Consider the following 116,647-nt stretch of genomic DNA (forward strand, 5'->3'; position numbering starts at 1 on the left):
ATATCAGACCTCTTCCCAAAGGAAGTGTAGGTTGTGCATCTTTCCAAAAAGCTGCCTGATTGGGTGCAGGTCACCTGACTAGAACCTGCCTGGATTTGAAAGTGGGTGCTGGGCCAATGGCCAGAAGTTGGGGTGGCAGGGGAGGGAGCTCCTTAGCACTCTGAGCTGTTGAGGGTCATCATCCTAGATAAAGTCTGCAAAAGGACTAGCAAAGAGGACAGAGGATCCCTAGAAAAACCGCAGTCCACAAGGGCATCACTCACTAAGAAGCTAAGGTAGTCCCTTTCAATGTCCCAAAAGGCCCTGTTTGCATATTAACACATCGTGTAACATAACTAAGCATGATCCATGGTCCGTTTCATCTCCAACTTCTCTCTGGTTGGTCTGCGGCTGGGGAAGTAAGTACTTTGGGACTTGACCAAAAGGAAATTAAGTTTTAGAGGTATCAGTTGAATCTTAGCAGAGATTACATTCTTTTAGTCACTTCTTTTCTTAACAGAGTGACAGCTGGGCATTCTGGAGTAGAAAACAGCTTCCAGCAAGCTATGGCTGCTTGGTTCAGGGTCTTACTGGTGCCACAAAAAACGCCAATAGACAAAGCACTCAGGGTAACAGATGTGCTCCCACAGTGTGCATCAGAGGGCTTTCACATTGGTTACCTCAGAAGCAGCCAATTTCCAAACATTCCAGCTTATAAATGAAAAACTAGTGTGAACAAGAATTTCTGGAAAGACTCTCTGTCTACCAAGGCTGATGGACTGATTAAACCTGTAGTGAGGTGAAGAGTTGGAATGTTGCAGGTGCAGAGGCTAATTAACTTATCCTGGGCTATCTTTAACCCCATGGATAGCCATCCTGTGACTGATAGATGAAAGCTTTTTTAATCTATTAATTTATCAGACCACTAGTTTCCACAAACCCACACGCTAAGAATGTCATTGTATAACATCTAAAGCCTATAGAAAACTGCCCCCGTGTTTTGAACCTCCTGTCTGATGTACCCATCAATATATTTCAAATTTCCTTTATTTATGGCTTCCTTGTTCCATAAAATTATATAACTTCACGAAATTGTTTCCATGTAAGAATATGGAATTTGGGGTAACTTAAATCTGTGTCTCTGGGCCAAGGTCACTCAAAATGGCTCCAGTATAAACTCTTGTTCCTTTTAAGAAGACAATTCTGGTTTTTGTGTCAACATTGGACAGTGTTATCTCAACTTCAACAGCAGCCCTTCTACTTGCTTGTTTCATGTGTATGAGTGTTTTGCTTGCATGTATGTATGTGCATTGTGCATGTGCCTAGTGCCTTCAGAGACCAGAAGAGGGTGTTTGATTCTCTGGAGCTGGAGTTACAGTTGGTTATAAGCCACCATGTGGGTGTTGAGAATTGAACCCAGATCCTCTGGAAGAACCACCAGTGCTCTTAACTACTGAATCAACTCTCCAGCTCCTTAGGAGCAGCCTTTATTTCTTCTGTTTTTCTTTTTTTAATAAAGGATTTATTTTGGGGGGCTGGGGAGATGGCTCAGTGGTTAAGAACACAGACTGCTCTTCCAGAGGACCCAGGTTCAATTTCCAGCACCCACATCACAACTGTCTGAAGATCTAGTTCCAGGGGATCTGACACCAATGCAAATAAAATAAAGTTAAATAAACCATAAAAAATCCTTTTTTAAAAAAAGATTTATTTTGCCAGACGCGGTGGATCATGCCTTTAATACCAACCCTTGGGAGGCAGAAGCTGGTGGAACTCTGTGAGTCCAGGGTCACCTGGTCTACAGGAATATGTAGAGAGAACCTGTCTTAAAAGCAAAAATATTTATTTTATCTGTATGAGGGTTTACACTATATGTCTGTGCCTGCTGCCTGAGGAGGTCAGAAGACACTGCTTTTCCTGGAACTGGAGTTATTGGATGTTTGTGAGCTGCCATGTAAGTGCCAGGAATAGAACCAGGGACCTCTGCAAGAATAACAAATGACCCAGGCCATCTCTCCAGCCCCATCAGTCCTATCACTAATGAGGTGACAGCAGCCCAAGTTCTATTGAATTGACTTTTAGGGATCACTCAGCCATAGAGGGGCTAAGTTATCTTCTCCTTGGAAAATGAGATTTCAGAATTGTTAGAAGAGATAATTTAAAAATAGCAACATGGGGACTGGAGAGATGGCTCAGTGGTTAAGAAAACGTGCTACTCTTACAAAAGACTGGGTTTCATTTCCCAGTTCTCTCAAAGCAGCTCATAACCATCTATAACTCTAGTTTCAGGGAAATCTTCTGGCATCTATGGCCACCAGGCACACACATGATGCCCAGACATACATGCAGATAAAACAGTCATACACGTAAAATTAAATTTTTAAAAACTATCAATTTACTAACCAGTAAAGAATAAAAATCCTATTTCTAGCTTTTGTGATGTTTGCGCTTTTGGTCTCTTTTTTAAATGCCATTTTTTTGTGATTTTTGTCTCTGACTTAGGGTTTTATAGATTTGATGAGATACTATGGCAACTTCTTTTTTCTGGGGGGGGGGTGAGACAGGTGTGTGTGTGTGTGTGTGTGTGTGTGTGTGTGTGTGTGTGTTTTCTCTCTATCCCTGGCTATTCTGGAACTCATTCTGTAGATCTGGCTGACCATGAACTCAGAGATTCTCCATGGCAACTCTTACAAAAGAAAACATTCTATTGGGTCTGGCTTACAGTTCAGAGGTTTAGTCCATTCTTGTCATGGTGGAAAGCAAGGCAGCACACAGGCAGACATGGTGCTGGAGAGGTAGCTAAGAGTTCTACATCTGAGTCTGCAGGCAGCAGGGAGAGCAAGTGAGTTACTGGGCCTCTCTTGAGCTTCTGAAATCTCAAAGCCCACCCCCTAATGACACACTTCCTCCAACACAGTCACACTTACTCCAACAGGGCCACGCCTCTAAATAGTGCCACTCCCTATGCATCTATGGGGCCATTTTCATTCAAATCACAGTATCTAATTCTGAGTAAATATATACAACATTTTGTAGTAACAATTTTTTTTCACTTTAGGCTGCTCAAGTGGATGAAGTGGATGAGGTCTATGGTACTGGCCTAGCCAACTTTTTTGTGGGAACTGTCGTTTAACAGTTATTAGGTCACTGAATGCCTGGTGCTCCCACCATTCTGTTTGTGTGTGGTTAACCACATTCTCCTACAAACAGGAGCATGAAGTGACCTGCAGGATGACCCATGGGTTCTCAGCAGAAAGGGAAGTGTGATCACTCAGACATGGATGGAGCCAGAAACATCATGAGCCACCCATACTGGTGACAGTGAAGGGCTTCTTGCCCTCAAGACTATGAAAAACTGCCCTGCTATAAGAGAGGTGTGGCCTGAAGGACCATGTCCACAGATCCTGAATCTGCAAATGTGTTTGTGTTATCCAAATCAATATTATTGTGCTTTTATGTCATTGGGGACATACTAGTCTGAGCTCCTGACATGCAGATTCCCACTGCTTGTCACTGTTCATCTGCATCACCACACTTTCCTGCTTCTGTAGGTCACAGAGTTCAGTGCTGACTCCTGCTCCCTAGGTTGTGGTATTCTTACAGAGAAAGATATATTAGAGTAGCTTCTCTCAAGTGATAGCACTTCCAGTCCACAGAAGTCAGGAATCGCTATATGTTACTTATTAAACAAGGTATCTGTAAGCAGAGGCATGTAGGATGAAAGGTCATGTGTCAATCAAGTGCCCCAGCTAGCAGAACCTTTCTATCCCCTTTCAGGGTCTGCAGTAGTCCAAAACTAATGCAGATAACAAGTACCTGAGTTCCTGAGATCCCTGCCAGTGAGAACAAAAGGCCCAGTAGAAGACAGTAAGATGTGTGAAGGCTTCATAGCATAGCCAGAAATGGCAAGCAAATAAGATGGGCAAAGGTCCTCTGACATCAGAGATACCCCTGAAATATGACCAGAGGCCATGGAATATAAATTTGAGAGTCCATTGTCAGCAGAGTTTGCAGCCTAGGGAGTCTTCCACACAACTGGTAGAACCAGTTTAGTATCTTTTGAGACAGTGTCTCCCCTTGTGTAGCTCCACTCCTTAGACCAGGCTGACCTTGAACTCACAGAGATCCCGCCCCCACCCCCAGCCCACACCTCTGCCCCTTGAGTGTTGGGATTAAAGGTGTGCGCCGCCATGCCTGGCAGGTTAGTATTATTTTCTAAAGTGACTGAAATGTGCCCTGCTACCTCTTGTGTAACTCCAGCCGTATGAGTATCTGGGCATGGGCCATGCAGGTACAAGAATGGAATGTTCATGAGATGTTATTCATAAAAGTAAAAATCTGAGCAGGGTGGTGGTGGTGCACGCCTTTAATCCTAGCACTCAGAAGGCAGAGGCATGTGAATCTCTGAGTTCGAGCTCAGCCTGGTCTACAGAGTGAGTTCCAGAACAGCCAGAGCTATACAGAGAAACCCTGTTTCAAAACAAAAAACAAAAAAACCACCAAAACAAACAAACAAAAAGTAAAAATCTGGTTATGAACCTGAGCCACCAGAACTTATTGCACAATTCAATTTGCACTAGTATTAAAAAAAAGATTCATGGAACTCACCAGCAAAACAAGAGGACTGTCAACAACACCATGCTGGCCTCGAACTAACGAGTGCTGGGATTAAAGGCATGCACCACCACCACCCCTTTCTTTTCCTTGATTGCTCAGTCACTCACTCATCTGCACTAGTTGTCCCCTGCCTGTATACTTTTCCTGAACTCTACTTACCTGGTCCTAGCTTCTCCATTGGCCAGTGACTGCTCCTGGCCTGTTAATCAACTGTGGTCTGTCTGCCCCAGACACAGCTTCGGGAAAGCACGCTGCATCCCCAGTATCCTGGGCCTGCCCAGAGTGGGGAGTGAGTCCTGAAGCAATGGAGGATCAAGGCTCTCTCAGTTTCCCCGAGGTCTTCCCTCCGCCATTTGGCCATTCTTGGATTATATTTTCTCTTGGGCAAGCAAAGCTCTTCAAGCCAGGCTTCCTTGTTTTGGCTTATCTTCAGGCTTTTCTTCCCCAGTGGCTCTATGCAGGCGTTGTTAACCTGTCCTGATAGTACTCTTAGCGCATTTTCCTTCTCCTAATGCACTTATCCTGCAGGTCCCCACTGTGGTCACTGGGAATCGGGCTAGAGGCCAGGAGTTCCTTGGAACGCCAGTAGGGTCTCCCCAACTCCAAACCAGGACAGGCCTACAGAAACAAGGCCCTTGAGGACCGCTAACGATGGGGGCAGAGCGATTGACAGTCCAAACTCACAGGCATTATGCAGACAGCACAAAACTGTGGTTACTGTGGATGCCCTTCCCTTGCAGGCAGGTCCTCAAAGACCTGGAAACTCACTGACGTAAAATCTTGCCATGGGGTAAGGGAGCTTATGGAAGCCCCACTTAAGTTTCCAGCTAGCTACGAATGTTCCCATAGATTCTCTCCTGTTTGTACAAGCAAAGGCCTTATAGCCAGGATCCTGAGATCCTGTGTGGGAAATCTGGCCCATTCCTTGTTTTGCTCTTCTGGCGCTTGTGGGCCACCTCGTCCCACCTCCTAGTGCAAAGGTCCCGCCTTCAACAGGGTGGCACCGCCTCTCTGGAGGCCCTAGCCAGTCTCTCCGTGCGGGCCCCTCCCATGCGAGCCTGCGCGTTAGGTAGCGCAGTCGGAAGCTGGAAGCGGGCACAGCCGAGGGCCCTCTACACCGCCGATCTGGCTTTAGCGCGCAGCTGGAGCTGTGGTGGTCAGGTTGTAGATGGAGGCGGCAGCCGAGTCTGGGGCCCGGACTTGGCCGGGCAGCGGTTCCCCACGTCTCGGCAGCCCTGCCGGCAGCCCTGTACTGGGCATCTCAGGCCGCGCACGCCCGGGGTCAGCGCCAGAGCGGACCGGCAGAGCTATTGGCCCTGCAGCGCCCGGCCACAGCTTCCGCAAGGTGACACTCACCAAGCCCACCTTTTGCCATCTCTGCTCGGACTTCATCTGGGGGCTAGCCGGCTTCCTGTGCGATGGTGAGAGTCCATTCTGCGTGCTGAGGCCGCTCCCAGCCTCCTCCCGGAGACACTGCCCTGACCTTTGAGCCCTGTCCCTCTTAGCAGTGACCTTAGAGACAGTCTCTTGTTTGAATAGGTCGTCCCTTTGGAGGTGACACCTGCTTTTAGGGGTCGGAAAGAGGGGTGTCCCCGGTCTGACCCCTCTTGGTCTGGGATCTCAGGATTTCCTAGTGGAAGGTGGAGACAGAGTCGCCATAGTGCAATGCTGTGGCTGGAATCCAACGTGTGCAAGTGGCAAGGTGTGTGTTGAGTCAGTTGCTGGGCCTGAGCATAGAGATATGAAGGCAGGACTGAGACCTTAAGCAACGGGGGTCCCTCTGGTGTTCCGTGTCTGGCTTCCTGAGCAACTGGTACACTAGGAGTGGACAAGCAGGGCTGGCCTGAACCATAGGTTCTGGTCATTCTTGTCCCAAGTGCAGGCTGATGCACAGAGGGACTAAGTGCTGCTTTGCTTGGGCTCAACTGCTTGGAGAGCCAGGCCCAGCCTTTTTTTACAGATGTGGCATGTCCAAACACAGTTCCCACCCAGCTGCCAAGCCGGCTGGGCAGGGCAGAGGATGGCACCTCTGTAATTCTGTGGCTGGCCCTCTTCGTGTTCTTCCTCCTGTGAGAAGGCAGGCCCTGAGACCCACAGCCCAAGACTGTGAGGGGCATCTGAGCCTTTGACAGTGTCCTGACCAGGGACTGAAAGTGGAACCAGTTAAGGAGCATCTGTCCTGCTCAGGGAGACAGGCTTGCGCTCTGGGCAGGATCACTGAGGCCATAGCTCCTCACACATGTGTCTTCTGCTAGTGGGGGATGTCGAGTTGTCATGGCACCTCAGGGCTACCAGTATATAGGAGTGGTCACTTGGTTTTTTTCTGTCAGATCAGACATATTATACTGCCCTACTTTGCCCGTTTGTAACATAAGAGTCCCTCTAAGATGAAGGCTGTGATTCGTACACTGACTTAGCTGCAGGCTTGAAGCTATACTCCAGGACCTACAAGGGTAGCATAGGTAGGGTTTCAGGTAGAAGGGTTGTTCTCTGACTCACTTTATGGCTGAAAGCCACAGAAAGCGAAGCTTCCAGTCTAAGTCTAACGTGGTTAGTGGAAGTAGACCTGCAGGTCAGAGGCTAGACCTAGGGTCTCTGTAGAATGGACAGATAATGAAAGGACTTCAAGTCTAAGGATGGACTCCAGGTACCCCTTATAGACATGACCCCTGAGACTAGCTCTATGGGGTCAGGGAACCCAAGCAAAATCCCGGTGTATAACGGCCCTAGAGTTTGGTCCTCAGGCAAGGGTGCAGAGCCCCTTCTAGGCAGCATTGTGGGGAAATGTCCTCACAGCAGTGTGGGCAGAGCCCTTCCATCTGAGGAGCATGTAAGGTGTTCTGCACACAGCAGGCACTGCTTCGGCCTACAAAGGAGGCAACTGGCAAGACCTTTCAAGGAGGAGTAAATGGAGTACCTGGGGAAGACTCCCGCTGGGTCACTACTTCCTCGTCTGCTTTTCTCACAAGCCCTAGTCTCCTTCCAGTGTTTGTCCCCTCCTAGGATGGAGATATCTGGGGTCTCAGCAGAAGGGAAGCATAATCTGGGGCCCTCTGGATAGGTTCTGGCTCCTTAGGCTGTCTTAGTGGTCACACCCTTTTGTTCCTATAACCTCCTCCATAGTATCCCATCTGTGGAGACCAGGCCAGACCCTTCACTCTCTTGTCCTGCCCTGGCTTTGATAATGTTAAACAGGCTTATATCCCCTCTTGTATATCTCCAAGATTGTTTCACTGCTGAAGCTCTATCTGTGCTGAGGCCTGGAAACAACCTCCCCCCCCCCCCCCCGCGTGTTTTTTAAGTCCTGAACCCTTCCCACAGCTGTTCATCTCTCTGCTCTTTTATTGGCCTCAGAGACATGGGAGTTCTGACTTAGTGTGAGGGGCATGAGCCACTCCCAAGACAGCAGGGCACACTCCTCTCCCACCGTGGTCCCACTGTAGCATCTGGCCCTTGTGCTCTTGAGGATGGTATTACTGCCTGCTTCCATAATGACAGAGCTCACAGGAATAACGGCACTGTCACTAAGTGGCACAGGGCTAGGGTACCACACTGACTGGTTCGGCTCAAGAACTTCCTTCCCCCATTGGCTCTGGCCAAGTGGCCTCTTTTTGATGGGCTCTTAGACCTGTTATGTCCTGGTATACTGACAAAGGCTGTGTCTTAGGACCTCTCACCTCCTGAGCATACGTGGGGCTGCTTAGCAAGGTGGGCTGACTCACACAGCTCTCCTCCCTGCAGTGTGCAACTTCATGTCCCACGAGAAGTGCCTGAAGCAGGTGAAGACCCCGTGCGCAAGCATTGCTCCAAGTCTAGTACGGGTGAGTGTGGGGGCAGCGCACATGGCTTTCATGGGGTTAAGTGCTGACCTGTAGCTGTCCTTTGAATTGTAAGTTTAGCCACATCATAGTTAGGAAGCAAAGGGCAGAGTCCTGCTCACAGTCAGAAGGAAGGAGCCATTGATGAGCTGAGCACCCTGAGTGGATCTCGAGGGAACTATACTGAGAAAAGTCAGTGTCAAAGGGCACATACTTGTCTATGGCACACTCTGAATGAGGAAGCCAGAGGAACACAGATCAGAGGTTCAAGGTAAGGAAGTGGATGCAGCTGCAAAAGGACCAAATGAAGGGTCCAGGAGGCGGGGTACTTTGCTTAGACTGCATGCACTCTTGGTGCTCTGGCTGTGACAATGACCAGTTTTGCAAGATGTTAACATTGGAAAATGGGTAAAGACAATAGGGCATCTCTGGATTTTTTTTTTCACAAATGCACATAAACCCTTAGAGGGTGTAACATAAAAGGCTTATGTAAAAAGCCTCAGAGCCTTGGAGTATGTTCTGGCTATTGACCTTCCTCTACAGAGCCCTGGAGAGGGCAGTAAGGCTCCCAACAGGGCACAGAGATTTCCTTTCTGTGAGTAATGGTAGTAGTGACAGCAGCATAGCTAGACATCGTTCAAGCAGGCAAGTGTGATGTCCTCACTTCCCATCAGCTGTATGCACAAGGCCACTTCACTGGCAGCTCTGCTGCTCTGAGCTTGCCCTTGTCTGCACTAGCAGGTGGGTCTTGCCTCCCAGCCGTGGAAGAGAGGACACAAGTAAATAAGGGGTGTCCTGAGGCAACAGCAGTAAGCAGAAGTTGAAGCTGACAACTGTCCATAACACTGTCAGCTTTCCCTTAACATTGCTACTTGGTGGATACTTAATTACTAGGTGTGAGCACAAAAATCCAAAGATGCTGGCTGCTTTTGTCTCAGGGTGCTGTGCTTGCCAGAGTGGTGCCCTCATGAATATGTTGAGGCCATAGCTATTTAAAATGATCTCAATGTTTTCTTATTTTTACTCGAGAATTAAGATAAATACTAGTATGATTATAAATATTTTCAGAGGATATAGCTATTTAAAAAGAAAATAAAAATCATCTTCCACCTGACATACATACTACCCTTCTAGTGTGTAGTTTTTCTGTTCTGCTAAGTCTTTAAGTCTTGGGCTAAGGGCCAGTCAAGTTAAGACCTGACCCTTCCAATCTGCATTCATGGGAAGGCGATTTACTATCACATGTTTACACTCACTGTAATTGCCTCCAAAAGGGCAGATCTGGGGGTTGTTGGAAGCTCCTGAATCTAACAAGACAGGTATCTGGCAGTTGGCAGTCTTGCTGGCCTGTGGAGTGAGGAACGGATGTCAGGTGGACTTCCATTACAAGTGCTTACAGTACTACAGATGTAAAGTTACTGAGCCCTTTCTCTGCTCACCTGTCCAACAGTCAGCCAGGCTAGTCCCAGTCCAGATCTCATGGTAGTACAGCTGAATTGAGGTAGGTACTCTCAAGCAGGACCTGAGCTATAGCTCTGTGAAGGTGAAGAAGGAAGAGAGATGATCCCCTCTGTTCAAGCAGTTACCAGCAGGTGATGCTGGGCCAGTTCTCAAGGCTACCAGGGATAAGGCAGCAGGACCAGGCAGGCCCAAATCTGAGGATTGCTCTGCCCCTATAGGTCCCTGTAGCCCACTGCTTTGGCTCCCTTGGGCTCTACAAGCGCAAGTTCTGTGTGGTCTGCCGCAAGAGCCTGGAGGTACCTGCGCTCCGCTGTGAAGGTACTATTGGGCCTGTGGTCCCCTTGGAACTGAGCTCACTGTTCAAGGGGCTTGGTCTCTGCTGTCCTGGGTAGCTCAGCCCTCCTCTATACGTGGTTTGTTAACTGCCTGGGTAGTAGGTTCAGGCTAATTTTGGGGCTCCAACAGTAGAAGCTTACCAGGCAAGAAGCAATCAGTCTAAAAGAAGCTGATTCGGGGTGACAAGGGTTGGGGTTGGAGCCGGCCCAAGCTGTGAGGTCAGTGAGGAGGGCAAGGGTATGGCAAGAGGCCCCTAACCTTGCCCGCCCCCCAGTGTGTGAGCTGCACGTTCACCCCGACTGTGTGCCCTTCGCCTGCAGCGACTGTCGTCAGTGTCACCAGGATGGACAGCAGGATTATGTGAGTGTACAAGTACTGGGGTAGGTTTGGTAGGGGTTAGGCTGGCTGAGCTTCTGACTGCTCCCCCCCATCCCCAGGACACATATCACCACCACTGGCGGGAGGGGAACCTGCCTTCTGGTGCACGGTGTGAGGTCTGTAGGAAGACTTGTGGTTCCTCAGATGTGCTGGCTGGTGTACGCTGCGAGTGGTGTGGTGTGCAGGTGGGCATGGGAATGGGATGAATGGGGTGGGTAGGGGTGGGCTCCGTGACAGGGCTTATGATGAGGGAGGGGGGAAAGCTCCTTTCTTTAAGTTGTCTACATCCTACTGTGCTCTGGGTTATGGAGTAGCACCTCTGGTTTTGTGCACCATCTAGATGGGTGTGTAGCCGGGTGGATGTGGAATTGGCCAGCTTTTCTGCCCAGGATGCCAGACTTAACCTTTGCCTCACCAGGCCCACTCAGTGTGTTCCACAGCTCTCACACCTGAGTGTACATTTGGGCGTCTACGCTCCATGGTACTGCCTCCCTCGTGTGTGCGCCTGTTGTCCCGCAACTTCAGCAAGATGCACTGCTTCCGTATCCCTGAGGCCATGACCCTGGAGCTTGGTGAGACAGAGAAGTGGGACTGGGATGTACCCTGGCTGGCCAGGTACTGAATGCCAGGGTTTTGTCTGTCCTGCAGGTGATGGGGATGATGGCCTAGATGGAAGTGCTGCCACAGGTGTAGGCAGAGAGGTGCCGACAGCTACAGAATCCAGTAAGTATCCCACGTAGCTGTCACTCTGTCCCGCCTAGTTCCAGGCCCCCAAGATTCTCAGCTGCTCCCCTCTGGCCTAGCCAAACAGACCCTGAAGATCTTTGATGGCAACGACTCCGTGAGGAGAAATCAGTTTCGCCTGGTTACAGTTTCCCGCCTGGCTCAGAATGAGGAGGTGATGGTAAGAGTGAGCCTATGCACAGAAGTATGGTACACACTATGGGGCCCCCCTGCTTACCTGGCCCTTCATGTCTGGCCCCTCCATACCTGTGTTCACCTGGACCCACATACTTGCCTCTACCCTCTACAGGAGGCAGCGCTCCGGGCCTACTATATCAACGAGGACCCTAGGGACTTCCAGCTGCAGGCACTGCCCCTAACCACACTCTCCGGCAATGCCCAGGCCCTGGGGAAGGCTGGGACCACTGAGGAAGAGACTAGCAAAAGCCCTGGGCCCCGGGATTCCATGCCTGAGGCCTGGGTCATCAGGTCTCTGCCTCGTGCCCAGGAGATCCTGAAGATCTACCCTGCCTGGCTCAAGTAAGACTCAAAGCACAGGTTCTGACGAGGGAGGCTTAGGGTGAGTATCCAAAGCCCAAACTTTGAGCCTGTCCCCCACAGGGTGGGTGTGGCCTACGTGTCGATCCGTGTGAACTCACAGAGTACAGCACGGTCTGTGGTTCAGGAGGTTCTCCCACTGCTTGGACGGCAGGTATGTACACTGGACATTCCCACCCAACTTTGGGGTCACCTGCCCAATAGGCCAGGCTACTATTCCTCTGCATGTCCTGTGGTTATGAGAGTTCTGTTCTAGGCCTGATATTTGGCCCATGCTGTACAGGTTGAGGATCAGGAGAAATTCCAGCTGATTGAGGTGCTCATGAGCAGCAGACAAGGTAAGTGAGCTGCATTTTTCAGATCCTTTTATGTAACAGGCTTGGGCCTGCTGCTCTGGGAGGCACCAGGACGTTAGGGCTAGACCACCTAGATTCACTTGCATCCCCACCCGCCCCGGAGACTTAGAAGGGAGGAACCCAGTGCTAACATACGGTGTCCCTCTATACTACAGTCCAAAGGACAGTGCTGATGGATGAGGAACCTCTGCTAGACCGACTCTGGGACATCCGACAGGTCAGTGGGTATAGACAATACTTCCAGGGGACTGGCAGCCCTTCGCCATGGCCTCCAGAAGAATGCCACTGAGGTTGTCCACCCACCTGCCACTTGTAGAGGGGCATTTCTTCTCAGACACAATGCCCTCCCCAGTCATCAGCTGATATCTCTGGCTGGCAGTACACTCTATAACATGCCACTGATTTCGAGCTGGGAGGCCTTGAGTCTCAAGAATATCCAAGTTAGTTCCCTCAAGAGCTAAGAGGGGAGATGGAGAAACGTTGTGGGCACTGCTGCCCAGCCTTCCCCATTCCTGTTCTTCCTACAGACATCTGTGCGCCAGGTGAGCCAGACGCGGTTCTACGTGGCTGAGAGCAGGGCCATGACCCCACATGTCTCCCTGTTCGTGGGTGGCCTGCCACCTGGCTTGTCCCCCCAGGATTACAGCAACCTGCTGCATGAGGCCATGGCCACCAAAGGTGTGACCTTGGGCTATTCAGGGCTCTGCCTGGGAGGGGGTCCTGACTGGGCAGTGGGGCTATGGTGCTAAACCTAAGTTCTTTTGCCTCCTCTTGCACCATCTGAAGCCCTTGCTCAGTTCCCACCCCAGGCCAGTCTTATGCTTCTGGTTTCCCCCTCTTGTTTACTAGTTAGTCTATGCTTCTTATTGGGGGTGGGTCCCTGTACATTCAGGAGTCAAGGACTTTGTTTGGGAATAGGGTATGGGTAATTCCCAGGGGGCTGACCCCAAAGGATGGGTCAAGGCTGCTTGGGTGGGCTGTGCTCTGTATATAGATGTCCTTAGAAGGGAGGCTGGCCCTAGGTTGGGAGGTCAGGTCCAGGTCTCAATATGCCACTCTGACTGCAAACTGTCTATGCAGCTGCTGTGGTGTCTGTGAGTCACGTCTACTCCTTACAAGGTGAGTGATGTCTGGTGGATGTTTTTGGAGCGGGGTAGAAAAGCCTGGCTTTTCCAGATCCACATGCCTAAAACCATCCCTTGGGTTTTTTGTTTTCTGGTTTACATCTGTTGCTTTTGTTACAATGTGGCTGAGATTAGCTGTTTCCCCAAATCTGTCACCTTTATGGGCAGCATATTTTACTGGGAAAGGAAGGTTTCAGATGCACTGCCATCCTTCTTGGTAGGTGACCTCAGGGCACTCAGAGACCATGCAGAGTTCATGGCACTAGATTTGGGCGTGAGTATGGTTGGTCAGGGAGATGAACCCCTTTACCCACTGCTGGACCCTAAATTCAGTCTGTCCTCTGTGGGAGTACTTTGCTGGAAGAGTGGCCCCTTGCTGTGGATGCGACATATAGTCAGCTGGCATGAGCCGGCTATGGTCAGAGCTTAGGCTGAGACTGGTAGCTGAGGCTCTGCCTAGGTGCCTGGTTGGCATGATACACAGGAGAGATTTTGTGGGTGTGACATCTCGGGGGTGGATTTCATAAGACAGACCCTGCCCTGAATACCATTTGAATAGGATGCACAATACACTCTTCCCTGGGCACCTGGGGGCAGGATACACAGGACTCCTCACTGAGTACCTTGTGGATGGGATGCATGGGACACCCTCCCTGAGCATTGGCCCACCTGTGGCAGGTGCAGTAATTCTGGATGTCACCTGCTTCGCGGAGGCTGAGCGGCTATACATGCTGGCCAGAGACACAGCAGTGCATGGGCGGCCCCTGACCGCACTAGTGCTTCCAGACGTGCTGGTAAGTGCTTAGGACTCTGATACCAGCCTAATGACCCAAGACCATGTCCTCATTGCCAGGTGGCTGGTATGTGCCACTTTGGCCTACCTTATAACAGCCCAAAAAGGACAAGGTTGGCCAATTAACATTGGAGGGTCAGAGGTCAGAGAGTCAGTGCTTGTCTATGGTTTCTGAACAAGTGAGACATAATGCTTAGGACCAAAGCTGGTAGACTAGAGAAATGGCTCAGAGGTTAAGAGCACTGGCTGCTCTTCCAGAGGTCCTGAGTTCAATTCCCAGAAACCATATGGTGGCTCACAACCACCTATGAGATCTGGTGCTCTCTTCTGGTGTGCAAGCATACATGCAGGCACAACACTACACAATCAGGACACAGTTCCACCCCCACTTAAGGCCAGGTTGTGTTGTGACCATGTGCCTACATCCTGCCAAGCCCTGTCCTTTAGAGTTTGATGCTGGCCCCAACCCAGGTGGCCCTGTGCCTAGGGTTTTTTTCTGGCCAATAGGTGGAGCTTCCCGTCTTCAGATACCTGTCAGTGGCTGGGAAGAGGTAAACTCAGAGGGCAACAGAGAGCAGAGGAATTGCATATGAGGAGTGCCAGAGGACTTATGCCTGTGCCCCACGGAGTACCTGCAGGTGTCCATGGCCTGCTTGTATCCTGAATTCTGATCCTTACTTCAGACTCAAGTCTAAGAGGAACAGAATTCAAGTGGTATGAGCTCAGGTTGTGCCTGCCAGTCTCTCCTGCCCCTGCCTACTGGTTCTGCCCTGGAAGTAGCTGTTACCAATGCTCAAGGATATAGAGTCCCCTGTATGTTTACCCAGGCACTGCCCTAACTAGCTCTGGCAGTTAAGCATGAGGCCATATTAGTTTGTTTCCTGTCAGCTGCCTTCCCTGCAGCAAGTGAGTAAGAGTCAAGTGCAGGCACTGCCTGTCCAGTCGGTACCCCATCTTAGTGTGTCCTTGTCCATCCTGTGTCTGTACCTGGCTTGTATGTCTCCTGTTATCCAGCACCAGCGTAGGGACCTGAACCAGCCTACTGTGTCTAGGGACTATCTCTTGGTATTATGTATGGGGAAAATGATTTTGTCCCCATGACCAGCAAGAGATGTGTGGTTAACCCTGTAAATTGAGTCCTTTGGCTGCCACGTGGCAAGTGGAGTCTGGAAGCTGTTGACTTCCAAAGGGTATGTTGGTAGCTTTGCAAGAGCCTGGCCTCACTCCAGCTGGCTGGTCGTAACAAGTAGGATCTATGGATTTCCAACATGGGCCTGTGGCTTCATGGCTAGCAGGGTAGGAATGGTCCCTTGACATATGTCATAGTATGTCCCTGGCATTTATGCTCAGAGCTCCAAGCAGCCACGGTGGTGTTCTCAAGGGAAAAAGATATTCTGAGTTGGAAACAAGTATGCGGTCTGCTTAGTCTCAGGAAGGTCTGGCTATGGCTTAGTACGCTTGGAATCTGAGGCTGGACATTGTTTAGCAATTCTTATGTGGGACCTTGACCTCAACATAATTCAGTCCCCCACTTCTCAGCACACGAAGCTGCCTCCTGACTGCTGTCCCCTCCTCGTGTTTGTGAACCCAAAGAGCGGGGGCCTCAAAGGCCGAGAGCTGCTCTACAGTTTCCGGAAGCTACTGAATCCACACCAGGTCTTTGAGCTGACCAACGGGGGCCCTCTTCCTGGGTGAGTCTGGAGTTTTCTGGCTTGTGGAAAGAGCAACCCCTACCTGTCTCTAGCTAGTAGGAACTCCAAATGGCACTGCTGGACTCATTAAATCCTCTGTGTGGCCAGACATGGACATCTGAAAAGGAAAGGGCTGCCCAGGACAAGAAAGAATGGCCAGGTCCTGGCCTGTGCAGCCAGGAGGTAGTGGCAGAACACTGTCTCCCACACAGGTTCCACCTTTTCTCTCAGGTGCCCTGTTTTCGGGTACTGGTGTGTGGTGGAGATGGCACCGTGGGCTGGGTGCTCGCTGCCCTGGAGGAGACAAGGCGCCATCTGGCCTGCCCAGAGCCATCTGTGGCCATCCTGCCCCTGGGTACAGGTGGGCTTAGCCATCAACTTGAAAGATGGGATTTCAGGGCTGCCCCTACTATGGGTTTTGCTAGAAATTTATGGTGGTATGTGGATTATGCTGCCTTTCCTGTTTCCTAGGGAATGACCTTGGCCGGGTCCTCCGTTGGGGGGCAGGCTATAGTGGTGAGGATCCGTTCTCTGTGCTGGTGTCTGTGGATGAGGCTGATGCTGTGCTCATGGATCGCTGGACAATCCTGCTGGATGCTCATGAGACTGATAGTACAGAGAACAGTGCGGTAGACACGGAGCCACCCAAGGTACCAGTGTAGCACCTGCTAGGATCTTATATTTGACTCCCCCTTTGCTGATGTTCATCTTTCCTCCGGAGGCAGAGCAGCAGCTTGCTGACTCAAGCCTGTGGGGTTGTGGGGTTTTGCCTTCTCTGGGGGATGTTGTGGCATCTAAGCAGAGAGGTTATTAGGAAAGGGCATTGGTGACAACAGGGATGACTTTCACAATTTGGGACACTTGGGAGTGGCTGGCCAGCATTCTGGTTATTATGCCCTGTCTCCAGATTGTTCAGATGAATAACTACTGTGGCATTGGTATCGATGCGGAGCTCAGCCTAGATTTCCACCAGGCACGTGAGGAGGAGCCTGGCAAATTCACAAGCAGGTACTAGTAGGGCAGGACTGGGGGATCAGGTCACTCACAGCAGCCAGCAGCTTTTACCTGGTAATGCAGGATGTTTGCCTCTGTGGCAGGTTCCACAACAAGGGTGTATATGTGCGGGTCGGGCTGCAGAAGATCAGCCACTCTCGAAGCCTACACAAGGAGATCCGGCTGCAGGTGGAACAGCAGGAGGTGGAGCTACCCAGCATTGAGGGTCTCATCTTTATCAACATCCCCAGGTGCTGGGGCTGGGCTCTCAGAGACTCTGCAGTTTGGGCCAGACGCTAGGTCTGTGTCTGGTCTGTGCTTAACTTTGTATTTTCATCTTTTGGGGACAGCTGGGGCTCAGGGGCTGACCTCTGGGGCTCTGACAACGACTCAAGGTTTGAGAAGCCACGCATAGACGACGGGCTGTTGGAGGTGGTGGGTGTTACGGGTGTCGTGCACATGGTGAGCACTCACTGGCAGGCTGGTGGGCAGACCCTGTGGTACCCCTTGGGTCCCACTAGCTAGCTCAGCTTTTGTCTTGCCCAGGGCCAAGTCCAGGGTGGGCTGCGCTCTGGAATCCGCATTGCCCAGGGCTCCTACTTCCGTGTTACACTCCTAAAGGCTACTCCAGTACAAGTGGATGGTGAGCCCTGGGTTCAGGCCCCAGGGCACATGATCATCTCCGCTACTGCCCCTAAGGTAGGTTGGCAAGGCTGAGAGCAGAGGTAAGATGGGTCAGGGTTAGGGCCACGTAGGCAGGTGGGTCTAAGCATTGGTCTTCTCGGACTCCAGGTGTCATGAGGCCCTGGAGAAAGCAGCCAGCTCTTTGAAGTCATTGCCCCTCTTTTGTGGAATGGAGCCAAGTATTCACTGGCCCAGAGGTCCCAGAGCTATCACTTGTAATGTCACTCTGGCCTTCTGACCCTCCATCCCTGCCTTGGAACAGGTCCACATGCTGAGGAAGGCCAAGCAGAAGCCCAGGAAGGCTGGCAACATCAGGGAAACCCGAGTGGACACCTTGCCTGCTCCTGAGAGCAATCCTTAATAGAGGAGCCAAGATGAAGGGTCTCAACTACCCAGCCCTCGTCTTTGGTTCTGTTCCAATCACACATTGGCTGGCCAACAGATGGACTTAGCTATACCACTGACCATAACATCTTCATGGGTCTTAGGATGTTACCATACCTCATCCCTATTCAATGTCATGTGTAAACCTAGCAGTGGGTAAGTATTGGCCACTGCTCTTTCTGCCACAGTACTGGTCTATATGACATGGGCATGGGGCTCTGGCTAGCCTGTCTTCTGCACACGACTGGTCCTTATAGGATCAGTGAAGCTGGACCTGTTAGTCACACCCCTTCCTTTAAAACCTCTCTTAGAGCCCGTTGAGCCCAACACTTTTGGATGCAGGCCATCCAGGTAGGCCCTCTGATCTTATTTTGTGTTCTTTCAAAGCAGCTAGCCCTGTTAGGCCCTGGCCTGGCAGATACAGAATGCTGCTTGTTCCTCCTGCCCCCATCGGGTGGGTGTGGCATCCTCAAGTCCTCTGGGCTCATCACCAGACAGCAGTTTGGGCTGAAGATATTAGTTGCAAGGTCTCATCCAGCTGGTGGCTCTGAGCTGAAAAGCTATACCTAGGGAGGGGAGGCTAGTAAAGTTCAGGTGTCACCCATGTGTCACAGCTGGAGTGTGAGCCAGGGCCTGAGTGTCCCTCCTCAGCCCTCAAGTGGGCACCTAGTGCCAAGAAGGGACCAGAACAGGGCCAGGTGGAACCTGGTTGAGGAATGTGTAAATAACATCTGTTGTTGTGGAGTGGCTAAAGCTCCCTTAGACTCAACTTATAGCACTTTATATACATGCTGTTTGCCAGCCTGCAGCCCTTCCTTGTAGATGTAGAGCTGCTACTCTGGCTCCTACAAACCAAGGTAGCTGTGATGGCCAGACCTTGCTGGGGGCATCAGGTTCACAGAATAAGACAAAGCTGTCTCTTCCATGCACCCAAGAATTCAATTGTCACACCTCAGACCCCAAAGGAGTACACCCCAGAATGAGCTGTCTAGCTAAGCCTGGTGGTGCATGTCTGTAATTCATTTTTTTGGAACTAAAGCAAGAGAATAGCATGCTCAAGAACTGACTGGGCTGTAGAATTAAAACCCCTCCCCAAAAGTAAAAAGATGGGGGAAATGGGGGCCAAAGATGTCAGTGGGCCAGCCCCAGATGGGGAAGGACCTATGTGGGAAGCAGTCTCTGATGCTAACCCCCACAAACAAGTAAATAGGTCTAGATCCCAGGAGATTTACCTGGCTGGCAGCTTCATAGGCCCACTATGCCATACCCTCACCTGCTTTTGCCAAAAGTGCATACAAGTGCATCAGATAGCCATTTGTGTTCTCAGTATAGATGTTCCTCATGTTTACATCATTTTCCACGTTCAAAAGAAATTGTGATGTAGTTTTTCACTTTTATTTCAATCTATAGGAATTGTTTGTAAATTAAGGTCAGTGTAGCATGTCCTCTGTATTAGGTGAGACTGTCACTTTGTGGAGTGTGTCCTGTCTCTGTGTGTAATTTATCACTACCTGAATGTGATCTAACTTATATCTGGGCCAAATACATTGTGGGCTTTGCTGTCCCGTAGCTGCCTCTTGTTTTAGTTTTTTGTCTAAAAACTGGTATGGGAATGGGTAGAGAAACTGTCAGTCCCACCAGGGAAGCTCTGCAGTTGTGAGGACATAAGCCAGGCAGCAACTTCTCAGCCTGACTTAGCACAGACTCAACTGCCTGAAGGTTCTGAGCATAAGAATGGCTTGTGTGGCCACATGCAGGACACAGCAAGTAAAAGGGATGGTCCTCTGATCTTGGCTGGGTGCTACTGCCTCAAACAAGACCTCAGTGACAGCCCCAAGCAGCTTATTCAGGTTATTCAGAAGGTAACTTCCCATGGCAGTGTTGGGGAAGGGAGGAAAGAGGAAAGTAAATGGGTAAAAGCAATAAAATTAGTTCCCATGAAACCCCTTACTGCAAAATGTGAACAATGTTCATAATCTTGAAATAGATCTTGATATTTCGCAATGTACACAATACTCAAGCCAATAAAACCACAGCCCCAAGGTCACAAACTTCTACCGAGCCATCTTCATAGAACCCCTTACAGTATGCCTGGAATGGGCAGATGTAGCTTCGTTGGCATTAGCAGGGGGCAGGCAAGAGCTGAGACTGTGCCTCAGGTTCACCCTGGCCTGATTGAGGGTGCTCTGGCCGGAGGTCCCACAGGACTTGAAGGCCTGCCAAGGCAAGGCGCACAAGGAGACGGAGCAGTAGGAAGGCAAAGGGCACTGCAATCTGCATGAGGTGGAAGATGGCTGTGCTGAACCGGCTCAGCAGGCAGGTGGCAGCAAAGGCCAACAGGCTGGCACAGGGGTACAGTGCAAGCTTGGCAAACATGAAAGCATGCTCCTGCCCACCAAATCGCACAGCTGGCTGCAGTGTTTCTGTCTGATGCAGCAGGGCTGCAGTCCAGATGGCAAACTGGAAGATACTGGCAAAGAAGATGATGGCGCAGCTGACACGCACACGCTCAAGTTCATCATGGGGTTGTCGGGCAAAAGCTGAGGTCTGCTGGTAGGCCAGAGGGAGGCCACCCACAAAGGCCAGTGACAGTATGTTGAGTAACCCCATGGTCTGTGTAGCCTTCCGGACATGCAGGAAGAGTGAATGATGGGCAAACCAGAGCAGACCCACTGTGGCGAAGGAGCCAAAGTATGCCAGGAATTGTGGCCCATATGCACCCAGGGCAGTCACAAGGCTGCCACTGAATTTCTCTTGGACATCCTTGGGATCCGGAACGTTGTCCTCACTGGGAAGTATGAACAGATGGCATTTGTAATAGCCTCCCAAAGAAGGCAGGACCCCCAGGATAGACAAAGCAACATAAGTGAATTTGAGATTAATGACGTGTGATCTTTAGTACACAAATGTTCCCTATGTGCTACTTACATATATTTAGCATACTAATCAGTTACCACTCTTCTTCACTCGAAATGCAAATTTAACCAGCCCTGTATATTATTCTCTGCCAACCGGTGGCCCTATCTGACAGCCAGGAATTGACAGATAGTTCTGGTTCAATGGCCAAGGACAGCCTTCTGAGGGTAGGACGCCTATAAAAGACAGCCTCCACAGCTATCCTGAATCTTGCAGCTTGTGTTAAAGCATAGAGTCTAGCGATGGAAACCCATCACCAGGACATGTATGACAGGACGCCCAAGTACCCACTGCTTTCTCCAAATTAGCCAGAAGGAGGGACATAAGTGAGGGCAAAAGAGAAGAGCCTGAGGGCTGTCATATGAGGTAAGACTCCAGGCAGGAGGTGGCAGCCTTCTATTGGCTACAATTTCCTGCCCTAGCATGGCCTCTTAGCTGTGAGTCCTTCAGCCCTGGCAATGGAAACAAAAGGAGATTGTTCTGAAATACTCTTTAAATCTAAGGCCTGAGGTATCAAGTACTAATGAATATTTACTTCTAGCTAATAAGAATTCACAAATTATAATAGGAAAACCTACTCAAGAGTATCAGGAGAATCATAGTGTCAGATGCAGAATCTAAAACCAGAGTTGTAACATGTTTAATAAAATAAGAATGCAATGGAATATGACTGAGGAACCATAGACTAGATGAGGTCAAGGGGCTTTAAAAAAGGGGTTGGGGTAGGTGGGGTGGGAGAGACACTTGGGAATAAAAGTGAGCACCCAAACTAGAGCTCCAACAGTACTGTATCAGAGCCAGGTCAGAGAGAAGCCATAGAGGTATGGAAGAGGAGAAGGTCTGAGGGAGCTGCTTGAATACTCCTGGGATAGAGAGCACAAGGCACCCTTGAAAATGTCATTCTCCAGGTGGGGAAAAAAAAAAAAAGAAAATGTCACTCTCCCTAGCACCTGTGCTTTCAGGTCGAGGGGGAAGAGGGCGCCTACATAAATCTGCAGGTAATACCTTTCTGGAGTTCCTAAGGACAAGACACTGAAAGACATACTACCACCTGGAAGATGGGACAAAGGAGCAGAGTTGGGGTCCTCACCAGATGTCCAGGATGAGGAGTGTGGCCACGATGGCATAGACACCATCACTGAAAGCTTCCACCCGCTCTTTGCTGAGAGGTGCGTGCAGATCAATACTGAAGGGTTCCACATTGTGAGCTGGAGACTCCCTGTGGCCTGTGGACATGCCAAAGGAAGGAAATAGCCTAGGTGGGGGACTGTCAGACCAGTATGGCTATCACTGCCCTCTTCTCCAAGGGGACAGGAATATACAGGCCAGGAGGTGAAATGATGCAGAGATATTTAAGGGGCAAGAAGCAGCCAGGGCCCAGCAAACCCACCACCAGAGCAAGGCTCAGCCCAGAAGGGCCACTACATACTGATGCCTTATTCCCAATCAGTGGTTCTTGGAAGTAGCCAGTGGAACTTTCCAACATGCTTACTGTGCATGGTTACCTACCCATGAGCTTGTCTTTGCACCAGGTGGTAGCCTTGCTGATATGAGGGAGGAAGATGACAGTCACCATCAGCACATACGACTACAGAAAGAAATAAAACAGGTCAGGGTGTTTCCCTGGAAATGGGAACTGCTCACACCTGAAGTCTGGTTGCATTCTTCTGCCACAGATGGAGGGACAGCAGGAGCAACAAAGGAAAATGCAGAAAACTGTCCTTTATGGAAACGAACTGTGTATAAAGGCTTAATCTCAAAAGGAAGAACTATCATAAATAAGAAATGCATACCAGTCGTGTACTTTCTGAGAATTTAGTATCCAGAATACATAAAGAATGGAAACAGCTCAACAACAGAAGGTATGCATTCCAAGTAAGAAATTAAAGGGAATGGGCTTGAAAAGATACTTTACCTGTGACCTCTCCAGTCAAGGGCTGCTTGGATAGATGTTTCCTATATATAGTTCTGTTGTAGTTTAAAAGTCTCTGGGCTCCCTGGCTCCTACCCACTCAGCTGGAACCTTATCCCCTCACAAGAAGATGACCTGCCAAGGTCTTGAAATGCTTACCAAAATTCATTAATTTTTACTTATTTAATTTTAACTACATTTAATTATTATTTTTTGTTTGTATGCATGTGTGAGGATGCTCATGCCTATTACCAAACATTTAAAATAACTAGTGTTTGTTATTTTCCACAATTCTTAGGATACTTTGGTTTAAAATTCAATATACTTTCATAGTACTTAAGTGGACCCTGTTCAAGTCAGCTTCTACAGCATTGCCTGTTTTTTCTCCTGTTGGCTGTCCACGATGTTTTTCAGCTGTGCTAAGACTTCCTCTGAGATTTTCAGTGCTCACCAAGGGGAAGAAGAAGAGAGAAAAGATAGCTGCAACAAAACACAGAGCTGGGCCACGGAGGACTAGGCGCAGGATGTGCCGTTGGGACTGGGCCCTGTATGCAGAGTGCTGGATCTGTGGACTCAGCAGGTGTGGGAAGTGGAAAGCATACCCCACAATCAGTGCCTGTAGTCAAAACAAAACAAACAAAACAGGTTAGAGGGCACCATCAGCAGGTAGAGGAAGTACCAGTTAACCCTTGAGCCAACACATTTTTAGGGGTTAGGCGCAGGAGGGTCACTCCTTGATAGCCTCCTACCCTGGGAAGTTCTAAGAGGCTGGGGTCAAGAAGAAGGTAGAAACTTTCATCCTATTCTGAGACTGTGAGGCCCTGGGTATGCCACATCCCAGGTGCAATTATGGGTAATACCCCTACTTGAGACATAGACCAGGATGTTGGCACCTGACCTGCACACCCCATGGCAAACACACATCATATCCCGTGTCCCTACCTGCACAGATCCAATGGCAATCACACACATGCAGAACAGGAAGATGCCCAGGGGCACATCAGGAAACGTCACCATTAGAGAAAACTGTCAAAAGAACCCCCACAAACCCCCAAAAGGCTATCAGAGCTAGGTTCTGAGGTGCTGTATAATGAGCTTCCCCGTCTGCTGCACTGAGAAGAAAACTGTCCTAGTGAGAGGACAAGGGAATGGGGTTGGGCATGGGTATATTCAGCTCTGCAACCCACTGTTTCAGGCCTTTAAAGTCAGTATCACTAACCTCATGTAAATCCTTCAGGTCTGAATTACCTACGTTATAGTTTTGTATAGCTACAATGCCTATATTAGAATTTTAAATGCTTGTGGAGATTATGGAGAGAGGCAGGTGGGAGGAAGGGGCAGCAGGGACATTCTCAGTGGCCTCTGCCTCTAGCAGTCCTAAATTCTTTCCTCTTTATTCAGCCCCAAACACTAGTTCCTGGAACTCTCTTTGTAATTTGTACTCCAGGACTTAAAACTGCATTTCTTTCTTCCTTTCTTTCTTTTCTTTTCTTTGTTTGTTTATTTCTTTCTTTCTTTTTTTTTGGCTTTGGGTTTCTCTGTAGCTTTGAAGCCTATCCTGAAACTAGCTCTTGTAGACCAGGCTGGCCTCGAACTCACAGAGATCCGCCTGCCTCTCCCTCCCGAGTGCTGGGGTTAAAAATGTGTGCCACTATCACCTGGCTTGAACCTGCACTTCTAAGGACTGTCACACAGGGATGTGCTCAGTGAGGCTTGCAGGGAGATGATCTTTTTACTCACTGTGTAGGGAAGAAGGGTGATGGTCATCATGCAGGCCTGTAGTGAAAGGAAAGGAGGGAGGTCACAGTCACCAGAAAGCCTAGAGAGTAAGGGACACTCCAGGAAGGCAGCAATATATCTACAGGAATTGTGGCACTAGACCCAAGAAGCCTGTGCCCCTGTCCTGGATAGACTGACCCCATGGGCTATCTGAGGAACTTTCAGGAATGGACAGAATCCAGGTTGTGGGGACCCATACCTTTCCTATCTTTCAAGAGGGTTAAATCATACCTAAACTCATTTTTCAAAACAACAATAACTCACCAGGTTAAGCAAGGCAAGTGTATCATCTATTTTCCCAACAACCTGGAACAATCTAAAGTTAGGAAAAAGAGAAGATGGGCCATCATTCAAATATGGCTCCAATAATATTAAATTTAAAATGCACCTCCCACAGTATTTTCTAGCTAAAGCGTCACTAAAGATGTCACTTTTGATCAAATTTAAGATGCTACGATACTACCTAGTGGGACTGATGAGAAGACTAGGGTGCTATTAAGGTTGCTATTAATCCTGAGAACCTGAGTTTGATCCCTGAACCCACAGGGCAGGAGGAGAGAACCAAATCCTACAAGCCATCCTCTGCTTTCTGATTTTGGCACACACACACAAAATAAAATTTAACTTTTTTTTTCTTTTTCTTTTCTTTTCTTTTTTTGGTTTTTCAAGACAGGGTGTCTTTGTGGCTTTGGAGCCTGTCCTGGAACTAGCTCTTGTAGTCCAGGCTGACCTGGAACTCACAGAGATTTGCCTGCCTCTGCCTCCTGAGTGATGGGATTAAAGGCATGTGCCACCACCACCCGGCTAAAATTTAACTTTTAAAAAATGTAAATACTACCTAGTGTATGAAAGTCAGAAAATTCAAAGAAAACATAGCTTATGCAGGGAAGCATGTATCTTTTCCATAACATTCTTCCTATTATTTTGCAGGAATAGTTTATAGAAATCACCGGTATAGCTTGTAGCTCTTAGGGACAGTCTTTTCAGAGAAAGTCTTGAAGAAGACTTCTGCACAAAGGTAGGGGACTTTTAACTGTCCAGGGTGGTCCTGCTAAGGGCAGGACTAGCAGGGTGGCTGTGAGCTACCTGTCCTGTGAGTTTACTGGGAATCAGCCCTGGGGATGTAAAGCTAGAGCTCTATTGTGCAGTACACTTGTGTTTTTATTCATTATGTCTAAAATCCATTTTGAAGAAAGGAAATATTCCTTCCTCATTTTCCCCTCAAAGATTTCATACACTGCACCTGCTGGAAGTTGGTACTTAACAGAGAAATGGTTTTATATGGAGATACTACAACGTAAATAGAAAACAAAATGGAGCACCATCCTTCATGGAAACATGAGCACAGACTGCCAAGAATCATGAAGCTTCCTCCAATGCCTGGGCCCTGCAATAGGGTTGCTCTCAGTAGTCTTTCACTGTGGCTCAGGATGCCACCCATCCAACTCCAAGCACGTCCTTCTCTTGGACTGGACTCAGCTGAGCTGGCATTCTCACTCTGGGAGCTACCGCTAGCTCATGTCAGTGGCACAGGCTCATTTGGGATGGAGTCTTACTAAGCCAGATAGAAGGGGCTACAATCCCAGAGATGGCAGTTCTGCTGCCTACTTGCTGGTACTAAGACCATGCGTGTATTGAATACCCAAAGCAGGATGCAGAATAGATCTATTCTGCAGGCTCCCTGGGCCTCAGAACCCTGCTGTTGATATTTTTCACAGTGGGTGTGGCCCCTAATGAATGAATCATGACGCAGTATAGAGAAGGTTGACTAAAGTCACCCACCAGGCTGTAAGCCTCCTGGACATTCTATAAACAAGGGAGACAAAAATAAATAGATAGATAGATAGATAGATAGATAGATAGATAGATAGATAGATAGATAGATAGATAGATAGAGCAAGCCTGCCCAACTCTTCAAACAGAAAGGCATCTATCAGCATTGACAAGTGTATAACATGAAACATTTTTCTGTACTTTTCAATGTACTTTTAAAGAGCAGTGAGCTGGATGCATGCCTTTAATCCCAGCATTTAGGAGGCAGAGGCAGGCTGGTCGACTAGTTTCTCTCTCTCTTCTCTGTCTGTCTCTGTATCTCTCACAAACACACACAAACATACATACACACAGAGCAGTGAAATCTTTACTAGGACCTGGATTTTTTCTGCACACTAAGCATTCTCTGAAGAGTATTTCCTTTGAACATGCTGATCTACAGCCAGGAATGCAACACCTACATGCCCAGCTCTGCCTAAGGAAGCCTCCTGTTCCTCCTTTGCCTACCCTGAGTAACTCATGACAATGAGGACCTTGTATTAAAGGTCTGACTTCCTACCTGGTATGTGCTGCCCACGCCACAGTTACAATTAGAAATGTCATCAGGTAGACAGCAATCCTAGTTGCTAGAAGTTTCTGTATACTTTTGTCAAATTGCTGTATGAAAAGAACACTGCTATTAGAACAAAGTAACATATGTGACCCAACAGTGGTCATTTCAACAAGACTTACATTAATGCAGAGTGAGACATTTAGGAAGGTCCCCAGCCTCATAGTGCACACAGTCTATGTCTGCTCCCAGTCTAATCTCACATCTGCCACACTTATCCCACCTCCACCCTCAAAAGTGTCTTTTACAGGCAGTTCTAAGGCAATAGATTCCCTGGGTGTCACAGTCTGACACCATCACCTCAAGTGGAAAAAAGTCCTGGCTGTCAGCAGGCTTGCTGTTAGGGAGAGTCTAAGCACCTCAACAGTCACAGCATAAGGGGATACAAAAGACAAAAGGCATCCAGTCCTTTTAGAAGGTAATTAATTGCCTTCTAAAGTGTTCACTTTGGGGTTTAAGTTCCAACATATGAATTCCAGAGAGACATAAATGTCTAAGCTATACCTAGGTTAGATCTAGCATAGTCATGGGCAGGCACATCTTTAAAAATTCCCAATGAAATTACAAGCAGAATGGGTCTGCCATAGATACCACTCAAGGGGTTGTGGCTTGAATAGAGACCACTGTACTGAAAAGAAACCTCAATTTTCAAAGGCAAGAACACTTACCTCAGAAATCATGAGAAGGAAGATTTATATTTTTATACGTACTCAAAGAAATCAATTGGTTTATTGGCTTCGTTAGTTCTTCTTGTGCAAGTATCGCTTTGAATCATGACTTGAAATTTCATTTCAGAATCATCCTATCAAATGCTCTCACAAACATTTATTTGTATGTTTTTGTCTCCTGTGTCTTCCACTCAGGGCCTCATACATACAAAGCAAGTGTTCCACCACTGAGCTATACCTTCAAGTATCTTTCCACTTTTGGGTTGTTTTTGTTTGTTTGTTTTTTGAGACTGGGTTTCTCTGTGTTAACAGTCCTGGCTGTCCTGGAACTCACTTTGTATATCAAGTTGGTCTCCAACTCACAGAGATTCACCTGCCTCTGTGAGTGCTAGGATTAAGGTGTGCCCAGCTTTTTGTTTGTATCTGAGGCAAGGTCTCTCTATATAGCCCAGGCTGTCCTGGAACTCACTGTGGAGACCAGACTGACCTTGAATTCACAGAAATCCACCTGTCTCTGCCTCCCAAGTACTGGGGAATTAAGTGCACACTCCCACACCTGGCCTCTTACTTTTTATTCTGAGACAGGGTCTAAGTTGCCTAGGCTGGCATTGAACTTGGAAACCTTTTTGTCTCAACCTCCAGAGCAGATACTGATCATAGGCAATTTGCCACCAGGCCTAGAAGTTAAGTCTTCTTTTTAAAAAATTGGGCAGAAGCCAGGCATAGTGCCACATACCTTTAATTTCAGCACTCAGGATGCAGAGGCAGGCAGATCTTCTCTGTGAGTTTGAGGTCAGCCTGGTCTACAAAGCAAGTTCCAATACAGCCAGAACTGTTACACAGAGAAAACTTGTCAAAAAAAAAAAAAAACAAACCAAAATAAAAGTCAGTTAAGTATCTTCGGATCTCTACACATATGCTGTGGGATATGTGTGCCTGCACTATCCCATGAACATTATACTCTCGCAGTAATACATTTTCAGGTGGGGGTGGTGCAGCCTTTAATCCCCATACTCAGAGGCAAAGGCAGATGGATCTCTAGGAGTTCGAGACCAGCCTAGTCTACAGAGCAAGTTTCAGGACAGCCAAAGCTATCCAGAGAAACTCTTGTCTCGAAAAACAATAACAAAAAACAAATGAAATGTTTTAAATTTCAGTACCAGGGATTAAAACTACCACCTCATTCATGCAGGATAGGCACTCTACCACTAAGTTGTATCTGTTCACTATGTTTTTTAATTTTATTTAGTTTTTTTTGGGGGGGGGCAGGTTCTCACTATGTAGTCCTGACTAGCCTGGAGCTTGCTATGTAGACCACCCACTAGCAGGCATTTTCTCATCAGAACAGCTTTAAGCACAGTACAAGCGCGGTCTGATGCTCACGTCTCTCAAGTTTAATTTTCATCATAACACCACACTAGTGCTGTAACTACAGTTCAAAAGAAAAACCTCAGGAGTTCTGGGGCCTCCCCAAAGATCTAGCTCAGCCTGCAGGTATAGCTAGAACCACACCTCATTGTTGTGGGACAGTGAGGTAGCGCTGCAACCTGCCTCTTGAGGCTTGTATGGTGGCATGCCAGTCACAAGGACGAAACAAAGGAAGACACCTCAGTGCTATCCAAGTCTCAAAGTTCACTGAAGAGCTACATGTTGTTGACTCCAGGAAAAAAATTAAAATCCCTTAAAGTTGGCTATAAATAATGGAGCTTTTTAAAAAGCTCTTTGCTACCTATACAGGCTAGTTTGGTGGGGCAGACATGCTGTAACTACCTGTCCACCTGGTTAGAAGTCATCTCCTCTACAGGACCCTGTGCTTAAGCCCCAACTCTAAGTATGTATCCTTCCAGGAAGAAACACAAGTATCCCACCCTCTCAATAAAAACCCTGCCTTGGGCTCTGCTGCCGGGGGTTGGCTCCCCAAGTACAGGTTGGGTTTTCTTATTGGCCCACTGTACAAAGTCTGCTCCTGTTACCTGTTCTGGTGAGATCTCTGTGTGGGTCACAGGCAGGATCTAAAGGAACAAAGACAAAAATAACCAAGAGATGCTTCTTGGGCTGTGGATACTCAGAGGCAGAGGTATGTGAGCTCTTGACTATGGCTGAGCAGCCCCAACTTCATGATAGGCGTGGGTATCTGAGGCTGCTGCAGAAACCAGGGGTGGATTTTGAGGAGGCCCAGCACTAACCATGACGGTAGCAATGATGGAGAGCAGTGCATCACTGAAGCCCAGCATGCGGTGGGAGCTCTGGGGCCCCTCCTCGTCTCTCCTGTGTAGGGATGAGTCTCCCTCGGAATCCACTGCCTGCTCCTGGGTCTGAGGCCTGGACATGGTGGGGCCACAGAGTTGTCACAGCAGCCTGGGAAGAAGTGTAGCTCTAAGCTTATCAGTGGGATGTCCCAGGTGGCCAACCCTGTAGACTTCAGCCATTTCAATGCAGAAACAAGGGCTAGGTATAGAGACAAAGAAAGAGACACTTCACAAGGTAGCCCCTTCAGATTCCCAGCCACAGGCAAAGAGTATCGGCATCAGACTCATCAGCGAGCTCTGTGACTGGGACGATACACTGTCTCTGGGAAAGCACTGATGATACAGGGTAGATGCTCAGCATACTATGGTACCATGGAAGGCCTGAACTCTGACCCCAAATTTCCACTACAAGCTGCTTTATCAGGCTTGAGCACATCTTCTGGCTAAAGATAATATCCCTGAGGGCTGTTACTGCCTTAGCTCACAGGCTCTGGGATGTTTTTAAGCTGTTCAGAAACAAGATGCCAGCTGAAATGTTCTCTAAGAAGGAGAGATATTTGTGCTCCAGGAGCAAAGGGCTAATGTACAGCCTTGAAATCCATCTGTATCTATACCAGACCCAGTGGTAGAAACACTGAGAACCACTCAGCAGCTATAGGATATGGAAGAGTGGGTCACTGGGAAGTATTTTCCAAGTCCCCACTTGCAATCATGGGAGAGAGGATAGGAGCATGACAAAGTTGGTCAGAAGGATGAAGTTGTGACCAGGGGTAAGGTAGAATATGCCTGCCCAAGCAGGGTACAGAAGTGTTTCTGGGAGAGCGGGTTCTGAGACGATAAGAGGAAAGTTAATAATTGGGTCCAGAAGGGCAAGCCCACTAGCCCAACAACATACATGTACCTGCTTTGGGCACGATTACTAAGACATAGGAAGGACAGCCTCAGGCAGCAGAGTTAGGGGAGATGAGGCTGAAAGGTAGATAGTAAGGGGCAGAAGGTAGTGGTTCTCTCTGGGAAGATGGGAAAGTAAAAGCCAGGATACTTGAAGGGTGGTCACAAGCCCAAGCTCTTTAGTACTGAAACAAGGTTAACATAAAGTACGACTGGGTTTACTCTGAAGAGGATGCTGTTGATCTAACATCAGGCACTACAAAATCAGAGGCAAGGGGGTGATGTGGCATGCTGCTCCAGCAATCAAGCACAAGCCTTTACCAAGACGATACATAAAAAACAAAGGGATAACAAAGACAACTAACAATTTTCAAATAGGAAAGAAGCAAGATGCAAACAAACATATCTAAGGCATTCATGCTGAGTACCGCTCAGTGGAGATAGCCTACCTTACATATATGATGTCCTGGGTTCTGTCCCCAGCACTGCAAAAGAAAGAAAACAAAATTCAACTTTACTAGTAATCAAGGAAACACAACTGAAAGCAATGAATAGTAAAGATACTTAGTCAAGAGCATATGAGGAGGATACTTGGCTATGTTGGGGAGAAACGGGCCATATCTGAACTGGCGGTTAGTAACAACTCTAAAAGTGCAATCTACACCCTTACAGAAAAACAGCTGAATCTGAGGGGACACAACTGGACTCTGCACTGAAGCAAGGTTTGTTACAACAAGAAAAGGAAAAAAATGTGACTTATTATGAAGCCATTAATGTTGTGAGGACCCTACACATGAATCCAGAGGTAAAATTCAAACACAATGCTAAGAAGGAAAAAAAAAAGCAGTTACAGAAAGACAAGTTCTGTCATTTTCCTTGTTCTTGTTAAATGACAATATGTAAGACAAAAACAGATTTATTAGCTACAGGATAAGCAGGTAGTGCCTGGATGGCAGAGGCAGGCATGAGTAGCAACATGTTTTTCTGTTGTATCCCTGGTTTACATTCACTTAAGGCTCACTCTGTGGATTGGTGGTTCTCAACCTTTCTAATGCTGTGACCCTTTAATATAGTTCCTCATATTATGGTGACTCTCTGACCATAGAATTATTTGCATTGCTATTTCATAACTGTAATTTTGCTATTATTATGAACAGTAATGTAAATATATGTGTTTTCTGATGGTCTTAGGTAACCCCTGCAAAAGGGTTGTTCAACAACCACCAAGGGGTGGCAATCAACAGGTTGAGAATCACTGCTTTAGATTATGCAGTCAAAACCATGCCTTTGCTGTGCAGTTCTCTTGAGCTGCTGAGGAATACACACAGTTGTGTTACCCCAACCATAAAGACTGAAGGAAGACTGGAGATATGGCTCATGGCTAGTGGTTGAAAGCACTAGCTATTCTTTCAGAGGACCATGACTCATAACCCAGCACCCACATGACAGTTCACAACCATCTGTAACTCTGGTACCAGGAATTCTGATGTTTTCTTCTGGCCTCTGTGGGCACTGCAAGCATATGGTACACAGACATACATTCAGACAAAACATCCATACTCATAAAATAAAGACTGAAGGGTACTCCATCCTCAGCTAGCCCTTCTAAGCTTTCCATGCCTAGACCTTAGCACTTGGTTGATGTTGATGACAGACACTGGTGTTTCTGCTATTACTGATACTTTGCCATTTCCAGAATGCCTTGTTCATGAGGCACACACTAAGGGACCTTTTTAGTATAGCTTCTGCTACCTGAGATTCACCATGTTCCTGAGAACATCACAACACACGTCTTTTTTGCTGCTGTCTACTTTCACTGTCTTAAAGGTACTAGCAGCTTATCCATTGACAGGCAGAAAAAGACTCATGTTTTCCTAGTGCTGGCACAGAGATGTGAAGTTCAGAAATAAATTCAAACATCTATGGTTAACTGATTTTTTATTCTTGACAAGGGAGCAGAGATTATTTAATAGGAAAAGGAATGTTCTTTTCAATGAATAGTATAGGGACAACTGAATGTCCATATGCCAAAGAACCCCAACAAAATGAATTCAAATGGAGGGAATATTTGAATTTAACAGACAAAACCATGAAACTTTTAGAAGAAAGTTTTGGGAAAATTGCTGCAGGCAAAGATTTCTAAAGACAGCATTAAAAAGAATAAACAACAATCTTGGCATGGTGGCCTACATCTTTGGTCCCTTGGGAGGCAACATACAGGCAGATCTCTTCAAGTTCGAGGCCAGCTTGTTTTATACAGTGAGTTCCAGGATAGCCTGGACGATGTAGAGGGACCCTATTTTTAAAAAGTACAATAAATAAATAAGCAAATAAAAATGCTAACATTGAGCTTCATCAACATTAATACCTTTTGTGACTCAAAAGGATAAGATTAAAAAAATAAAAGATAATCTATAAAATATGAAACAGGGCTGGAGAGATGGCTCAGTGATTAAGAGCACCGCCTGCTCGTCTAAAGGTCCTGAGTTCAGTTCCCAGCAACCACGTGGTGGCTTACAACCATCGGTAATGAATCTGGTGGTGCCTTCTGGCCTGTAGGCATGTGTGTAGGCAGAATACTGTATAAGTATTTACTGAATAAGATTATTTAAATAAATAAATCTTAAAAAAATAAAATAAATAAAATAAAATATGAAATATTATTTGCAAGTCTTATCTGATAAGGATCTAGCAACTAAAGAATATAAAGACTCTTTATAACCCAATAATAAAAGCAACTAGACAGGTTCAGTTGAGGAGCACTCTAGGGCCTACTGCAGGCGTATGTTAATGCTCCATGAGGCCCCTGGACTCTAGCTCATCCCTCAGGCTTCATGTGAAGTGATGATGTCCATGCAGATTTCCAAGTCAAGGAATTCAACTTTATTTAATTGGAATTGAGGCTCTTAGAATAGAAATGATTTGGACTTTGAGACAGGAGACACAGGCACCTCAGCCATTTCCCAATGCAGTGTTCAGCATTACATAAGAATGGCTTTGTGGTACTTAAAGACTAGTCATGGGGGCTGGAAAGATGGCTCCAGTAGTTAAGAGCACTGCCTGCTCTTCCAGAGGTCCTGAGTTCAATTCTCAGCAACCACATGGTGGCTTACAACCATCTATGAGATTTGGTACCCTCTTCTGGTGTGCAGGTATACATGTAGGCAGAACAGCATATACATAATAAATAAACAAATAAATCTTAAAGAAAAAAAAAAGACCAGTCATGTTAAACGGTAAAAATGTCTACTTCAAAGACTGGAATGAGCCAAGGTCCACCTGGTTGGCAGTGACATATTTACCGGGATAAAATATGAAGAGATCTGCCTATCAACTCATAACATGGATGTCCCCAACATCAAAAGAAATGGCTCCTAGCTGACGGACATCCAGGATGAATACCAATATCTACTCCAAGATACTGTGAAGGTATGAGGACTTTTGTCTGCCTGAGAGAGACCTTGCCAAGGAGATTGAGAAATATATCTATGGAGAACAGATCCTAAGTCTGCCATGAGAGATGAGGCAGCTGTTGCAAACAAGGCCATGGCAAATTACCTGGCTCTCAAGATAAGGTGGCAGTGATCACAGCAGAGCCTACAGAGACCACTTCCCCAGCCTGGTTCTGCTCTGGCTGGGCCCTTAGCTGAACTCCTATACAATATATTTTGGTTTTCTCACTCTTTTAAACTGTTGGGGAGACCCTGGCCTTCACCTTGCTCTCTTGACCACAATGAGGAGAGTCGTGTCTTAGTGAACCTACCTGCCTCTTTTCCCTTACAGCCCTGGGAGGGGAACGGGAATGGGTGCTGCTTGTGGTTTGCTTTCCCTCCCACTTCTTTTGAATTCAATTTGGAATGAGAGATCTGTGGATTCTGGCAAATGATATTTGCTCCCTTTCTCCATTTAGCCCAGGTCTGATACCTTGTTCTCCATAGCCCTTTACCCACAGGCACTGCTTATACAGACTGGAGGCCAGCCCCCTTCTCTGTCTCTTCCTAAACCCCTTGAGGGATGGTGAAAAGAGGAAGAAGAAGGAGGGAGCGTGCTCCCTCCTCGGGCACTGGGAGGGCCCTGCCCCCATGGGCTTCACTGTTTCCTGTGGGCTCTCTCCTGGACACATTTGTTAAAAATCAAACTTGAAAATAACTACAGGTTTAATATAAAAAAACAACTAATGGAATTTTAAAAATGGACAAAGAATGCATACATTTTGCCAAAGACGTTGTGACTGGCTAATAAGAACATTAAGAGAGACTGAACATCATTACATTGCATTAAGACCATGATGAGACCATACTCTATTACCATGGCTGTAATAAGGATGAAAAATGAGCAACGTTGACAGGGATGTTGGCAAACTGGAACCCTTGTATACTGTTGGGGGAATTTCAAATGATGCAGTCACTGTGGAAAACAGTATGGCAGTTGGTCAAAAAAATAGGATTATTACAGGGTCAAGTGATTTCAGTTCTAAGTATTCAAAAGAATAGAAAGCAGAGACTTTTAAAGTATTTATGCACCAATATTTACTGAAACTTATTCAGAACAATCAAGAGGAAGCAACACAAACATCAACCAAAATGTAATGTGTGTATATGTATATAAATGACTAAATACATACACTAAATAAATATACACACATTATATATATATATATATATATATATATACACACACATACACACAGATCTATATACAACAGAATATTGTTCAGCTTTAAAAAGGAAGTTCTGACACACAACACAGATGTTACCTTAAACATTTCATGCTAACTGAAGCAAGTCAGGTATATAAACATAAATCAGCAAGATTCCATTTAATGAGGTCCCTGGAGCAATCAAATCCATAAACAAAGTAAAAGAGCCAGAGATTGGGACAATGGGGTAGAGTTTAAATGAGAACAAAATTTCAGTTTTACAAGATGAAAGATTCTGTAAGTGGATAATGGTTATAGCTGTTCAAGAATGTGAATGTGTTTAGTCCCACTAGACTATACACTTATAAATGACTAAATAGAAAGGTAAGATGGCTAAGTGATTAAAGTGCTTGCTATGCATGAATGAGAATCTGGGTTCAGATCTTCAGCACCCATATAAAAAGCCAGGTGTGGGAGCACACTTCTGTAATCCCAGCACTGAAAAGCAGAACAGGACGGTCCTGGTGGGCAAAGTGATGAGCTTCAGGTTCAGTGAGAAGTGCTGCATCTAAACAAACAAACACACACACACACATACAAACAACAAATAAAGATGGAGAATGATATAAGAAATCCAGTGTTGATTTCTGGTGTATACAGATGCATATGCTTCCACCATACATACACAAACACACACAAAATGATGTGTGGTGTGTACATGTGTGTAGGAACCCATGCTTATAATCTTATCATTAAGGGGTTAGAGGTAAGGGTTCAAATTTGAGGACAGCTTAGGTTATACAGTAAGTCTTATCTAAAAAAATTTTTTTTCGTGCATACTTTACCACATTACTAAGAAAACAACTGGTACTGAAGAGTTGGTTCAGCATTTAAGAGCACATGCTGCTCTTGCAGAAGACACGGGTCCAGTTCCCAGCACTTGCATGTTAGGGTACAACGCTCTGTAACTCCAGTCCCAGGAGATCTAATAAACCCTCTTCTGATCTCCAAGGGTACCAGGCACACATGGAGTGCACATGTATACATGTGTGCATGCAAAACACTTGTATATGTTTTATAATTTTTGTTTGTTTTGTTTTTCGAGACAGTGTTTCCCAGTAGTTATGGAGCCTGTACTGTAACTTGCTCTGTAGACCAGGCTGGCCTCAAACTCACTGAGATCCACTTGTCTCTGCCGCCCAAGTGCTGGGATTAGAGGCATGCACCACCACCGCCAGGCTTAAATTATTATTTTTTTTTATTAGAAAATACAACCTAGACTATCTTATCTTATACCAGGGTTTTTGTTTTGGTTATTTTATTTGATTTTTCAAGGGTTTCTCTGTGTAGCTTTCCTTAACCGTGGTCTATAGACCAGGCTGGCCACCTGTCTCTGTTGCCAGAGTTCTGAGATTAAAGGTGTGCAACACCACGCCCAGCTCACACATCAGATTTTAAGACACATGTCAACAAAGAAAAAAAGACACAAGACTGAAAATAGTAGGACATGGAGTTGATTTTAAAAGACAGAAGAAATTCAGGATTTCTAAACGACGGTGAGAGTTAAAAAAAAAAAAAAGCTAGAAATTCACGAGACAGTGCCCAAAGCTTGTTGTTTCTGGGCTAAATCTACTACATATTACACTAGGCCCTAGAAACAGACAAATGGTAACCATCTGAGTGTTCATCAGGCACATAAATGAGCAGGAAGACTTCTTGGATGGACTGCAGAAGGAAGGGCCCACCCATCACCCAGAACGAAAGATCCCAGAGCAGTGTCTGACATGACCAAGATGGGAGAACAGTAAGAGACATTTACCAAGGATGTCCCAAGCACTAAGCATTGTTACAAGTGGTTCACATCTTTTTCTTAGTATTTTTATTACTTTATGTGTATGGGTGTCTGCTTGCAAGTATGTGCATGTGCATGCCTAGTACCACTGGGTGACAGAAGAGGACCTCAGATTCCCTGAACTAGAATTACAGTCGGTATATGCAGTCATGTGGGTGCTAGATTTGAACTCATGTCCTGTGAAGAGCAGCCGATGCTCTTTAACTGATAAGCCATCTTCTCTAACCCTCACATTTTAATCTCTAATATCCAATTTTGTGAGAATAAACAAAAAGTAAAAGCAAGAGAGAACTTTAACAGGGAAAGCCTATGTGCCAAAGTACTAAAGCTTGAGAAAACCAGAGCACAGACGCAAAACAGAAAGGTACACTCGAAAGATGAAACTACACCTCACAGATTTCCACATCATCCTGGAGTCTAGAACTACAAAAGACTATGCTTTAATAGGGCACCAGACCTTAATACAACTGATTCCATGATGAAAGTACCATTCAGGCCATAAAACTCAGCACATAGGTAGCACCACCAGCCAAAACGAAAACAAAGATCTAATCCATAAAAGTCCGTAGTTCTGGGAAAGTTACTAATATTGCTTTTTGGGTTCTTTCGTTCTGCTTCTGGTTAACTGCTCTTATTAAATGAAGTATGTCAACCCAGGATATATTTTTTGTACTTAAAAGCCCACCCTGAGAAAAGTTTGGGGCTATACTGAGATCCCAAACACCTAGTATAGTCACTGGCCAGCTAACAAAGACTTTAAGAAAAAATTTATTTATTTTTATTTTATGTGCATTGGTGTTTTGCCTGCAGGTATATCTTTGTGAGAGTGTTAGATTTTGGAATTACAGACAGTTGTGAGCTGCATGACACTGCTGGGATTTGAATCTGGGTCTTCTGGAAGAGCAGTCAGTGCCCTTAACCACTAAGCCATCTCTCCAGCCCCCTAATAAACTTTCTATTGACTTAAACCTATGTCCAAGTAGTCTTTCTGGTGGATACCCTCCAAAATGAGACATTCAGAAACACATTTCTTTACATATGTTCTACATATAGTTCTTGTTTATTTGTTTTTCAAGACAGGTTTCTCTGTAGCTTTGAAGCCTGTCCTAGAACTTGCTCAGTAGACCAGGCTGGCCTTGAACTCACAGAGACCCGCCTGCCTCGGCCTCCCAAGTGCTGGGATTAAAGGTGTGCACCTGCCGCTGCTGCTGCTGCTGCTGCTGCCACCACCACCTGGCTAGTTCTTTTATCATTTATGAAATTTGTAATTCTTCCTCCAGTCTGAGTTTCATCCCTTCAATAGGGTTTTTTGTTTGTTTGTTTTGCTTTTTGCATAGGGTCTCAGCCCAGGATAACCTCAAATTCTAAGCCACTCCTGATCTTCCTGCTTTAGACACCTTAGTGCTAAGATGACAGGTTTGTGCCACCATGCCTGGCTTTTCCCAGTACACTTTTAAAGCAAGTTTAGTACAAAATACTAATTATACTAATTCACATTTCATTTCCTCATTAACTTCTTATATTAAGGTGACCTAATTGTTACAACTGACATAATACCGATACATCATTAAAAGTTCATAGTTGACATTATGGTTTATTCTTTGTGTTGTGCAATGAGAAATGCATGATGACATATGCCCATTTTTATGGCATTAGACAAAATATTTTCACTATCCTAAAAGTGTTCTGTGCTCCACTTCTCAAGTGAAGTTATTAAAGGTGTGTCTCACTATGTCAGGCTATTTTGTTTTGTTCTTTACCTTTTAGTAAGCATAAATCACATTGGTCAAAATTTAAATACAAAGTCAACTTTACATTCCACAAATAAACCTCAATCAGTTGTGATATCAGAGACAGTATTTCATATTTCAAAAAAAATTTGGGAAATGAGCATTTCCAATTCCAAAATAAGAAACCCAAAACTCTTTAAGCACCATGTTGGCAGTTACATAAAGTTTTGGATTTTGGATTAAGGATGTTAGTCCTTCATGTTAAACTAACTGCTAAAACATATTTTTTTTAAAAGATTATCTTAAATATCACCATAGAACCTTCATCCAGCAACTGATGGAAACAGAGGCAGAGACCCACATCGGAGCAATGGACTGAGCTCCCAAAGTTCAGTTGAAGAGTGGAAGGAATGAGAATATGAGCAAAGAGGTCAAGACCATGATGTGTTCACCCACTGAAACAGTTTACCTGAGCTAATAGGACCTCACCAACTCCAGCCAGACTGGAAAGGAACAAGAATAGGACCAAACTAGTCCCTCAGAATGTGGTTGACAGATGCATGGCTGGGGCAGACTGAGGGGTCACTGGCAGTGGCACCAGGATTAATCCCTACTGCATGTACTGACTTTTGGGAACCTATTCTCTTTGGATGGATACCTTGCTCAGCCTGGATATAGTAGGAAGGGCCTTGGACCTTCCCCAAAGCACTGTGCCTTACCCTCTCTGAGGATCAGATGGGGACGGGGTGGGAGGGTGTGTGGAGGGAATGGGAGGAGGAGAGGGAGGAGGAACTTGGATTGGTATTTTTTTTAATCTAATAATTTTTTTAAAAAAAGATTTTTTTTTAAAAAAATGTTATGCTCATGAAAAATATTAGTTTGTTATTTTCTTATGTCTTTGCCAAGTTAGGATACCAATGTTATGATGTTGGGAATGAGTTGTAGAAATATTTCAATTTTCTATATAAGTTCATGTAGATTTTAAAAATCATTTTTCTTAAATGTTTAGTGGATTTTCAGTAGAGCCATATAAGTACGAAATCTTTAAGAGATCTTCATTTAGAAGTTGAATGTTTTAGTAGGTATAGAACTGTTTACCTATTTCTTCTTGAGTAAGTTAACATTTACTTAGACTACGTTGAATTCATTGGGAAAATGTTCATAATAGCTCTGGTTAGCCTTTCAGTAGACATTTCCTTCATCTGTGATCTCAGACATTTCTGGTTTTCTAACTCAATTTGGCCAGTGACTTCTAAGGGTTTTTTTGTTTTTTTTTAATATTTATTTATTTATGTGTATAATATTCTGTCTACATGTATGCCTGCACACCAGAAGAGGGCACCAGACCTCATTACAGATGGTTGTGAGCCACCATGTGGTTGCTGGGAATTGAACTCAGGACCTTTGTAAGAACTCAATGCTCTTAAGTGCTGAGCCATCTCTCCAGCCCGACTTCTAAGTTTTATTGACCTTAAAGAGTCAGATCTTGTTGCTTGTTACACTGCATTTTGGTATTTATCTTCCTTCTTCTAATTACTTTGGGTTTCATTTTCTCTGATTTTTCTAGTTTCTCTCTCTCTCTCTCTCTCTCTCTCTCTCTCTCTCTCTCTTTCTTTTGACAGGGTTTCTCTGTAGCTTTGGAGTCTGTCCTGGAACTCACTCTGTAGACCAGGCTGGCCTTGAACTCAGAGATCCACCTGCCTCTGCCTCCCAAGTGCTGGGATTAAAGGTGTATGCAGCTACCACCCGGCTCGTCTTTTTCTTATAGAAAAGTATCTTTACTATGCCAAAACTAAATATCCCGTATCTGGATGTGACTTGGTTGTCTTACTATTCTAAGGGACAGTACCCTTCTCGGCTGTACTAGGAAGGCTTAACTCCCATTGGCTTGGGCTGCTCATCTCTCCCATCTAAGAACAATGTCAACACCACACTGCCCTTTCAGCTCCCACACTCTTCTCCACAAACCTCCTCAGCAACCTCCAGACATCATCTCTACTCCATCAGCTCTTTATTCCTCCATGCGTGATCCACAGCTTCCTCACCTACCACCTACCTCACTGTGGCTAATGATCATCTTTCTTTTCTACTTGACTTTTAAGAGAGCACGTAGTTTAATAGCATACAGTTCTGGGAAGACTAAGATGTTGATTTGAGCCTGAGGGCCAACTTTTTAGTTCCAAAACACATCATCTACACAGGGGCTGCAACTTCGCGTGGCTTCAGGAACCAGAGGTAAGGGGATCTCACGAGTCTCACCTGAAGTGAACAGCTCTAGACGGTTGACATCACACAGGATTCTGGGTCCAGTACCGCCAGGTGAGTTTTCTACGCACGTCGTGAAGCCTTTTTTTCTTTTAAACTTATCGTTTTTCAGTCTTAATGCTAGCAACTAGTTCGTCCTCCCCCAAACCTGTGTGGGCCAAAAAATAAGAATGTTTGTCTGTGGGTTATAGGCTGGCTGACTGCTTGTCTGATAGACATCTCCTCTCCTCAACCGGGCATTAAGGGACCCTAGGATAAGCTCCAGGCCTCCCTTCTACCTTGAGGCATCAGGCTCTGGGACGGTCCGCAGCACGCGCCCAACGTCCCGTGACGCCCCAGCCAGGAAGGCTAGACCCGGCGAAAGCGGTCGTAACGCCGGTCAGCGGAAGCAACGGAGAGAGGTTTGGGCCAGATAGCGACCGCCCCTCTCCACGCCTCTCCGGAGCTTGAGGCCCCCGGGACTTCAGCCTCTGCGCCTGCGCGTCCTACTGGCTCTGCGGAAACACGCGCCCCTCCGCCTGCTGCGTCGGGGCGGGGCCGCAGCGTAGCGACGCAACCTGCTCTCGGTTTACGTCACGGCGCGGGCGGAAGATGGCCGAGTTGTTCTCCTGCAGCTGCTGACCCGGCAGTGCGGAGCCGGAGCCTGGCTCCCGCTGCCACTGAGTGGCCGCCGCCATGTCACTGCTGCAGTCTGCGCTGGACTTCCTGGCAGGTCCTGGTTCTCTTGGTGGAGCTGCCGGCCGTGACCAGAGTGACTTCGTGGGGCAGACGGTGGAACTGGGCGAGCTACGTCTGCGGGTGCGGCGGGTCCTAGCCGAAGGTGAGGTGTTAGGCGTCTCCAGGCCGCGGAAGGCTGGAGCAGCCAGGGAGGGTCGCTGCTGGAGTGCGGTTCAAGTCAGGGCGCGCGAGGGTCACCACTGTCGACAGGGGCAGCTAGAAAGATTGTGCCCAGGGTATGAATCAAGTCTGGGCCCGGGAGAATCACTGATATAGAGTGGGTCAACTGAGGGCCGCGGGAGTCATGTCTGTGGGCAGAGTCAGTGGCAATAGTCACTGTTGGGATGTGGACCAGGTCATCACTGTGAAGAGATTGGGGCCTGGCAGGGAAGAGTGACCACAGGGGCCTTTGCTAGGGCCTTTGGAGGTGATTGCTAAGGGTAGGCTGCGTCTGGGTTAAACACTTCCTGGAGCGTCGAGTTCGTACAAGGGTCATGCTAGCAGGTGGTTGTCCGGTAAAGAAGGCCTGGGACTGGAGGGACCACCTCTGTCTGGGGCCAAGGCTGTGACTGGGGCTTATAAAAAAAAGTTCAAAAGGTTGAAAGGTGGAGTTAGGAGGTGAGCCCAGTCACTTTGGGGTCATAATCTAATTATTCTTTGTATTATATCCAGGGTTGCTTTTGCGTCAAGGAGACTGACTGTCTCCAGATTTTAGTGCTTGTGCTGCTGAGTTCTGGGGATCTCTACAGTCCATAGCAACCCCCCTGCTCGGTGAGGGAGAGAATAGATAGGGCTTTGTAGTCTCATTTTCTCTTTTAGCTTTAGTGTTTGCCTCACCTCTTGAATATTTCTGTATGTGATGTCTTATAAGTTACAGGAAGCAAAGCCAGTAGGTGTAACCTTTAAAAACCTCGCTCGGTAGACAATGCCATAGTCATGTGTCTTGAAGTCAGCCTAGTTTGTAGCTTCCTGAACATCCTCTCTGTTCCTCACACAGGATCTACAATTGGTATGTGTGGAATCCTGTTCTCTCCTTTGTGATTTCTCCTCTTTTTTTTTAATTAATGTATATGAACACCTGTCTGCAACATCTGTATGTATTGCCTGCTGAGGCCAGAAGAAGGCATTGGATCTCCTAGAACTGGATAGACAGTTAACCTCGGCATGGGTGCTGGGAATCTAATGCTGTCCTCTCCTCTGCAAGAGCAGCGAATACTCTTCATTTCTGAGCCATTTCTATGCCTCCTCCCCTCCCCCCACCATTACCTTGGAGTGTGCCAGGTCTCACTAGCTGTGAAATTCACCTGCCAAACTTTGTTATGTTCTGCCAAATTGCTTCAGGGAGAAAACTGGCCTGACCCAATCTGAAGTAGCTCTCAGGTTTGGGGAAATCATCCTGTTGAAGTTATCCATGCCATTTGTGCTTAGTGGGAGCAGGGAACTTGTTCAGTGTTCTTTACCGTGGAAGAGCAGACGGGATGTTTTGGCAGTAGCTTTGTCACATATATTCTCCACTGTGGAGAGAAACAGATTTGGATGTGATTTGGTGAGAAGACCTCTGACACTTTTTCCTTCAAGATGGATTTATGCCTCCACTAACGATATGATGGTATGTAATGTTCCCTTTCGTCTGTTGGAATGATAAAGATGATGCCATCCGTTTGTTATTCTGAAGATACCTGGCAGTTACTTTTATTTTTCAAGAAATTCAGCCCTGGACTGATGGCATAGACCTATAATCCTAGCATGTTGGGAGTCTGAGGCAGGGAAATTCCAACTTCAGGGTCTGCCTGAGCTACAAACAGAATTCAAGGCTGTCCTAGGCTAGTTAGTAAGTGAAAAGGGCTGGGTGGTGGTGTCACACACCTTTAGTCCCAGCGCTCAGGAGGCAGAGCCAGGCGGATGTCTGTGAGTTTGAGGTCAGCCTGGTCTACAAACTTGTTCCAGGACCAGCTCCAGAGCTACAGAGAAACCCTGTCTCAAACAAACAAACAAACAAAAAAAGTGAAAAGGGCTGGGAATATAGCTCAGTGATAGAGAGCGCTCTTGCTTAGCATGTATAAAGGAAGAAGGGAGAGAGGAAGAGAAGAGCAGACCTGGCGTCTTTTTGTATGGAATGTAAAATAAGACTTATGTTCAGACACTGGAAGGAAGAGGCAGCTTGGGGTGGGGCAGTACAATAAACAATGTGAATTCTAGGATAGGTGGGAGGGCTTCTTCTATAGAAGGAACCGGCAGAAGATTGCTGTGGCCTGTACCTCCCTGGTCAGGGAGCCATGAGGCCGTCTCTGGTGGGAGGTGGTCCTGATTGGCAGTAGAGGGAGGTTTGTGTAAAGCAGGAAGCTTACCCAGACCACACAGAACCCAAGATGAAAAACAAGGAAGTGTGGGCAGCCACTGTCTGTGCAGGGCAGCTCATTCTGCTCTCTGGCCCAGGCAGGAATAAAAATAAACAGGGCAGTTGTAAGCCATAGATTTCTTTCTTTTAAACTTAATATGGTATTTTAATTTTTTTCTGGATTGAGACAGTAAGAAATCTGTAGTATTTTACATAGATTATTTAAATGAGTATCCTGAACAGCAGCAGCCTTAGACCATGGGCCATTGGGATTCAAGCTAAAAGAATATAATTATGAAAGGGGTTTGTTTTGTTTTGTTTTGTTTTGTTTGTTGTTGTTTTGGTTTTTGAGACAAGGTTTCTCTGTATAGCAGCCCTAGCTGTCCTGGAACTAGCTCTTGTAGAGCAGGCTGGCCCTGAACTCACAGAGGTCCACCTACCTCTGCCTCCCGAATACTGAGGTTAAAGGCGTGTGCCTTTAACACCCTCCCCCCCCCCCCAGCACAGTGAAGGTACTTAATGTCACAATTCTTCAAGTTCTGAAAGGGATGTTCCCAGAAGGGTTGAGAAAAATTCCTATAGTCAAATATATTGCTATGTCTCTAAGTAAATGAATAAATATTCTCATTGTAGGCAAATTGCACCTGTCTGTTTATGTCAGGTTTTGTCACAGAGGAGTTTATGGAATACTACACTTTGTTGTCATAGTTTTTATCAATGTGATACTTGAGTGTGAAATAGGTTGTTATGCAAAACCATAAAGCTAGGTAGCTTTCTACTCATTTTGGAACTTGCTCTAAGTCTTCACTGATTTTTTTTTTTTAATTTATGTGTGTGACTGTGCCTGTGTTCATGCACTGTGTGCATCCATGGTACTGTGGAGGTCAGAAGAGGGCATCCAATCCCCAGGAACTAAAATTAAGAGAGATTATGACCAACTATGTAGCTGCATGGAACAGAAACTGGGTCCTCTGCAAGAGTGCTTTTAACTGCTGGACCATCTCTCCCACCTCTGATTTTTTTGTATCTTGTTTTTGTATCCCATAGCCTTCCTAAATTAGTTATAGTTCAATTGTTTTTCCTTTCTCTTTCTTTTTTGGGGTGGGAGGGTTGGCATGTCATGACTAGCATGTAGTCAGAGCAATCGCTTCTTTGCTTCCACAATGCAGATTCTTGGGAATTGAGCTTGGGTTGTCAGGCTTGGTGGAAAGTTCCTTCATCTATTGAGCCATCTTGCCAGTCTGCATTTTTTCTTCTATTTTCTTTGTTTCCCTTCTTTCCTTCCCTCTTTTTCTCTCTATTCTTTTCTTTTTGAGAATTTTACCAAATTTGCTACATGAAAGATCACTTTAATCTACAAGTGAAAACATCTTTACTTCTTTTGTGATGTGGATGCTTTTGATTTTATTCTTTGTCTGATTTCATTGGCAAAACACTCTTGTATAATACTGAGTATCAGTGATGTGAATGTGCACCTTGGCCTTCTTCCTATTCTCATTTTACCACTAACACTGCTGCTGTTGGACCTTTAGGGACTTTTTTTAATAAGGTTGAGGAAGTTTCTTTCTAGTCTTGGTTTGCTGGCAGTTTTAAATTTTATGATGGAACTGTCTGTTTAAATGAAGCATTGGGGAGACTGAGGTAGAGAATGTACATTCAGAGTCAACATAGCAAGATCCTGTTTTAAAAAGTCAAAATATTACAAACGTACTGAATATTTTGATCTATTTTTATGAGCGATACTGGTCAGTTTTTTTCTCTTTGGATGTCAGGAGAGCGTAATCCACTTTCTTCCTCTGGGTGTTGACATTTTTTTTTCTATTTACATTAGCCTTCCTTAGTGATGATAACCCAGATAGAATTCAACAATATTACTTACTTGTTTTCAGCGTACTTGCTTTTGGTTTTGCAGATTTCCTGTTTCTTCTATTTGCTGATCTGACTTACATTTTCCCTCCCTGTCTCTGAGCAGAAAGTATAAAGGGCTGTGGCATAGAAATTGGGCTGCAGTTTTTTTGTTTTGTTTTGTTTTGTTTTTGTAGGAAACAGTTACTATCCATGGCCAAAATTTGGATTTTATTCAGTAAAGGTATTTCTAAGTTTAAGCCATAGCCCTGGGGGAAAAAAAGTCATAACACTGACTGACAATTTTTTTTTCAGGAGGGTTCGCATTTGTTTATGAAGCTCAAGATCTGGGAAGTGGCAGAGAGTATGCATTAAAGGTAATAACTAATGATGAGTCATTTTATGGAGATTTTAGTTTATTGTAAAGATGTTTTAGGCTATTTTCAAGAATGCATCTCTGTTACTATGTGTGTATCCATCAGTTTCATTCTGTTAATTCTTGTTTCCTCCATGTTGTCAGGGCTTGCCCTTATGCCCACAACTCCATCTTACATTGAGAATTCTCTTGGAAGCTTTTCTCTGGTCCACTTTGGAGGCAGGAGTAGGAGTGACCCTCTATAGATTTCATCTATTCTGCTCCACATTCAAAACAAGACTCAGGAATTTGAAGAATTCAGAAGCTACTTACCAAATTTACGTTCATAACTTGCCTGTAAATAGGATTAAAGTAATGTGGTAGGAAGTGGTCTCTAGATCTTGATGCCCAATTAGGCAGCTCTGAATTTTTCGTCCTGAGACATAGCAGTAAGTCCAGTTCTGCTTTGATAGTCAAGCAGGGGTGTCCTCTCCTGGCAAGGGTGGGGCATAGCCAGTGGATCCCCAGACCAGGGCTGGTTTTGACAGTCCACTTTGTATACCTATTTTTGCTGGTGTATACTCTCTCTCCTTGTTTGTCTTGTTTTACTCTGGCCTCCTTTTACTTTTTCTTGGGTCTTTGGAGTATAAAGGTCATTCACGTCTTCTAAACTTCTATGAGATCAGATGTTCAAATGCACGTAAATGGTATACTATGCTCCCTGAGACTCAATGTCTCTCAGAAACTGCCTATAATCTCCAGGATGTTTTATCTGTTAAGCAGAAGGTAAGCAGACCTCAATCTTCTTGTGTGCTATTCCCTGACAGAGATTATTATCCAATGAAGAGGAAAAGAACAGAGCCATCATTCAGGAAGTTTGCTTCTTGGTATCCTTTTCCTGGGACTGAGAGTTTATTGCCATCACTAAATGTGTCAGGTTTGACACAGTTCCTGGGAGGTTCCTGTGATAAGTTTAAAAAAAAATCAGCCTTTTGCTTTTATCAGATTTCTCATGTAGAGGATTTTTCTCTATTACTCATTCTCACAGTTTAAGTGGAAGTTTCCTAGATGTTGGGAAGAGGGTTGCCTTTGAAGTCTCCATGCCAAACAGATGGGTCAGTTATCACAAGGAGAGTCCCACTTTGCCCCTCTGATGACCTGGGCAAGAACTAATGGATGCTACCGTATCCGTGGGCATGAGGGTACACCCTGCTTGCACTCCTCGCCATGTACATATGGTACTTGATGGGACCTCTCTTGCCTATTCTCTTCTACCACATGTTAAGGCATAGTCTTTACTGCAGATAGAATTTGCTTCCTTTTCTTTTTAGGCTGTGCTATCTAATACCCCAATGACTGCCTGAGTTTTGAGTGGGCACAGTCACTCCTGACCATCTTCCTGTTGTGGAACCCAGAGGGCTTCTGCCTGTCTCTCTGGCCTGCTCATGTCTAGCATTTCCACTAGCTTCCTGCCACAAATTTCACCCTCTCACTGACTTACTTGCCCCTCTCTCCTCATTGTGTTCAGATGCCCATGTGTGCTGAGGCATAAGGCAATGTGAGTATCATAACTTTGGTTTCTTAACACTTATGAATGTTTATTTTTAAGTGTCCAGAGTTGTGGACATACTTACTGATATCTTCTTTAACAAGACATGCAGAAAAAACTTTCCGGCCACCCCAACATTGTCCAGTTCTGCTCTGCAGCATCCATAGGAAAAGAGGAATCGGATACCGGGCAGGCTGAGTTCCTCCTGCTTACAGAGCTCTGTAAAGGTAAAGTGCTTTGAAGTTTAAGTGTTTTCTGACCTGTTTGAATGGTATTTAAATGCTCCCAAGATGTTCTGAAAATACAGTGGTCTTGGCTGAAAGAAGCAAACAACTCTCCACTGGTGTTTGTGTTGTTTGGAATATACTTTTGTGTGTCCTTCATGGATTATAGGTTCTTTGTTTGTTTGTATGTTTTGAGACAGTCTTATTATGTAGGTCTGGTTGGCCTGGAACTTGCTGTATTGCCCAGGCTACACTTGAAATCACAGATACCTACCTACCTCTGCCTCCCAAGAGCTGAGATTAAAGGTATGTGCTACCATACCTGGCCTTGGACTTTAGATTCTGAAGAGCAGGATGCAGGCATGCAATGGAACCTCAGTGTCCTTGTATGTGAACTGAAAAGGATCAACACAGGCCCATAAGTGACATGTCCTTAGATAATGCAAATAGTGCTTTCTTTTGAGAGGAATGGAGGAAGCCCTTAGCTGGCATGTGGCCTTATCCAAGTCAAACCTAAGAAAGCATCAGGAAGACTCTTTGATCCACTGATAGGACACACCTCAGGTAGATCTGTAGGGACAGAATGGTTGCTTAAGTGACTATGGGTAATGCCTGAGGTTAGTCTCCCCCTTGCTGGGTATGGCATTGCACTCCTGCAATCCTAACAATGGGGAGTTGAACCCCATACTCTGGCTATGAAGTGGAATTGACCACTCAAAAATAGCAAAGTCCATTACAGAGCTCCACTGCTGAATATCTGCCAAAATACTGTCATTCCCAGTGTGGTCTGGACTGTGTGATGCCTATGCTGAGGGAAAACTGTGGTACAACTGGCTGCTTATGTGTCCACCTGAGCAGGGAGTGTTGGGATAGAAGAGGCCCAGAGAGGAAAAGGAGCTTGCCACACTTGACCATCTGAGTTCAATCCTTAAGACACACATGATGAGAGAAGAGGGCAACTTCCACAAATTATCCTCTGACTTCCTGTGTGCATTGTCACCACGCACTCGCGTGAAATTTTTTGAAAATGTAATAAAAAATGTTTTAAAAGTTTTGCATGTGTGTGAGGATTTTACCTGCCTGTGTGTATATGTGCCACATATGTGCTCATGCCCATGATGGTCAGAAGAGAATATCAGGTCCCTTAGAACTGGAGTTATGTATGGATGGTTATGAACCACTATGTGAATCCTAGGAAACAAACCCAAGTCCTCTTCAAGAGTAATAGGTGCTCTTAACTGTTGAACCATCTCTCCAGCCCCATAATAAATAAATTTTAAGATAGTCTTGTGGCTTATTATGGTGGCATACGTATATAATCCTAGCATTCAGAAAGGTAAGTTTTTGAAATTCTGTATCAAAACAATAAAATTCTCTTAATTCTTACCAAGAATGAGCTATCAAATGCACCAGTTAAAATTTGCATTATGATCAGTCTGACATAGAGCTTAGGTGGACAAACCTGCTCCTACCCCTTGGAGCCTGCCCATGTTTCACCAGGGCCCCTGTTTCTTTGGAGGGCCACTGTTCCTCTGGATTTTTGTAGATTCTGCAAATCAAGTGTGGTGGGATCAGGAAATCGTTTAATCCTGCAAGAGTTAGGAGCCAGAATGTGGCTACCAGCAAGCCATAATGTAGTTCTGGACCAGGGGAACTGTGGTGAGGAATTATAGTAAGGGTCAGGGTTTTTGCTCTGCCTCTGCTGTGCTGTGGATATAAGCCTAGAACTTCTGCTTTGTGATCATTCTTTCAGTGACCTTGGTCACTGCCTCTGTCTTGGCTGCTAGAGTTTTCCCTCTGCCTTCAAAGCTTTCTCATATGATGGGTTTTGCTTCTTATTTTGTCCCAGGGATGCTCCAAACCATTTCCGTCCCCTACCCTCCCTAGAGCAGGGGCTGTTCTCATACCCAAAGTTACAAGGGCCCCCTTTTGTTTGCCTTCCTACAGAAGTTTAAGGAGTGACTAGAGTGGCACTGACTGGGTATACACCCAGACTAAGGCCTTAGAAATGCTCCTCCTGCTTGGGCTGCCACATGCAGAGACAGACCAAACCTGTAAGCAAGTAGAACCTCAAGGTGACTAAATTCACTTGTCTTCTTTAGGACAGCTGGTGGAGTTTCTCAGGAGAGTTGAATGTAAAGGCCCTCTGTCCTGCGACAGCATTCTGAAGATCTTCTACCAGACATGCAGAGCAGTGCAGCATATGCACAGGCAGAAACCACCCATCATCCACAGGGATCTCAAGGTACCAGCTAGGTTACATTGCTGGCTGTATGTCTTCACACTCTGTTCTCCTACTAGTCCTTGTGCCCCTCACGCTTGGTCAGAGCCCAGTGCTTTTTGCTCAGCTATTGTCCAGTCATTCTAAGCTTCTCAGTTGCCTTTGCTCACAGCATTGCTGCCATTGGTGCAGTTCTGACCTTGGTGGGGAATCACTTACATGGAAAGACACAGCCTAGCTGAGGATGGCACCTGCCTGTCTGAATTGCTGAGTTTTTTTAACTGCTGTAGCCGGGCCAAGGAGTATAGTCATTTGACTTTCTTTTACCTTTTCCTGTTATTAATGAAGTTGAGTATTTATAGCTACCAGCACCTTTTTCTTCAGTTTCTTTTTATTTTGCTTTTTTCCCTCTTATTCTTTTGCCTTTGCTTATATATTTGACTTACTAGAATTCCTGGTATATTATTGAATAAAACCTTTAAAGTTGTATTGCCATAGTTTAGTATTCATTCCCCTGTTGTGTCTATTTAAAAAAAAATCTTAAAGTAACTCAGCAGGTGAAGGCATTTTCTACCCAGCTTGATGTTTTAGTTACTTTCCTATTGCTGTGAAGAGACGCCATAACCAAAGCAACTTATAGAAGAAAACATTCAGTTGGGAGGGTTGCTTATAGTTTTAGAGGTGACTCCATGACCGATGACCGTCGTGGTCAGGAGTATGACAGCAGACAGGCATAATGCTAGAACACAATAAGAATTTACTCTACATCCTGGTCCTCAAATTGGAGGCAGAGGTAATGGTGGGGAAAGATTGGGATAACATAGAATTTTGAAACCTGAAAGCCCATCCGCTCTGACACACCTCCTCCAACAAGGCCACACCTCCTAACCCTTCCCAAAACAGTTCCACCAATTAGGGACCAAGCCTTCAAACCTTTGGAGCCTGTCCTGGAACTAGTTCTTGTAGACCAGGCTGGTCTTGAACTCACAGGATCCGGCTGCCAATTTCATTTAAACCACCATACCTGACAACTTTGAGTTGATTTTTAGGCTCCATGTGATGAAAGGAGAGAACTTGCTCTCAAAAGTTTTTCTCTGACGTCCACGCATATGCTGTAGCATGCATACACTTCTTTACACAAAATAAATTCATTCATTCTTTTTTTCTTTCTTTCTTTAGACTTGAAAACAATGTGGTTATTGGTGGTGGTAGGTGGATGTGTGTTAAAAAAAAAAGTGAATATAAAGAATAAAATTAGTGGAGAATCAGTTACCTGTCCACTGAGGTGTCTGCACAGGTGAAACCTGTAGCCTTCTACTTCAGGAGCCCCAAGAGCTGGCTGTCTCCTAGTCACTGCTTGCTGTGAAACAGGCACATCAGTATTGCGTATCTGACTTGTGCAGCAGCCAGTGCCTGCTTTCAGTGATCACGTTCTTGGTTCCCTTGATGCTACACAGTTTGTTTTCTGGTCTGGTATCATTTGAATGTACCTATACCTGTGCACTCTTTTGTGCCTGGCTTTTGCTCAGTGTTATGTTCAGTTCCATCTGTATTTCTTTGTAGCCTTATCTCATGGAATATGCATCGTGGGACTTTCTCATTATGTAGCCTTCTGTGAACAACGTGGCAGGCACATTGTTTTACTTCCCTTGTTTGTAGCTGACTCTGCTGGCCTGTGTGTCCTGAGAATAGTTCCATCTGGCTCATCTATGGAGCAAATGTCCTCTGTAGTTGGAGGGTGCAGGCATCTAACCCTGGGTATTCTGGAGACAAACAAGCTCCATAGTTCTTCCCTTTGCCAGCCTGTGGTATTACGTACACCTCAACATTGACAGATCATACAAGTAGCTATAGTTTATTTGCATTTTCATTTTGCAGGTTCCTACCTCCTTAAAACTCTGAATTTTATTAGAATTGCTATGACTCTTCATCGTGGTTGATAGACTGTCAACAGAGAGCTAGACTAGGAATGGTAGGTGGCTGGCTGACCTGTGTTGGGACACTCTACTGATGAGTGCACAGAATTCTTAATGTATCTAGAAAGAGGAACAGGATGTCAGTAAAGCTATGTACTGGAATTAGGCTTACATGCAATTTTATGAGTCATGGATTTAAAATTTGGCTGGGTGTAGTAGTGTATGTCTTTAATCTCAGCATTTGGAAGGCGGAGGCAGATAGATCTCTGAAAGTTCAGGGCCAACCTGGTCTATATAATGAGTTCCTGGCCAACCAAGGCTACAAAGTAAGACCCCATCTTAAAAAACAAAAAACTCAATTATTTGAAGGTTTTCTGTATAGAATGTCTTTTGTCTATCTTTGTTAGATTTATTCCTAAATTAATGTAGATATTAGTAGTATATTTTATTCTTTATCTTCTGACTTTTCAGAAGGTTCATTGTCTTTCATTAGGTTATCTGTTTGCTGGGTAGATGTTTTTAACTTTACGAAATTTTATAGTAGCCCCTAGCAACCAGCAGCCTGGACCTTGGTGCAAGGGGTTTTCCTGATAAGGAATTGAACATGACTACTACTCCTGTTTGTCTTTGCTGGGGTTTAGGCTCCATGTACACACTAAGTTCATAAGAATCGTCCTTTGGCATTTTGCAGGTTGAAAACTTACTGCTTAGTAACCAGGGGACCATTAAGCTTTGTGACTTTGGCAGTGCCACAACCATCTCCCATTATCCTGACTACAGCTGGAGTGCCCAGAAGCGAGCCATGGTGGAGGAAGAGGTGAGGCATGCATTTGAGTCCCCCTCTGAGTCTTCAGGTACAAGTCTGAGTATGACTTTATAAATAAAAATTCTTAGCAGATTCCCTGGTACTGTATCCTGGGAGCATCTTCCTGGCTTTACTCTGCTAATTTGTAGCCACAGATTTAAACAGAATGGATAATTCATTTGATCTCATACTATTCTTATCAACCTACCTCTAACTATCTTCATTCTGTTTATTTCTTACTGTCTTAAATATACATAAGTTTTATTTTAACATTTTAAGTCATATTTCAGTGGCATTAAGATACACACATTAGGACTAGAGAGATGGCTCAGAGATTAGGAGCACTGGCTGCTCTTCTAGAGGTCCTGAGTTCAAGTGCCAGCAACTACATGGTTGCTCATAACCACCTATAATGGTACCCTCTTCTGGTGTGCAGGCATATATGAAGACAAAATACTGTATACATAAATAAATAAATTTTGCTTGTTTGCTTTGAGACGGGGTTTCTCTGTAGCTTTGGAGCCTGTCCTGAAACAAGCTCTTAATTGACCAGGCTGGCCTCAAAGTCACAGAGATCCATCTGCCTTCTGAGTGCTGGGATTAAAGACATGTGTCACCACCACCCAACTCAAATAAACAAATCTTTAAAAAAGAAGAAGATATTCACATTATTGTGCAGCTATCTCCAGGCTTTTTCTGTCATTCTAAACTTAGGGGGAAAAATGCAATGTCATTTGGATGCTGAAGATGTGGCTCAAAGATAGAACACTTGCTTAGCATAAGCAAGGACCTAAATTCAATCCATAGTATAAAAAAATATTTAAAAATATTCTTTCTTGAGAGGCCTGCAGCTTAGTTCAGGTGAAGCCACTTCAAGGCCAGATTGCCTTTCATGAGAAGACACTTGCTTCCTAGGGATGCATCTGTGGAAGAAGAGGCATAACTACTCTGGTATAATGCCTGTCAGGGACAATTGTAGTTATTGCTTAGCATGATGCAGGCCTTATTAAAGGCAGGGTTTCTGGGCTACTTGGAGGTCTGTCACCACATCAGAGCCATGCTTGTTAGACCAAGTGTGTCCTTACCTTTGCAAAGATGATGCCGAGTTCCCCTGTTGAATTTGAAACCCAAGAAGGATACTTGAAAGCCCTGCCTTTGCTGCTCAGCATTTGTCCCACTGTACAGCCCACTGTATATGCAGTGTTTCAGTTTTCAGTATATCAGAGTTGTCAGTCACCACCCTTGTGAGTGAAAATCATTCAGGTCAGTGTGTATTTGGATCATCAGTCCAGTCTAGTTCCTTTTGTTTAGTGATCCTTTTCCAGTGTCTTGCCTATCTGGGACATGTGGATACAGTCCTGCATCCTTTCATTGTGCCCGTCTGTTTTGTGTAGAGTTCAACTCATTTCTCCTAGCTTCTGGTGTCCTGCAAGTCTTCTTCAGTGCTGATGACTCTTTTTAACCCATCTTTGCTGTCTGCTACTGATTGTAGTACTCTGCTCATCTTTGAAGTTAGGAGCCCTAGAACCTGCTTATGTATTTGTTATTCATAAGGTCTTGGATACCATTTTTCCCATGGTCATGATTCAGTAGGTCTATTTTGGTGGAAAAATGTCCCAGATTTGCTTCACAAGCATCTGGATTCTTTTGACATTTACCATCTGGTATGGTTTTAATGTGGTTTGTTTCTCCAAACTTATACTGAGCTTAATCCTCATTGTGAGGTATTCATAGTGTAGAATCTTAAATCAACTATGGTGTTTAGAAATGGACCCTTTTAGAAAGGATTTAGGATTAGATAAGGTCATCAGGATGGAGCTCTGTGTTTGAATTCTGGTGGCTTTCTTAAAAAGGCCAGAAGACTTCATTATTTCTTGGGTTATACAGGCTATGTCCCATCTAAAACTCATCTGGAAGCTTCTTTAGTATAGCACCTCTCTTTGCTCATCGTGTAAGCTTTGATCACTTTGATCACTCTGAAAGAAGTTTCTCATGCCGGGTAAAACATGTTTGTTTACTTTGAGGAAATAAAATAGTCCAGTGGGTTAATACTTTGACTTGATTCCTTTCGTTAATCCTGGGTGGCCATGAGAGATTACAGTCTCTGTAAGGAAAGTAGTGGTGCAGCATTGTATAGCCGGGTGAGTGGCCAGAGGTCCTTCCAGAACACAGTGAGAAGAAAAGTCACTGCCTTAGCCTTCAGTAGAAATCTTAGAAAGTTGTAGGGTCTCTGTGTAAAATAAAATAAAAAAAAAAATGCTTATGTCTAACTTACCCTGAAATCTTTTTCTTCAGATCACGAGGAATACCACACCCATGTACAGAACACCAGAAATTGTAGACCTGTATTCCAACTTTCCCATTGGCGAGAAGCAGGATATCTGGGTGAGGCCTGAGTCCTTCTCTTACTGGTGCCTGGTCAGTTAGGTCATGGCAGGAGCTGCAGAGGCCTCATGTCCCATCAGCTCCCTTCTCCTCTTATTTTCCCTGCCCTTATCAGTTGTGACTGCTACCAGAGGTGAATTAACAGAGCAGTTGAAGGGGAAACTGGAAAGATAGATGGCTTAGTGGTTAAGAACACTTGTTCCTCTTGCAGAGAACCCAGGTTCGATTCCCAGTGCCCATATGCTGATTTACAGTCATCTATAACTCCAGTTCTAAAGCCCTCTTCTGACTTCCAAGGGCAAAAGGCATAACATTCATACGCATAAAATAAATAAATCTTCAAAAGAATAATAGAGCAATTGAAGTAACAGCATGACTTTGAGTCTGCACAGGCATCACATGACAGACAATTTTCAGTGCTGTTCTACTTTTGGAGTCTTGAATTCCAGGCCCAGGGATGTCTCTGCAAGGGTACCTAATACCCTCTGGGACTGTGTCCTCATCCACAGACATCTACTTTTCTTTTACACCAGTACAGTTGACACAGGAGACCTCTGTGACCTCAGGTCTGTCTCCCATGTACAGTAATCAGTCAGTTCCGAAAGGTTGTCCCTGGGGCATTCTTAGGCCAAGTCGTTGCTGACAAGTTGATGCTGACAGATGTGTCAGGCAGCCCAGCATGCCCATTTCCACCCTTCTGGACACCAGTAGTAGTCACAGATTGTTTTGCTTGTGCTTCTAACTTAACCTGGGGTTTGATTACCTTCCTGGAATAGTTCATAAAATTCAGGAACACACTTGTGTACATTTTCTAGTTTATTATCACAAAGGATATCATAACTGATAATGATGGAGGAATTCATAGAGCCTATAGGAGAATAAGTGGGGGTCTCACTACTCCACCAAAATGTACCACCCTCTAAGATCTTCTATCTTCTCAGCTGTCTAAGAGCTCCCATGAATCTTGGCATTTGCATTTTGTGGAGACATTATGGTTGATCACGATATTGGTCAGTGTCAGTCAGCTTAACCCTCGTTTCCTCTGTCCTCTCAGAGGTTGAGGCCTCTAATCCTGATTTTTGTCTTGGCCTTTCTGGTGACATGCCCTATCTTGAAGCTACATACAGATGGCCAGCAATCAAGGATTTTAGGAGTTAGATAGTAGGAAATAGAAGAAGACTAATTATATTACTTTCCACATGACCCCTGTTTACACACTGAGCTGGACCCTCCTTGTGAACAGAGTTATCATTTCCCTAGGGACACAGACAGTGGTGGCATCATCAGCCCCAGACACTGTCAAGGACTTAGGTATTTGAAGTTTATAGGGGCCAGTGCTAACCCCACTAATGAAGACACATCGTCATTAATTTCTTGGACCACCCTAGGGTATTCTCAGCACACTTCTGGACACATCTAGGTGTTGTGTATATGCTATGGCCTTTGGATAAAATCCCACTGCTTCAGTTTTCCCCGTTCCCACTGTTGAGTGTAGTGAGTAGGACAATCCATTCCCATGGACAGAGTTGCTGTTACTGGCCCATCTTGCCACGTTGACTTTTTAAATTTTAAATTATGTGTATGTGTGAGTCTGAGGGTAGTTGTGTGCATGTAAGTACTAGTGCCTGAGGAGGCCAGAGGCATTAAATCTCCTTGGAACTGGAGTTACAGGTGGTTGTAAGGTGACAGACATGGGTTCTGGAAGAGCAGCTCTTTCGTACCCTCTGCTGATGACCTTGGCTCCTGGGTCCCTGCACAGCCTGTGCCCTCTGTAATTGCACAGTCCCTCCCACCCTCAGCACTCAGCCTCTGTCCTCCCTGCATGTTCTCATTCGCACTTTAATCTGCCTCTCAGACCCTGCTCTCCATGTTTTCCCTCCAGGCACTGGGCTGTATCTTATACCTACTATGTTTCCGGCAGCATCCTTTTGAGGATGGAGCAAAACTTCGGATAGTCAATGGGAAGTACTCCATTCCTGTGAATGACACTCGTTACACAGTCTTCCATGACCTTATTCGTAAGTTCCTGTTGTGAATTTGCTTGATTTAGAAACTTGAGGAAATGAGTTTCCCTGTTGGGTTTTAGGTGCAGCTGCTCATCCTTTGGCCATGTGGTCCCATATTTGCCTCTATAGCTGCTGTTCTGACAGCATCCTGGGGGGGGGGGCTTTCTGATGGAGCTGCCACCTGCCCACCCTTCTGGTGAGCTTATGGTATTCTGAGTGGCCACTTCTGATAGACTTCATTAGATTTTGTAGATATTCTGACATTCTCTCCTTTGCTTCTGAAGTCAGCACTATGGGAAAAGTATATGATCTTTGTTCTATAACGTTTGCAATAACAGGTGGTGCTATCCAGCGGAGGCCCAGGGCTGCAGGTGATATGGGGCTAAATTGTGTTATTATTTTGCCTTAGGTGCCATGCTAAAGGTCAACCCAGAGGAGAGGCTGTCCATTGCTGAAGTTGTCCGACAACTTCAGGAAATTGCAGCAGCCAGGAATGTGAACCCCAAGGCCCCCATCACAGAGGTAAGGACATCATGAGGCTCTGTTGTCCATGCCTAGACCTTGAAGGTGTTGTGTATTTTCTCTCTCTCTCTCTCTCTCTCTCTCTCTCTGTCTGTCTTTTGTGTGTGGTTTTTTGTTTGTTTGTTTGTTTGTTTGTTTGTTTGTTTGAGACAGGGTCTCTCTGTGTAGATTTGGAGCCTGTCCTAGCACTCACTCTTTAGACCAGACTGACCTTGAACTCATAGAGATCCACCTATCTCTGCCTCCCAAACACTGAGATTAAAGGCATGTGTCACCACTGCCCAGTGGTGTTGTGTATTCTTGGCATTAGCCTGAGGCTCCTTTATCTGGTCTAACTGAAGTTACAGGCCCTCACAGTCTCATGACTACCACAACATGCACTCCTGTGGGTCCTGGCTCAGATGGTCTCAAACTCTGCAATGCTCACTTAGATGAGCCAAAAGAGTGGCTCTATCATATCATCTGGTAGGTTTTTTTGTTTGGTTTGGTTTTTTCTGGGTTCAGGTGGTATTTGTTACTATCTACATCTCACAGTTTCTTGGGACGTGCACCCAACCATGGCCTTGTGGTTGTAATAATCTCCATACTTAAGACAGGATCAGTCTGTATAATTGCTGACAGTACTCTGCCTTATGTCCGGACTGTTGGACTGAGGCACCTTATGTTATGTACTTGGGAAAAGCAGGCAGTCCGAGAAAACGCTGTGGCATGTGGACCAGGAGTCTTTCTAAAACAGCCATAAATCTAGCCCACATCTTCAGGGTATAGGTAGGTTCTTGAGCATCTCTAAGAATCCAACATCCATGTCTACCTTATGCACAGCTCATGGCTTAGGTCTGATTCTGCTGCCCTATCTTCTAGCTCATTCCTGTGGTGAGGCCTCTTCTGAATCACTCTCCAGAGACTAAATTCCTGGTTCTAGTTTTGTCTGCTTCCCGTTGTTGGTTCTTTCACCCCTAGAAGCAGAGCTTCCCAGAGTCTATTGATATTGGACTTGTTATCAGGGTGGTTAAGGTCTATGCTGCTGAAGGGAAGGGGTATGATATGGAAGAGAAGACATTTGGATATACTGGTCTGAGTCCTCATCTGTGGGTAGGGATCCTCAGAGAAGTAGTGGGTAGAAGTCTGTTACTCCTTTAGGAGAACCTGCTGATAAGACCCTTTCTATTGGCACTAGAGAGATCCCAAAACTAGAAACAGTGTGTGTTTTAAAATTTTCGGTGTTCTGAAGGCGGCAGGTTGATGATATGGATGCTTTTGACAAGTTTCTTTAGTTGATCAGGTTGATGGTAATAGGTCAGAAGGACAAAGAAGGCACTGGGGTATTGCTCTGTGGCAGGGATACCTGGGGCCTCTCCTGTTACCTTTGGTCCTTTGCAGGAGTGTTTGTTGGCTGTCTTGGAGACCACTGAAAGGTAGGATGCAGGACTGTGGGCCTTATGCCTCATCGTGTGTCAGGGAAGAAGTACTGCTGGCCAGTGAAGACACAAAGAGTTTTATGATTGTAGTGCTTAGAGAACCCATGAACTTTCTCTGAATCGACCAGCTCCTTAGACAATATGCACTGTGGACTGAATTCAAAGAATAATGCAAGCTTGGTCCAAGGAGCCACACACGGCACTAGGACCACAGGTATTAGTGTTCTGGGCTGCATACCTGATACATCTACTCAAAATAGTCGAGTAGATTTGGGAGGAAATGGAGTAGAAAGAATGGATTTTATGTCCATAAAGATCTAGATATGTCTTCATAGGATAAAGGTGTTAGCATTTGTCTGGTGTTACTCCCTAGGTTACCCTGAATGTTGTTTTAAAACTGTGGAAGTTTTGTTTTATTTCTACCCCTGCCAAAACTCCTGGGAACTTTTATCCTTGTGTGTTAGAGTAAAACGGATGGAGGTTGGCTCATCAACTGAGGGCACAATGCTAAGTGCAGGTGCAAAAGAGCTCTGGCTTTGTTTGAAGCTGACGCCATGCTTTTGAATCTTACAGCTGTTGGAACAGAATGGTGGCTTTGGGAATTCAGGGCCTTCGCGAGCACCACCAGCTCCTGGGGGCCCTGTGAATAGCAGTTATGGTGGAGGTAAGTGCCCCAGCGTAACCACTGATCTTTCTCACAGGTTGTTTACAGGTGCCCAGTATTCATCAGAACAGATATCAAGGGTTTTTTCAGCTGGTAATTGACTCTACCATTCTAAGGAACTCATAGTTCTTTTGTGCCTTTTGTGTTCTTGGTGGAATGCAGAATTTTACAGGGCATTTGGATTCAAAATCAGCCAAGGTAAGAGTTCTCAGGGCAAGTTCCAGGAGAAACAAATTTGGAGCCACATTAGCACTTCATAAAGCAAGGGTTAACTCACTTGCCATTCAGGATATAATGAAATAAGTCTTCCAGGCATGGTTGACCATAGTCTCTAGCTCCTCTGGAGGGTCCACTGTATCCTGGATATCTACACAGTTCAAAACCCATGGAAACCCTTCTTAAGAGAAGACCTTCCAGGGTGCCTCTCAGAAATTATCAAGGCCAAACCTGCTTTAGACAAGGTTAGTAAGATGATACCTTATGGTCACAGTACTACAGGTGCCTACTAGAAGGAGAGAAAGAGAGAGATGGGGGTTCTAGGAGCTAGAGTGCAGTAGGAATGGTTGAGGGCTGTTCCTGCTGATTTGTGAAGGCCAAGCCACAGAACAGTGGTCTTCCATCTCACGTGAATGGACACCTTAAGAGCATCAATGAGGGAGAGGAGGACTCTGAAACAGATATGGTCTTGGTCTGACTGTGGGATGAGTCATTTTCTAATCTCTTTGCAAGGACTAACTGTGTCCTTCTCTAGATCTTTGTTTCCTAGAGAGGAGGTTCTTGTCTCCAGTGATTGGCCACTGCAGTGTCCTGGTACTTGAGGTTTTTACACAGTGCCTAGCATGTGTGGTACAGTTGTAGACTATGGAGAATGGGTTCTCAGAGTGTCTTTTACATCATGCTGTGTGGGTTTACTGTGTGGGGGGCTGTTCAGAGCCTAAGTCACATCTGTGTTAGCTCTACCATCACAGTTTGAGGGTGTCACTCTGGTCTCAGAGTCCACTTTTGTTGGCTTTACCTGCACTCACTTTAGAAAGAGTATCATATAGTTATCATTTTATCCTCTAGTTACCATTTTGAGACTGTCTCATAGTTGGTACAGTTCCACATAGAAACTGGATTTGATGTGTTCACATAGCCTTCTGTGCCTACATTGTCCATTCCTTGAGTCTCTGAAATTGCTGGAAACACAGGCTATCACCTGCTAGTGGGAAGGATGGCTCACTGGTGGGTTTGAGGGAATCTGGGGAAGCAATGATGCTTCTTGGGGACATACTCTTGACCTACTGTGGCTCTTTCCTGTAGTTATGACTCTGGCAGAGTATGACCAGCCCTATGGTGGGTTTCTCGACATCCTACGGGGCGGGACAGAACGGCTCTTCACCAACCTCAAGGATACTTCCTCCAAGGTCATCCAGTCTGTGGCTAAGTAAGTGTGAGGGCTGCCCTATCCTGTTCTTTGCCTGTATGGAGATTTCCCCAAGGCAGTGTTATACATTGTAACCCTCTGTTAAGGCTGAACCAGATACAGATTTGAGTCTGGGACCTTGTCTTAGTTTGTTTTCTGTTGATGTGATGAAGCACTGACCAAAACCAATCTGGAAAGGAAAGTGTTTATTTCAACTTACACGGTTATATTCTATCAAGAGAAGCCAATATAGGAACTTAAACCAGGAAACTCTGGAGATAGGAACTGAAGCAAAGACCATGGAGGAATGCTGCTTACTGTCTTTCTTTCTATGACTTGCTCAGCCTGTTCTTTTATGTAGCCCAGGACCCCCTACCCCATAGGCCAGTCTTATGGGGGCATTTTTCTCAATTGAGATTTCCTCTTTACAGATAATCCCAGCTTGTGTCAAGTTGACAAAGAAATTAATCAGCACAAACCTGAGGCCCCTGTCTGTAGAACCCCAGACAGAACTGACTTCGTGCACCATCAGCTCAGGATCTCCTTAGCTCTGCCAGTAACTAGCATGATGACTCTGTTTGCAGAGCAAAGTGGCACCCTCCAACATACTCTCATTGCTAGAAGGCAGTCACTCTGAGAGACCTGGGACACAGTAGGTGTGAATATATGTTTAGGAAAGTCAAATCATAGCCCAAGAGCCTTGGTGAGTGTTCCAGAACATAGCACTGTGTTAAAGGTTACTCCATCAGCTTTCTGAAGAGAATTGTGACTAAGTGCTTGGGTAGTCTCACTGGCCTTTACCAGTATGGATGCTTCTGCTGCCCAAAGGTGTCTGCTGCTGTAGTAAGCACCACTGGGTCATAGTGCTTGTAGTCCAAACTTCTACAGTTGATGCAACATCCTTTGTTTTGTTTTATTTGGTGTGTGTGTGTGTGTGTGACTGTTTTATGTTAGTAGCCTTAGCAGTTTCATGTGTTTGCCCTGTGCCAATGAGGGAGTGCACATGGATTTGCTGCATTGTGGAAATACAGATGCATGTGCCTTCTGCCTGGAATATATGCGTAAACCACTGGGCATGTCCGGCCTTTTGATACTATAACATCTCTGTCTATATTAGGGTTCTTTAAGGGAACAGAACTGATAGAATGAATATTATATATTTTATACAGGTTTTATTAGATGATTTGCAGGCTGTAATCTGGATAGGCCAGTGATGATTGTCTCGTGACAGAAAAGCCAAGAATCCAATAGTTGTTTAGTCCACGTTGCAAAAAAGTCTAGTGAGGCAGTCACTCGAGTATCACCATTTGGTTCTGTTGGGTCTGTCTGCTTTTCTGAGTTTATACTCAGGCATGATTTTTCCTTTTTTGTCTTGGATGTTTCCTAGAGCTTTATTTAGTTCTTTGGCTTTTTCGCTTTCTCTAAAACACCACTCCTCACCATACCACTGCTTGTTTGTGATATTGCTGACTTCCATACCCAGATCAAATGGCATCTCTCTCTCGTTCTTACAACTCTGAGTTTATAATAAACTTTAAAACCAAAGCAACAACAACTCATGATGTTTTAAGTAAGTTTATGATTTTTTTTGTTGAGCTATATTTACAACTGTCTTTGGCTGTATGAAACCTTTGGGCTACAAAGTAGACATAACTGATAGGAGTTATATAACTCCTGTGTTTATTAAATTCATTTAAATTAGCAGTAAATATCTTCATTTTTTGTCTATATCATATGTGAAAATATCCAAATGTGGTGACAAGTGGCAAAAGTGACCACTTCAGGCACTCTTGGTTGCTTGAGGCTGCTTGATGTTTTAGAAGTCAAGATCTGGGCCACCCTGGTCTATGTTAGGTACAAACCTATGTGTATACCCTTGAACTTGTGCCCAAAGCTAAACTGTCAAGGTCCCCTGTACTTTCTCCTAAACAGACTTGAGGTTAGGGTACATTGTATGTGGAGCCCTAAGTGATACTCAGTACCCATTGTACACCACTAGATGTCTCGCGTGTGCTTTCCTATACCTGACCTAATGCTGGGGCACGTTTGTCTTCCTTTAATGCTGTCATCTGCTTTATATTTGCACTTCACTCTGTTTACCTTTGTAGCCCTGATTGATATGAAACTCACTATGTAGACCAGGTTGCTCTTGAATTCACAGAGGTCAGAAATTTGCCTGCCTCTGCCTCCAGAATGCTGGGATTAAAGACATCTACCACCAATACCTGGTATCTTGGTTACTACTGGGTTATTGCTTTTGTGAAAAAAAAAGACTGGAACTAATTAGTTCTGATCTGTGGCCCATTTGTTTAACTGCCTTTTCCCACCAAAATTTAAGCACCAGATAAAACTGTATTTAGTACATACTGTTTGTTGTCTCAGAGAGCCCTTTATACCCTAAGTTAGCCTGTCTTAAATAGGTTCAAATGACATTTGAAACTGTTAAGATTATCATAATCGGTGAAGAATGATGTCAGTGACTTATAGTGTATGTCTGTTACTTTTCCCACCTGACCCTCTGTATTGACCCCTTGTTGACTCTGCTGATACCAAGTGTGCCTTCCTCAACTGTCTCTGACTTTCCTGTCTTGACCTCACTGCCCAGTTACAGTGTGCTACTCAAAACAGTTATGCAGCACCATGTACCTTCCTCTCTCCTCCTTTCCAAATTATCTTGACTGTTCTAGCACAGTATTTTTTGGTTTTTAAGAGGAATTGTAGGTAGAATAAGTTTGTTGAGTTCTTGCATACTCATTTAGGATTTGGTCTGTATTTTTGTCAGTTTTGTGAACCAATTTAGGGGATTGAGTTCTAAGAGTTTTTGGTGGCCATGAGCAGTGATGTGTCTTGGTCACTCGGAATATCTTTATTTCCCTCCAGCAGTGTCTGCTATCTCCTTTTAGGCTTGTACAGGGCATAGGGTGTGCTCTGACTCAAGTTGCCCATCACTGCTCCTATCTAGCCCCCTAGAGCAGTGGGATCAATGACTGATGTCTACACACCCTTGCCTTTATTACTGTCAGGATTAGCCCGCAATGTTTTTGTCTTGGAGAATACTTCAGAAAACAAAAGATGGCTAAAGCCCTTCTGGGACTGCTCTCTCCCACTTTGAGGTGTTTTATGCCACTTCTCATTGGGTGTCAGCTCATACAGCAAAGTTACACACATACTTCTCATGGGATGCAGCCTGCCAGCAAAGTTACCTCAGCATTCTAGGACTTGGGCTCCACTTAAAGTTCTTAAGATATAACTGCCAAGTGTGTTTTCTATAGTGATTGATTGTTCTTTTCATTCTAGCTATGCAAAGGGTGATCTGGACATATCTTATATCACATCCAGAATTGCAGGTATGTCTAATTGGATGATAGACATCTATAGGGGACTTAGACAAGGGGCCCAGTATGCCTCTTTAGCCTCTTTGGTAGCCGTGGATTCATCTGAGGTATGACCTGGAGACTGCCCAGATTGGTGGTGGGTATGTGGCCTATGTTGAGCATATTTCTTGTCTTATGAAAAGGGCAGGACCAGTATCAGTCCAGTAGCTGGCATGATTGGAACTCTGAGAGTACAAAGGGGATAATGTAATGGTAGGGCCATGCATATTTAAAACTAGAAAATCTAGGCAAAAAATAATAATCAGAAGAGCTAACTGTAGCTGTTATAGACCATGATGTGTATCAGGTTTCCTGCAAACCTTTTCCAGATGTCTATGATTAGACATAGACATCTTTGTGAAATTTCCTGTGTTTTAAGTCTGCGCATCTCCCACTGCACATGCTGAGGGACATAAGAGGGTGAGAAGAGCTTGTATTTTGCTAGCTACCCGGCTAGGAGGCAAGCATAGCCCAAGAGGGCAATCCTTGAGCCGCTAACTTGAACCTACTCTGTTTCAGTGATGTCGTTCCCAGCAGAAGGTGTGGAATCAGCAATCAAAAACAACATAGAGGATGTGCGGTTGTTTCTGGATGCCAAGCATCCAGGACACTATGCTGTCTACAACCTGTCTCCAAGGATATACCGGGCTTCCAAATTTCACAATCGGGTAAGTGACTTTGAACTATTTTTTATGATTTGAGTCATTCTTTTCCCACTGAAGTACAGTTCTAAGTGATGGGTCTGCACTAGCCTGATATGACAGTGCTCGGCAGCCCAGGCCAGGAAGACTAGGGCTAGAGGTGTAGCCAGGGCTGGGGACAGGCCAGAGTGTGAAGGGAACTCTGCAACAGTTCCAGGACTGTTCAGTCATATAATCTACTTGATGACATTGAACATGGGACTTTTCACCTATGTAATCTGACCCCAAAGCACAGGAAAAGGTAGCTCTTTTTGCAGTATCAGTGAATGAATCTTGTGGCATACATAGGTCACTCATAGCCAAGAGAGATGTCACGTGAGAACCCCAGCTGAGAAAGATGCTCAGCGACACAGTCCACCATATTTGTGGAGTCATTCAAAAAAGGACAGTTCTGGGGGACCAGTGAGATGGTTCAGCAGATAAAGGTGACTGCTGTCAAGCCTGACAACAAAGTTCAGTCTCTTGGCCCAGAAAATCACCTCTTATTAGTTGCCCTCTAACCTCCATGTTCTGTGGCACTTTTATTTATGTACATACATGGACACACACACACTAGTTAAAAGAAAATAAATTATTTTAAAAAGGACAGTGTTGCCGGACGGTGGTGGTGCATACCTTTAATCCCAGCACTCAGGAGGCAGAGGGAGACAGATCTCTGAGTTTAAGGCCAAACCTGGTCTACAGAGCAAGTTCCAGGACTGCTTGGGCTGTTACAGAGAAATCCTGTCTCAAACAAACACTCACACACACACACACACACACACAAGAGACTATCTTGTAGGCAGGAGCATGGTAACCATGTGGAGATGCCAGCCAGGTTTATTGGGGCTGGTACAGAAACTCAACTGAGCGAACTTTTTCCCACACAGGTCTCTGAGTGTGGCTGGGCAGCCAGGCGGGCACCACATCTCCACGGTTTGTATACTCTGTGCAGGAGCATGCATGCCTGGCTACGGGAAGACCACAGGAACGTCTGTGTTGTGCACTGCATGGTGAGTTGTGCTGGCTACTTATAGAGAACCAAAGCAACACTGGCTCTGGGTGATATGGGGAACATTGACCAGAGAAAGACCTCTATACTTACAGCTTTGGGCTTGATGGACACAGACTCCCTGGTGTTTTTTGCTCCTATGGGATAAGAAGAACTCATAAGGGCCCTTTATGGTGATCTGAGCAGCAATAAGCCACTCCTCTGGGAGAGGGGTATGCACCCTGAGATAAATGAGTTTTTACCTCAGGTTTTCGTAGCCACAGAGTGAGGGAGAAAAATTGGGACACCTTACATGCAGTGTGACACCCACTGAAAGCTCAGCCCTGCTTTACTGCAACTGTGTTCTGGTTTTCTGAGATAGGGTCTCTACATACCCTTATTATTCTAGAACTCACTATGTAGACCAGACTGTGTTGTGGGATGTTTTACTCTTTTGGCTTTTTGGCTTTTTAAGGGGTTCACCATACCACTCCCAAATAAATCACACACACAGAGGCTTATTACTTGTAAGCCAGCCCAGCCTTAGCTGGCTTGTTTCTTGCCAGCTTTTCTTTTCTTTTTTTTTTTTAAATATTTATTTATTTATTATGTATATAATATTCTGTCTGTGTGTACACCTGCAGGCCAGAAGAGGGCCCCATTACGGAGCCCATTACAGATGGTTGTGAGCCACCATGTGGTTGCTGGGAATTGAACTCAGGACCTTTGGAAAAGCAAACAATGCTTTTAACCTCTGAGCCATCTCTCCAGCCCTTGCCAGCTTTTCTTAACTTTTATTATCCTGACTACCTTTTGCCTCTGGGCTTTTATCTTTGTCTGTTTCTGTATACCTTTCTTCTTTCTCCATGGCTTGCTGTGTAGCTGGGTAGCTGGCCCCTAATGTCCTCCTGTCCTTGTTCTCTTGCTCCTTGTTTCCCTCCTTGTTTCTCTTTTTATACACTTGACCTACTAGCCTCACCTGTCCTTCCTTGCTTCTGCCTCGCTATTGGCTGTTCATCTCTTTATTAGCCCATCAGGTATTTTAGACAGGCACAGCCACACAGCTTCACAGAGTTAAACAAATGCGGTGTAAACAAAAGTCACACAGCTGGAAATAATATTCCCAACAAGGCTGGTCTCTAACTCACAGAGATCCACCTGCCTCTACCTCCCAAGTTCTGGGATTAAAGGCGTGTAGCATCACATCTGCTACAACTGTTAATAAATATTACAACAAGAACAGTGGTAAGATGAACCTGGTGATACTACCTGTATGTAACCTCAGCCACTTGGGAAGCTGAGGCAGAAGGATCACAAGGTAAAGGACAACCTAAACAACCTAACAAGACCCTGTCTCAAAATAAGTGATATGACATTTCCCTAGCATGTAGGAGGGCCTGGGTCCAGTTCCCAGTAACACAAATGAAGAGAAAGATGTTGATGAGAGGTCTTGGGAAGGAATTAAACATGGTGAGGCCAGCAGGCCAACCTGACTAGGAGGCCAACCTGTGTAGTTTGTTACTGATTGTTATCTTCTGGGCTCTGAATTCCCACTGCACCAAGCATATTATATGTTCTTAAACAAGCCCAGCATGAGGTCCTTCTCTTAGGCCCATAGACAGTTGGGAGGTTTATAGGAACTGCTGTGGGCCCTCATCTTTTTTATGCAGGGCCTATGTGTAAAGGAAATTTATTTCTTTCTCCATTCTAGGATGGGAGAGCTGCCTCTGCTGTAGCAGTTTGTGCATTCCTGTGCTTCTGCCGTCTCTTCAGCACTGCAGAGGCTGCTGTGTACATGTTCAGCATGAAGCGCTGCCCACCAGGCATATGGCCATCCCACAAAAGGTACCAGGTGATTCTTGCTGGGGACAGTGATGCCTACAGCTTTTGTGATGCTGCCTTCACTGTGTTGGACCTAAGGTCAGGTACTTTAGTTTGTTCCACGCCAAATTAGTATCATTGTGGCTTCTAGCTCAGCCCCCAGACCTGTGCCCACAGGTATGCAGCAAGTGTAGACCACAGTTGACTTTCAGCTGGAACTCTCAAGTTGTGATGGCTTCTGACTTGTGATGGCAGCCTCCTGTTGAGTGCCTGGGTACCAGGTTTTCCAATAAATGTGTGAACTTGGTGTGGCCATGTTTTCTGTGGGATCCAGCCTTGTGTGGACTTGGAAGGTTATTTGGGAATGCAGTCTGAACCTTCAAACTTTCAAATATGAAATGTTACCCCGCTTGTTCTGAGGTCACAAAAATGCATATAAGACTCACTCAAACATTCCTGTTGACATAAAGTAGGCCTTTCACTCACCTGCAATGTAGAGGAAAACATTCCTTTTGTTTTTTCTTTTTTTTTTCTAATTGTTGTTGTTTTGGTTTTGGGTTTGGGTTTTTTTGTGTTTTTTTTTTCTTCACTACATTTTTCTCTGCTCCCCTCCCTGCCTCTCCCCTCCCTACCTCAATCCTCCCCCAAGGTCCCCATGCTCCCAATTTACTCAGGAGATCTTGTCTTTTTCTTCTTTCTACTTCCCATGTAGAATATGTCTATATAAGTGTCTCTTAGTGTCCATATTGTTGTCTAAGTTCTCTGGGATTGTGGTTTATAGGCTGGCTTTCTTTGCTTTATGTTTAAAAACCACTTATGAGTGAGTCCATGTGATAATTGTCTTTCTGTATCTGGGTTACCTCACTCAAAACAATGTTTTCTAGTTCCATCCATTTTCCTGCAAAATTCAAGCTGTCGTTCTTTTTTTCTGCTGTGTAGTACTCCATTGTGTAAATATATCACTTTTTTTTTTTTTATCCGTTCTTCAATCGAGGGGCATTTAGGTTGTTTCCAGGTTCTGGCTATGACAAACAAAGCTGCTATGAACATAGTAAACACATGTCCTTGTGGCACGATTGAACATTCCTTTGGATATATACCAAAAAGTGGTATTGCTGGGTCTTGAGGAAGGTTGTTTCCTAATTTTCTGAGAATCTTTTTGGTTTTTTAACATAGGGACCCACTGTGAAGCTCAGCCTGGCGTAGAACTTGCAATATAGGCCAGACTAGTCTCAAACTTGCACCAATCTCCTGTCTTAGCTGCCCTCATACTGAAATTATAGGCATGAGTTGTCATGTCTGGTTAAAAAGCAAATTATTGAGGCTGTGCCTGGCTTTGCCACCTTGTTCATTCTCTATTGGACTACTTCATTTGCTATGTCCACTCATGTTTAGTATTCACCATTCCCCTAGAGCAAGAATCCCATTTGGAAGTCCAGGTCTAGAGAGACACTGCCCGTCATAAGTATTCTCTGAAACAAGGTTTCTCTGTAGCTTTGGAGCCTGTCCTGGAACTTGCTCTGAAGACCAGGCTGGCTTTGAACTTACAGAGATCCACCTGTCTTTGCCTTCCAAGTGCTGGGATCAAAGGCATGCGCCACCACTGTCCTCTTGTTAAATGAGTACTTGGAAGGACGTGGATCAGCCTTCTCACTGAGAAAGAGAGTGGGCTTTGTTATGAGCAGCAGAGCTGTGAGGATGGGTGGAGCATAACACAAAAAGACAACATGGATGCTATGTGAGGCAAAGGCCCAGGCCAGTAAAGGACCCTACACTTTGGCAGAAGGGTTAGTAGGTGCTCTTCTCACCATACATAATTCCTTTGGGAATGGGACCCACCTTAGTTGCTCACTGCCTGGTGGGTTGGTCGTCATGACTGCAGTGTGTTCCTCAGGCCATATAAGGAGAGTGACTGTACATCTCTGTTCCTTTCCTAGCCTCTGTTAGGGGTGGCTGGAAGGATTTTAGCATGTTCAGCTCTTAGTCTTTTGTGCTTCTATTTCCTACACGTTGGGGCCTGCTGGGCCAGAGATGTGGGCAGCAGAGCTGCTGAGGGTGAGTAGAACATAAAACAGTGTCTCTGGGACTCCATCAGGAACCCTGGGACCTCCTAGAGGCACCGTGACATATGCCACTCTTGTCCTAATAGTGATTGGTACAACTTCACATCTATGCCTTTTACAAACCCCTTGTAAACTGGGGCCCTCATGCCATCAACTTGCTTCAGATGTAAAGAGCACTGAAGAGATGCTGCATTTGTTGTCAGGACGTATTTGACTGAATACTACATGGGAAGACCCAGAATACTGTAGTGGGCATGAGTAAAGCCTTGGGGTATTGTAACAGAGTATCCCTTCCTTGATAACTGTTCTCCACAGTCTCAGGAAAGCATATATAGTGTCTAGCCCTTTCTTTCTTGAGGGAAATAAACAACCAAAGAGCACTTTGGAATTCAGAAGGACACTTAAGATAGTTGATGAATCTGCCAAAGACCCTAGCAAGGAAAGCAGACAAGATGGCAGCCGGGGGCCAGGGAGGGGGGATAGATGGATGGATATTTACATTAGTAGAGCTGCACTGCAGTAGTGTGAGAGTCTCAGGCTCTTAGAGAAGTAAACCATAGAAACACCCCCCCCCCCCCAAAAAAAAAGTCAGAAAAACTCTATCGTCAGTAGACAAAATAGATTCAAGCTGAGCATGGTGGTATATACATGTCATCTCAGACTGGGAAATTAGGACTAGGAGGACCATGAGTCAAGGCCAACCTGGACTGTATAGCAAACCTCTACCTCCAAAAAACAAAAGCAACAACAAAGCTGATCATAGAGGCACATATCTATAATCCCAGTACTTGGAAGAAGTTAGAGGCAAGAAGATAAGAAGTTCAAAACTAGCCTCAATTATGTAAGAAATCTGAGGCCAGTCTGATCTATGTGGTCTTTGTCTTAATCAAAATTTATGGTATGGTAAAGCTGAAGAAATGGTCAAGTGGTTAAGAACACTTGGGTATTCTTGCGGAGAAGACCTGGGTTCAATTCTCAATGCCCTCATGGTGACTCAAAACTGTATGTAGCTCTAGTCCCAGGGGATCCAGCACCCTCTTCTGGCCTCCAGGGTACCAGATGTGCAAGTGGTGAGTAGACCAGTATACATGCAGACAAGCACTGACACACATGAAATAAAATAAATTAATTTTAAAATAAAAATTTTTAAGATTGAGTACCATTATTTTTCTCTCAGTAGTCAGTAGAATAAATACACATAGTATCAGTGACTTCCTAACACTAACTGACTGCTGTAGAATGTTTCACCATAAATACAAAGATAACATTTCTTTCAAACACGTGTGGAACATTAAAGCAACCTCATTTTGAGCCATTATGTGTGTGTGTGTGTGTGTGTGTGTGTGTGTGTGTGTGTGTGTGTTTTCAAATTCCAGTGGAACTGAAGATAAAGGTCAGTGTGAGCTGCCTGATATGGGTATTGAGAATTCAACTAGGGTCCTCTGAAGAGCAGCAAGTACTCTTAACTGCTTAGCCCTCTCTCTAGCTCCGAAAATAAAAAAAAAAATGAAATTATACATACAAAAATACATTCTTGGGGCCTAAGGGTTAATATTTCAAAATAAAACTTCTAAACAACTAATGGGTAAAAAAGGAAGGTAAAATACCTCAAGGGATTTAAAATACTTTCAAAATATAGTAACAGATTTTTGAAGAACAACTAAAACAAACCTTCAAAGGGAGATTTATGGCATTAAATACTTTATTTGAGAAAGAAAAGTGACTGATGTGTTTGTCCTGTCCCCTGAGGATACATCACATACTTGAGTGACAAATGCATGTCTGCCTTAGGTATATTGAATATGTATGTGACATGGTGGCAGAGGAGCCCATCACACCCCATAGCAAGCCAATGCTGGTGAAATCTGTTGTCATGACCCCTGTGCCATTGTTCAGCAAGCAGAGGAATGGCTGCCGACCATTCTGTGAGGTCTATGTTGGGGAGGAACGCATAACCACCACATCCCAGGAATACGACAGGATGAAGTGAGTACAGATTTGGGGTGACTCACCCCTTGATGTTTTGTGTCCTCTTGCAGACTTCTGAAGTAGAAACTGCCATGTGTTCTGGTAGACATGTGCTAGGTACCGATGACTGCATGTTGGGCTAAGGGTGGAGGAGAGGGATGTATGTACACAGTGACTTCTTAGGCTTAGGAGGCAGAGGCAAGTGGCTCTCTGAGTTCAAGGCTAGCCTGGTCTGCAGGGCAAGTGCCAGAATAGCTAGGGATACAAAGACAAACCCTGTCTTGAAAAACAAGCAAACAAAAAGAGTAATTTCCTGGAATAAATATTCTGCTAGTAACCTATACAAACAACTAGAGAAAGTGTGGATTCAAGTATTGGGTAAAATCTTAGAACTCTTGTTTTATTTATTTATTTGTCTGTTTATTTTAGCTTACATAAGCCTTAATGTGTTCCAGGGAATTTAAAATTGAGGATGGCAGGGCTGTTATCCCCCTGGGCATAACAGTTCAAGGGGATGTGCTCATCATCATTTACCATGCCAGATCCACTTTAGGAGGGAGGCTGCAGGCCAAGGTAAGTATTGTTAGAGCTGCTTACTGTGTGTTTTGGCCTCTTGATTGACCTTACTATCCAGTGAGCTGTAAGGCATTTTAAGTATTTGGGCCAGTCCTCAATACTTTCTATGTGACATGGGTCAAACCCTTAGCCTGAAAGGTCAAGAATTTCCCCCTTGAGCATAGGCCATAGTCTTGATGAAGAGCTGTTATGATTAGCTTTGGTGCCTCTCCTGCCTCAACCCAAGCTGCTCTGAGCCTTATGCGGGCATCTTCTCCACTCTCACCAGCCATTTGGCTGAGAGTACCAGCCTCCAGATAGTGTTATCCTGTCTGTCCTGTGCTTTAAATTGTGTGTGCCCCATCTAGCAGCAGTTAGGGGAAGAACTCTGATCTGGGATTAGTATGCACTCTCAATGGGTCTCCTGTGCTGGTCTTCTTGTAGATGGCGTCCATGAAAATGTTCCAGATCCAGTTCCACACTGGGTTCGTGCCTCGAAATGCAACCACTGTGAAATTTGCAAAGTATGTTGGTGTTGCACTGTGCTGCTGTTGGAGAGGGACAGGTACCCAGAACCACTAGCTGAACACATGCGTATGGGTCAGTCCCAAAAAAAGACTAGCAGGTGAAAGACCTGCCACATGATGCTGACTGCAAAAGTGGACATAGGCCCTTGCTTGTTCTGCCCCTCACACTTTACAAAGGGCCAAGTGCCTTCCACTTTGTACCCTGATACCTTTGGACTGACCCTATGCATCTCTTTTTAGAGTTTAGCTAGTTAAGTCTTGATGTGGCATAACCAATGAGTGGCAAAATTTATTCCACATTTCGATTCTTCGTTCTGTGCACAGGGCTCTGCTGGGTACTAAGTTTGGAGGTAACATGCTGGTCCTACCTTCTAGAAGCTTGGGCTGCTTTTACAGACAAATATATGCACAAACTTGAGTAATATCCCTGTAGGCTGATAGAGGGCTTGCGGGATGCTGTTGTATATACTAAGTTCTAGCTTGTGGTGAGCAGCTGGCATCACTCACCAGTTCAAGGTTGTTGGTGTAGCCTGTAAACGTCAGGATATATTTTCAGATTCAGGTGTATGGGTCTTGCTAGTGGACTCTTCTCCATTGAGCACACTTACCCGCCCTGGCAGAAAGGAAATGAGTAGTCCAGGAGCGAGCAGAGGATTTCCAAGGGCTGTGCCATCTGCCATGCTGTGTTCTTGTTCTTTGTGCTTCCCCAAGCCTGCCACAGGTCACAGCTTCAGAGTGTGTGTGTGTGTGTGTGTGTGTGTGTGTGTGTGTGTGTGAGTGTTTGCTAATCTCTCGCGTTTGTCTCTTTGATATTGATACTTCATTCTTTTTTTTTAACATTTTAGCAACTTCTAATTAGAGCATGTAAATTTTCTAGTATCATAAGCTTCTCATAAAACACTATAGAACTGCTTTAATTTTTTTCAACCAGTATCCTTTTATTGAAAAGTCAGATGATTTCTACTTCTGTGCCTTTGTTTTTTTTTCTTTTTTTTATTAAATTTATTTATTTATTTGTTTATAAAAATTTCCACTTCCTCCCCTCCTCCCCATACCCTCCCATTCCCCCCATTCCCTCTCCTCCTCCCCCCCACTCCCTCTCCTCCTCCCCCCCCACTCCCTCTCCTCCTCCCCCCCACTCCCTCTCCTCCTCCCTCTTCAGTCCTAAGAGCAGTCAGGGTTTCCTGCCCTGTGGGAAGTTCAAGTTCCTCCCCTCTCCCTCCAGGTCTAGGAAGGTGAGCATCCAACCAGACTAGGATCCCAAAAAAGCCAGTACATGCAGAAAAAACAAGACCCAGTGCCATTGTCAATGGCTTCTCAGTCAGCCCCCATGTCAGCCACATTCAGAGACTCCGGTTTGATCACATGCTCGTTCAGTCCCAGTCCAACTGGCCTTGGTGATCTCTTATTAGATCAGTCCCCTTGTATCAGTGGGTGAACGCACTCCTCGCGGTCCTGATTTCCTTTTTCATGTTCTCCCTCCTTTTGCTCCTCATTTGGACCTTGGGGGCTCAGTCCAGTGCTCCAATGTGGGTCTCCATCTCTATCTCCACCTATCGTCAGATGAAGGTTCCCTCTGGTCCTGCCTTTCTTGCTCACGTTCTCCCTCCTTCTGCTTCTCCTTTGGACCTAGGGAGTTAAGTCCAGTGTTCCAATATGTGTCTCTGTCTCTATCTCCATCCATCGCCAGATGAAGGTTCTATGGTGATATGCAAAATATTCATCAGTATGGTTATGGACCAAGGCCAGTTCAGGCACCCTCTTCTCTGCTGCCCAGGGAACAGTCTGGGGACCTCTCCTTGGGCCTGGGAACCCCTCCAGAATCAAGTCTCTTGCAAACCCTAAAATGGCTCCCTTAGTTGAGATAAATACTTCCCTGCTCCCATATCCATCCTTCCTCCCTTCCCCCATCCCATTCCCCCAAGCCATCCCCTATCCTCCCCTTCTCCCTTCTCTCTAACCCTCTCCCCTTACTTCCATCCCCCACCCCCCCTGTGCACCCAAGTTTGCCTGGCAATCTTGTCTACTTCCAATATCCAGGAGGATAACTATATGATTTTCTTCAGGTTCACCTTCTTATTTAGGCTCTCTAGGATCACGAATTATAGGCTCAAAGACCTTTAACTCTGGCTAGAATCCACTTATGAGTGAGTACATACCATATTCCTCTTTTTGGGTCTGGGTTACCTCACTCAGTAAAGCATTTTCTATTTCTGTCCATTTGCATGCAAAATTCAAGATGTCATTGTTTTTTACCGCTGAGTAAAACTCTAATGTGTATATGTTCCACACCTTTTTTAACCATTGTTCTATTGAGGGGCACCTAGGTTGTTTCCATGTTCTGGCTATTACAAATAGTGCAGCTATGAACATAGTTGAACAAATGCTTTTGTGGTATGATAGGGCATCTCTTGGGTATATTCCCAAGAGTGGAATTGCTGGGTCCTGAGGGAGGTTGACTCCCAGTTTCCTGAGAAACCGCCACACTAATTTCCACAGTGGCTGCACAAGTTTGCATTCCCACCAACAATGGATGAGTGTTCCCCTCACTCCACATCCTCTCCAGCATAGGCTATCATTGGTGTCTTTGAGTTTGGCTATTCTGACAGGTGTAAGATGGTATCTCAAAGTTGTTTTGATTTACATTTCCCTGATTGCTAGGGAGGTTGAGCATGATCTTAAGTGTCTTTTGGCCATTTGAAGTTCATCTGTTGTGAATTCTCTGTTCAGTTCAGTACCCCCGTTTTTTAATTGGGTTAATTAGAGTTTTAGTATCTAGTTTCTTGAGTTCTTTGTATATTTTGGAGATCAAACCTTTGTCTGATGAGGAGTTGATGAAGATCTTCTCCCAGTCAGAAGGTAGTCTTTTTGTCTTACTGACAGTGTCCTTTGCTTTACAGAAGCTTCTCAGTTTCAGGAGGTCCCATTTATTCATTGATTCTCTTATTGTCTGTGCTACTGGGGTTCTACTTAGGAAGTGGTCTCCTGTGCCTACATCTTGTAGACTACTTCCCACTTTCTCTTCTATCTGGTTCAAAGTGGTCAGATTAATGTTGAGGTCTTTAATCCATTTGGACTTGAGTTTTCTGCATGGTGATAGATATGGATCTACTTTCATTCTTCTACAGGTTGACATCCAGTTATGCCAGCACCATTTGTTAAAGATGCTTTCCGTCTTCCATTGTATACCTTTAGCTCCCTTGTCGAAAATCAGGTGTTCATAGGTTTGTGGGTTAATATCTGGGTCTTCTATTCAATTCCATAGATCGACTACTCTGTTGTTATGCCAATACCAAGCTGTTTTCAATACGGTCGCTCTGTAATAGAGTTTGAAGTCAGGGATGGTAATGCCGCCAGAAGTTCCTTTATTGTATAAGATTGTTTTGGCTATCCTGGGTTTTTTGTTTTGCCATATAAACTTGATTATTGTTCTCTCTCAAGGTCTGTGAAGAAGTTTGATGGGATTTTGATGGGGATTGTATTGAATCTATAGATTGCTTTTGGTAGAATTGCCATTTTTACTATGTTGATTCTCCCAATCCAAGAGCAGGAAAGGTCTTTCCATTTTCTGGTAACCTCCTCACTTTCTTTCTTCAAAGACTTAAAGTTCTTGTCAAATAGGTCTTTCACTTCAGAACTTCCAGGAAGAGCTAATACCTACACTCCTTAATGTATTTCACAATATAGAAACAGAAGAGTCATTGCCAAATTCTTTTTATGAAGCTACAGTTACCCTGATACCAAAACCACACAAAGACACAACCAAGAAAGAGGATTACAGGCCAATCTCACACATGAACATTGACATGTGAACATATTGAACAAAAATTCTCAATAAAATACTGGCAAACCGAATCCAAGAACACATTAGAAAAATTATCCATTATGATCAAGTGGGCTTCATCCCAGAGATGCAGGGCTGGTTCAACGTACGCAAATTTATCAATGTAATCCATCATATAAATAAACTGAAAGAAAAAACATATGATCATTTCATTGGATGCTGAAAAAGCTTTTGACAAAATTCAACACCCCTTTATGATAAAGGTGTTGGAGAGATTGGGGATACGAGGATCATACCTAAATATAATAAAAGCAATATATAGCAAGCCGACAGCTAACATCAAATTGAATGGAGAGAAACTCAAAGCCATTCCACTAAAATCAAGAACACGACAGGCTGTCCACTCTCTCCATACCTCTTCAATATAGTGCTTGAAGTTCTAGCAATAGCAATAAGACAACATAAGGGGATCAAGGGGATTCGAATTGGAAAGGATGAAGTTATACTTTCGTTATTTGCAGACACTATGATAGTGAACATAAGCGACCCCAAAAACTCTACCAAAGAACTCCTACAGCTGATAAACACCTTTAGTAATGTGGCAGGATACAAGATCAACTCCAAAAAATCGGTTGCCCTCCTATACACAAAGGATAAAGAAGCAGAGAGGGAAATCAGAGAAACATCACCTTTCACAATAGCCACAAATAGCATAAAATATCTTGGGGTAACTCTAACCAAGGAAGTGAAAGATACTTCATTCTTAATTTGTTTGAGGCAAGGTCTCTTACTCTGTAGCTTAGGCTCATATCAACTATGTAGCCCAGGCTGGCCTAGAGTTCATGTTGATCCTCCTGCCTCAGTCTTAAAAGTACTGGGATTACAGGTGCCTCACTCTTTCTTGCAAACAGTAGTTTCTGTAATTTTCAGCCACCGTGGAGGTCTGGTTAATTATTTTTTAAGACAAAATGACTAAAGAAAATGTAGATGAGAGATTATATGATTTAGGTATTAGAGTTAATGAGCAAGAACTTTTAATAGTTCTGACTAATACTGATATGGTTTGAATGTCTCCACAAAAATTCATGCTGGAATTTAATCTCCATTTAGAATTATTAAGAGGATTAAAACTTGATCTAACTATGATGTGTGGGAGCCTGGCTTTTGGGAGGCTATTAAGATTAAATGAGGCCATGAAGGTAGGGACCTGTCCATTAGCTTTTTATAAGAGGAAGAGGTCTGGGCTAGGATACTCTGTCTGGCCAGTGCCATCTAGGAACCCTCACTAGGTGCAGCCACCAGTCTCAGACCTCTCAGCCTTCAGAACCATGAAAAGCATAAGCTTTTATTCTCTAAATCAGTCATAGTATTATTACAGCAGCAGAAAATGGATCCAGACAACCTATTCAGGAAATCAAAGGGAGGACCAGCAAAGTAAAGGTACTTGCCACCAAACCTCATGACTTGAGTTTAATTCCAGGGGCCCAAATGGTAGAAGGAGAGAGCCAGCTCCTGCATGTTGTCCTGTGACCTCCTAATTCAGGCTGACTCGTGTGCATGTACACATACACACCCATACAAAATAAATACAGTAAAATACAATAAAGAATTTTTTTAAAAAAAAAAAAGAAATCAGAGAGGAAAGTAGAAAATTTTAGTAGACCAGGAACATGGACACAAGACAGATGTGAATTCTAGGACTGAAGACATAACTAACATGAAGAATTTGAGAAATGTGTTGGCAGCAGAGCAGGCACAATGAATTGTAAAGAATGTATTCTTCTGACTGAGCATAGGGGAGATGAAGGAAGGCTGGACCCAGATCTGAAGTCAAAGGAGAAGAACAGATTCAGCTCCTAGAAAAGCAGTAGACATCTAAGCCCATGGGGTGTCAGGTCTTTACGTGTACAGGGTTGTCTAAGAGAAACCCCTGCCTCAGAACATAGTTAAATTGATAGAAGCTAGACAATGACAAGCACATGGTAGGCAGATGTCATGATTGTCATGGTGACGAGGGTAACTAACATCTGTTAGTGAACTGAAGAGCTAGAGGCCAGAAGTCAGTGCGGTAACATCTTAGGAGTGATGAAAGAAAGTATGAGAATTCTGTATCTAGGGAAAGTGCTCTTGGATAGTGTGATTAGCTTAGCAGATGTGGTCAGGGAAATAGGAATACTTTATTACCAAAGGGCAGACAAACTGAAAACAAGCCTGAAACTAGTTATAAGATATGGGGGAGGGGGGCTGGAGAGATGGCTCAGCGGTTAAGAGCATTGCCTGCTCTTCCAAAGGTCCTGAGTTCAATTCCCAGCAACCACATGGTGGCTCACAACCATCTGTAATGAGGTCTGGTGCCCTCTTCTGGCCTTCAGGCATACATGCAGACAGAACATTGTATACCTAATAAATAAATAAATATTTTTAAAAAAAAGATATGAGGAAAATTGGGATGTTCCCTTTAGTAGGTAAAATTGTATATTGCCTACCATAAGAAATCATGCATTATCATGGGCTTTAAGATTTGTTTGGAACTGGCTATGTTGGCACACACATTTAGTTCCAGCATTCAGGAGGCAGAAGCAGGTGGATTCAAGGCTAACCTGATATAGTTAGCCAGTTCTAGGATAGGCAGGACTGTATAGAGAGACTCTGCCTCAAAAAAAAAAATTGTTTGTAGTAAAATACATGACAGCAGCACCAAAGAGTCAAGAGAGATAATCAATGAAATGTTTCCTCATCAGCCTCTGAGGCCTGGAAGTCAGCAATGTGGTAATTGTAGACTAAGGAAGTCAGTTATTATTACACAGAAAGCAGTAAAGAGCTTAGTAAAGGTAGAGGAGAAGAAGATGGAACACAGCATATGATTAATCTAGGTAAGATAAGGATGGAGAAATGAAACAGAACCAGAGGGAATGGACAGAAAACAAGCAAACCCATCCCCAATGTGTCAGTCTGATTCCACATGTACAAAATATGCCACATGAAAGATGATGCTATCATGTTGTTTAAACAAACAACTCAACTAAAAGGAGACCTCAAATGTGTATAGTTTACAAGAGCCGTGTTTTAGAAATATACATGCAATGATGACTAAAAAGGCTAAAAGTGGTGGAATGGCCACTACCTCAGAAACACAGGCTAAAGATCTAGTCACTGTCGGCAACAGCTGGTGCGGACCACGGTGCGATGCTTTGAGAGGAAGCAGTGTGGTCTGATGAAAGGAGTGAGGGCAACAGCAGACCATTCATGTATTTGTGGGCATCCATTAACAGAATGGTTAAACTACATTTGCTGTCATGTCTATTTTTGGTCAGCAGAACAAGTAAATAAATCATCATGTAGATCTTTAGTACAGTGACTTGAGTTTCTCAAACTTCAGTAACTAGGAAAAAAAATGAAAAACTTGATTTCTCTTATTTGAAGTATCCAGGGAATGGTACTGTTGTTTGAGTTTGGGGGAGCTTCTAATCATAGAAATCTGTTTTGATTACATAAGCCTGCAGTAAGGCAAGGGTGTTGACAAGAGAAGCTACATATAAGTGCAGCAGATTGCTCTCCAGAGCACCTGAACTGTAGCTGTAGAAAAGAATTGCAGGCAATACCATCAGATCAGCTTGAGTGGGTCAGTCTGGTCATGGAATACGCAACAGATCTGAGGGGTCCTGTGATTGAGTGAGGGTCCCAGGTGAGTTTCAGTGCTTCATACTACAGTCATGACACAAATCAGAATATTGTTTACAATGTACTATATGTGTGAGAATACCCTTCACTTCTCATTGGGGCCTAGACATACTGGTATCCACCTTCCAGGGCCTGTGAGCTGTATCTTAAAGCCCAACTCCTTACCCCTGCTCACACACCCTCATTGTGCCCTCACTGCCCTGCTGGCTAGGCTGGGCAGCCTTAAGGTCAGTTGGGCAAGGAAGTTAGAAATGAGCTGTGCCCAGAACTGTCATCGACCTGTCTTAGAGGCTGAGCCTGCCAAGTGCATAGAATACTCTCCGTGGGTTCTCCTGCCTTGTCCCTCCATCCTCACTGATGGCAAGTTTCAGCCTTTCCTCCCTGTAGCCATCAGCTACATGTAAGCTGTTTCTGCTTAGCCCCATGTAGTTACTGAGTTACGTCCCAACTGAAAGACAGTTGGAGGGAAAGCCCCTGTCACAGGGCCAAGTCACTTTGCTCTGTCTGTGCTCTCTAATATGCAGAGGGCTGCTTCCCAGGCAGGAAGTAATAAACTGGGGGTCTTAAACTTTGCAGGCCCACCTGCATGCTTATTTTATAATAGTAAGAAACAAAATGAGCCACTGCTTTGCCACTCAGGTCACCACTCTTTCCTCCCTGGCTCCCCAGTGCTCCTTGCACAGTAGTATTGATAACTACAGTCACAGATTCAGAGAAGCCCTTGGCACCTGGGACACCCCTAAAAATGGGTCACCACTACTGTGTGTGTTTCTTAGATTTTGTTGGCAATGGTGTTGTTGATAGGTACAAAATTTACTATAACGTACAGAGATATTATGTGGCAAATGTGTTATAAAACCAGGATATGTTTGTGACTCTGGGATGTTCAGAATGTAGGATTTCTTAGAGCAGTGTGGAGCTACCATGTTGGGACAGTCTATAAAATGATTAAGGTTGCTGCCTACAGGGTGGCCTGGCTCATCATCCTCTGCTCCCCATGCTGCTGTGATGTCTGAAGACCCTATGACCTCCCAGCTTCCTGCTTTCTGCCTGTTCCTCTTCTCACAGCCCAAGTTGCCTCCCTGGATCTTCAGCAAGTCTTACTCCTAGTTTCTAATAACTGAATCCCTGAAGTCCTGGATTTATGATTATCTATTAGGGATTTTTGCCAAGGTACACATATTTTTGTAAAAATCTGTTTAAGATTTCAGACCTAGGGCCTCTGGTCAGGGCTATGGGTCTGCTTTGTGGAACTTGCTTCCCTGTCTTCTTGGATGTAGGAGTCATGGCAGCTGTCCTGTAGTCTCTCTGAGCACTTAGCCTCCCATAGACTTTGAGAACAGAAATCTAGCTTATTAGTCTTTTACATTAACAGCCAGGGAAACCCTGCCCTGACACTATGGGACCTGGGGAGTGATCCTGAGTACATCAGTCCTGCTGTAAGTGCCTGTGTCCCACAGGTAGGAATGGTTATGTGTCCACTGCCTCACCAGTGGTCTGTTATCCTTTTTGCGGATGCTGAAGGACTTCTGAAACACCCTGGCCACTACTCACACACTCCCTCTTGGTACCTGTAGGTATGACCTGGACGCTTGTGACATTCAGGAGAAGTACCCAGATCTGTTCCAGGTAAATCTGGAGGTGGAGGTGGAACCAAGAGACAGGCCCAGCCGAGAAGCTCCACCTTGGGAGAATACAAGCCTGAGGGGCCTGAACCCCAAGATTCTCTTTTCAAGCAGGGAAGAGCAGCAGGACATCCTGTCTAAGTTTGGTAAGCTATGTCCTGGCTCTCTCAGTGTACTTACACTTCTAGGAAAGATTTACAGGAACAGGTACCTTTCCCCTTGATTTGGGCACCGCTTGCTGATATGTGCTTTCCTAGGTGCTACAGAAGGTAGCAGAAACTCATTGTTTCATAAGAGCAGTTGTTCTCAACCTGTCAGTCGTGACCCTTTCAGCAAACATCTTCTCCAGAAATGTTTACATTACAATTCATAACAGTAGCAAAATTACAGTTATGAAGAAGCGACAAAAAATCATTTTATGACTAGGGGTCACCACGGCATTAGGAAGGTTGACAAACACTGCTGCAGAGTGAGATGCTGTTGCTCTCTCGGTACATGAGCCTGGAGCTTTGGGGGTCAACACGAAGCTGTGACTGGGAAGGATTCCCTCCAGAGTTAGGTTTGCACCATAAGCTGACTCAGGTCGTATGCTTTGGGCATGACAATATAAGTGCCCCATTGAGAGTGAGACAGCTTAAGACCTGCGGGTTTCAGCATGGCTCTCCTCCTCTGTTTATGTCAGCCCAGTTTCTACAAAAAGTGGACAGGCTGGGCTTGACTTGCTGCCTGCGGCTTCTTTATGGTCTGGGTTTGTACATTTTGTATTTTTAATCTGCAAACAATTCAGTATTCTTAAAACGAATGTGTGTGTGTGTGTGTGTGTGTGTGCGCGCGCGCGCGCGCGCGCGCGCGCGCTGTGAGTATGCTGTATGTGCTCATGGATGTGACACAGCATCTGAATAGAAGAATGGTGGGAATCTGCCTGCCGCCAGACCTTGTTTTCAAGGATCTGGTACAGGTGTCCCTATGGCCTACCTGCCCTGTTGCTCTGGCTGTACCTTGCCCAGTGTTGTGCCTGGCACAGGTAGCCTGATGCCAGCCCTTTCCTGGCAGGGAAGCCAGAGCTACCCCGGCAGCCAGGCTCCACAGCTCAGTATGACGCTGAGGCAGGGTCTCCGGAGGCCGAGATCACAGAGTCGGACTCACCGCAGAGCAGCAGCACGGACACCAACCACTTTCTTCACACGCTGGATTGGCAGGGTAGGCACAGGGCACAGCTAATCCTTCCTCCTTCCTTGGGGACCAGTCTGTCCAGTGCCCCTGACTCACTTGTCACCACTAACTTGACATCAGGTTCTGTTAACCACACAGTTATAACATTCTGCAAGGGCCATATGCTAAGGTCAGGTACTTAGGTTAACTTCATAGGGACAATCAGAGTTGGGGTAGCCTTAGAGAGACTGCAGATCCTACACATTGGCCTGCTGTGGGAGGAATTGTGTTGGTGAGGATCAAACCCCAGGTCTCATGCATGTCTGACAAATCCTCTACAACTGAGCTACATATTTAGCTCTGGTGCCTGGCACATAAATTAAGAACAGTTTGTGTATTCTTCCAAGATAGCAATAGACACACACACACATGTATATGCCCATAAAGCCTGAGGTATCAACTTCATTTCATTATTGATTTGAAATTATTTGCTGACCAAGTCCCTGTACACATAGTCTTATTAGCAGACCCAGAGGTTCTTAAGGAGCAGAGAAGGGGCCTCAGTAGAAGGATAAACTGAATCATGGTGGTTGGTTGCATCTCCATCTGGGAGTTATATTATTTTTTACTGCCTCCAGTTTCTACTGAGCTTCTTAGTCCCTTCTTCATATCTCACAGCCTAGTTATTACAACTAAATACCTAGGACCTTCACCTTGACCATTCGCCTCCAGGACATATCCCAGGGTATGCCACTGCCACTCACTCAGCAAGTGACAATTCCCCTAAGAAGTGCTATGGTATGTCCCCTGCTAGGTTGTGATTTACCAAGGCTGTCCATAGAGATGGAGAGGCTAGCAGGTAGACCTCTTTGAGGTTGGGCTCGGGGAAAGTGGAGGGAAAACCCTAAAACCTTAGCTTCTTTGTTGTTGGATATAAGTCAGTATTATGGTTCCAGGACGGTCTGTGAATTTTAAGCCTCAAGACATATGCTCTGAGGCCCAAGGTTGGCCACGGGGGTGGGCACGAGGATCCTGGTATTGGCTGTGTGGTTGCAACCTGGGCCCTACTGAGGCTTCTGGTTATGTCAGCTTGTTCTGCCCTCTTCCAGCTACCCCAGCATGTGAGTCAATCAACTGATGGTTTTCTTTCCACAGAGGAAAAAGAACCAGAGACTGGTGCAGACAATACCTCTCCTAAGGAGAGTCAGTCTGTCCTGATTGCAGACAGAGATGGAAGTGAAATGTCAGATGAAGAAGAGCCTCCATTCCCCAGTGAAGAGAGGGAGCCAGGGTCTGGAGAAGACACACCAAGGCTGGCAGCTGGGACCAGACAGCAAGACTTAATATTTGATGTGGGCATGCCTGCTGCCCCACAGGAGCCTGCACCACAGGAAGAGGGTGTGGATCTCCTAGGCCTGCACTCTGAGGGTGACTCAGGGCCTGCTGCCCCCTTGCAGACTTGCAGGGTTCCCTCCAGCAACACTGACCTGTTGAGCTGCCTTCTTGTACCATCTGATGCTGCTCAAATGGGAACTCCTGGTGACCTGCTTGGTGGTGAGGCTCCTCTGCTTCTGGCAAGCCCAGTTTCTCTTCTTGGGGTACAAAACACTGTACAAGGACACTGGTGTACATTTCAGTTATGCATAAAATTGGTTTCATGGTAATGAATCAGGGTTAACCTTTCCTGCCATGTAGAAAAAGGATCATCACTGTTATATTGACATGTGGAGGGAGGAAACTGCCTTCTGGAGAAATTGCATGTGGCTACATCAGTTCCTACTCACAAGCCAAGACTGCCTGCTTTGGCTTCAGGGGTGGTGCCGTGTCCATGGGAGAGTCCTAAGTTGTGGGGCACTAGGAGGGCCATGTATCCCTAGGTGGGCTGCTGAATGGTCTGAGTGCATATTTTGAGGAAAGTAGAGGCCTGAGAGCAGGGCTCCTAGGATGCAGGCTAAGGTATAATGCTTGTCCCTGCCCTTCCTCTGTTTCCTAGTGGACCCATTTGACCAACTCCTACTGTCATCTAACTCAGATGCCCAGCCCTGCTCCAAGCCTGATCTTTTTGGGGAATTTCTCAATCCTGACTCTGTAACTTCCTCAACTGCCTTCCCATCTACCCACAGTGCCCCGCCCCCATCCTCCAGCACTACCTTCCTGCACCTAGGTGAGTATGGCCATGATGACAATTACATAGAAGCCACAGGCTTATGCTTGGAAGGGCCTAGGAACTATACCCCTAGGGATAGTGCTCAGGGATAGATCAGTGGGCAACAAGGCCTTCTGTCTACTGCAGCTATGGTGCACTAGGCCTAACATACCTCTTGGTGACTTTCCCAAAGTCTAGGGCTTTTTAAAGCCTAACAGGACACATTGGTGTCTTTTTCTCATCTCTTTAATCTGTCTCCTCAAATCTGGGAGGTTTCCCCGCTGTTTACAGGCCCTCCTAGTGGGCATTTCTCTGACTCTGGAATTGTGGCTGTGACTAAAACAGCTACTTCTGCCAGAAGCTTCTACAAGTGAGAGGACCAGGAGGTAGGAATGACAAATTAGGAAACAGAAGAGTCCAACTGTAGGAATAAGCAACAAGACGTATAAAGGCTGGTGTGTGTATGTTGGAGCAGCAGGATGGCCCATTTAGACAGAAGTTGGGGGCTGGAAAAGGAGAGGCCAGGCTGTCACTCTAGCCAAATCTTGAAAAGAAAGCTTAGTTCTTTTTCCTAACAGAGAGTCAATGGTCTACTAGGGTATGTTCCAGAGGACAACTGATTGCCCTGAATGCCTTATGATAGAAAGTATGACATGTGACTGTGCCATGCTGGGGTGGGTGCATGACAAGCAGAGGGCACAAGGACTAGTTCTAGATTTCAGGGAGTTCTTGAACATGGCTGTGAGCCGCTTACTCATCATGGGCTATGTATGGTAGGTTTAGAGAAAGGCAGAAAGGCTCTGAGTGCCCTTTTAGAAAGGCAGTATACAAGTGTTGTTATCACTGCCCTGTGAAGATGTTGCCTGGTCAGCTTAGTGGCTATCTGCTATATCCTCAGGACTATCTAGCCCAGCCAGTTCTGAGCACCAATCCTTTGCGTTCAGAGTATCAGCTACCAGGTGTCTGAGCAAAGCATGGCCTCATGCTGGTCCCTTGAGTTGTTTGCTGGACCAGCAAGTTGCCTTCTACTGTGTCTGGGTATGAGAGAGGTTGCCAAGCATCGTGTGGAGTGAGAAGGCACATACACCAAACCCTGTTTTTCTCTGGCTCCTTCCAGGGGATCTGTCAGCAGAGCCCAACAAGGTGATAGCTTCATCAAGCCACCCAGATCTGCTAGGAGGATGGGATACCTGGGCTGAAACTGCTATGCCTGGTCCGGCCTCCATGCCAGCACCAGAAGGTATGACCACGGGCCCCACTGTTAGCTGGGCTCTCAAGATGGTTACTGTGGCCATGGAGTCTCCACATGCCCTTTTGAGAAGAGGATGAAGCAGGGCTTGCTTGCCTTCTAGTCAGCCCAACATGTGGTGACTACAGAGTTCTCTGTTATTTGTTCGATGGGAACACAGACACTCGATAATTGCTTCATCCTTTGTTGAGTACATTTGTGTCTGGTCCTCCTTTTCTTCCATGCTGTTCCTTTTTCATGAAGGCAAATAGGTTTTGGAGCATAATTTCTTGCTTGTGTGTAATTGATTGGCCTGTTTGCTTGCCCACGCTTTACCTTCATGTTTTTCTGTGTTCTCTGAAGGACCCTTAGAAAGACTGACACGTGTGCCATGGCTACTGGTATATGCCCTGTTGGTAACGTGGATTACAAGGAGTAGTTCTTATTTGTGAATGTCCATCTGATCTTTTTGTGCACCTACAGTTCTACCTTGCTGGCACATTCTGATCCAACAGTTCTGTTTGCAAAGTCTTTGACACACATCCCCCTCTGAATACTCAGTTTATTTGCTGAACAATAAACAATTAACAATAAACAGTTTCCTCAGTTTATTTGCTCAGTAACAAGAATTTCTATCTTTTGTTTCTCATCAGAGTTGTATTATAAATTTAAAACATTTTTCTAGTTTAGTGTTTTTTTTAAAGTTGTACGTTTATTTTAACGTGTGTTTGAGTCAGCACATGTGTCCTAATGCCTTTGTAGAAATCCGAAGACAATCTGTAGGGCTCAGGTCTCTCCTGTCATGTGAATTCCAGGGATCAAATGCAAGTCATTAGGATTGGCAACAAGTCTCTCTACTTGCTGAGCCACTTGTTAGCCCTTGTAGGTGCTTTCACTTTGCATTTCTTTATTACAGATGGGGTTGACTATTATTTTGTATGCTTTTGGTTGGGGGGTATTTTTGTTTTTGTTTTATATAGGATTATTTCATGTTCTTTATTATTCCCTTTTTACATTGGGAATTTAAAAAAAATTAAATTTAATTTTTAAAAAAGCTTCTACATGGTGTTTATTTTAGGGGGATGCAAGGGACAGTGTACCTATCATGGCAGGCATACAGAGATCAGAAGACAACCTGGGTAACTCCGTTCTCTGCTTTTACTATCTAGGCCCCAGGGATTGTAATGTATTAATGATTGAATTCACGATATTAGGCTTGGCAACAAATGCTTATACCAACTATGCCATCTAGCCAGCTCATATTTTTTAATTATTATATGCGTGTATTTGTATATGAGTATGGATTTACACCTGCTGTAGCATATGTGCATGCCATGGCACACATTTGGAAGTCAGAGAACAACTTTTTGGAATCATTTCTTTCCATCTTGTTGAGGCAGGGTCACTCATTTCTGCTGCACATACTGGCTTGCAAACTTCTAAGCAATTCTCCTGGCTCTACTTCCCATGTCCCCAAGTGTCAGGATTGCAGATGCATATATATCTATATCCAGCTTTTTCACAGGGATCAATTTTAGGTCATCAGGCTTACATAGCAAGCACTTTTACCTGCTGAGCCACAATAGTTTTGTTTTGTTTTGAGACAGGATCTTACTTTGTAGCTCTGGCCGTCCAGGAACTCACTAGACCAGGCTGGCCTCGAAATCAATAGTTATCTGCCTGCTCTTTATATATCGATAACTTTTGTTTTTTTAAGGATTATTTTTTTATGGATGCAAATGTTATTACATGGGTGCTGGGATCTGAACTTGGGTCCTCATGATTGATTGATTGATTGATTGATTTTGTCTTTCACATCATGCATCTCTATCCCATTTATCTCTCCATATCTGCATATCTGCTCTCTGCCCTTGCAACTCCTCCAAAATTAAAATTTAAGATAAAAAAAAATAAAAGTCTTGTCATGGAAGCTGTAGTGTGCCATAGTGAGTTATACAGTATACCCTTTTATCCATATATCTTTATTCAGCAAGCGCTTTCAACCTCTAAGCCATCTGTCTATCTCCATAGCCATCATTCTTAATGACTAGATAATATATTGAGTAGTTACACAATAATTATTTCAAGATGTTATGCTTAGACTAGTCTCAAATTTATATTATTATATCATAAAGGAAGTCACATTTTAGATGTATTATAAAAAGTAGTACTATGAAGTCAAAACAATGAGGACGTTTTCTGGTTCTTGGTACCAAATGTTCAATGATTTCCATGAGGAACAATATGGATGCTGGTGCTAGCCACTCTGCCAGGTATGCCTGTGTGTTCTGCTCACTGTCCTTAAAGAATTACCAAACCTTGAGTGGGGTCTTTGGTACTGAAAGGGAGGATCAGGGACTTTGGGACACTGTCATTCATTCTATACTGTGCAAGTCTAATGGCCTTAATCCTTTTTCCAGGTACCCTCTTCTCTTCTGGAGGTCACCCAGCCCCCCCAGGTCACCACCCCAGCCAAACCAAGTCTCAGAGCCTAGACCCATTTGCTGATCTCAGTGATCTCAGCTCTAGCCTCCAAGGTAATGAGGGGCCAACCCTAAGTGCCAAGAGGCTTATTTTCACCTTCTACTACTCCTGTGTCCAGGGACCCTGGGAGCTTCTGTCTGCTTCCATTCCAAATGCCCACTGACTGAAAGACGAAAAATGGGAGTTGCTAGAATTAATGTTGCTGCATGATCCTCATGGCCATGCAGTGAGTGCATAAGCTGACTCCAGGGTTATCGTGTGTCCAGGAAGTAGGAACAATCTAGGAGTTGATGAGGCTCTGCTGAGTACTGGTGTATCATCAGCATGCACTTGATAAGGGTCAGTTATGCCTTGCAGCGTCCACACCTGTCTTGGGGCTGGCTCACATTTGTGCCTCCTATCTTCACAAGCTGAATTGTCCAGATGCCACCTCAGGTTTGCTTTCTAAGATGAATCTCCCTAGGACTCCTTTGTCAGTACCTCTTCTTCATAGCTTCTGAGAAGGGAAGTACACTCAGCTATATAGGTGGGGCATGTAGGGTTTCTGGTTGAGGATATTGTCAGGATGCTTGTTGACAGGTCACTTGCTTTCTCTGGCATCTGTCTCACTGAAGCATGTATGACTGGTCTAGCTCAGCTGTAACACCACACTGGGCACCTGACATCCTCATTTCTAGTTCCTTATCCTGTGACTCATTGTTTTCAGAACTGATGTTCTGGGTGGACCCTTGTCCGCCCCTTCTCCTCCTTTCTGACTTCACTCTGTTCTTGGGTTGAATGGGGAGTTCTTCTCTTAATCATGGTGTTAACATCCTTTGTGCTATTTTTTTTTCTTAATGGTCTCCAATTTTTTTTCAAATTGTACTATATTTCTTGGATCTTCTAGGAGTTTCTACCTGATATCTTTCTTTTTCCTATCCCTATGTGGATTTGGGGTTGATGGGTCTGAACACAGGGTGGGGCTGCAGGCATCTTCTTAGGAAAAGTGTTTGTCTTCTGAAAGGTAAGGAGACCTGTCTGGTCCTGGACAGAGCTAGCCCTCAGCTCTTTTACACCCTGGGAAAACAGCAGCCCTAAAGGAAACCAGGCTGAAAACTCAGCAAACCCAAGTCACAAATGAAAATGGCAATATATACCCTCCATCACAATGGCTGCTTGACTCTCCTAGGCCATACTTGGTAGCACAGAGTGCAGGTTCTTCCAACAGGATAAAAGAATTGAAATCACAGTGTATTCTGGCCTTCAGAAAATCAGTGATGGTAAGAATACAAAGGAAAACGGTGCTTTAAATAGCACATGTGTCAGCAGGGAGGCCCAGGAAATAGCCGTGTTTCTCTGCACTGGGGGAATACCTTGTGTCTTCAGGGACCCGGCACATAACAGCCGGAGGTGCTAGAGTGTGTAGGTTGCATGCTCTAGAAAAGATGAACTAGCTGGGCTTTAATTACATTACTTGGGAGGCAGGAGCAGGTGGATCTTTGAATTTGAGAACGTCCTGGTCTATAGAGAGAGTTGCAGGACTACACAGAGAAACTCCTTCTCGAGGAGAAAAGAAAGAAAAGATGGAATATATCATCATGACAAATGACACCTCAAGGGGTTTGAAAGAGAGGAGCAAAATCCATAGCAATCTGGAAGAATTAAAAGTTTTTAATAAATGAAACAGGGACTGGGAATTTATGTCACTTAATAAAATGCATGCCTAGGGTATACCAGACCTTGGTTTTAAACTCTAGTACCAAATCAAGTATAGTGGTGATACACTTATAATTCCAACACTTAGAAGTAGAGGCAGGAGGATCAGAGAAGTATAAGGTTATCTTTGGTTACATAAATGAGTTGAAGGCTAGCCTGAACTACTTGAGATTCTTTCTCAACAATGAAAGAATGAATGAAACAAAACGTTGCTTCTTTGAAAATAGCAGTAAAAAAATTTATTGAGACTGACCAAAAAGGAACTATAGCACAAACCATCAGTGTCAGGAATGGTCAGGGCCTGTAGGGACCTAGAAGGTGTTGAAAGAATAAAGTCAAGTACTGGGAAACTGGCAGCATCCAGATATGCAGATATCTCACAGGTAGCCACTACCAAACTCCAAGCATGAAGCAAGGCACTTGAATAGTTTGTCACTATGAAGAATGAGTTCATAATAAATTTCTCAGAAAAGGGAACTCCCCAGGCTCCGATGAGTTCACTGGAGAATTTTACCAAATGTTTATATGACCAATTCCACTTAATCTCTTAGAAAGCTTAGAAGAGAGGAAACTGACTTTCCAAACTCCAAATTAGAGAATTCAGGAAAGAAAGCCTCAAGCCGCTCCCCTCAGGACAGACATAGACCCTTACAACATTAGGGCACAGAATTTGTCAGAGGATTAAAGGGCAGCAACTATCACCAAGTGGGGCATATTCAGGGAGCACCAGTCTGATCAGCCTTTCCAGAGTCAGTAGCATCTACCATATTTATCAGCCAAAGAACAACGACATGCTCTTACCGGTGCTTCTGATCGGATGATTGTTAAAACCCAGCAACAGCCAGGTGGTGGTGATGCACACTTTTGTAAACAGAGACTGCACTTTAGTTTTCCAGCCTCTCAGAACCAAATAATCACACACAGGCTATATTAATTACAACACTGTTGATCAGTAGCTCGGGTGTATTTCTAGCTAGCTTTTACATCTTAAATTAACCCATATCTATTAATCTGTGTATCACCATGAGGCTGTGGCCTACCTGTAAGGTTCCAGCATCTTTTTCCTTTAGCAGCTACATGACATCTCTCTGGCTCTGCCTTCTTTCTCCCTGTATTCAGTTTAGTTCCCTCCCACCCCCTCCTATCCCCGGCCTAGCTCTATTCTGCCCTGCCATACGCCAAAGCAGCTTTATTAACCAGTGGTAATGAAACATATTCACAGCATTCAGAGGGGAATCCCACATCACACCTTTAATCCCAGCACTTAGGAGGCAGAGGCAGTCAGATCTCTGTGAGTTCAAGGACAGCGTGGTCTAGAGTGAGTTCCAGAACAGCCAAGACATCACACAGAAAAACTCAGTCTCAAAACCAACCAAAAAAAAAAAAAAAAAAAAAACCAGCAGCAAATGATAAGAGTGTCTTCAGAGCAGGCACACAAATTACATCAGATATGATGAACTATGAAGAACTCCTGAACCCAGAAGCAGCACAGATGTCCCCATAACATTCTACTTATTAAGAGACCCAGCTACCAACTTGAGGCAAGAAGTAGAAATTGCAAATGATAGAAGGAAAAAAATTAAATTATTCCTGCTTGCAGGTAGCATAATTGCTTCTCAGATCAGAAGAAATTTACAAGTCTTAGAACTTTATAGTTCAAAGTTCACAATACCTAAGATAAACAAACAGTACTCTGTTGCTGTTAGGTTTACTAGGACAGCTCAAGGAGACCAAAATTATATAACCATACAACACTATGTATAGTTGATTTTTTGCAAAGCTTTAGACCAGGCAGAGATAGAGTCTTATTTATAGCTGTAATCCCAGCACTCAGGAAGTTGGGGTTGGAGTTCAAAGCTTGGCTACATGAGACCAAGTCTCAAAACAGCAACACAAGAGCCTTTAAATATGAACTGGAGGAAACGGTGCCAGTGTGGCAGAACTGCAGTAAAAACATGGCAGTTGAGATTGACAGAGAGATAACAATTGTTTGTAGATCACACGATTGGCTCACCAAAGGTGTCCCTTTGCCTTGTATTAATTGATCTGTAGGTCTAATGTTCTTTCTACCAAAATCACAGCAAAGATCTTTGTAGACTAGCCAAGTTCATTGTCACATTTATTTGGGAAAGCAGATAGACTAGTGTTGTTAACTGGGGGCCAGCCTCCCGTCAGCACCAAGATATGCAAAAAAAACAACAAACAAACAAACAAAAAACCTCCACGAATGCAGTGAGAACTAAACTTATCTATCTAAAGGGAAATAAACACACGCTTTCTGGTGGTAACTTCCTCTTTGTCTTCATCTTGAAAAAAAAAATCTCAAAATCTCCCTTGCACCTCTACATAGCTCTACATAGCTCCCTAATAAGCTCTGCATAGGCTCCTCATTGCTCTACACAGCAGCTTCTCTCTTCACAGCCAAACCCTGCACAACTATATGTTACATTTTCAGGGCCTGACCCAGTCTCATAACACAAGATAAGTCACACAGTTTTCTCAGGTTAGGGAAGTCACATTGACCGGCCAGTGAGAAACTCTTGACTGTGCACTTAGCTCTAAGTTGGTGATGGTTCCCAGACAAAAAATGGCATTGAAATTTAGAACTTAACAGTAGCAATTAGTTGGCTGAACCCTGAGTCCTATAACATAAAGTGAGGCTGAGAGTGTGCTCAGAAAGCCCATTGCTGAGAAAGTCTACTAAAGTTGCTTCAGTCTCTGACCTTGAATAAGCAATAAATACCTGGGAATTCATCCTTGTGTATTCTCTGCAGGGGCAGCTAGTCTGTTTTGGATTTGTTCTGAAGTCTAAAATTAGCTATCTTTGTGACTAAGAATACTATTACTTTCCTATGTCAGTCTGAATAATGAAAAATATCTTAGTATTTCTATTCATCAAAGTTATACAGTTTAAGCAGAAATCCTATTTCTGACCATTCACAGCTATGTGTGTCCAATAAATGTAATAGATACATGAGGTAGACACGCAAGCAGTGGGAAAACACCCATAGCTGTTATTAGGAAGGAATGTGGCAGCACATGAGGTAAATTATAGACAGAAACAACTGATCATTTACAGTCAAGCGGGGCTCCCCATCAGAGAGTCATTCATCTAGTGACTTGATCTACTGAACACTAGTTGTCACCTGCTGTATACTCCCTCGGCCTCTGGTAAGTCATTGCTGCCATTTATTTGGAAAAGCAGATAGACAAGAATGCTTGGGGCTTGTTGTAATTGAGAGTAGTATAGAAGCCCCACCCTGACTTTGAGGTATACTGTCTGGCCACAGAAACCAAGACTGGTGTTGACAAAAGGCTAGGCACCAATATATGGAAGAGGGGACCCAGGTATACTCCCAGGGAAGACAAAAGTGTGTGAACGTTTTTACAGATGGAACTAGAGTCATTGGACTTGTACAGCAAGAAAAGGAGCCTCGGCTATATGCCATTGAGGCTATATGCCAAGCCTCAGCCCATTGCAGGTGGAATATAAGGCAGAGCAGCTCTACTAGCAAAAGACAGCGTAGATCTGAGACCTTCAGCTGTGGAAAGGCCAAGCAAAAATGTGGAAAGAAAACATAATACATATACACACTTGTAGGAATGTGAAATGATACAGCTACTTCTGGTCTGTTTCTTACAAAAGTAAACATACAGACACTATAGGACCCCAGTGTTTATCCCAGAGAGATGGGCTTATATTAAAAAAAAAAAAAAAAAACAAGTGTTCAGAGAAGAGCTGTTGGTAATAGCCAAGGAAATAAACTCTGAATAGATGTTCTTATACGGAAGAAGGTTAAGCAAACAGCAGTCTCTTTCATACTGTGAAATATTCCTTGGCAATAAAAAGGCAACAGGAGTTTGAATCAGCTGATCACATTTACAGTCAGTCAGAAAACAGAGAAAGATGAATGCATGCATGCTAATACTTAGCTTACCTTTTCTGTTCCATGCAGCCCAGAATCCCCTGCCCACGGAATGATCTCACAATTAAGATGGATTTTCCCACATCAATTGAGAGTCTTCCAAGACAGCTAGGAGTACACAGAGAAACCCTGTCAGGGTTAGGGGCAGGCAGGGAGATAATCCCCCACAGACATGCCCGGAGGTCATCTCCTGGGTGATATTAGATATTGACAAGTAGCACAACCATCACAGAGGAACTTCACAGCTGGGGACATTATTTGAAGGTGCTCTAGACTTGGCATGAGTCTAGCGACTTCTCTGAGTTCAGTTATTTCACAGAAAGTCAAAAAATCAGCCACACACTTGAGAAGCTTTCTGAGGGAGTATCCACACAATGGGACAGCTCCCTAGAACATTCAATAAATGGGGATATCAAGCTTCTGTATAGGTGTGCATGTAGAGTATCCTGGCATCTAGCCTTGACTCAGAAAGTGCTGGAGTAACACACGTACATATCCTTGGCTACTCAGGACTCTCTATTTGTTGAGTAGAACAGATCAACTAAGTGGCAGCAGTTTGTTTAGTGAGCACATGTCCCAACAACTCAGTATCCTCAGCCACAGAAGAAGCAACTCACCATTTGGCTAAGTGACTTACAAGTGTCCTGTGGTGTCTCCCCAGGCCTGCCTGCTGGACTTCCTACAGGGGCCTTTGCTACCACATCATCCTCCATTCCCAAAAGTACCAGCTCCTGGCAGACAAGTCGTCCCACAGCCCCAGGAACCTCATGGACCCCCCAGGCCAAGCCAGCCCCCAGAGCCTCTGAGCAGCTAAGGTCTCACTTCAGTGTGATCGGAGCTCGAGAGGAGAGGGGTGTCCGTGTGCCTAGCTTTGGTAAGTACTGTGTCTGTCTGGTAATTTAGACAACTACCTACAGGTTTGTGAGTAGAGCATTTTATTTCTCCCCTCAGAGCCAGCTAAGACAGTTGTATTTATGTCTATTTTATTTTCCTAGCCCAAAAGCCAAAAGTCTCCGAAAATGATTTTGAAGATCTGCTGCCTAATCAAGGTTTCTCCAAATCTGACAAGAAGGGGCCAAAGACCATGGCAGAGATGCGGAAACAGGACCTGGCCAGAGACACAGACCCATTAAAGTTGAAGGTGGGTACCCCCAGGAACCAGACCACACTGTAAAGTTCACTGTCTCCAGTCAGATTCACTGTGTATGAACCTAGCACCTGGAGGCCCCTGGAGTGGGGTATATAGAAGTATGGCATATGTAGCCATACTCCTGGACAGTCTGATGTATACTTGGTATTTGCATTTCATAGTGCTGCTCATGGTACTGGGAATCAGTGAGGGAAGCAAGCACCACACAGGACTTCTAGTACTCTGGTCATGTTTGACCTGGGCCTTGAGCTGACAAGAGGGCATAGCTCAGACCTGTACCCATCCAAACCAAGGTTTATTTGACTTTTGTTTTGTTTTGTGGTTTTTTTTCGGGGGAGGGGGTTGGTTTTTGTTTGTTTATTTTGTGGTTTTTGTTTTTTGTTTTTTTCAAAACAGTGTTTCTCTGTGTAACAGCTCTGGCTGTCCAGGAACTCTATAGACCAGGCAGACTACAAACTCATAGAGATCTTCCTGCCTCTGCCTCCCAAGTGTTGGGATTAAAAGCATACACTACCACCACCCTGCTTATTTGACTTTTAAGGACAGCAATTTGTTTGGGTTTTGGTCCTGACCTGGGGCCCTCACTTTGCAGTAAGAAGGAATCAGCATGGCACAGTAATCAGGTTGTTCCACTGTAGATCTTAGATGTAACCATTTCTTTAAGTTTGTGTGGTGGTCAGTTTTAGTGCACAGTGAAGCCATTTCCTTACGAACTACCTGAAAGGTTGCTGGGGACCCAATTGTCCTCTTTGAACCTTGTGCATGGGTCAGGAAGCTGTATTGAGGGATTAGAGTTTTGTCTTTGTATATGGCTGAAAAGGGTCTCAGTTCTGTCCTGGGTACCTTTTCTCCACAAGATACATAGCTTGACCCACCTGGTCTGTATGGTCTGGGGTGGGCCCAGTGCTGAAAGAGAGGGCTAGGTTGGGGCCCTTCTGGATGATGGGGAGTAGGGTGGAGCCATGACTTCCCTGCTCTCCTATAGGAATAAAGAGAGAGGTACCAAACTATGTTTTCAAGGGGCTTTCATAGAAGCTTGCTCCCCAACCTGCAGGTTGTCTTTTCCTTTAGGACCCAGGACCATTGAAATGATGCACCCACTCTCTCCAGCATCTGAATATCCCTCAGTACTTGCTTTGCTGCTTATGTTGATTTTCCCACCCCACACTCCACACAGCAGGGAGGGAGGTCTCCTAAATTACAGCTCCTTCCTGAGATTCTTTATAAACTGGTGTCTGCAGCTTTTGGAGTGGATTGAAGGCAAGGAGAGGAACATCCGTGCACTGCTGTCCACACTGCACACAGTACTGTGGGATGGGGAGAGCCGCTGGACACCTGTGAGTATGGCTGACCTGGTGACTCCAGAGCAGGTGAAGAAGCAGTACCGCCGAGCAGTGCTGGTAGTGCATCCAGATAAAGTAAGTGTATGGTGGGGCTTCTGAACCCCGTGCTTGTGGTCGGGTTGTCACTGCCTCTCATCCTGTAGGGGCCTTTTGCCTGCTGGCTATATCGCATGAATGGTGCTGGTAGGAAGTGGGCTGAGTGGTCAGTCTGGCTCTCCCTCTATTGCTCACAGGCCACTGGGCAGCCATATGAGCAGTATGCCAAGATGATCTTCATGGAGCTGAATGATGCATGGTCTGAGTTTGAGAACCAGGGCTCGAGGCCTCTCTTCTGAGGCCAGTGATTGCTGTGACTGCAAGAGCTGCTCATGACGCCCGAATGCTGCTGGCCTGACTGATGCACAGATGGGACCATAGCAGGTGTGGCAGGTGATGCGGCCCCAGGGGCCTGGACCATCTACATCCTGCATTCATCGTGGACAAATACCATTCCATGGCTGGGAGAGAAAGCATTCCTCAGATCTGATGTTTGTTGTTTTGTTTTTCTTTTTCTTGTCCCAGAGGAAAAGTGTTGATTTATACTCCTTCCACAGCTGTCACAGTTTGTGACTTACTTGGTGTCTGGTGACTGTTACCTCTTGAATGGCACATGTCGCCGGCACTGCCCTCCTGTCACTTCTTCAAATCTGGGGGTGCATTGTCATCCTATCTGATCAGTTCACCAATCATCTGTACATAATTAAACTATTTTCTGATGGCTGGTGCAGTCTCTGGCATGGAAAGCACTTCTTACCTGGTACCCAGTAACCTGTTTGTCCTCAGTTTTTCACCTATGATATATTATAGGATCTTGAGGTCGACTGAGAATTGCCTGCAAAGACCAGCATTGATACTATCTTCTCCAAACACTTTGCTAAAGGAAAGTTCTAGAAACAGAACAAATGGGAATCTGGGCTACAGCATTGGATCTTTCCCAGGGCCTGGAGTCTAACACCACCTTTCAAAATGCTGTTGTTCTTCATCTCGGCTCATAACTAGAGTTCTTGGAGGGGTGTTAGGGTACTTCCACATGCCAGGGGCTGTTGGGTCATGCTACTCTCAGACACTTGCTTTATTGGCTGGATCTCACTCATTCTCTAAGGACTCTAGTGAAACCTCAAGCCAGTGGTCCAGGCCTAAAAGTCACTGACAGAAGAAATGCCTTCGTCACTGTGTGGACAAGACACAGCCATGGGGCAGGTGGCTTGATGTTGCCCCTTGGACTAACTGTCCATGGTCAGAGTGCAGTTTAGAGTGAGGAACACTGCTTCACAACAATCCAGTAGGCAGGCAGACAACCATAACTGCAGTGGTGTTTATTGGGAACAAAATAAAAGAATGCAACAAGACCCTCAGACCCCATGATTTGAATCTGAAGCATATAGATATGTATTGATTAGGACAACACTGACCAGATCGAGACATTCCAGGTTTACCTTAAGTTAATATCAAAACCAGGCACATTCCTGGTCTACTTGTAAAGCACTCTGATGATCTGTTCTGTTTGTAATTTGTTGGGGAACTGCAGGGAAAGCCAACCAGGTTCTCTTGGGAAGTCATGACACAGACACCATGACTGCAGTCGTATCAGTTTGGATCCATACAGATGCAGAACTCAGAGCCCCTTCTGCCTTCAAGATTGAGATTCCTCTGCCCCATTGGATTGTCCTGGATCTGAGCAGGATTAAAGCAAGAACTTTACATTATTATTCAGGGAATTTAAATGTAATTTTTTCAACTGCCACCATCACAGACTTCATCATAGGGCTTCTGGGCTATGGATGATGACTTCAGCCAGACATGACTAACTCGTCTTCCCCTGGAGGTCTGTAAGTAGCATCTCTTCACAGGTGCCCAAGGAATTATGTTGTTGGCAGAACACTTACCACGTCCCTGTGTGGCCTCTTTATCTAGATGTAAGTCACTAAATCAATATGATGCCAGCTGGAGCCTGATTAAACATGCAAGTCCTGTAGTACATGGTAGCCCTTTGGTTACAATGTGTATGTAAGATAACTTGTCTGTGAGAGCCCCAGTGGCATTTCCATGGGTACACGTTATCTTGTATGTTTGGCTGAAGCTTCAGATCCACTAGCTGCTGAACGTACGTACCCGTTGCTCTTAACTTGCAGAAATGAGGGTTCACATTTGACTGGGCTAACAAAGCAAGAGCAGATAAGAGGTGGTAAGGTGACTGCTAGTTAATACGGGCAATGGGGTCTAACCCCACATCCATCCGGGTGAAGCCTAAGAAGGGGCCATTCCCTGCCAGTCCAGTGACCAGTTAAAGTGCGTGTCTGTTATAGGGGTTATTCTTTGTTCCCATGAGCTGCTCCATTTCAGGTCAGTGTGGATCTACTTCAGAGGAAGATGTTATTCTTTTAGTTGGGATCACTATTTACAGAACCCTGGAAGCAAATATGATGTCCTAGTAGAACAGTGTTGGAAATCCTAGGCACTACCACCACCAGAGTGGATGCCAAATGGTCCCAGCTCCAGCACCGTGGAGGTAGAAGTTTGCCACTACTGCCCAGAATACCATGATGGCCCTGGTTCCATGACCACCTCTGGTGCTCAGAGCCCAGTTCAGCAGACCTAGCCCTCCCTCCTTGCCACTCAGCCTAGCCCAATACAGGCCCAGAATCTGAGTTGGGGATGGTGGGCACTGCCCACCCTGCCCCATATGTGATGCTTGACACCAAGCACCACCCCCTTGAATCTGGCCCTGAAATATGCAAGCTTCATTCTGTCATTCCCTTAATGACTCCTATTTCCTATGTGTTACTGCTATTTTTAGTGTTCTGCTCTTTTAAAAAATAATGAGCAGCCTGAATAGGTGCAGAGATGTTTCACTTCAAAGCTGCTCAGGATTCCCAGTTCAGGACCTGGTGGGGCTCGGGCAGGTGCTATAAAGCTCCTTGATCATGTTGGGGAATATTCAGTGGGATCCAGTAGGTAACAAACAGCCTCCAATGGTAAGGAAAAGGTGAACTCTGGGGGTCCTTGAAACTATAAAGAAGATCCCAACCTCTCTGGTTCCCCACTGACATTGGTTGTGCCAGGCTTTGTGTCCATCTGCATTTCTGTTCCACCCCTGCTGGAGTATCCCAGCTCCCATTCTGCCAACCCCACAATGTAGAGTGCTCTCAAACCTTTCTTACCCCAGGCCTGAATGTTGGACCTCAAATTCTTCCAATGGTTTATTGGTTTTAACACCTCCCCTCCCTGGGGTTGCGGGGAAATCCAAGTCCCTCACTGTACGTGGCCTCACCCTTGGAAGCCCTCATTGGGGGCATGAACCATGGTTGTAACTAAGGGGCAGCAGGTCACCTGCCCAGCCTCCCAGAGGTTATAGAGATTATGAATTCATTGTAGAATGAGGAAGGGAACAGAAAAGAGACCCTGACTACAAGACAGGAAAGTTCTACCCAAGGGGATTGGCACCCAAAAGGAATTGGGGCTCGTAAATGGGTTTTTGGAAGCACCCACATGTGGAGAAAAGTATACAGATAACAAATCACAGCCCAGACACTTGAAATACTCCTGTATGGTGTGATTACCTACCTGATTGCCAGCCAAGAACTATCTTTGCTTTCTAGGTTGACAAATCTGTCTAGCAAGGCCCTCGCACATGGCTGGGTAAAACCAGTGCTTTCTAGGTTGACAGATCTGTCTAGCAAGGCCTTAGCGCATGGTAATTAAACCATGTGCTTTAATGCTACCCTGTAAACTACTTTTAGGGGATCTAAGGGTCCAGATATGGGCCTGCTTTTATGGCCCTGGCCTCCAGGTAGGAAGGATGAACAGAAAACCCACCTAAAAAGTAGATAGATAGCTATACCTGGAGGGAACGTCTCCAGAAGTGGCCTGGAGAGTAGAGTCAGCAAAAGTCCCGAAGTGGGGTAGAGTGTATCCAGACTAGCTGGCATTTTGGGGACTAAAAGATGATGCAAGTTGGCCTCCACAGAGACCCAGAAACCCTTTATATGATGCTCACAACCTCCCTTCACTAATACACAGCCTGATGGAACTCATGAGTCTAGTACCAGCACTGGAGCTTGGCAAGTTCAGGCAGATTGGCCAATAGCTATGGGTAGGGCCTTGGGCCACAAATGCTCTGGTTGGTAGACTGCCACTTCCCTCAACAAACAGCGCTTACGGGTCAGGGCCCAGGGGGAAACCCAGTTCCTGACAAAGGATGAGTCTGATGCTCTGTACACTCTTGCTATGTCCAACCTTCACAGCATCCTTGCTGGGATTCAAGGAATCCACCTCCCTGAGCATGAGCCATTGCTGGGCTGTCCCCAATCCACAAGAATACCAGAAAGATCACTAAGGTCTTGCCAAATGTAGGAGACACAAGTGAGATGTCCTTATATTAACCAGAAGGGAACTTGGGCTCACATAGGGCAGTTGGCTGAGGCTACCACTTTGATCCTCAGGCCTTTGACTAAGACTAAAAGGTTCAACCAAGAACCCCAGACCCAACCCTACCTTCAGCCAAGGTTGAGTAGATATGATGAGGGTTTCTAGGTAGGCGTGCCACCCATGTCTGTCAGGGCAGAGGGGACAGGCTACTTGAGCCCATCTGATGAGAGTGTCATTTCTGCTGAGGGCCAGAGAATTCCCTGCTGGGCTTAACATATGCACGTTTCTTTATTTACTTAAAATTGCCTGAGCCCCTCATTGGAATTCTGACCTTGATCCTACATACAAAGCCCTACAGAGACCATGTGTGGAATGAAAGAAACCATGTACTAAGAGCAGCAATGTGGAGGTAGTCTAGGGCCCTAGTCCTCGTCCTAAGGATGCTGAGCCTTACTCTATACATGACATAGACTAAAAAAGTGACTAGAAAGTAAGCTGAGTCCTCAGGAAGAACATGGAAAAGTCATTGCCCCTGGGCTAGAGAATTCAGGCTTCCTCATCACCTAAGGTTGAATGGCAGTCTGTCTTAGTTAAGGTTTTTTATTGTTCTAAAAAACATGCAACATGACCATGGCAACTCTTATAAAGAATACATTTAATTGGGTGGCTCACTTAGTTTCAGAGGTTCAGTCCATTATCATCACAGTGGGGAGTATGGCAGCAGGCAGGCAGACACATGCTGGAGAGTCCCACATCTTTTAGGCAATGGGAAGTTGACTGACTCACTGGGCAATAGCTGAGCAGAGAAAACCTCAAGGCCATACCCATTCCAACAGAGCCATTCCTCCTGATAGCCTCAGGCAGCATGTCTGAAGATCATGTCTTTAACTCCAGGCAGAGAACAGCATTGCATCTTTCTCCTGCCTAGAACCTGGTATAGAACTGGCCTCTGTCCCCAGCTGAGGAATACCCATCTCAGACATTCCGCTCCATATATATGTTTCCCAGCAGTCAATAGACAGGTGGTATTTTGAACTTGTCTTAAGTCCAGCCCTGCTTGAGCTAATAGCAGAGGGGTGGGATAGGCCCTAGTCCAACTTGTCCCCTTTCTTCTTGAAGCTGAAACCTGTTAGAGGACCTCAAATTCTACTTCTGTACTGATGTCTTACAAGGATATGACCCACAGGTGGATTCCTTAACCCACTCCCAGACTGGTGTTGGGTAATTTTTCTGTCATTCAAGGTTGCTAGAGGAATTTGGAGACACATGAGTACTATTATGCATCCAAGAGGCAACCCAGTAGGAGCAGGGTCCAAGCAAGCCAGTTCACGGTTACAATTTCCAAGCATGTCTATGAGTTAGGGTGAAAGATAAGGAAAACTAAGGGAACACAGTGTGGTAGTTTGAATGTAATTGGCCCCCATAAGCTCATAGGGAGTGGCAGTATTAGGAGGTGTAACTTAGTTGCAGTAGATATCGCCTACTTGGAGGAAGTGTGTCACTGTGGAGGTAGGCATTGAGGTCTCCTTTGCTCAAGTCCACCCAGTGACACAGTTCACTTCCTGTTACCTGCCAATCAACTCCTTCTCCAGCACCATGTCTGCCTGCATGCTGTCATGTCCCACTATGATGATAATGAACTAAACCTCTGAAACTCTTAAGCCAGCCCCCAATTAAATGTTTTTCTTTATAAGAGTTGCTGTGGTCATGGTTTCTCTCCACAGCAATAGGAACTCTAACTAAGACAGAAATTGTTGGTACCAGGAGTATTGCTGTGACAGGCCTGATCCTGTTTTTATTTGGAAGAATTTGTTTGGACTTTGGTACTTTGGGTTAGGAAAGCATGGACTGCTTTAAGCACCATGTAGTAGGCAATACTTGTAGGAGAATGAAAATTTTGAACTGTGGGAGCCTGGCTCAAGAGGTTTCAGGGGAAGAATTTTAATATGTTTCCTAGATATTGTTCTTGGGATATTTTGGTGAAGAATGTAGCTGTTCTTTGCCCTTGTCTGAAGAGTCTACCGGAGGCTAAAGTGAAGAGATTTGGATTAATCCTGTTGGCAGAAGAAATCTCAAAACAACCTAGGTTAGACTCTGCCATGTAGTTTATTAACTCTAATGAAGATATATAATGAAAAGGGGCAAGCTGAGCAGATAAAATACAAAATAAAATACAATTTGAAGGGAAAGGAAGCACCAGGAAGTGGACTAAAGCAAAATCCTGTGTTCAAGGAGATAAATAGATTAAGAAATGGAATAAAGGGAGTGGTGACCTCAGGGCAAGATCTCACCCAGCTAAGTTTCCAACTCAGGAATGGGAATTAAAGAAAAACTTGGAACTGGATGTTGTGGCACACTGTAGATAGAAGTTTCTGTCCTGCCTGATCCCACAGCCATTCAGTCCCACCCAGAAGCTTATACTAATTATAAAAAATTATAAACTATTGGTCTTTTGCTCAGGCCAAACTAACTAGCTCTTACAACTTAAATTGATCCTTAATTCTTATCTGTGGTTAACCACATAGCTTGGTACCTTTTCTCAGTAAGCCATTCTCATCTTGTTTCCTCTATGTCTGGCTTGTGACTGTGTCTCTGCCTTTCCTCTTCCTAGAATTCTTCTAGTCTGGTTGCCCCACCTATACTTCCTGCCTGGCTACTGGCCAATCAGCATTTTATTAAACCAATACAAGTGACAAATCTTTACAGTGTACAAGAACATTATCCCACACCAATGCACACTTTTAATTCCAGCACTCCAAAGGCAGAGGCAGGTAGATCTCCATTTGAGGCCAACCTAGTCTACAGATCCAATTTTAGGACAGCCAAGCTTAGTGAAGGAAACTATGAAAACCAAAGAGCTGGTGAAGCTGTAATTGAATGAGGAGGACTTGTTTCAGCCCCCAGCAAGTGCTTGGCAACTTCAGCCACATGGTTCTGGCTTTAGAGTCAAGGGTAGAAGAAAGGGGTTATGGAGTCTCCCTCTATAACTAAGGAAAACCACTGGGGCCAGGCATATGTCAGCGGTGTATCTACATGGAAGCCCAGAGAAGACATTGTACGAAGCTGTGAAGTTGAAGCATGGATTTTCATTGGAGACCCCAAGATGTTGGGGATGCTTGAGCCGTGGGATACCTGCCGAGAAAAGCTGCTAACAGAGTGGAGTCAGCCCAAGAGACAGAAGTGTGTTGTGGTCAAAAAGATGAAAGGAGTTGAGATCTGAAGAATGTTTTGACATCAGACATGGAGATGCAGAGTTTAGAGTTTTCCAGCTGGTTTTTTTTATCTTGTTTTGATCCAGTATTTCCTCAATATACTTCATTTCCTATGTTTTGGAACAGTTGTGTATATCCTGTGCCATTATACATTGGAAGTATGTGATCTGTTTTTTTATTTTATAGGGAATTACAGTTAAGAGAATACATGAATCTCAGAAGAGACTTTGAACTTTGGATTTTAAATTGTTGAGACTGTGGTAGACTTTGGGGAGTTTTGAAGTTGGACTAACTAAATAATACATTTTGCATTATGATATTGCTATAAGCCTTTGGGGGGCAGGAAGTGGAATGTAGTAGCATGAAAAGAAAATGGTCCCCATAAGCCCATAGGAAATGGCACTATTAGGAGGTCTAGCTTTGTTGGAGTAGGTATGGCCTTTTTGGAAGAAGTGTGTCACTGTGGGGTGGACTTTGAGGTCACCTATGTTCAAGCTATGCCCAGTAGCACAGTTCACTTCCTGTTGTCTGCCAATCAAGTTGTAGAACTCTCAGCTCCTTCTCCAGCACCATGTCTGCTTGCTGCATGCTGACATGGCCCACCATGATGATAATGGACTAAACCTCTGAAACTGTAAGCCTCTCCAATTAAAGCTTTTTTTCTTTTAAAGAGTTGCTGTGGTCATGGTGTCTCTTCACAGCAACAGTAACCCTAACTAAGATACACAGAAGGAGAAAGAAACCCCTTACCCCAGAGTCTGGTTGAAATCCTTATGAGCTGAGAGTCAAGAATTCCAGGAAAATTAATGAATTTGCTGTGAAGTTTGCCTACATAAAAACAATGTTTATTTTACTTTTTAAAAAATTTTTTAAAAACGTATTTGTATGCGTATTTTGCTTGCATGTACACATGTAGGGCATCAGATCCATTGGAACTGGAGATGCACATAGTTATTAGCTGCTGTGGGTAACTATATCTAGATCATCTGCAAGAGCATCGATCTCTCTTACCTGCTGAGTCATCTCTCCAGTACCAATATTCCTTTTTTTAATGGTTTTTGAGACAGTGTTTCCCTGTAGCTTTGGAACCTGTCCTGGAGCTCACTCTGAAGACCAGGCTGGCCTCGAACTCACAGAGATCTGCCTGCCTCTTCCTCCTGAGTACTGGTATTAAAAGTGTGTGCCACCATGCCCAGCCCAATATTCCTTTGATATAGAGATATCTCAAACAAGAATATTAAAATAATAATGAAACAGCCAGGAGTGGTGGTATATTCCTAGCACTTGGGTGTGTGGTGGCGGGCGGGGGTAGGGTTGGAAGCAAAAGGATCTCTGTGTTTGAGGACAGTGTGTCTACTTGAAAAGTTTCAGGCCAGCCTGCTACATAGGGACATCCTGTCTCGTTAAAAAGGTAATGAAAGGGCTGTGACTATTAAGATGGCTCGGTGATTAATAGCCCTCTTGCAGAAGATCTGAGTTCAGTTCCCAGCACTTATATCAGGCATCTCGCAACCAACTGTAACTGCAGTTTCAGGAGATCTCCAGATGTCCATACAGACAAGCAGGCACATAAACATACACATAAATTATAATAATAAAATTAAAACCATAATATCCATGCTTAAGGCCTAAGGATATAGTGTGTAGTATTTCCAAGTTATAAACCTGTGGCATTTTGGAAATCTCCCAAACAAGACCATATGCTTTATTTAAAATAAAAACAATCTGCTTACACTTATGCTTTTACTTTACCAGCTACCAGCTATAATCATATCCAGTGTGCCCCAGGGACCACCATATGATCTCATTTATGAAAAGGGAAAGATTCCTTGGCCATTCCTAAAGATAACTTCAGAAGTCATCCAAAATCATCTATTTATATAGTTATTATAGAAACTTAAATATGCCTTTTAAGAAGTCCACACCCACACTTGGGAGTATATTCTTTCCCTCAGCAACCTGTCTTTTTATTAACCCTAGTTACTAGAAAGTTAATTTATGTTAACATTTCTTAGCCAGTTCTGTAGGTTGGGGATACAGTTTGCAGAATGATTACTTCATAGAAGTTAATATACAATACTAAAAAATATTCCTACAACTTGGCTTCATATTCTTTTATGGGCGTCAGTGGTATGCTGAGACAGTCATCAACTAGCTTTATGGGATGAGGGTAAAGGAAAAGGCCAGGATGGTGCTGTAGATCTCCCACCTGACTGATTTAAAGTTACTGAGTTGTTGAGGCTCAACATTGGATGCCCTCCCTTCATTAGGGAAGGCACCCTCTGCAGCAACAGCTGCTTTTCTATGCCTCCCATTCATCCCTACTTTGACTTGGCCACACCCCAAATACAACATGACAAGATTTGGATCCAAAAACTGATGCCATGGACTGAGTCCCAATGGTCAGGAGAAGATCTATGCCCATGTGCACCAATGAGAAGTCAGACCTGAGCCAGAGCTTCAGTATCTGAGTGCAGCAGGCTTTGTTGCAGCAGAGCCAAAATGACTCCCCGCTCTGCCTCTCTGGTATGTGACAGTCCAGAAATACTTGCGTGTGACATGACCTCAATCTGTGTGTTACCTGAGAAGGAGAAGAAGCAGAAAGAAGTATATGTCTTCCAAAAAGTCTTAGCTCACCTCTCCTACCCTGCCACTCTTCTGTATCTTTATAGGACTTGCCTGGAGCATCATCTACTACAGTCACCATCGGGCAGACTCCTCTCCAGGCTCAGTAGTCAGACCAACCCACATCCTATCTGCAGAGTGGCTCCCTGAAACCTATTCTTCAAGAGCCAGCTCAATCACCTCATTGAAGGAGGCTACTTGATTGTACTCCCAGACAAGTGCTAAGAAGCCAAGGTTTCTGCCTTGCAGCTAGAGAGCTCTAGTTTCATGTGGGTAGCTAGAGAACCAGCCTTACTGCCTACACAAGCTGCTGAACTTGGGTCAGCCCTGAGCCTGGAGTGGTGTGGGAGAATTGTCTGTATTCTGTCAATCATGTATTTTAATAAAACGCTGATTGGCCAGGCAGGAAGTATAGGTGGGTCAACCAGACAGGAAGTGGAGGCAGGGCAATGAGAATAGGAGAAGGCTAGGGAGGAGGAAACTTCCTCTGCCACTCCTGCGCAGACCACCGAAGAGGCAGCATGTAACTTGCTCAGCTGAGAAAGGTACAGAGCCATTATGGCTAACATAGATGAGAATAATGGGTTAATATAAGATATAAGAGTTAACAAGAAGCCTGACCAAATGGGCCAATCACCTTTATAACTTATAGAGATCTCTGTGTGATTGATTTTCTCTGGGACTTGCCGGTTGTGGGGTACTGGGCGGGAACAGATACCCCAACAAGCCGGCCCACATGTTACACTGGAGGAAATGGAGTACTGGAAATTCCCAATATTAAGAGAGTGACAGTCATGGGGTATGACTTGAAGTGTCCTAGCTCTAATGGATGAGACCTCAGCCAGAAACAGGGACCCTCAGCATGCCTTAGACCCTCCAGGCTTCCCTGCCCCACCAGCCTGTGTCCATGTCTCACTCTTAATCCTGCTTTAGCTCAGAATCTTCCTGGGAGTGAGGTTCAGGTTTCAGGGAACAGAAGGGAAGTAGGGTGTGGTACAGATCATGTTAGAGCATGCTGGCTGTTCCAGGCCTCCATGGCATCAGAAAGGTAGGAGCTGCTTGGATTCATTCAACCTTAGTTCCCCATACTGACATCCTCAGTCAGCCACTCAGCTATTTCTGTGAGTCTGAATTGCCTAGGGACAGAAGTGGCTCTTCTGTAAGTTCACAGGTTGAGCTGACAAGGTAGTTCAGGGTGTAGGAAAGGAAGGTCACACTTCTTCGAAGGTGTAAGAAGGCCTTTGGAACCATTTCTTTGAAAGCCCCTAGTATGTAGCTTAAAGCTTCTCAGGAGATTGGAATAAGTAACCATTGGTGTTAAGTGTACTGGGTACCTCAGTGTTAAGGGTACTGAGACCACACACCTGCAGAAAGACTTGAAAATCTATAGGATGTTGTAGGAGGCCACTAGTTAGTTTCTGGCTGCTCAGCCCCAAAATAACACAGAAACTATTAATTAAATCACTGCTTGCCCCATTAACTCTAGCTTCTTACTGACTAACTCTTACATATTAATTCAACCCATCTCCATTAATCTGTGTATCATCATGAGGCTGTGGCTTACCAGGTAAAGTTCTGGCATCTATCTCCAGCAGGGCTACATGTTTTTTTCACTGACTCTGCCCTTCTTTCTCCCAGCATTCAGTTTAGTTTTCTCCACCTAGCTCTGTTCTACCCTATCAGGCCAAGCCAGTTTCTTTATTAACAAATGGTAGTCATGGCATACATAGGGGAATCCCACATCATCAGGACACCACCCAGCTAGATGCCCCTTCTGTCTATTAACTAGGTTCTGCCTCTAATCCAGGAGAGAAGCCCCAGGCATCCCTGAGTAGGCTCTGGGTCTGAGGAAGTCAAGGCCTTTATGGCAGCTTGATGATACCATGCTTCTTAATGTTAAACAGTTTCAGAAGCATATGATTTGATGATGTGGGATTCCCTTCTGTATGCTGTGGTATGTTTTATTATCATTGGTTAGTAAAATAAAAAAATAGCTGCTTTGGCATGTGGCAGGGCAGAATAGAGTTAGGCGGGAAAGCTAAACTAAATGTTAGCAGAAATAAAGTGGACCCAAAGAGACACTATATAGCCACCGATTGAGAAAAACTCCAGATACCAGTCAGATATAGCTGTTGAAGGAGAAAGACACCAGACACCAGTCAGAATCATACTGATAAACCACAAACCTCGTGGTGATTCACAGAATAATAGAAATGGGTTCATTTAAGATGTAAAAATTATTTAATAAAAAGCCTAAGTTATTGGCCAAGCAGTGTTTTAATTAATATAGTTTCTGTGTGATTATTTCTGCTCTGGGCAGCCAGGAAATGAACAAGCAGGCTCCACCTACAGGATGGCATGCCAACGTGGGCTGACTACATCCACATAAAATCTGAGAGGGCTTGGAAAGGAATTCTAGACACAAAAGAACAGAGTCTAACACAGCTTCTTGGTAGTCACATTTTTTTTTCAGATGGGCTCTGTTTTCTGGTGGTGAGCAGAGGTGCTATGGCTCTTTTAAGAAAAGGCTTATGGCTGGGCATTGGTTGCTCACACCTTTAATTCCAGCACTTGAGAGGCAGAGGCAGGCAAATCTCTGAGTTCAAGGCCAGCCTGGTCTACAAGAGCTAGTTCCAGGACAGGCTTCAAAGCTACAGAGAAACCCTGTCTCAAAAAAACAAAATAAAATCAAAGAAAAAAAAAGAAAAGAAAAGAGAGAAAATGCTTAGACTCAGCATAAGAAACAGTGTCTTCCTGGTTTGTACTAACAGCAAGAACTCTAACTCTTTAGGAGGCCAAGCACTTGAATGGGGTTTGTGAGCATCATGATGCAAGTTACTTGGTGGCAGCATGGGCCAACTGCTTACTGGAGTTGCAGTAGTGAGCGTGGCTCCCTCCTGGCAGTCCCAGAGCTGGCAGTGAATTACCTCCACCATGTTAAAAGGCCAAGAGAGGCAGAGTCAGTATCCAGGGCCACAGTGACCACACTGCTTACCATTTTAAAATGCATTTTGTCAGAAAAGGATTTCAGATACACAATAGGACAGATTCAGACTTAAAAGACCTCTAAACAAGACACAGTGTGTTTAAAAAATGTCCATAGGCTTACAAAAAAGAATAAAAAGAGTATAGAGAGTTACAAAAAGAAGTAAATAATTTTAAAATATAAAACAAATCTTTAAAGAAACAGTAAAAGTAATATAAACAGGTACAAATAGTCAAGGTTAAAGGAGTAAAGATAATAAAATAAATATTAAAGTGGTAGAAAAAGTAATAGAGTAAGAAAAATAAGCCATGTAAAGATGGAAAGTACACAGAGAGTCTGGATTATGTATATCATTGTGTTTTCTTTGAATTTTTTGTTTTCTTTGAATATCTTTGAAGAAGTACAGAGAGACATTTCATTATACAGGCTGCTAAGCTAAACCAACATATATATTCTAAAGGTATCTTGACTTCAAAATTTGAATCTAAGGATATGTTGCTTTGAAAAAGAGGTTCTGCTTTTGTTTCCACAGAGGATGAGAACCTGTGGATTCCTTTCAGACTAATGTGGTTTGATGGATCAAGACCCCCCAGAAGGTCTCCATGAACTCCCCCAAAAGAAAATACTTCACCCAACAAAAAGCAGAAGCAGTTTGGAGAGAACTACACTCAAATTTCCAAATATTGTCCATAAATGTTTGTTTACATCTAAAGGGGAATATACTACAAAGATGAATATTTTGCATTGGTATGGATCTTGGTTTATGGATACAAATTTAAGGTGAATTTTGTTATATATGTATATATATATATATATATGTATTTATGGTATTGTGTTTGTGCAACTCATTTAAAAATTTAATATATAATTAACAAATACAAGTTAATAGAAAGTCATTTATGATAGTCAAGCTTATAGTCATGTTAGTTAGGTTTTCTAGATGTACAGAGATATATTTCAGATGACTAGTATTCTTCAAACCTTTCAAAGACTAACAGAATATGGCATTTAAAATATTTTAAGAACTTAGGACTTTTCTGACAATGAGACACATCTGCTCCTGGCAGCACCAATATACTTCAAGAGGATGATGGGCATCGAAGAGGCTCCTTATGGAGTTTGTTAGCCATTTGAGCAAGAAACTGCTCTTGCCTAGACTGCTTTATGTTATGCTATGTAAATTGGACATGTAGGACCCACAGAAAAATGACTGCTAAAGTTGCCTAAAGAAGGTGGGACAGTCCTTTAGGGTTTCTGCTTCATGAAAGAGTCTGCCAGACATTCTGCAGGAAACAGAAGAAAGTGACTGACAAATTGCCAATATAGGCAGAACTGTCTTTGAAATTTCTGCTTCATGGAAAAGTCTGCCAGATACTATGGACTTGTAGGCTGTAGATTGGATGCCCCAATGTTACAGAGGAACTTTGGGTGACTGTCCAGGCAGTGAGATGTTGCTGTCATTTCTAGAACTTTGGAAGTTGCTTATAATGCACTTTCTGTTTATTAAGGTAATATATCCTTCTGGAGTCTTTGATGGAGCTGAAGAAAGATAGTTAAAATTATGAAAGATAGATTAGATATAAAACTTTAGACTCACAAAATTAGGATAGATGATAGAGTATTTTCCTTAATTTGCCAAATATAAATAACTAAATATTGTAACTGTAATTCTTACCTGATACCTGTTTTGTTATATGTAATTTTATTATGCTAAAGTTAAAACCTTCCTTTTTATTTAGACAGAAAAGGGGAGATGATGTGGGATTCCCTTTTGTATACTGTGATATATTTTGTTATCATTGGTTAATAAAGAAGCTGCTTTGGCCTGTGGCAGGGCAGAATAGAGCTAGGTGGGAAAACGAAACTGAATGCTGACAGAAAGAAGGTGGAGTCAGAGAGATGCCATGTAACTGCTAGCTGCCAGTCAGAACCTTACCGGTAAACCACGAGCCTTGTGGTGATTGACAGATTAATAGAAATGGGTTAAGATGTGAAAGTTAGTTAACAAGAAGCCTAAGTTATTGGCCAAGCAGTGTTTTAATTAATATAGTTTCTGTGTGATTATTTTGGGTCTGAGTAGCCGGGATGTGAACAAGCAGTCTCTGCCTACAATTTGGGAATAGCAAAAACAGGATAGGATCTTTGATAGGGCCGCCAATGAGGGCAGCGCCCCTACTTCTGATCCAAGGATCGCAAAGAATGAATTCCCAGACCTTGATATCTAGCTGTCTAGGACCCAGAGATTGCACTCTGTTAACCAGCCACTGTCAGCAGCAGAGACCCATGGAGATCCCTGAGGCAGCAGAGTTCTCTCTGCCTAAAGTCCTCCACCCATAGCCCTGGCTGCTTCCCTGCTCACATGAAAAGCTGCAATTCTCCATCTTGCTTCTCACATGTTGTTCTTTTGAACCATCACAGGACCCAGCAGGAAGTATTTCATAGATGGTGCTAGCCCTAGGTCTGCATTATTCAGGGCACTGAATTATTAAGCTGGTGTTTAAAGTTCCTGGACCAATGCATGGAACAGAATCAGTCATTTGATAGAGATACCCTCCCCACATAGTCCCCTGATGCTAGACCTTACACCAGAACTGATGATGATTCCAAGAGCCCTGAAAGTTTTCTTGGATCCTTTCTGGGTTGCTTTCTGGGCCCAGAGCAGGGAAGATACCTGCTTCTCGGGATCTGTCTAGGCAGATGGATAGTCTCCCTAGAACGGGATCTGCAGAGGTTTCCAGAGAGACCAGGTTAGAGCTGGAGCCAGGCAGCCCCTCCTTGCCATCCTCTGGAGCGACCTACATTGCACAGGAACCTAAGCGGAGGGGGTAAGGGGGCCCCTCAGGGTTGGCACAGAACACACCCAGATGCCAAGTTCTCAGCACAAAGGAGATTTATTACCCTGGAGGGATGTAGGGGGAGCATCTCTAGATCAAACAAAGACAGACAGCAGATGTTTCTGTAATGGTGAGTCTTTAAGGGGAAAGGGGGGAAGTCTGTGTTAGGGTGAGTTGGTAGTCCTGATTGAACCTGTCAACCTGTATAGCCAAATATAAATTTGGGTTGGGCAGTGCTGACACATGCCTTTAATCCCAGCACTCGTGAAACAGAGGCAGGTGGATCTCTGTGAGTTCGAGGTCAGCTTGGTCTACAAGAGCTAGTTTCAGGATAGGCTTCAAAGCTACAGAGAAACCCTGTCTCAGAAAACAAAAAAAAATATATGCATATATATATTAAATATATAAAATATGTATATGTGTGTGAATGAATTTGGATTGCTGAACCTTGATGTTTTGATAGGTAGACCTTGGAGTTTTATTCAGGCATATGAAATGGCCAAATAAGGAACTAGACCTTGAGGGCTAGCTTTAGGAATGTTATGGTTTAGCAAGGGAGAGGGAAGGGGTAAGAGTAAGACCCCGACGGCGCATGTTTACAATGCTCAGGACTTTTAGAAAGTCCTTCAGAGAAGTTTCCTGCCAATCTTAGGAGGCCATTTCAGATCTCATACTTTGTGCTCTCCAGAGGACAGAGCCTCTGAAGCTCCGGTAAAGGGAAAAGTGAGCAAGGTGCCCCTCTATGTCCCAGGTCTCTTAGCCAGCATTTATCTGTGAACAAATGCATATGGTGTTCATGGTGGGCCTCTTGATTGAAACCTGCTCCCTATAGGTGTAACCTCTCCATAATGACGATCTCACCTGGCCTTCTATCACCCCTTTTCCTATCACTGCCTCCTGCATGTCCCAATAGACAAGTCCTCTGGACCCCTGGAACTCTCGCTTCCTAGATCTTCAACAGACCAGTCTTTCTCACTAGGTTCCTGGGATCCTCTGTACAGCTAGAGGTCTGTAGAATGAACCTGTATCATCTACAAGAGCAGCAATCTCTCTTACCTGCTGAGCCATTTCTCCAGCTCTAATATTCCTTCTATGTAGAAATATCTCAAACAAGAATATTAAAATAGTAGTGAAGCAGTCAGGAGTGGTGATCTATACTAATTCCCAGCAGCTGGGACGTGGAAGTGAGGGATCTCTGTGAGTTTGAGGCCAGCCTGGTCTCTTTGCTCTCAAGCCGTGTCTGCCCCAGGTGTGACTAGATGGATGGCCAGTTAGGCACAGGACTTTTGCCGTGTTACTTCTTCCTATCAGGTTCAGAAGTCTATGTAGCTTATAATAGCCAGCCTTAGCTATGGTCCACACCCCAGATGGGCAGGCAGTTATGGAACCTCTTCCTTAAGGCAGCACTGCTTTGAAAGCTTTCTCAGGCCCAAGCAACTGCCATCTCCCAGGGTTCTGTCACTCAACCCTAGACTATCATTATTTCTCTCAGAGTCTGGGTATGACAGTGTACTATACTCTCAGGACTCAGGAGTATAAAGATCATCCGTTGACTAGATATCAAGTTCAAAGCCAGCCTCAAAAAACAACAACAACAAAACCCAAAACAACACATATACAAAATTAAACTAGAGAGCTAGAGATATGGTTCAATAGTTGAGAGCAATGGCTGTACTTTCAGAGGACCCAGGTTCGATTCCCAGTGCCCACATGGTAATTCACAACAATTTATAACTCCAGTCCCAGCATGCTTTTCTGGCCCCTATGGGCACCTGATGCACATGTGGTACACCGACGGGCAGACAAAGTCCCCATACAGTCAAAAAAAGGAAAAGCTAGGACAGAGAGACAAAGAAATTGACAGAGATATAAAGACAAGAGCTACAGATATAAAGATGATATAGAGAGATATAAAGAGACAGTCAGAGAGAAACAGAGATGAAGTAGAAGTTAGAAAGTCCTAGGGTCCTTAGTTACTTAGTCAGTCAGTCAGTCAGTCAGTCTTGGGGTTATAGGTAGTAAATGGATGAGGAGATCAACCGGGGATCTTCTATAGGATTGCTGCCAGAGGGTCAGGTCCATCTAGTGGAGTGCTGGAGAGAGGAAAAGCCAGGGAGAAATGGTGTGTCTGTCTTGCTCTGGGCCTTGATTTTGTTAGGTACCCTAGGCTGAAAACACAGGAGCCAGACTGGGCACATCTGTGACCCTGTTCCACAGGGCACCAGTCCTGGGCCTACACAAGACCTGGGGCATCAACCAACCTTACCAGGAGGGTGAACTGAGATGGACAGCTCCAGTAGGAGGGGCACTGGGAGACTAAACTTAAACTCCTCTGTGTTCAGTGCGAGTCTTGCTGGTCCAACTTCCTGAATGGTCTCCTCTTAGGTGGCATAAGCCTAGGTGCACTGCACTCTACCAATGGGAACAAACCCTATTGAGGGAGTCCCAGAGTTCCCTAACTCTAAGCTCCCCAGACTGAAATGGGGGCTTCAAAGCTCAGGGCTTAACACTTTCTCTTCCTCTCTTCCCCTCAGCTCCCTTTCTGGTCTCTTCTGCTTTAAATCTGCCAAGTCAAAGGAACAGGATCTGATGAAAGAAATTCAGTGATGGACTCCACCCCTGTGAGCTCAAGCTACCAAGCACCTTGAAGCAACTTTGGGAAGTTGGTGAGGGAGGAATACTCATTAGGCCAGAAATCTCCCTGAATTGGATGAAGGTCAAGAGCTATCTAATCCTGAGGAATGACTCAGCCAGGAGGAACAGTAACAGTTAACGCAATGACCATCAGCACTAGCCCCTGAAGGCTGAGAGTCACCCTTGGTTAGCCAGAACCAGAACAGC

The 116,647-nt window shown here is 44.8% G+C and overlaps 3 protein-coding genes across 8 annotated transcripts; 2 read left to right on the top strand and 1 right to left on the bottom strand.

Annotated features, from left to right (window-relative positions):
• The first annotated feature begins 5,654 nt into the window (after positions 1–5,654).
• On the top strand, positions 5,655–19,464 carry Dgkq (diacylglycerol kinase theta). The gene is made up of 23 exons (XM_048447019.3): positions 5,655–6,017; positions 8,338–8,417; positions 10,094–10,193; positions 10,486–10,571; positions 10,649–10,774; positions 11,008–11,161; positions 11,238–11,312; positions 11,393–11,493; positions 11,623–11,852; positions 11,934–12,024; positions 12,154–12,208; positions 12,382–12,443; positions 12,754–12,904; positions 13,307–13,345; positions 14,029–14,144; positions 15,683–15,834; positions 16,047–16,195; positions 16,306–16,484; positions 16,742–16,842; positions 16,932–17,078; positions 17,178–17,289; positions 17,374–17,526; positions 17,774–19,464. The coding sequence occupies exons 1-23, from the start codon at positions 5,765–5,767 to the stop codon at positions 17,870–17,872; spliced, it is 2,811 nt and encodes a 936-aa protein (XP_048302976.1). The 5' UTR covers positions 5,655–5,764; the 3' UTR covers positions 17,873–19,464.
• Positions 19,465–19,868: 404 nt separating this feature from the next.
• Positions 19,869–41,638, bottom strand: Tmem175 (transmembrane protein 175). 2 transcript variants are annotated; one of them, XM_048447031.3, is made up of 13 exons: positions 41,458–41,638; positions 41,174–41,327; positions 31,143–31,178; positions 29,740–30,001; positions 29,527–29,565; positions 26,835–26,932; positions 24,767–24,818; positions 24,464–24,499; positions 23,666–23,749; positions 23,175–23,339; positions 22,321–22,399; positions 21,902–22,037; positions 19,869–20,683 (listed from the first exon to the last, which is right to left on the bottom strand). In XM_048447031.3, exons 4-13 carry the CDS (start codon positions 29,881–29,883, stop codon positions 20,017–20,019), a joined length of 1,500 nt encoding a protein of 499 aa, XP_048302988.3. In that variant the 5' UTR covers positions 29,884–30,001; positions 31,143–31,178; positions 41,174–41,327; positions 41,458–41,638; the 3' UTR covers positions 19,869–20,016. The 2 variants fall into 2 exon arrangements, with proteins under 2 accessions (XP_048302988.3, XP_048302989.3); XM_048447032.3 differs by having other exon boundaries at positions 29,740–29,911; positions 41,458–41,637.
• A 107-nt stretch (positions 41,639–41,745) lies between these two features.
• On the top strand, positions 41,746–98,508 carry Gak (cyclin G associated kinase). Of its 5 annotated transcripts, none has more exons than XM_048447014.3 (28): positions 41,746–41,999; positions 46,395–46,456; positions 47,262–47,321; positions 48,096–48,210; positions 50,310–50,452; positions 53,036–53,161; positions 55,445–55,534; positions 57,417–57,552; positions 57,950–58,062; positions 60,054–60,144; positions 61,447–61,570; positions 64,847–64,896; positions 65,443–65,591; positions 66,494–66,616; positions 68,306–68,439; positions 72,270–72,464; positions 72,902–73,019; positions 73,446–73,525; positions 82,571–82,764; positions 83,672–83,818; positions 84,926–85,324; positions 85,764–85,934; positions 87,034–87,156; positions 89,565–89,681; positions 95,911–96,123; positions 96,245–96,390; positions 97,641–97,817; positions 97,976–98,508. In XM_048447014.3, exons 1-28 carry the CDS (start codon positions 41,855–41,857, stop codon positions 98,075–98,077), a joined length of 3,843 nt encoding a protein of 1,280 aa, XP_048302971.2. In that variant the 5' UTR covers positions 41,746–41,854; the 3' UTR covers positions 98,078–98,508. The 5 variants fall into 5 exon arrangements, with proteins under 5 accessions (XP_048302971.2, XP_048302972.2, XP_048302973.2 ...); XM_048447015.3 differs by having other exon boundaries at positions 85,803–85,934; XM_048447016.3 differs by lacking the exon at positions 83,672–83,818.
• The last annotated feature ends 18,139 nt before the right edge of the window (positions 98,509–116,647 follow it).

The sequence above is a fragment of the Myodes glareolus genome, chromosome 8, assembly GCF_982192425.1.
Source record: "Myodes glareolus chromosome 8, mMyoGla1.1, whole genome shotgun sequence".
Classification (NCBI taxonomy): Eukaryota; Metazoa; Chordata; class Mammalia; order Rodentia; family Cricetidae; genus Myodes; species Myodes glareolus.

Excerpts from the sequence above, each read along its gene's own strand:
- Dgkq (XM_048447019.3), top strand. The coding sequence starts at position 5,765 with ATGGAGGCGGCAGCCGAGTCTGGGGCCCGGACTTGGCCGGGCAGCGGT. Across the intron at positions 14,145-15,682 it reads TAGTGCTTCCAGACGTGCTG|CACACGAAGCTGCCTCCTGA; the intron begins GTAAGTGCTTAG and ends CCCACTTCTCAG. Across the intron at positions 16,485-16,741 it reads TAGACACGGAGCCACCCAAG|ATTGTTCAGATGAATAACTA; the intron begins GTACCAGTGTAG and ends CCCTGTCTCCAG.
- Tmem175 (XM_048447031.3), bottom strand. The coding sequence starts at position 29,883 with ATGTCCAGGCCTCAGACCCAGGAGCAGGCAGTGGATTCCGAGGGAGAC. Across the intron at positions 26,933-29,526 it reads CAGAGATCTCACCAGAACAG|CAATTTGACAAAAGTATACA; the intron begins GTAACAGGAGCA and ends CTTTTCATACAG. Across the intron at positions 23,340-23,665 it reads TTGCCATTGGATCTGTGCAG|GCACTGATTGTGGGGTATGC; the intron begins GTAGGGACACGG and ends TTTTGACTACAG.
- Gak (XM_048447014.3), top strand. The coding sequence starts at position 41,855 with ATGTCACTGCTGCAGTCTGCGCTGGACTTCCTGGCAGGTCCTGGTTCT. Across the intron at positions 57,553-57,949 it reads AGTCTTCCATGACCTTATTC|GTGCCATGCTAAAGGTCAAC; the intron begins GTAAGTTCCTGT and ends ATTTTGCCTTAG. Across the intron at positions 89,682-95,910 it reads TCTCAGCTCTAGCCTCCAAG|GCCTGCCTGCTGGACTTCCT; the intron begins GTAATGAGGGGC and ends GTGTCTCCCCAG.